A 138859-nucleotide genomic window follows, 5' to 3' on the forward strand; every position below is an offset into this window, starting at 1 on the left:
CATGTCATGTGTTTTTAACTACGATGCCATTTTTCAAACATTTTTTTATTTGTATTTTTAACCATTTGTCAATTATTCCGGGACAATAATGAACCATTCTTTCAAAACTTACTCTTATAAAAGTTATACTAACTTAAAACAAGTTAAAATGGGTCAGAAACACTCACGACCATTTGTTTAAGAAACATGTACATCGTTATGATCTCAAAATTTGGTTTTATATTTCGAAGGTGATGAAAAACAGCGATAAAACAACTAGACTAAACATGAGATAGAGCAGTAACAAGTAACAAGTGCCTATTATCGCCATGCTACGTTGATGTTGATACATGTCACCACGTCACATGCATGTTATTTCACCAATCCGCACATTTTCACACTTCTTGCAAGTTATTTCCATTATCTTAGTTGTTGGTTATTTTCCTTTAGTGAGGTTATTAGATTTTTTGTGTTACGTACTTTTCGTTTGTTTAGTTTTTGTAATTGTAAGTCGATAAAAGGTTGTTTATGTTTGGAATGAAACAAGAGAATTGTTGTGATTGTTATTGTTCTTGCTCTTATTCTTTGAAGCTTGATTCATTCAACGAATTACTAGCTTGAAGTCTAATCCACTCTACGGGATTATTATTGTCAACCTTGTTTATGTTAAATTCAAATGGTTAGTTAAAACGATGACACTAGAAGAAGAAAAAATGAGTGCCTTTAAAGTTTAAACACCTACTTGAACATAAAATCCAAGACACTAGAAAAAAATATCTTGGTTTTATTCTATTTGTGGACTCACTAAAAATACATTGTAATTATAAATATTCATGTGGGCTGCAAATTAACTCAACTGGGCTTTGCCTAGTTGTTGGGCTTTGCCTCTTTGTTTACACGAATACTAAACATGTATTGAATTGTGTCATTATGAAGCTGGGGTTTTATACGTGACAATCGGGCATGTTATTATTGTGAAGATCTAATGTTATCGGTAAATAATTATAACACAAAATTCATTTGTTATAGACGTGCAAAAAAAACCGGTTCCGGAACCGAATCGGTGGAACCGACCCGGAACCGGTTCCAGTTCATACCCGATTTGGGTATTTTTCTACCCGAAAATCATACCCGGTTCCCCTATTTGTATTTCCCAATCGGTTCCTACCCGGTTCCTAATTGTACCCGGTCCGGTTCCTACCCGAAAAACCGGTTCCGGCGGTTTTTTTTTAAAGTCAAACACAGGTCAAACTAGCCGTTGGAACCGGTGCCAACGGTAATATAGCCGTTGGAACCGGTTTTTGAGACACAAAAGAGCCGTTGTAATCGGTTCCAACGGTAATATAGCCGTTGGAACCGGTTCTTGATGCCCAAAACCTATATATAAGTTGTTTTCCATTACTTGTTTCACCACCAAACTCAAAAACAAACTAAAATATTTCTCCTTTAGCAAACCCGACCATCCAACTAAATATTACTATGGCACCCATCAAAAAAACTAACAAGAAGGCTAAGAAGAGTGTTTTTATTGAACCCGTTCGTGCTATAGATGACCCAAATGTTCTTGCGGTCGTCACCCATAACCGCAACCAAGACATATGGAAGAATTGGGATTTGGTTGTCAATGTCGAAGGTGATCAAAAGGCTCGTTGCAAACTATGTGGAACACAATTAAAGTACGATTCCAACTTGACTTTGAGAAAGCACATCGAGAAGCCATATTGCAAGGTCTTGAAAGGGATTGGCGTGACCGATCAAGTTGACTTGGGTAAAGATGGTACACTATTTCGTTACAACACGACTCAAGTTCAAGATAGAATGGCAAAGTTCGTTATTCAACGAGGTTTTCCGTTTAACCACTTTGATGACCCGGATTTGACGTCGTTGATTCGAGAAACTCTACAACCGCGATACACACATGTAAGTCGTACTATCTTAAGACGTCATTGTATCAAGTTGTGGGAGTGTGCTAAAAAAGAGTTAATCGAGTTTTTTCATTCTTTACAAGCGATGGTTAGTTTAACTACCGATGTTTGGTCGGCACCACACGGGTTGCCCGAATCATACATATGTGTCACCGCTCATTAGGTTGATCCGGTGACATGGCAATTGATGAAACGAACCATCGCTTTTGAAAACTTCCCGTACCCACATACCGCCGAAAAATTGTTTGACTTGCTTGATGAGGTTATAACGACTTACAATTTGAGAAATAAAATATTTTCGATTTCGGTTGACAACGCATCAAACAATACCAAGGCGGCTGGAAAATTTATCATTAAATATTCACCACCTTGTTTCGGAGATTTTTTTCATGTTCGATGTGTTGCACATATCATTAACTTGGTTGTTCAAAAAGGTCTCAACAATGAAAACATTTGTGACGATTTAAAATATTTTAGACTTATGTTACAAGATGTCTTCAAAAGTGGTAAAAGAAGACATCTTGAATATAAGAATTATTGCAAGTCGGTTGAAAGAAAGTATTTAGGTCCGAATTGGGATGTTCCAACCCGTTGGAACTCAATTTGTCATATGCTCAAGTGTGCGTTCGCCAAACGCCAAACTCTACAAAGTTTTCATAACAATCTTGTTGACGTATGAGAGGTCGATATGCTTCCAGAAAGTGTTTGGGTCAATGTCGGTTTTTTGTTGGGGTATCTTGACGTGTTCAAAAACTCAACAACAAAGTTATCGGGAGTCTATTACCCTACTAGTTGTTGGGTTTTGCAAGAATTATACTACATGTCTTGTACTTTTAAAGAGTTTGAGGAGAAGAACAAACTATTCAAGAATATTGTTGCGGTTATGAAGGAAAAGTTCTTAAAATATTTTGAAAACATACCGCCGGTCTTCACTTGTGCCGCCGCTTTAAACCCATATTGGAATGTTCATGGGGTTGAGAGAACGATCGAAGAAATATTCGACAACATGGGTATGCACGAGATCGACCCGAAGTTGTCGACGGAAGCGTGTGAAAAGTTTAACAAAAACCTTCAAGACCTTTCTAACCATTATTTTCAACTTTATGGTCCAAGCACGAGATCGTCTTTTGTTAAAAAAAACGACTAGTAGCCCGAGCAAGGACCTACTTATAAACTTGATGAATGGGATTCGTGAATCGACATCTAAGAGGCAAAGAGGAAACACACCAACTAGCGAACTTGGTCGATATAGTGGAGCAAACTATGTTGAGGGTGCAACGGTCGACGAGGTTCGCAATATTGATTTGTTGGCTTTGTGGAAAGGAAAACAAAACGAATTTCCTATTCTATCCGTCATGGCTCGTGATTTGCTTGCCGTACAAACCTCAACGGTTGCTTCCGAATAGGTTTTTTCTCTTAGTGGGAGGGTATTATCAATGCGAAGAACAAAATTAACTCCCGAGTCTCTAGAGGTTTGCATTTGCCTAAAGGACCATTTGGATGCGGTTGATCGTGTACAACACAAGGCGAACTTTGAAGACGAAATACCAATAGAGCGTCCTATTCATGATGAGGAGGCGGAGGACGGGCTTTCTTCCGATAATGAAGACGAGGGTGGAGACAAGAATGAAGACGAGGGTGAAGACGAAGAGGAGTTGTAATTTTTATTTGTTTTAGTAAAACTATTTGTAACAAATTCAACTAATATATGTAGTTTTGATATGTTTAATAATAACGACTTTTGTGTTGTTTATTTCTTATTAGTCATGATTAATTTTTTGTTACTTTTTTAATAACGACGAACATTTTATTTATTTAAACAATAACTATTACAAACATTATTAAAACATAAACGATACTAAACATAACAACTTAAACTTAAAAACAACGTCCGTCGTTTTAATCCGGCGTTCTACAACGATTAAGCGTTGTCACCGGTGGTAGATGCTTGGGTTGTAGAGCCGGACGACTCTCCCACTTCCGCTTTTTTAGCATCCAAACTTCTTTTCTCTCGACAATACTTATTCGTATGTTTTCGTAATGTCGAGTTGGACCCTGCTGTAAGAAACTTCGAGCAATATTTGCAATGAGCCATCTCTTGTGAGTCGGTCATGAGACACAAATCGTAATGAACCCAAACATCGGGGCATCTCGTTGTTTCGATCACCATAACAACGTCGCCATTAGTTGCCATTTGTTGTCGGTTTAAGCTTAATTGTGTTTTGGAGTGTGTTTTATAGTTTTGGAAGTGGTTTAACAAGTACACACCATACCTTGCTATTTATAGAATGAAAATAACCTAATTATAGTAAAAAAAAACCGATTCCAACGGTCAAAAACGGCTATATAGCCGTTGGAACCGGTTTCTAACGGCTAGATTTTTTAAAATTCAAAAAAAACCGGTGGAACCGTTTTTACGTAATAACCGGTCCCGGTTAATACCCTACCCGGTTCCTAAAAGTTGGCATTTCGAGGCATCGGTTCGGGTCGGGAACCGAACCGGTTCTTGATTGGAACCGGTGCCATTTCCTACCCGGTGAGAAAAAAACCGGTTCCGAACCGGTTCGGGTTTTTCAACTGTACCCGATTTGTGCACGTCTAATTCGTTAAATTCATCATAGTTAGTTTATACTAACAATACTAGTAATTTTGTTGATTAATTCAAATTAATAGAAGTAAAGAAATTTTTAACAAATTTTTAAAACTAACAAAAATTAATGATTGATTATTTTATTTACATAAAAACTAAAATAATAATTAAAATTGTACTTTTAATTATAACTGTAAACATAACAGTTTTAGGGAAAAGATAACTTCATAATTCTTTTCAAGACATGTACAAGAAATAATATGGTCATGACAATAGAGGTGACAATATGGTAATAAATTGTAATTTTCAGCTTTAACAGTAGATAAAAAACATAACAGACTTCAAGCACATAGCGCGAATAACATCTTTTGTAACATCAAATCTACTAAATATAAAATAAAATCAATTGTTAATAAGTCTTAACTATCCAACCCTGCATCCCTAACCTAACTCCTCCAACAATTGATACCAAAACTAGAACAACAAATGAGCACAAACAAGTCGGGCCAACGCGCCATCATTTTTTTTTTCAGATCACCTCACAAGCGGTATCAGCAAGTACTCAGCATAAAACAACTGCAATAATAATAATAATAAGTTGTACTAAAACTACAATGTTATTTGTTGCATGCTTTAATATTTTTACAAAATGTTACCTGCCATATGAACATGTAAAATGAGGTTATAGCAGATTTGCTCTCAAGATCCGTTGATTTAGCGCGACCCCAAAGTATTAGACCGAGAATCGCATGACCCAATACCTAAATCATTAAAACATAATACCTTGTTATTATATTAAAATAGAATTACCACTGTTGACTTTTAAGTCAAACCAATGACTCTTGACTGATTTTAAACTTCAAAACCGAAATTGGTTCGAGAAAATTTTGGATAACTTTAACTGAACCAAAACAAGTACTGCGTTTAGAACAAAAATACGGCTAAAATTTGTAACAACTCTATACCGATTTTAAATTCAAAGACATATAAGTTTGACCTCATAAAGTCAAAAAATTTAACAATACCGTTATGTATCTGCTCCAAAGGATGGTAGATGATGCTCCAACTAAAATAGCAACTGCATAAGCCACTTCAAGCAATAAAATACAAATCCAAAACACCTGTAATAAAAAGTCAACATATTGACTTCACATAATTAGCTGCAGTTTTCGGTTTTTTACAAAACTTATATTAAAAAAGAGTGACTAACCCGCTTTTGACCCAAACGAACCGTAAACGATTGAATTCCAAATATCTTGTCTCCAACAATGTCGGGTATGTCCTGTCATTAACACATGATTTGTAATTATAACCATCTGTTAATTATGAGTAATTGGTTGTTAATGAATAAAAGAGTTTTACCTTAAACAGTGCTATTACAACAGAGAAGAAGCTCATAAATCCAGTTGCAAATATCACAGGTTTTGGGAACACAGCGAGTCTTCCGTACACAAAAGTCTACAAGTTTAATAGGTTAGTTAACAACATTTAAGGAAGTAAACGATCTAAGGCCTAAGGCGCTCATGAGCTACTCGAGATCGGCTCGCTGAAAGCTTCACCTGAGCCGATATTAAACGAGCTCAAGTCTAAAAGTTAGCTTGTTAATAAACAAGCATGTGCTTCACTTATCGCGCTCGAGCTGGATCGCGAGCCTTAACAAGCCAATTATTTATGGAATTTATATTGAATATATTGAAAATAGATTTATATAATAGTGACAAAAATAAATAATATATAATGTTATATATAAAAATTACAAGTAAAAGATACATAAAAAAACAATTATAAAAGCATAAAAAACTATAAATTAATAATAATTGAGCCAAGCTTGAGCTTGAAAACTAGTCACGAGCTGAGCTTAAGATTTACAAAAAGAGCTCGAAACAAACCAAGCTCGAGATCTGCTAAGTCCGACTGTCCGAGTCAAGCTAGGGTTCGGCTAGGTTCATTTACACCCCTAATAGACAGGTCAATTTGGTTTTTTGGATCTCAAACAGGTCAAAACAAAATAAGCTAAAATGTCCAACAGGTTGAACGAGTCAAGACAGGTTAAAAGTTGTCGAAAGTGTATAATTGATGCACACAACCTCTTAAATTATTTTAAGCAAGTATATAGATCATCACTATTTTTGTTGTTATTATTGTTATTATTGTTATTATTATTATTATTATTATTAGACGGAGAAAGAAAAAATACCTGAATGTGCAGGTAAAATGCAATTTGAACTATTACAGCTCTTACAGCTAAAATGCACATTGCTGCCACAAGAGCAAACCGCTTCCATCTCAGCATCGGCACCTAACATTTATGCGTGTCTTAGAAAGCAACGATGATAAACTAACAATGAAATGCGTAAAGATACCATTTTGTTTTTAGATTTAAAGAGAGTAAGGATAAATTTTAAAAACTAAATAAACGTATTAATATTAATTTTGTATATACATATTAAATTCCTTAATACGCATAGTCGCATTAGTGCTATGAAATAAAACAAATAAAATGGTAAATTTAAAGATCAGTTAACAGTGGCATTTCTTATTCCAAAAAAGTCAATTTGATTTGAAAGTGCATGCAATTATGCAAATTTAATTGACATGATTTGATATAACCATGGGAGCCATGTGGCCCATGTTTATAAATAATACAATGTATCTTATTAACTACCCAATTTTAGAGGCAAAATAATGATAATTGCAGATCTAAATATGATTGATTTGACCACAGAAGTCAAACAATATGTGCTAAAACAGAAACTCACATTGATTGAATATGCAGTCCCAAGAATAAAACTTATGAAAAGTGCCCAAAATAAAGGCCATGAACCAACCATCCATCCGAGCCAAAAACTCTGTAATGTAAGTTTATAATAGTAAACTTATGTATTAAGGGGGTGTTTGGTACAGAGAATTGGGGGGTGAGAAATGGAAATGGAAACAATTCTCTTGTTTGTTTACGAAAGAAAGAGGTGAGAAATGGAAATAAACCATTTCCATTTCCCTGATTTCTTTTCTCTAAAAAAAGCGGAGAAATCATTTCTCTAGGGTTTCATTTCTCACTTCCATTCTCTTCCTTTTCACTTCTATCAGCTTCCTCCTTCAGAGCACCGCAACCCAAAACAAGGTATGGTTCAAATTTCCGATTAACAGATCCATAAGCATTCAATCTATATATATCAGCTTCCTTTTCACTTTATTATTATTAATCGTACCACATCCATAAGCATTCAATCTATATATATTTCACAATCGAAGAATAACCGGTTAACAGATTAGCCTCAGCAATCTCATTAGGTTTAGTTTATGTATGCACTCGAGCTTCGTGTTTCTGTTAATTTGTGTATATTTGTGTGTATAAGTTTGTAATTGTGTGTATGAGCAGTTTGAAGGGATGTAAACGAGCCGAGCTCAAGCTTGACTAGGCTCGAATTCGGCTCATTTTGACTTACTAATGCTTGAGCTCGGCTCGTTTCGAGGTCGTTTTCTAAAGCACGAACTGGGTTTTGAGATGTTGAGTTCTGTGTAGTTTATTTTCTTGAGTTCTTCTAGAGAAGTTAGAAGTATGTTATGGTTGTCCCTTGAGGCAGCAGCAGAACCCATATACACAATATAAACCCCATCATTATATGCTTCATCTGCCTTAATATCTCCTAACAAACATGTTACAAACAACAGGCTGCAACAAAAGTAGAGACCTTTCATGTTGTGCCTGTTTTTATTGTATCACACACTTCTCTTATATTTATATATAAAAACATGTCACATGTGCAGTGTCTAGAGAGAGAAAAAGAAGCACTAAGCCTTGAGAATTTGAAGTGGGCATATAGATCATTGGGTGGGTACATACGCACGCACATTTGGATTAGATCGGTTTAGAGTCAATTTAGGAAAAATAGTAAAAAAAAAAATTGAATAGCCATTTAAATTACTGACGGACTACTGACTCATCCGATTATTTTCATTTTATCCTCAATAGAAAATCCATCATAGGTGAGAAATCCACTAGCAAAACCTAGAAACCTCTATTTTTATTTTAGCGTAATCAGATAATATTTGAACTCAATACCTTCTCTTTTTAAATTGAAGTCTTTAAATGTCTCCCCTCAATTACTTGCGGTAAAAATCATTGGCAAAAGGAAAAAAATAGCATATGATGTCAAAATTTTGCACTTTAGCTTTAGCTCAATTTTGAGTTCTGTGTAGTTTCTTTTCTTTCACTTTAGCTCAATTTTGCACTTTAATTTGCTGCATTTTGGTGTGCACTTTGGCTGCGTTTTTGCATTAATTTACCTGCAATCTCTCGTGAGGTCTAGTTTAGTGTATAATAGGAACTATGAACTCTTTTGATTTGTTATATATATGAGGTCTAGTTTGTTTTTCTTGAATTTTCTTATATTTTTATGTGTAGATGGCAAGATCACCTTCCAGACAAAGAATAGTTGCCATAGGTGCATTTTATGTCATTTATGTTACGATTCGTTGGTGGATGTTGTGTACTTATCATTTGTGTCGGTCGATTGAGTCAATGACTTTACGTAAAAAATATTTAATGAGTTACCATAATAGGCGTGAAAACATGGTGAGGATGGTTTATGAAAGTGATGTTACGAGTATTGTTAACATAAGAATGAATATACATGCATTTACAACACTTTGTGATATGCTAGAAACTAGAGAGGGACTAAAGAATAGTAAAAACATGCTAGTCGATTAGCAAGTTGCTATGTTTTTACATACCTTTGCTCATAATGCAAAGAATAGGATACTAGTCAACAGATTTCATCGGTCCGGGGAAACTGTAAGTCGGTATTTCAAGTTAGTCTTAAATGCTATATGTCGATTACACAAAGAACTCTACAACTCACCCGTGCCAGTGCCAGATAATGAAACTGATGAAAGATGGAAATGGTTTAAGGTTAGTCAAACACATTTTTTATTAAAGATATTTTTTGCTACATACATTAGTAAGTAATGATTTCTTTTAACTCAGGGTTGCTTAGGAGCATTAGATGGAACATACATTAAAGTTAAAGTCCCTGCTATTGATAGAAAACCATATAGGACAAGAAAAGGGCAGATTTGTACTAACGTACTCGGAGTATGTACGAGAGACCTTTTATTTACGTATGTCTTAGCGGGATGGGAGGGTTCTGCAGCTGATTGATGCATTAATGAAGATGCAAAGCTAATTGATGCATTAATGGAGATACATGCATCCGGAAAGTATGCTGGTGCTGACAATGGATTCAAACCAGGTTATTTAAATGGTGTTCAACAATTGCTAGATGTAAGTCTTCCTAACTCTAGCCTCAAAGCAGAACCACATATAAAGTCTAGGATGAAGACATGGAAGACACACTTTAGCATTGTATATGATATGGTGCATACAAGTGGGTTTGGTTGGGATGAACAAAAATGTTGTATTATTGCCGATGATAGTGTTTGGAATGAATACGTGAAGGTATATTCTAAAAAATATGTTTTTTAGATTTTAAAATTTTAGTCTAATTTATTTGTAATTGTCTTGTAGTCTCACAAAGGTGCTGTGAATTTTCGTGACAAGTCATTTCCTTTCTATGACAAATTGTGTACCATATTCGGTAAGGATAGAGCTACTGGTAGTAAAGCAGTTGACCTTGGAGAAGAAGATGTTGTTCAAGAGACGCAAAAAAGCTCACCTGTTGATATTGAAGACTTTGATTTTGTTGATGAAGCCGTTCCAAATGTTGATAGATCTGAAGGACAAACAGGAAGTGTAACAAGCAAGCGCAAAAGAGGTAGAAGCACGGATGCAGATGAGATATATCGAGAGTCTTGCAAAGATATCAAGGAAGTTTTGCTTCGATTTGGGGAGATGGTGGGTGAACAACTTAGCAAAGAAGGTATGGAGGTTCGTGAAATCTATGAAAAGGTTAGTGATGAGTTGAAAGCTTTACCAGGTATCACTACGAAAAAACGGTTCAAAGCAGCTCATTTGATTGGTAAAGATGTGGATCTAGGACGTTCTTTTCTTACGTTGACAATAGAAGAGAAAATTGAGATGGTCGAGTTGTATACCGATGGTTCAATGGGATAGTTGTGTATGGTTGAAGTATGTTTTGTATGTGAATTGGTTTTAACTATGGTTGATGTTTTTTGCTTAAAAACTATGTTTTGTATGTGAATTGGTTTGATCAGTGCATATTTTGGTTGGAATTTATGCATCTTTTTATATGTTTTTTATTTTTTAATAAATATTTGTTATGAAAAAAATACTTCTGCTAATGATAAAGTTGATATAATTCTCTGTTTATTTTCTATGTACCAAACAAGAGAAATGATTCTCAGCTATATTTCTCTACTGAAATCTCTGTACTACCAAACAGAACAGTCAATTCTCATTCTCCAAACCAATTCCCTTTCTCTGCAATTCCATTTCTCTATTCCATTTCTCTACAATTCCATTCTCTATACCAAACACCCCCTAATATTAAAAATTATGTATAATATATAAAATAAAATTCATTTTACCATGGCTGCGAATGAGGACACGATTATGATACCAGTTTTAACAGAATATTCTCCGGATGCCAATGGAAGATACGGCTTGTTAACCTGAGAATTATAAAAAAACAAATACAATAAAAATAATGATAACGCAAGTTGCATCATTCAATCTTGAAGACAAAAATTAGGAGAAAAAGGATACCTTGTCTATTTCTATATCAGATAATTGATTCAAGCCAACAATATATATATTCATAAAGAAGGCAGCAACAATAGCCTGGAAATTTAATGTAAGAAAATTAAAAATAATAATAATAATTAAAAACTTAATTACTCAATTATGAAAGTGTTTAAAAAGTTAAATAACCTCCAAAACACCAATGAGGAATAGTGGAGAAAAATCTGAAAGCTTTTGAACCGCAAGGAGTGAAACCGAAACTATGCTTAACGCCTGCCCAAAAAGATGGAACATGAATGAATCATTATAACATTACAAAGGGCAGAATGGTAATTTTACTTTAAAACTTTTGCAAAGTAAGAATCTTACAGTTCCAATAACCGTGTGAGGTCTTGAAAACCTATAAAAAGTATCTAAAGCACTTGATAATGATTGTTGAGGGCTTGCAGGATCAGGACTAACAGGCTGTTGATCAGAAATCGCACTCGCAACGCGTTTTGTGTTTAATTTGTGAGAAAGTTGGAGACTTTCATTTAATCTGCCAAAATTGCATCTCAGAGAACTCGATTGAGATCGAATGATTCGTTTTTGCTTTGATGCTCTTAATGATACTTGATAACAACCTAAAAGGTAGAAAATTTCATGAACAAGTTATGAAAGTTCAATCAAGTTTCTAAAAAATTTAAACTTGATACAAACATTAGCATTTAAAATTGTGTTATACAGATTGTTGTGAATTATTAACAGCCTTTTGTATTAAACATAAAATTAGGGGTGCGAACGAGCCGAGTTGCCTGCAAGCTACTCGATATCAGATCATAAAAAAAACTCAAAACGAGCCGAACCTTATCGAGCCTGAGCTCCTTGTATGGGAAGATCGTTTAGGCTCGTCGAGTCTTAACAAGCCTAATGTATTAAACAGTTTTAACTCCTTCCCGAGCTAAAGCCAGGCTTTGGCTCGTTTAAGGTACTGCACACGAGCTCGAGCCGAGCTTAGGCTTGTTAAGATATTAACCAGAATATCTAAAGATACTTAAAAACATATATAAAGTAATTAATAAATAATAAACGAGCCGAGAACAAGCTAGAAAAGAAGACTCATGAGCCAAGCTTGAGCTTTAGAAAAAGAGCTCGAAACGAGTAACGCTAAAGCTCTCGCAAGTGAAAACGGCTCGTTTACACACCTAATGCAAGATAACAGGTAACTAGTTTATAGACTTTTCACATTCTTCTAAATAAGATTGATACATATGGGTCCCTAATATATATATTGTTACCAATTATAGATTGGGAATTCATACAAAGATACCTACTTTTAAATAATGTGACATGTGACACATCAAAAGTACAAAATTCCCATGTGAATAATAAACAAACTGTATCATGAATGACTCAGCAAGACAAATTCCATAAGAAACATCAATCATTCATGAATTTTTCAAGCCTAAATTTCTATAAAAACAGATCCCGAATACCGAATACCGTACTGAATCTATCCGTAACAATACTCGTTACCAAATGCTCATCTCTATATGTAAACACCAATACCGAATTTCAAGAAAAGTGGGTGCTGAATACAGTACACATAATATTAATCAAATCTATACAAAACCCACAAATCAAATTCACTAAATTACAAAACCCATATGACGAAATCAACAGATTGATAATAAAATTAACAGTACCTGTTGATACAGCTGAAGATGATGAATCTTGTAACCTCCGAGAAGAAGAAGAAAGATTGTAAGAAAGAGAGCCAATAATCAACGAATTCATGACTGGAATAAAAGCCAAATGATTTAATTTATGAATGAATCACTGAACTGATCCTCTCATAAACCCTTGAATCGTTGAGTGTTTGCTTCACACTTCACGACTCCAATTGCAGTCGTGTTTGTTTGAATATGTGTGTAGTCTCGAAAGGACCATGACAATATATTAATATCACTGTGGGTCCCACACAAGACTGAACCCCAACCACTTCAGCAGACCCATTATTATTATTATTATTATTATATTTTGTAACAGCCCTTTATTGTTGTTAAATCATCGCACTCTTCAAATTTGAATAGTCATGTTATTCTACTCAGATCAGATTATTTGTCTTAATCAAGCGTAAAGTTTGGCTTGAATGTTCTCTGGAAAACTACACATTTGGCTGCCACTTGACCGTACTTTTACTCTCTGAGGTAAGACACGGTTGGACGAAAACTAAGTGGGCTCGGAATTCGAACTGACAGTCTTTGCATAAGTCATCATCATTATGATGAGCATGATGATGTTGATGATGATAATGATGAACATTTGCACAATGCGTAGCTCAAAATCTTTATTGTCTTCATTTCAAATAAAAGGATCCAATTATAATAAAGAGGCAGGTAAACGGGCAACAAGCTGCGCCGCTACCCCTTTTGAATGGCAAAACCGATCCTACTGAAAATAAAATTATTGTTCTTCGGCGTCGTTGAGTTACTGTGCACGACCCGCTGAACTCTTTTTAGAAACGTAGCAGCATCGGGAGCAAGAGACCCAAATATATTAAAAGCAAAAGGAATGAGGGCGTGTTGATTCTCCGCACACGCCTTCTCATACTTAGCAATTTTTCCTGCTTCTGCCTTTAGCACGGCCTGCCAAGAGGGGACACCCCGGTAAGGTCCACACAAGCATGCTTCCCCCCAGCCCATCCAAACACAAGAATGTCCGCTGGTCGGAGAGTAGACCTTCCTTCACGCGAATCCGACAAGAAATTCACATGAGCCTCTTTTCTTGCCGAGATTCCCGCCCGTCTTAATCCACTAAAAATAACACAAGTAAGGATGAAACTTGAATATTTTCTAAAAAACTCAGGTCTCCTACCATTAAATCATAAGTGACGAACCAATAATAAATATTAGCTTATTTTTTACAAGGCAATAATAAATTCTATTTAGTGTTCGCCTTTTCTTTTTCACAAGGGTGGTGAGATTAGTTTATATGAAAAAAGTAGTGGTGTCAAAGGTTAACATGAAAACAAAAATAGATTAGTTGTTCTGAGCCATTAACTCGAAATGGTATAAGAAAAACGATTCTTAAATTGTATTTTCAGAATGGTTACGAAATTAATATTAACATCACGCGTTATGACGGGTATATAAAACCGTTTATTTGATTCAGTTATCGTATTTAGTTAAATTACATTAAGTTGACGATGAAAATAATTACAATTTTAATGTGTTAGAATGGATTTATGAATCGAATGGTTTTATATAAAATATGTATTTATAATAGATTTAAAACATTTTGTCACTTTCAAATATACGTTTATTAACTATGATTCAATACATATATGGTGAGGTTATTGTATAATAATTGTATAACGTATGATAGGTACGCGAGACGTCCAAAGGCAAAAAACCAAAACGCTCAGCCAAAAACCTAAAACACTCAAAAACGGTTTTCGTGAAGAAAAGTAAAAAAGTGACCGATTAACGATCCAAAACTGTTTATTTCGGTGAACCAATGATTAATTGGATATGTATTGACGATTTCGAGATCTTGTGATGTGATTTCGTGGATCGATTTCACGAATATAAGTATTGTTTTATCTAATGTACGTTAAACAATTCTTGTATTTTATATTCTCTCTCTCTCTCTCTCTTTATATATGTGTGTGTGTGTGTGTGTGTGTGTGGTGCAGTTACTGTACGCTAATGCCTTAACGTACGATAGGTACGCGAGACTCTCAAAGGCAAAACACAAAGTCAAAAACCTAAAATGCTCACAAAAACTTAAACGCTCAAAAACGGTCTTCGTGAAAAAAATAAAAATTTGATCGATTAACCATCCAAAACTTTTTTTTTTCAGTAAATCAATGATTGATTGGATATGTATTGACGATTCCGAGATGTTTGGATGTGATTTCATGAATCGATTCGAGAAAAAATTGATTCGCGTACAAAATGTACGTTAAAACATTATTGTATTAGATCTTTTCCCTATATATATATATATGGGTAAGGATCCTAAGAGAACCCTTTGCAAATTGAGAACTTTAAGAACCATTTTGAACCAATTAAAACACCTTTGAAAAAAATATTTAAAAAAATCATAAAACAAAAAATAACAAAAATTTTAAAAAAGTAAAAAAAACGAAAATTCATATATTTCATTTCGGTTTCATTAAAAAAAATAAAAAATAAATTAAAAAAACAAGAAAAAAAACGTCGTATTATACACATATGTATAATTTTATTTAATCTTTAGTTACGTAATATACACATATGTACAGTGTCATTTATCTTAAATTATACACATGTGTATAACAAAATCATGTAAATGTACATATATGTATATATTATACATATGTGTATATAAATTGGCTAAACCGAGTTTTTTTATGAAACCGGGATGTTAAAATAAGAATTTTTGTTTTTTTTACTTTTTTAATTTTTGTGTTTTTTTTATTTTATGATTTTTTTTATTTTTAGGATTTTTCTAGTCCAAAATAATTCTCATGGTTCTCAATTTCAAAAAAGTTCTTAATTCCAATTGGTTGAAAAGTTGACAAACCGCACTCAAATAATACTTAATGCTATTACTGTTTTAGTGCCCACAAGATCTTTTTTTTCTTTGGCGCCCATGCATATTGGGTTGACTAAAGATTAAGGTCGTAGAAAATGTGAAGTGTTTGAGGCGTCATCCAATAACTGCTCATGCATAATAGATTGACTGAAGATTAAGGTCGTATAAAGTATGTGGTGTCATCCGGTAAAATTGGGTCATTGATAAAATATCAAGAGCTCTATAACCGTGTGTGCATATTTTTAAAACTTTTTAAATAAATATTAAATATGCACGTCTTCCCTCCACCCTACTCTAATATTCCCACTCTAAACATATATATATAACATGATGTGTCATATTTAGAAAAGATTGGAAAAAAATATTAAATGTATATGTCTTCCTTTTCTTTTATATACTAGTTGATTACACAACCGGTAACCGGAATGATTTGGACCAGTTTTTTCTTTTTCTTCTTTTTAAATTTTTCATTTTTGTGGTGTGAACATAACTATTCCTTTTATAGATGATGTGAACTTGACATGACTAGGCATGTAGGATCAAGGTAGGCAAAGAAATCATGGTGGGGGTGAAATGGAAGGATTGGAAATTGGAGGCAATGTAGGATCAAGTTAGACAAAAGAATTTAGGATGTGGGATCAACTTACACTAGGAAATTTAGAATGTGGGATCGACTCAGACAAAGAAATTTAGAATGTGGGATCGACTTAGACAAGGAAATTTAAAAGGAGACTAAAAAGGTCAACAACTAGTTTGGTACCTAGATCTACAAAGGTTTTATTGAGTTTTATTAAATACTGGTTGGTTCGCTTATTTCCCAGTAAAATTTTAATATAAACCTAAAGTAGATATATTGAAAATACTACCACAAAAATATGTATGTATGTATGTATGTTATACACATACAGAAGGAAACCAAGTTCAAATTTTCTATTTGATTCGAATATATACTTTTTCGAGCCTGATTTAATTTGTGTACTGAACACCCCTAGCGAGTAGCGACAACACCAACAAACAATACTTAGACTCAAGGGTCTTATATATCCTGATCCTTCTCTTTATTTAAGTTTTGGTAGTTTATCTTGATTATCATTAATTTAGTATAGTTATCATATGTTCTTCTCTTTATTTAATTGTTGTATTGCTATTTTGTTATGTGATATGTATTGCATTTGATACAGTTTGAAGAGTAGATTGTTTAACAACTTTTAAACCATCAACTTCATAACTATGATGGGTTGGTGCCACCAACTAATCCTTTCTCCATCCATTATCATCCACCAGCACAATGCACAACTGTTTAGTGTTTACTAGTGTAGACATGACACACACACACAAGCCTGAAATTGAATTTTTTTACATTAGACCCATTATAAGTTGAGCCGATCTTCATCCTAATTCACCATTGTCATATTTTAGTGGATTTTAGAAGGAAAAAAAATCTTATTATATCACTGATTTGAGACAATAATATTACTACGAACCGAGCTCAAGTTTTAGAATAAAGCTCAAACTCATCTTTAGCTCATTTACATTGGTTAACTATCACGTACCACCAATTACTAAAGGTGTTCGTTGAATCAGAAAAAACTTACATTACATATGACACTGAAAGTTTGAAAGTTTTAAAATCAAATTCAAATAAAATTCACTGAATTTGAATAAGCTAATTCAAATTCGAGTCTGTTTGGATTAACCGTACTAGAAAAGATTCAAAAAGCTTACAACAAAATTACAAATAAATGCATCAGTAAACCAATATTTAGTTATATATAACACAAAAAATAATAATAAACATAACCCAAACATATAACTAAACACGTTAATCTTGAATTTTAGAGATAAATATCAAACGTGTTATAGATAATTCTGAGTGAATTATTTATTGAGTATTTTATATTTAAATTAGAGATAATTATTAGTTTTAACTACTAAGGTTTATCTAGGAGTTTATTCATTTATTAAAATAGAGTTTGTGTTGGGTTAGGATTAGAACGAGTTTTAGTATTAAATGGATGGTTAGGGGTATTGTAATTTTTTGCTTTCGTTTATTAATAATAAAGAGAGTCAAACAAGTTGTTTAATTTCGTGTATGCATGTTTGATCAAGGCCTGATTTTCCAACACTAATATGGGTTGAATCAAATATAAATGACTTTATCATGAGAAGTGTACAAATAATTAGAGTAATTATGTTATTAATAGAGTAATTATTAGTATTCTATGACTTTTAAACTAGAGTAACTATTATTACACTATTTTATTTTTACAACATAATTACTCTACTTCAAAACTATAATTACTCTACTTATTTGTATGGTTAGTAAGTTAATTTTATTTGTACCGAAACTCATCTCATGTAATATTACTATTGTGCCGTACCATTATGGAAGAAGATTCGGCTAAAATGTGGACTTCCGCGGGAATAAAAAATGGATTGACTTCCTTTTGGTATTTTGGCCAAAATACCTTGACTCCTCGATACTCAATCAAATCCTCTTCGTTGACGATTGAATTCAGTTATCTAGTCTCATTTAAGTAAGTCCCGAGCTCTTTCTTATATATCGAGGATCATCAAAATAAGCAAGAATATTATTTCTACGGAGAATACCATTTCTTGGGATTTCAATTGCTATACCTGAAGAAGGTATTTGTTGGTTATCGCCTTCTTGAATCGAGTGGAGTGGGATGATGACTCTATTTTTTCTCCTCTTTGCCAATAAATCAGAATTTCCCTCGAGAATACCCGGATCTCTGAGATTACAACGACCAGTTAATGTCATTCGATTCAGTTCTGAATAATAAGGAATCCTATCTCCTTTTTTATTTTTACCAGGATAATACGAACTAAAAAATTTGTGTCAACAAAAAGTAAAGAGAATAATATGAACTTAACTTTTGATTTTTGAAGTGAATCTGTTTTAAATATTTAAATTCAAAATCAAATTAGAAATTAGTTTAAAAATTGAAATATGATTTCAATAACTTAATATTTTAATTCTTTATTAGGATTTGATGTGATTTAATTTGAATTTTGAGTTATTATCTGTCAGGTTACGATTTGAATACCGAATACACGTGTCAATTATAAGGGAGTGGAATGAAAATCAAACAAGTTAAGAAAAATAGTTCTGTTCGAGAGCGACAATAATCGTTAACCAAACAAGCCCGGCAATTACCCACATGCTTACTTGAAAATGAACCCGTGTATATCTTCAAGTCACCTTCGACATTGACATGTCACTATGTCAGTCTTTAATCTTCTCATTACATGCAAATAATATAGAGCAAATTATGCTTTTGGTCCTTGTTATTTGACATTCTTACATATGTTACCCACATGTTTCAACAAGTTACCCAAGGTACCCATAAGTTTCAATAAGTCACACAAGATACCTACAAGTTTCAATAAGTTACAAAATTAATCTACAAATTATTAATATGGTATCCCTGATCCCTCAAACTTCATTAAGTTAAACAAGACCTCCACAAGTTTTCTTTTTTACATGCCATACTCCACACCTTTAATTACTTTATACAACTAACCCCACAAATTTTTAAAATTGTAACACTCAAGTTCCATTTAATTACACAATAACTCCACACAAGCTTTTTAATATGCCAAATCAAGTTGTTCACTTGGTACCGAATCCATACTAAACCGAAGTACCGTTGTGTCACCGACTCAACACATGGCTTTCTTTCATTATACGTATCCAGGTCCCTACTACAAGTCTGCAACGCACGTAAGATAAGCAATGGAGTTAAAAAATGGTTTTAAATGGACGGAGTAACAAAAACTAGCAAAATGGTTATAAAATTTAAATCTTAAATCATGATATGTTATGATATTTTTTGTTTGTAATTTTGAACCGAAAATGTTAAACATATCAAACCACAAGGTCAAAATCGTAATTTACTTCAGATAACAAATTATTTTACTATTATAAGAATCGAACTCCTCAACTCATACTTTATATCATAACCACCTTACCGCATCGCGCCGTATAAAGGTGGGCAAATAAACCGGTTAACCGAACCGATCCAAAAACTGAACTGAAACCGAACCGGTTTGAAACCAATTATATATAAACCGGTTTGGAACCGATTGAAACCAGTTTGTAATTTTCTCTCCCAAACCCGGTTCCAAACCAGTTAACCGAACTGAAACCGGCCAAAACTGGGCAGAAACCGATCAAAACCTGAACCAAAACCGATTGTAACCTCGTCAAGAAACCGATTTCAACACAAACCAAAATCAATCATAATCAGGTTTTGAATTTTTTCAACCACACTGAACTGGTTTAAACCCGAACCGATTTGTGCACCCTAGCGCCGCCTTACAACACTAACAAATACACTCCATGAGTTGATAATAAATTAGAAAGTGAAAAGCCAATAAAAAGTAAAAACAAGTTGAAAAAAAAAACAATTTCTTTTAATAAAAAAACACATTAAACCCCTTTCACACACTCTTTCTTCATCTTGTTCAAAACCCTTGTTTCTCACTCTTCAATTCCACCTAATTTTGCTTCAAAATCAATCAAATTGGACACTTATTGTACTCAAATTCAACTTCAATTGAAGATTAGTCATGATGAACGAACAAGATTCAACACCTCCACCAACGATCGGAAAAATGGGTCCGTACACCGTCTTTATTACCCACCCGTCCGATCCGGAACACATGTCCGGTTCGATCCAATCTCCGCCGATTAAATCTGCTCCGGTTCAGCCTCCGCCGGTTCAGTATCACAAACCCACCTCACCAAGACCTGGGTTTTTCTGGGAAGCTGTTGCCAAAGTTCAAAATGGTATCTTTTTATTTTTTATTTGTTTAATTGGTTAGTTTGTTACTGTTAATATGTTAAATCTTGATTAATTGTACTTCAATTGAATTGTATAATTGAAATCTGAAATCTGTTTCAAATTTAATTGCTTGTGATTGTTAATTGAGCCGAGCCTTATCGAGCTAGAACCTAAGATAAAGCTTGTTTAGTTATCGTGCCGGAGCTCGAGTGTTGTATGGGAAAATTTTTTAGGCTCGTTTATTTTTGAGTTTCAACTCTTTTGGACTTTTATGTATTGATTTTACATTGCATGACCAAGCTCGGGCCGTACTTTGGCTTGTTTAAGGTACTGCACACAAGCTCGACGTTAGAGGATTTATAAAATTAATTTAAATAGTTAAAAATGTATATAAATTAAATAGTAAATAACAAAGAACCGACCCCGAGCTGAGTTTGTGCTTGAAGTTGAAGAAACGACTCATGAGCCGAGCTTGAGCTTGAGCTTGAAATGAGCTGAGCTCAAGCTCGACCTCTTGTAAGTCAAAGCGAGCCGAGCTTGGTCCCGGGTAAGCTCGTTTACGCCGCTAGGTTTAAGGAGTCTTTTTGTTTTTTGATATTATGCATTTGGGTTGATTTATGACTCATTTATTGTATAACAGCACATTCAAGTTTGGATGAGTATGTAGCACATTGGTTTGGGTTGAATCAATCAAAATATCAGTGGGCTCTTGATGATTACTATGAAAGCAACGGATCGGTAAGCTTTTATATTTTGTTGTTTTCGCTTATTCCATAGGTTTGGTTGACAAATTCAAGTAATCTATCCCAAAAAACTGATCTTTATTATTATATGTTTAAACTTTTGTGGTCAATGGTTTACCTTTTTAGCATGGTTCTTGATATCTAATTCTTGCAAAATTATCAGGACAAAGTTGATGCACAAGTGACACATGCATCCACTAAAGCTCAAAGGGTGTAACATATTCTTCTTTGGAAGGTAGGTGGTTCAAAAATTGATGTTTTTTTTACCTTAGGTTATTGTTTCTTGCATTTAAGGTTTTATTATATTTTTTTTAGGATGGAGTTTGGTTGAGTAAGAACACCTTCATATTGTCTTTTTGAGCATGGTATGGTTCTTGGGTGGTTATGATTGGATCAATCTACATGATTATCGGAAGCAAAGCGTGAACTTTTTGGTGTTCGGGTCGACCGTTCTTTAGTAGCAAACGAGTATGAAACTATGAATTATGTATTCTGATCCGTTCATGGTCATTTTAATCACCCGCCAATAACCAAATGATTTGCTTGAAGTGTAATGTGTTTGGTGTGTTTATGCTTCCATTTTCTTTTAGTATGTGAACCTTGTGAAGTGAACTTATTTCATGATCTTACCAAAGGCATATCCAATGTTTTGAAAGCCGGATCACTAATTATATTGGTCACTATCGCTTCACTGGTTGAACCGATTGAACCAGACTTAAAAACTCGATACCATCATAATTTATTGTAAAAATATTTATTTGTTACATAGGTTAAAAATTAAAATAGCAAATAGTTTATTTCATAAGATGATTGTTTTCATACAGTATAAAATGATTATTAACCATTATATGTCTTTAAGTCTATAGCAAAAGTCATATAACAAGCACAATCTAGTACAATCAAATATTCCAAACAAAGGCACCAACAAGGAAAATGAGACAAAAGCTATGCATCAATCCCAATTATACAATGTCATCTCAAAGTAAAAACCAACATATCCTCCAAAGTCCAAACAACTCAAATTAATTATTGAAAACATCAGAAAAACATTAACACACTTCAGAATCTCTGACCATTTATTTTACCAACAAACAACACAATTCAAGAGCAAAAATGTTTCATGCTTCAGATGGTTTCTGAATAACAAAAGACATGCATTGAGCCTGCCTCACATTATCAAATGCCAAACACCTTATATATGCATTTGGATATGTTTTTTTGCATTCTTGGATTTCATTTAATACCTGTGATGAATCAGTGCAACCGAACATGGGCAGTTTCCACAATGTCCAATACCTTCCATCATAGTAATTTGGAATCCTGCTGTTTTCTCTGAATACATGTCCCACCTAAACACACAAACCAAATAAAAATAATAAGAATCCAAATCCTATATTAGATCAATTTGGTTTAGTCCTGTAAACGAACCGAATGAACACGCACATGCTCAACGAACACTTAATCAAACAAATATTGTGTTCATGTTCGTTCGTTTAAAATCTAAACGGACATAATTGAACAAAGATAAACGAACACAAATTAACACATATGAACAAACGTAACAAACATAAATGAACACACTCAAATGAACATAAATAAACAAACATTCACGAACATAAATGAATGAATGAAACATGTGTTCATGTTCGTCTGTTTAGTTAAATGAACACGATTTTTCTGTTCTCGTTTGTTTAGTAAATGAACGAATAGAAACAAACTTTCCGTCAAACGGTTCACGAACAGTTCACTACACGTTCGGTTCATTTAGAGGCCTAATTTGAATCACCTATAAACAAAAAGCAATATTCTGATAATCTTTTTGTTGATGCAAAATGTGATAAAAATTTAACATTGTTTCAGTTTTCAAAATCAAGGAAACAATATTTTAATCCAACTCCATATTAGATTAATCTGGATCATCCACAAACTAAAAACATTATTTTGATCATCTATTTGTTGATGCAACTCATGGAATGTGATAAAAACTGAATCTTGCTTCAGTTTCATAATCAAGAAACGAATCCAAGGTACGTTTGATCTTACCGAATCAAATTCAAGACACGGGACCCATCCTTTCTTAATCATGTAATCAATCTCCTTTGCAATGGATTCATCTGTGAGAGGTGGAAGATATGAGAGAGTCTCAAACTTCTTGTTATTGATTGGATTCCAAACCTATATACATTGATAAGTCAAGACATTTAAATTAACATCCAAATCAAGAAAGTACAAAACTTAAAACTTACCTTCATGCAGTGAATCCTGGAGCCATTTGAAACTGTTTTTCTTCTCCAAGTTACCGAATCTGCTGTCTGAAAAAGCTTAGAACCATTTGGGTTCAAACCCGTGTTAATGGATCCGGTAACTGTAGCTGTGAATGTTGCAGAAGACATTCTAATATTATATGTCTTCCAATAGTTGTGGAAAAAGAAATGATAATAAAACTCATTGCAGACATCTATTTTTATAGCATAACCTTCACAAATCTTACAAAAATGGTCACATAAACGAACAAATTTGACGGCTTTTCAAGTCGATCACTTGATTGGTGACTTATGCTTTATTAAAAAAGATGAAAACTACAATGTGCATGGAGGGTTTTGTTAGGCATTTGAGTATAGGTTTCATCACCATGTCCTTCACCTTTTGTTTTTGATATCTTTATAGTCTCGTTGTACACATGGCGCACAGAGAACGGTTCATGGACCGACCAATAAACGATGCCATAAATTATACTAATTCATCAATACAATATTAAGTAAACTTAGAACATTATGTATGTCTCTAGTTTGAGGGTGACATTGATCATCAACAAAGAATTTGTTAACAATCCCATCAACTTCAATAAAACTCCAACCGGGAGCGATAGCAATTTTCCTTTCGGTCATCATCTTCCTCAACTTAATCACACCTTCCCAACTTCCATTATTCGCATACATATTAACAAGACCGACATATCTACCACTCTGTTTAGGCTCTAAATCCATCAAACATTTGCCTGCTGTCACTGCAAGATCCATTTTATTATGTATTAAACACCCATGTAAAAAAGATCCCCAAATAGCTTCATCAGGTTTCATCGGCATCAACTTGATCAACATCTCGGATTCTTTCAGTTGACCGGATCTAGCCAACAGATCAATCATGCAACCATAATGCTCGATCGTTAACTCCACATTGTAAACTTTACTCATTTTTCCAATTAAACACCATGGTTTTGTTAACAAAGTTTTGTGATTACACGCAACAAGAACCGCAATAAACGTAATCTCATTTGGCACCGGTCCTCTCCGCTCCATTTCCTCAAAAAGATCAACCGCAGCTTCATTTTCACCGTTCGTAGCCAATCCTAATATCATAGCACTCCATGTAGCAACATCTTTATAAACCATATCATCAAATACATCTTTAGCTTTCTCTATATCCCCACATTTAGCATAGAAATCGATTAACGCAGTACCAAATTCCACGTCAATACTAAATGAACCTTCAACTAACCGACGATGTACACTTCTTCCCAAATCAAAAGCACCAACCGCACCACACGCATTCAACATACTCACCAATAGACCCCGATTCCGTCCCACTAAACCACACTCCATCATCTCATTAAACAACCGAATCGCTTCATTATAACATTCATTCTTCACAAACCCCGAAACCATCGCACTATACTACGACACATCATTTCTCTCAGGCATTTCATCAAACACCTTAAACGCATCATCCACAAGCCCATTCCCAAAACACCCGGTTATCAAACTAGTACAACACACCACATTCTTAAACAAGCTCTCGTTAAACACCCGTTTCGCCATTTCAACCGCTTTATAACCCGAATACATATTAACCAATGAACTAGTCACATAACCATCAACAACAACCCCATGTTTCACAACTTGTGCATGCACTTGAACCAACATGTTCAAACAATGACATGTTTTAATCAACACTGGGAACGTATGCGCATTCGGTTTAATGTTTTCGTTACACATTTGTGTGTACACTAGTATACCAGTTCTTTGTTTTGATGATTTGGAGTAAGCTGATATTAATGAATTGTAGTCATATATGGTTGGGGTGGTTACATGGTTTAATATTGTGTGCGCGTAAATGATGTCGAATGCGGATGCGAAAGCCAAGAGTTTGCTCGTGATATAAGTGAAGCGAGCGAGGCCCGTCAAGATGGTTTGCGCGTGGAGTTATTTTAGTTGATCGAAAGACGAGCATTTTTCGAGCATGTGAAGATATTGCGGATTTGAGATGGTCTTGTTCATTGGGAAACTTGAAGGCCCAAAGCGAAGTAAAAGTTTGGGGCCTATATATATTTGTTTAGTTACAATCCTAACACACGGAAATATTGAAGTTATTTATACATACAACTTAAAGAATAAAAATATATATAAAAAAAGAAATATCTATATATATATATATATATATATATATATATATATATACTATATACTAGTAGAAGAGCACGCGCGTTACGGCGGGAACAAAACGGGTACTCGGTCGGTAGAAGTTTTGTTTGTTATGGTACTGGCATTTGTTATAGTCAAATTAGTAGTCAAGATCGTCTACAATACAAAAATAAGAAACTTTTAACATTATCATAAAACTAAGTGACACATTTTTATTTAAGTTATGAATGTAACTGATGTATATAACTAAGATATGTTTACTTATATATTAACAAAAAACTCAAGTAGGGACTCAAAGGTTAAATACTTACGTCTATTAGTTATAACTGTTATTATAAATATTCCCTCAAATTCTTTAGAATTCAGTTGTCATGAAGTTGAAGGTTATTCAACACAAATTCAAAAGCTTTGAATTTTGAAAGTACATTTTAGTATAATGTTGCCGCAACATTTATTTATTCCTGATACATCAAACTAATTATGGGATGTGAAATACATATAGTGTTGTCAATGTTTCAGGTATATCACCTGTTGACCACACTCATCGAAGCCATACCGAGCATCCCCTTACGCTTCCATGTACCGAGCTTTTGAAGATGAATGACTGTCATTAATTAAAAGAAAAAAAGTTACGTACTTGAACATAGAAAACTTGGGGCCTAAAAAATAATATATAACTGAGATCATTACTTTACTTGCTTTGACTTACTTTCCTAAAAAAAAAGTAGCCAAACGAACCAGTGGCCAAATGCAACGAAATTAGAATGATATAACATTATAACTAATGGTGTTTTACAAACATCTAAATAAGTATTAACCACCAACAAATTTTGCTTACTTTAAACAGATCCTCCAATGCCATAATCTCTTCCTAATGATAGGCCATCTTCTTGTCAGAAAACCATTTGAATTAAAATAGGTAAATGGGTTAGGCAAGTTTGGCCCACGAGTCAGAACTGGTTTTGGTCTATTTTGGTTTGGTTCAATACGGGTTCGGGTCAAAAGTGGTTGGGTCAAAGCAAGTTTGAGGTTGGAGAAGGTTTGAGTTAAGCAAGTTTCGGGTCAAAACGACCAAATGCTACCTTTTAACAGCATTCCGATGATTTAAAGAACATTTTACGTAATCTGCACCTTAGTCATAATCTCCAGCACCAGTTTCCAAGTTGATCAAGCATGAGCCGATTTGGTTCCTTGTAAAGGGTGAAACCGCATTCTTGTGTGTGGCGAGTTTTAACCGCCATCTTTTCGACATCCAAATCATTGTTGGTTAACAAAAGGCAACTCTATATGAGTCGCGTTGGCATAACCTCCTATGGATTATAAACTTCTCTTTATTCTAGTAGAGAAATATGCACCACTATATCTCCTATAATGAATGTAAAACATCACCGGTTCATTATATATAGAACCAAAAGGAAGGAAATAATATTGCTTCTGTTGCACATGCAACAGTTTTGATAAACAAAAATTGTAAGAAAACATACCAAGATCTAACAAGGTCCATGAATTGGCTTTTGCATCTCAAATAGCAAATTTCCTATACTGTTTTCAGCTAGTTCATTTAGTCGGGTCCTGAAAATCAAAAATAAAATTAATATGCATATACTTTCTAGATTTTGGCTCACGATGCATTTACTCGGGTCTTGAAAGTCCAATATCGTTACCGAATGGCGTCATGTGTGGTCTAGAAAATGCAGTGGTAATAAGGTAGAAATTTGCTCCAATAAACCACAGGATAAACAGGTCAAACGAAGGATTGACCAGAAATAGTTACTCCAAAATATTCTTATCTTTTATAAATAGTTATTGTCTTGAAAATGATTACAAAAAGTTTATTATGTCTATCATAATATATTTTTTAGATAAAAAAATTTCAATGATTTTATGCAATAGAAGTAAGCTTGTAACAAACACACATGAACAGAGCATGTTCGTATTCGTTTGATTAACTTTAACGGCACAAACGATCGAACACGAACAATTAAACGAACAGGGTTTTCTTGTTTATGTTTGTTCCTTAAGTAAATTAATACGTCCGTGGTCGTTTAAATTGTTTGTTACAAGTATAAACAAATGGACATAACTGAACATGGATGAACAAAAAATTAAAGCAAAAACCAATTAAAAGTAAACGTGAACAACAATGTGCATGGTCTAAAAAAATAATGATTGTATTAACAAACGTAACTGAACAAACTTAAACAAACGTAAACGAACGGGCATAGACGAATATAAATTAGTGCGTGTTCACGAACGTTAATGAATGAATGAAACATGTGTTCGTGTTCGTGTTCGTTCGTTTAACTAAATGAACAACAATGTGTCTTCATGTTCGTTCGTCTAATACTTCCCGCTGAACGGTTCACTAAACGTCCAGTGCGTTTACAAGCCTAAATAAAAGTACATTTTTGGGGTGACTTATGACATGTTTTTGACATTTTGACCCGTCTTCGTTAAATATATATTTGGCCCGTTAACCATGAAGAATATAACATGACCCGTTATAAGTAAATGAATTGAGCCGCCAAGCGTACAAAACTAAAATCAAAACTTACCTTTTTTCTTTGTTTTTTCATCAATAAGCAAATAAACCATCTTCCATGCTAGCATAGATATATAAAGAACATGCACCCAAACATATTTCCAAGTCTTTCTGGATAATTATCCTATCATAAACATTAATCAATGTTAAAAACTATTTTGTTCACATACATACATAGTGAGATACCAAGATGTTTGTAAACCTGAAAAATATAGAGTGAAGCAAGATATTTGTATCTCCTCATCCTTCTATATCTGCAACAGACACAAACTTTTCCTCACTAACTTTTCCTGCCATGTTAACATCCTGATATCGGGTCAATTCGGGTCAACTTTCTCTCTTTCTTAGATTTAGCCCTTGAAATTAGAGAGGGATTTCAACCCATTTACTGATGAACGGGTCAATTTGAGTATATTTAATAATTTATAACATAAAAGAAATGCTAAAAAAATACTACGATCTCCTAATAATTCAGTTCAAAGATTTAGACAATTATAATAATATAGTTCTTGTAATCATATTTATTACATTAATTTATTTTAAAATTTTAAAAATCCAACCATTCACAATTTGCCACAATTAGAGGCGTAAACAAGCTGACCCGAGCTCGGCTCGTTTTGCGTTGTATATGATTGGTAAATTTAAAACAACAGAATTACATAAAGACGAAGACTTACTGTGGGTATGTAAGACAACACCCTTGTACCGCGAACAACTTTTATTGGTAGCCCTCAAACTCCGAACTATTTGATATGCAATTTGAGCAAATAAGCTTGATTTCAGCTTTATCCTTGGAAGACATATAATCTTGCTTTAAAAGTACATATTTGTCTTAAGTTGTTGATTGCTTATCATTAGAGATAGCGTTCCTGAATGTTTAATCAAGACTAATTGGGATTTAACATGTTGGTGATACACATTGACGACATAATACACATTGTAAATATCAAACATGAACAATCGGTGAGCAGAATAAATCAAACTGTGAAACATTCTGACAGATTTCAGAAATAGTCTTTCATAGCAATCAAATAGAACTCGGAATTTAAACAAAATTAGCGATTAGCATAAATCCGTTCAAGCAGAGATCATCAACATCGATAAAAGTAAATCAATAATCTGGAATCAATTACTTGATAAAACCAAAATAATAATAAAGAAAAGGCCTGACCTCGACGCATTCAGCTACCGATCGAAGAACAATAACCCCGAAATTGTACCTCAAAATCGAAAGAAAAAACCCCAAAATGACTAAATCACAATTGAGAGATTCACAGGAACGATTCTATGGAAAATCTGAAGTGTAGCCGAATTGTAAGCATTCAATGAAGGAACTAACACATAATCTAAGATCAACAACACAAGATAATAAAATCAGCTAACCTAACAAATAAGTAAAATCAAATTCAGAAGCAGTACCCTTCCATATGAGTTAACATCTTCTTTCAGAAAGAGCTCTCGGAATCTCTAGCACCATCTGAACTACCGAACAACAAAAATCAACCATGAAACCAACTAATTACAAATTATGATACATATTATACTAAATTGAAAAATTAATTAAAAAATCTGTAGTTGCGAAATACAAAGTCACCAGGACCAGGGAAGGTTTCAGATTCGAGTGGATGATAGAAGAGGTTTGTGGCGATGGTGCGGGAGTGGTGGCCATCGACGATGGTGGAATGGTTTATATAACCTGCAACGTTACATTAGTTTTTTCATTCAGTTGATTACATGTATAACCGTTCAATTAAATTCATTCTTGATTGCAATTTACTGTCGCCTGAGAGGAATTGGGTAGTGTATAGTTGTTGCTGAGAGAGTGCCGGAGATGTAATTAGCCATTAAGATTACGGTGTCTCCGACAGAAAATGGAAGATGAAATATGTCTATATGCGTTATAATATTGATAATATAATTCATTATTCATGGGCTAATTAAGATACTCTATTTTTAAATAATTTACAAATTTTTAAACACACAGTACAACATTACATAAGGATAAAATAGTTACTTTAACACTAAATTTCACGTGTCCTTCATATTTCTTCAAATTATTTACAATATTGACGCCTCAACTTTAATCAATTTTTGAAAATTTAAAGAATAGTTATAACTTTGATCTCTCATTTTTTAACTATATATTATTTATAATTTCACTTTAAACCCAGACTCCCTCCTGATTTTTAAACGGTAATAACTTTTTCATACGTTAATATTTAAAAAAAAATAAAAAATTGTACCATAAAAACGAGCATTTAATTCTCTTTGATTTGAGTATGATATTGTCATAGGTTGTTTTCAGTTAAAAAAAACAACATTTTACGTATTGGCATTTGTGGTCCGGTTTTGATGGTTTTAAATTAAGCCGCGAGCCAAGCCGTTTTTTGTCATCGAAAACTGAAACCAAACCGTTGAAAATTAAAATCCAACAAAAACAAACCATTAACAATGGTTAGGTTTCGGTTCATTTGTACTTCGATACTAAATTGAGTTTAAAATAAGAATTCTTAATCCACAGTTTCAAACGGAACGATGAACACCCAAAAATCTCTTACGTGATTACCAAGGTCTATATATCCCGCTGCATCGCGCGGGCATTTGTCTAGTTATATCAGGTACTGAGTACTAACCTCTTTGTGCTCATTGGTAGCAAGTTCTTTCGTCAATACCAAACTCTAAAACCAGCGTGAACCCGATTAAAAGAACATAATCTGGCTAAAATGAGGCGCTATGGGCCTATGGCTCTCCAATTTGGGAAGTTTGGTGGCCTAAACACAAAGAAAGACGACGTTCTAAAAAAATAAAAACATTTGTTCATTCCTGAGGTGTGCAAAATTGGTTCAGTTTGGTTACGGGGGTTTAACCTAACCATAACCGTCAACCGAAGCAAGCTTCGGTTCGATTATGAAAGATTGCTTAACCAAAACCATTATTCAATGGTCGGTTATGGGTCGGTTTCAGTTAAATTCCGTTAATTGTGAATAGAACAACACACCCAAACAGAAAACAAAAAGCTCGAATAATGAATACCTATTTCGAATAAGACTCTAAACCAATAACTCTATGTCAATTTTGCCCTTCAAATGACGGCCGCTCAAACATGTAAAAAAGTAAACAAAGAAATTTGGATTACCCAGCCCAAGAATCATAAATCAAGCCCAAAGTATAATTTTTCTTCTTGAAAAATGGGGCCGACGAGCTGACCCAAGCCAAGCTCGACTAGGCTTGTTTTAACTTATGAGAGTTTGAGCTGACATTATAAACACACTAGCTTTAGAACCCGTGTAATGCGAGATGCTTGAAAAATACAATTAAAGCTATTAAAATTAAATGATTAAATTATTAAAAAAAACTATTTTTTAATAAACTAAATGGTTTTTTAAACTCAAGTTAAATTTTCTAACGAGGTATTAATACGAATATATGGTGTATTCTCACGCAATTTTCTTCATAATCACGGAAAAAGTGCATGCAGCTAGTGATTTTCATAAGCTGTAATCGTATTTTTTGAAATAGAATAACGAATTCTAAGAAAAAAATGATAAGATGTTTAATTATAAATAGCATTAAATATAACATTATATATAAAATAACATGAATGAAACCCACTTTTTTATTACAGTATCGAAAAAGATGGATGGAAATTTCGTGGATCCAAGCCCAGCGTGAAAACACTACTACCCAAGCACACAAAAGGGGAAACTTCGGTCAGATCTACACATTCGTGTTTCCCTCCAATCCAAAAAGAGGGGAAACTCCTAAAAACGCTACTACCCAAACCCACAAGAGAGGAAACTTCTTCATTTTATTTATTTTTCTAGTTATACAACAAAGCATTTGCTAAGAGTGTGTTAGTTAAAGCCTACTACTTAGATCACCCGTAGTGGGCGTGGTCTTGGGACGATTTTGGGTGAAGTCCGGCAAGAACCCCCCCCCCCCCCCCCCCGACGAATTGCGGGGAGATAAAGGAGGACATCTATTTATCGCATCTTCCCGTTTTGATTTTATTATTATTATAATGGATTGTGTGTGGTGTGTGTGTGTGTGTGTGTGTGTGTATTGGGCTACAACACCATTACAACTTAAAAGCAAAAACCCATCATTTGCTGACTGAACGTCACATGACGCAAAACGTCCCATTTTGTAGCCATTCCACTACACATAGCCTTATAAAACAGTGACGATGATGATGTGGCAAAATGTTATACACCTTTTAGTTAAACTTGCAACATAAAGTCTTAGTGTGAGTTAAGTCTTTAAAAAATACTAGATCTAGACATTTAGTATCTTAGGCTTTAAGATTGACACTTTCTAAAGCATTTACATTTATAGTTTCATCGGTCTCAAGGGACTCAATGATCCGAGCAATAGACTTTGTTGTAAATTTTCCGTCACTAATATTTTTTTTTGAACGACTAACTAAGTAACACCGGGTACTCCGTACGCGGCCCCCGTTAGCTAAAGGTAGCCCGAGCCGGCCACTAATCTGGACGGACGGAGCCCCTAGCGGTCCACCTATTGAGGGATTCACCGGATAAAACCCGACCCCCACGCCTGCCAAATGGCACGACAGCGAGGAGCCGGTAAAACCAGGTGAGATCAGGACTCGAACCCTGGCAAGCCAGGGTCATCCCTCATATCTCCCATATAAATTGATGATAGTGAGGTATGAACCCCCTACCTCTCACTTGTAAAGTGAGTGTTCTATCATTGAGCCACATCCAATTTATTCCGTCACTAATATTGATTTGTCTAATAGGGTTCAACACTTGATTTATTGTTATATATACTTTCCATATGAAATTGAAATCAAATAACTTCAAGTCTTACTTTGTATCATATGCTAATGCTAATATGTTTTTTTTTCTTTTTAGATGAATATGCATTATAAACCAGACCCAAAAGAACCCAAACCAAAAAAACAAAATTCTAAAATTACAAAAAAATTTACAACAACACGGGATCCGTAGATCTAGTTTTTGACCAAAGCATAACATCTTCTTTGATCCGCTCCAACATACCAAGCTTCTGTGATCATTTATTGTTACTACAAAAAAGTTGGCCTAAGACAACTTTTTAGTTCACAAGAAAAACTGCATTAGGTGAAGTTGTATTAGGTCTAGTGCAACCTTTTTGTTAGATAACATAACTATTTCTTTCAAATGCAACACTTTTAAAGGGTTGCATTTTAAAGAAACAGTTACATTATCTAACAAAAAGGTTGGATTAGGTCTAATGCAACTTAATCTAATGCAGTTTTTTTTTATAAAATAAAAGTTGCTTTAGACCAATTTTTTTTTTTGTATCAACTCATTCCTACATTTCCCCGACACCCAAAGGGTTACCACAAAGACCGCTATAACTATTAATCTTTAAAATAAATATATACCTAATTAACTTATAGTAAATAATAATTTCTCATCAAGTGAACAAGCTAGAATAACAAGTCTACCAACATATTATTATTTAACCTATCTAATATTTTACGTAAATATATAAAAAGAAGTTACATGTGATAACATGTACTTTCAACGAGTTCATAATTTTAAACATAGTTACTATATATTTGGCATGTTGGGTAACTTGGGTTCGAGGTCAATATTGATTGCTGACCTAAGCAGTTAATGTAGAAAAATATCGGATATCGGTTAAGGACCGATATCTGAGATATTGGTTATCGTAGTGAGATATCAGTAGGATATCGGTAAATTTTAATATCATGTAAAATTCATATATATAGCAATTTAACACTAATAATTCAATATAGTCTTCTACCATTAACAAATTAACCTTTTGCAAATTGAAATACACTAACAATCGTAGCAAGTAAGAATTGATTAAGACTTAAAACACTAACATTGAACACTAAAAGCTGATAATTAAGACTTAAAACACTGATATCGGGAATATCGGTGCTATATCGGTCAAATATTAGTCCAATATCGGCCAAATATCGGTCGATATCGTCGATATTATCGGTACCGATATACCGGTGATAAATTGACGATATCGCCTGCATAGCTGGTGACAATTTCTTTTAGCAGTAGTGTACCCGATAGTCATGCATAGTAAAGAGTAAACAAGATTCCTCAAACATATTTTAAAACTGACCCACATAAAAGATTTTGGTCACGCTGACTAAACTATGGTAAACAAGTATATATCTTTTACTTAGAAAAGGTTTTTTTCCGATGATAATTGTGAATATGTGATCCCCAAATAAAACATGCACCCAACATAAATCGACCGAGAAAAAAATAAAAATAATAAAAGTCTATTTTTGAGATGATGTTGACATGACCACTAAAAGATAGAACGGTTGATGCCTCATTAATATTTTGTCGTTTTGGTCTCAAGCTAATAGGTAGAACGGTTGATGCCTCGTTAATAAATTTCAATATTTCATCAATTTATTTTCAAAACCAACTAATGAAATTCAGATACTCAGAGTAACTCAATGTTAAAAGACATTCCATAATACGTTAGCACGTCGACTACACAATAGATAGCTTAAAACTACTATCTCTTGTTCCGGAGAACCCTCACCGCCGCGGTATTACATACTCATTTGAGATTCGAATTCGAACTTAAGACCTTGCGGTCTACAACTTAAATTTTCACTTCATCTGCGGTATAAGATTGTGGCCTTGTGGCCTCCGGCCATAAAACAAGTACCATCTTTAATTGTGAAATTGTCTTGCTTTAATAATTAGTTGCTTACTTTTATTTCATAAATATACTATAGAAAGTAAGGAGATTACTTTTATTCATGAACCACAATCTTAAAATTTTCCTTTAAAAGTACAATTTGTGAGCACATGATTTTGAAAATGCTAAAAACGGAACAACTTTATAACGATTATAAGATACTTGACTTTGACAAATTGATTAATAAAAATAGTATTCTATGCACCTAGAGCGTATAACAAAGTTATATTATGATCCTTCAGTTAGAAAGTTCTGGTTCCGTCACTGCAATAAAATTTAATATTCAATAATAAATATTTGTCGGTCACGAATATGGTAAGTGATATAAAAACATCATTCCATTGGTATATCACAGAAGTAAACGAATGAAGACGGATTGAAATAGTTGGTGCAAATTCGATTTCATAAATTTCCCTTTGTAATAATATATTTCTAGCTTTGTATGTTTTGTTTTTGTACGGTTTTAATTTCATGTAACCGGACATGAAGCTACTTGCTTGGTGTTTCGTGCCTTTTCGTTTAATATATTTGGCTTTTCAAAATGAAATATATAAAACTTTTGTATAGTGTGCCGGCTCGTTGTTAATTATATAAAGATTTGTGAATGTTTTTAAGTATATATAGAAACTTGTGTACATTTTATTTGTACAATTGTATCCACTAGCTGTTAATTATATGAAATCTTTCTTCAGTATATATAAAGACTTCCGTAAATAAAATAATAAATTAGTTCTACATTTTAAGTAACAAGCAATTTGCTCTTCTTTACTATGGTAGGTTGCTTCTATAAATTGTGCCCACCCGCTTTTACATCTACACCAACATTGTACGTATTACTAGTTCCATTAATTCTAAAGATCTTCAAGCTTAGTTGTTGCAGGTTTGAATCATGGCTCCCATTGATGCAGACCAGGTACTTCACACGCGACTCTTCTAGAGATCATTTCGATTAGGTTTTTATTCTCTTATGTCATCTAGTTTGGTTTGGAAAGAGCCAAAATAAACCAAGCTAGCCATCATAACACAATTATTTATGTTCCCAAAGGTTATTTATGTTGGTACAAAGTCTATAAAAATACATAAGACTATAAGAGCCAATTTTTGTTAACCATAAGATCTCATGATCGTAAAACTCATAGGATCCGTCAATATCATGAATCACGGAAATCACAACTTTTGTTGGGTAGATGACCTATCATATGTTGTTACATGTTTGTTTATGCTTAAAATTGGGATTAATATCTGAATTTGGGTTAACAAGATTATAAAATTAGTAATCAAAATAATAATTTTCTATTCTTTGTGTTTCATATGATTTTAGATTTCTTTTGAACAAAATTAAATTATTGATTATTGCAGGTAATTTTTGAAGAAGGATTAGGAGTACGGAAAATGATACTAAACAGACCAAAAAAACTAAACACACTCAACTATGAGATGGTACGTATGGTTAGACAATACAACCCAAAACCAATCTTTTTATGCATGTGTTGCTTATTTTTATCGTACTGACAAATTGCAGTTAAGAAAATTGTATGAGAAGTCGAGAGCGTACGAGAATGATCCAACGGTTAAGCTTATTATATTGAAGGTACAAAATATATAAGGGGAGACTCAGAGAATAAAGCACCACATGCTTGATCCATGTACTATTTACTAAAAGAAAAATATCTCACTTGTCGTTATATTTCATTTTCCAGGGAAAGTGACATAATAACTTTACATAAGTTTTACTTTAAATGATAATAATCTTATTTAGATGGTTTTAGTTGTAAGAGGGACAAATCCTAGACAATTATGTGGGTGCAGAGAAAGTGTTACGTAGCCATAATTTTTTACGCTTACTATTGTGATTTGTGGATGTTCGTATAGCTCAAATACGAATTATGTTACTTGGCAAGACACAAAAGTACAAAGGGTTTTGATATAAAATCGTCTTGGTCTACAGGCAAATGGGAAAGTATTTTGTTGTGGGGGTGATCTCACGTCTGCTTATACATTTGTACATGCTGGACATTGGAGTTTCGGGGCGAGCTATTACAGAAAAGAATTTTGCTTGGATTACTTACTTGCAACGTATAAGAAGCCATTAGTTGCGATTTTTGATGGGATCGTTATGGGAGGAGGCGCTGGAATATCAATACAATCGACATTTAGAATTGTCACTGAAAAATACGGTACATATTAATTGTTTTCTTCTAGTCGACAAGAAAAAATATACTAATTACGTTTAGATATGATTTGTTACATCGATAAGATTTACTGTGAAATTCTTTATTATAATTATGAGTTACGATTAGATTATGTTTTCGTTACAATTATTCTTTGTTAATACACAATAGTTTACTGATTTTATGTAATATGAGAAGAAACAACATAATATTTTGATGTGTGTACTTTATTTTCCTAATTGAACACCATTTAGCTCCTAATCTAGGAACCGATACTTTGGCTTATAACCTGTTATTTGACACTTTTCTAGATTTTTGCGATGCCTGAAGTGTTGATTGGTTTATTTCCTGACGTTGGTGCATCTTATTTTCTATCACGGCTCCCAGGATTCTCCGGTAAGTTTAACTTAACATCGTGTTATTCGTACATATACAGCTGCAAATATGCATATTTAAAATAAGGAACCAAGTGTATGAACGTAGGAGAATACATGGGATTGACTGGTGCTCGATTAAATGGAGCCGAGATGATTGCATTTGGTCTTGGAACTCATTTTGTCCCGTCCAAGGTACTTGCATCAATTTAGCGCATTCTACACAACTTTTTTTCACAAGATTCGAGTGTATGGTTAATACTAATGTGTCATTGATTAACAATAGTACCTTCCTACTTTTGTAGAATTTAAAATCTTTGGAGAATGCCCTTGAAAAGATGGCTGCTACATTGGAATCACCAAGTGCAGCTACAATATCCACGGTTATTAACAAGTTTGCACAAGAAGTAAAAGACAGTACATATTTTAGGTACAAAATACTCTTATATATGATTATAACTTTAGGGTTTGGATCAAATACAAATAAAATTAACGTGCTAAACGTAATTACATAATTACTCTACTTGATTCTCACGTTTAGCACATTAATTTATAAGGATTACAGTGGTTTAATGCCTTTGTATAATGATAATTATCAATATACATGTACAGGACACATGTGTACTTGTAGGACAGACATTACTTGACTATTAAGTTAGCGCCCACAAGAAAAAGTTGGTGATCAACTTGAAACTTAGAAGTTAGAACCTTGAAGTTAGAAAGCAAATCATAGGTTTAGTGAAGATAAACTAAACTTTTAATTCTATATTTGTTACGAGCATGAAACATTTCTATCTAATCATTTTGACATCCTTACACACGGATCGGTTATCCATGAATAACCATATTAACTTGTATTCTGGTTCGTTCGTTTGGCTTTGATTTATTTCTATATGATCAGGGTTGACATGATCAATCAATGCTTCAGTGGCGAATCATGTGAAGAAATACTATCCTCGTTGGTAAGTTGCGCAACTTTAAATATACAGCTATGTGATGTTGGATATGATATAATATACGTGTACACATATATGGATTTGTCTTAGGAGCGCTTGGCTACACAAGTTCAAGAGAAATGGGTCCATGACGCTATCACATCAATGAAATCTGCGAACCCATTAGGTCTCAAGATTTTCTTTACAACGGTATATATGCTAGTATTTTTCAAGAACAAATTAACAACCGATTCTTGAAATTTCTTAATGTTTGCTTTACTTGCGTGACAGATTAGAGAAGGTCGATCTAAAACTATTAAGCAATGTATCGAGACTGAATACATTGCTATCTCTCACGTTTTAAGGAGAACAATTAGCAATAACTTCTACGAGGTTTCCACATGTTTAATTTGTACAAACTTTAAGCTCGATGATCACAAGCTAGTATCACATATAAGCATAGAATGTTGTTTTTGAAGGGATCAAGAGCTATGTTGATCGACAAAGATAAGAAACCACAGGTAAAACTAATAACAAGTGGCTTTAGATCATATGACATAATGTTAAGTCGTTGGTGATACTGTGACAATCGTCAATTTCAGGTTAACCCCGTTAACTCAACTCCGTCAATTCAAACTTTAAGATCGTTGAATCTATAACGCACACCTCATTACATTTAAACTAGGGTTTAAATGACGCTTAACACTTACTACATGAGTAGTCTTTCGGGATTTGCACCGAAACGCAAACGAGTTGACGCAAACGATTGATAAATAAACGACAAACGTCAAAACACTAATTATGTGATTATTATGTGTTAGGTATATGTGTGTTACTTGATTGTTATGTGGAATGTTAAACAAGAAACAAGAACTAATTAGTTTAGGCTAGAGATGTAACACTTGAAAGATTAGGGACTAGAATGTAACTTGATTATCTATAAATATAACATTAACACTAAACCCTAACTTATTATTATAAACCTACAACCCCAATCGGCCTCCCCTTGCTCTCTCTTGGCTGCCGTCCACAAACACACACACATACACCGTCAATTCAAGCTTTTGATTGAAGAACTAAGTGCTAGGAAGGTATATTTGATCATCCTTCACATCCTTGTTGATTGAATTTGATGTTTGTTGGGTTAATAACAAACCCTAGCTGGCCGATTTTGTTCATGCATATGATTTATATGATTGTTGTTATTTGGATAATGAATTGATAACTAGTTTGATAGTATTGCATGTTAATTGTTGTGTCCTTGATTGTGAGTTCAAATAAAACCCTAACCATGTGTGTATGGTGTGATTGATATGCATGGATAGTAGTTATAGTGTCTAGAGGGTTATATGGATGCATGATAGTTCATAGGTTGTGATTATGTTGAGTTTTGATGTGAACAGATTCTGGACAGAATGTATATACGATGTTTAACTGACTGTAACGAAGTGTAAACGTGAAAATTGATTGAGATTGTGGGTACTGCAGTAAACTAGGTTGAGTCTAGTTTCTATGAAGTATAAATTCGTAATTTTTGGATAAGTGGAAGTATACTTTTATGATTTTACAAAAACGTGATGCAAAGCTGAGCTGTTAGACCTGCTGTTAGGTTATGTTGTAAATATTGTATCTCATGAACTACGAGACCAATTGGGTTGGTTCCACTTCTGGAAGTTGACTCACTGAGTTAGGAACCAAACCCAAGTGGTCTTGCATTTATTGGATTTTTCGTTTAACGGGAATTGCAAATAACATTCTGATGTGCATGAATCTGACTGATATGAGTTAGCTGTAATGTTTTGGTCATTATAAGAAAAATATGTGGAATAAAAATAAGATAAAATATGTTCTGGAAACCTAAGACATGTATTCTTCTGTGGTAATTTTTGATGAATTAATTGAGACGTTATAATCGGTGAACTAGTGCAATCTTTCAAGTAGAAATTCTGTCATAACGAAACTAGCTGCTGAGTTGTATAGGAATGCATGAAATATGATAGTTTTTATATAATTGTTGTATTTTGACCAAAATACCCTTGCGGGGAATAGTTGCTAGTTGATTGCCATGAATTGACCAAATTGCCCTTATGGGGAATAATGGTTAGTTAGTCTTTGTTTGTTGACCAAAATGCCCTTACGGGAATAATTGCTAATAAGTATGTTATTAATACATGACACGAAAGTAATTGCTCACTCATGTATCGTATCACAATTGTACTTGTTTAAGTCACACACGATTCACAAACGAAACACGAAACATGTTACGTGCATAGGTATTATGTGCCGAGTCTAGAGACTCGTTAAACGTTCCGATACTTAGAAAATCTCTTTGTTATTTTAGAACGCTAGAGAGTTTTCTACGACGCTCATCACTTGGCGATCTAGATCGGATATTCTTCGCAAACAGTGAGTTCACTTACCTCACTCTTAAACTGCTTTCAAACGTTTTTCACTTGGGGGAGATAACATACTCCGATAAACATATTTTCTGAGATAAACGCATATGAAAGATTTTGTTATAAATTATATATCACTTGTAAAGGCTAAGCGGCATACGTAACATTTGAAGTCCCACACATCGGACCGGTTAATATTTGGAATAGCGAGTCACTGTTGGGTAGTACTACTGGGTTTGACAAACCCCACCCGACGCTAAGCTCAACTGGAGGTTGAGTGGGTGTAATTTTGGCTAACACTTACCATGGTCTGGAGGACCTGGTGACGGGCACTTGATAAACAGTCAGCTTCGGTCGCGAACCACTTAGCGATACTTGTTGTATAGATTAGCTACCTATCGATATATAATTTGACATAACACTATCTGGTAATGCAAAACACTTAAACGCTGTAACGTGGTTACACACTCAAACGTCGTAACGGGGTTACGCAACACTTAAACGCTGTAATGTGGTTACACACTCAAACGTCGTAACGGGGTTACGCAACACTTAAACGCTGTAACGTGGTTACACACTTAAACGCTGTAACGTGGTTACACACTCAAACGTCGTAACGGGGTTACGCAACATTTAAACGTCGTAACGAGGTTACGCAAAATGCTAAACGATTTATCTTATTTTACTTGTGAACTCACCAACCTTGTGTTGACACTTTTAGTATGTTATTCTCAGGTAGCCGAGGCGGGCGCGCGGTTTAGGAGCATGCATTAATTGAAAACATCTTTACTCTGCAAACTTAATTTTAACATTTACATTTGGTTTTAAGTCGTCCTGCGTGACGCAACTTTTGAATTAAGGTTTTACGCTTCCGCACTTACTTTCATTTAAACGTTTTTCTTTGGTTTGGTTATAACTAATGATTCCGATCCTGCCAGTTCACACCCTCTGACGGTAAAACTCCGTTAGTGGATTTTGAGGGTGTGACAGATTGGTATCAGACGTATGGTCTACCGTGAACAAGTTCCCCCATTGCCTCACCCGAACCACCCTGCTTACCCTAACACTCTACCACCTATAACCGAACCTGTAGAGCGAGTTCTCGCAGCTGTCGTTTCTTGTTTGGAGCGCGATGTGGGTTACATGCGCTACACTAGAGAAAATGTTGCCAGACAGTTTAAAGATGGAACCGAGACTCAGGAGGAGATTGCCCGCATGGCAGCGGCAATGAAAGAAATGCAAGAGACTAGTGAGCAACAAACCAAGGTTATGATGAAGATGCAAGCCGAGATGATAGACTTGCAAGAGCAACTCCAAGAAGCAAGGACCCGAACTGAGATAGCGTTAGAACGTTGCGATATCCTACAAATGCAACTTGATCAGAACGCAGCAGAACCTGAGGCGGAGCCTGAGGCCGAGCCCGAGGCAGAGCCTGATGTAGAACCTGAAGAAGATCCCGAAGAGGAGCCTGAGGAAGATCCCGAGGAAGATCCTGAGGAGGAACCCGAAGAAGAACCTGAAGAAGAACCGGCTGAGGAGGAGGCACACTCAGAGGAGTCCCCAGACGATGTGCAGATGTGCAAATTCTTGGATTGGAACTGGCTAACGCGATGAACTGAGAGGAGTTCAAGAACATGATGCGAGAGGAGTACTGTCCGAGGGAAGAAATTTCGAAGTTAGAGTCGGAGTTTTGGTCGTTGAAGATGGTGGGCTCGGTAATCGAAGCTTACACTACTCGTTCGCACGAGTTGGCTGTGATGTGTCCGCGGATGGTGGATCCGCCGAGCAAGAGGATAGAAATGTACATTGATGGATTAGCACCGCAAATTCAGGGCATGGTGACGTCTTCCAGACCAGCCACGATCCAACAAGCGATCCGTTTGGCTCACAAACTGACGGATCAGGCTGTGACCCAAGGTGCGTTACCACCTAGGGGTTCGACTACTAAAGCCCGTGACAACCCGAGTAATGACCACGCCAGCAACAGCAACAACAACAGCAACCCGAACAGCGGGAAGAGAAAGTTTGACAACACCAGATCTTCATCCTCGAACCTCCCACCGCAACAACACTACCGTAAGCCCGAGTTCACTCGGAGCTTTAACACTCAGAATCACAACAACAACAACAACGGTAGCGGGCAGGTTTCGAGCGGATATGCTGGGAAATATCCAAAGTGCAACAGGTGCAACTATCATCATGTTGGCCAGTGTGACCGTGTCAAGTGTCAAAGATGCGGAAAGATAGGTCACCAAGCGAAAGAATGTAGAGGAGCCCTGCAGCAAAGGGTGCTCCTAAGCCACCGATGACGACTAAGGGATGTTTTGAATGTGGACAGGAAGGTCATTTCCGGAAGGATTGCCCCAAGCTGAAACAGAATGACAATAATGGGGGTAATGGAAGTGGCAGTAATGGTGGAGGAAATGGCAAAGGAAGAGCGTTTGTGATTGGATCGGGTCAAGCCCGCAATGATCCGCATGTGGTGTCTGGTAAGTTCCCTGTAAACGATTGTTTTGCTTCTATTTTGTTTCACACTGGAGCTGATAGGAGTTTTGTGTCAAAAGCTTTTAGCCAACTTTTAAACCTTACTCCAACCCCGTTAGACGCTAAGTTTCCTGTTGAATTAGCTAACGGTAAAACTGTAATAACAACTCATATACTTGCGGGATGTAAGTTGAAACTGTCAGGTCATGTCTTTGACATCGACCTTATTCCTTTTACGCTTAGTAGTTTCGATGTCGTTGTCGGCATGGACTGGTTATCCGAGAACCGAGCGGAGATTATATGCCATGATAAGATAGTCCATATTACCACCCCTTCCGGCGAGATCATTTCGGTCAGAGGCGAGAGAAGCGGCATGACCACCAGCGTCATTACCCTTTTGAAGGCACAGAAGTATTTACGAAAGGGTCATCCGGCAATTTTGGCGCAGATTGTTGAGAAACCCGCGGAGGAGAAACGAATTGAAGACATACCGGTTGTGCGAGACTTTCCGGAAGTTTTCCCGGAGGATTTGCCCGGACTCCCTCCTATTCATCAAGTCGAATTTCAGATCGAGTTGACACCCGGTGCAGCACCCATAGCACGAGCCCCGTATCGGCTCGCATCGGCGGAACTTCAGGAGTTGTCCACCCAGTTGCAAGATTTGTTGGATAAAGGTTTTATCCGACCTAGCTCATCGCCATGGGGAGCCCCTGTCTTGTTTGTCCGAAAGAAAGACGGGACTTTCCGAATGTGCATCGACTACCGGGAGTTGAACAAAGTGACGGTCAAGAACCGTTATCCTTTACCCCGAATTGATGATTTGTTTGACCAGCTTCAGGGATCGAGTTACTACTCGAAGATCGATCTACGATCCGGTTATCACCAGCTGAGAGTGCGCGAAGAAGATATTTCAAAAACGGCTTTCAGAACACGGTATGGTCACTACGAGTTTTCGGTTATGCCTTTTGGCCTAACCAACGCACCAGCCGTATTTATGGATCTCATGAATCGAGTATGCAAGGCGTACCTCGACAAGTTCGTGATTGTTTTCATTGATGATATTCTCGTCTACTCCAAGAACGAGACTGACCACGAAGAGCACTTAAGGATAATTCTGGAACTGCTGAAGAAGGAACAACTGTATGCTAAACTCTCGAAATGTGAATTTTGGCTTCGCGAGGTTCACTTTTTAGGACATGTGATCAACGAGAATGGTATCCATGTCGATCCCGGTAAGGTAGAGGCCATCAAAAACTGGGAAGCACCTAAGACTCCGACTGAGGTGCGACAATTCCTAGGACTGGCCGGCTACTACCGGCGTTTCATCGAGGGATTTTCAAAGATTGCTCAACCCCTCACCGCTTTGACTCACAAGGGCACTAAGTACAACTGGGGTGACGCGCAAGAATCCGCTTTTCAACTGTTGAAAACCAAGCTTTGTAGCGCCCCTATTTTAGCCCTCCCCGAGGGAACGGAAAATTTTGAAGTACACTGCGACGCATCTATACAAGGTCTCGGTTGTGTGCTGATGCAACTCGAGAAGGTTATAGCCTACGCCTCTAGACAACTACGGGTTCACGAGAAGAACTACACGACCCACGATTTGGAACTCGGAGCTGTGGTGTTTGCTCTTAAGATATGGAGGCATTACTTGTACGGTACCAAGTTTACCATTTACACCGACCACAAGAGTCTCCAACATATCTACGATCAGAAGGAGCTGAACATGCGACAGCGTCGTTGGGTCGAGCTGCTTAAAGATTATGATTGTGCCATCAAGTACCACCCTGGCAAGGCCAATGTGGTGGCCGACGCCCTCAGCAGGAAAGAAACAGATAAACCCAGACGAGTGAGAGCATTGTAACTCACGATTCATGCCAGCTTACCCGATCAGATTCGCGATACGCAACTGGAAGCTTTGAAAGATGATAATCTTCCATCGAAACTCATGCGGGGCATGAGCAAGCAACTTGAAACCAGATCGGACGGGGTCCGATATTTTGAGAACCGGATTTGGGTTCCACGATACGGAGAGTTGAGAACTCTAGTGATGGACGAAGCTCACAAGTCCCGATATTCTATCCACCCTGGCTCAGATAAAATGTATCATGATTTAAAGGAACTTTACTGGTGGCCGAACATGAAAGCCGACATTGCCACCTACGTGAGCAAATGCTTGACTTGTGCCAGAGTCAAGATAGAATACCAGAAACCATCTGGTCTACTGCAACAACCGGAACTCTCAATGTGGAAATGGGAACACATCTCAATGGACTTTATTACGGGTTTGCCTAAAACACCGACGGGATGCGATACCATCTGGGTGATCGTTGTCCGGTTGACTAAATCGGCGCACTTCCTAGCGATTAAGGAAACAGACAAAATGGAAAGACTGACTCGTGTCTACATGAAGGAAGTAGTGTCGAGACACGGAGTGCCTGTCTCGATCATTTCCGATCGAGATTCTCGTTTTACCTCACACTTTTGGAAGTCGCTGCAAAGCGCACTGGGCACACGTCTCGATATGAGTACCGCATACCATCCTCAGACGGATGGGCAAAGTGAACGGACTATTCAGACCCTGGAGGATATGTTGCGTGCATGCGTTTTAGATTTCGGAAAAAGTTGGGAACCCCACTTACCATTGGTAGAGTTTTCGTATAATAACAGCTACCACGCAAGTATTAAGGCAGCGCCGTTTGAAGCGCTGTACGGACGGAAGTGTCGATCACCACTCTGCTGGGCAGAGGTGGGTGACAGCCAAATCACTGGTCCGGAACTGGTACTCGAAACCTCGGAAAAGATTGTTCAAATCCAAAATCGCATGGCAGCAGCACGAGATCGCCAAAAGAGTTACGCCGGCAAGCGCCGAAAACCTCTCGAATTTCAAGTAAACGATCGAGTGTTACTCAAAGTCTCACCTTGGAAAGGTGTGGTTCGCTTTGGTAAGCGAAACAAACTCAACCCACGATATGTTGGTCCGTACCGGATAACTGAGCGCATTGGTCCGGTGGCGTACCGACTGGACCTACCAACAGAACTCAGTGGCGTACACGATGTATTCCACGTATCAAATTTGAAGAAATGCCTATCTGATGAAACCCAAGTAGTCCCTTTGGAGGAACTACAAGTCGATGAATAGTTACGGTTCATTGAGGAACCAGTCGAGGTTTTGGATTGGGAAACCAAAACGCTCAAACGCAGCAAAATTCCAATCGTTAAGGTTCGTTGGAACTCGAGACGTGGACCGGAGTTCACGTGGGAACGCGAGGATCACATGATGAAAAAGTATCCTCACCTTTTTGAAGGGCTAACCAAACACCGAAAACCGCGAAACCCGGCAAACCGTCAAACATCACCGGAGGTATGAACTAAATTTCGGGACGAAATTTCTTTCTACTAGGGGATGATATGACAAACTGAAAATTTTTCTTACTTTTTTCAGACACTCATCACGACTTGACTCAAATTTTCGGGACGAAAATTCTTTAACATGGGAATGATGTGACAATCGTCAATTTCAGGTTAACCCCGTTAACTCAACTCCGTCAATTCAAACTTTAAGATCGTTGAATCTATAACGCACACCTCATTACATTTAAACTAGGGTTTAAATGACGCTTAACACTTACTACATGAGTAGTCTTTCGGGATTTGCACCGAAACGCAAACGAGTTGACGCAAACGATTGATAAATAAACGACAAACGTCAAAACACTAATTATGTGATTATTATGTGTTAGGTATATGTGTGTTACTTGATTGTTATGTGGAATGTTAAACAAGAAACAAGAACTAATTAGTTTAGGCTAGAGATGTAACACTTGAAAGATTAGGGACTAGAATGTAACTTGATTATCTATAAATATAACATTAACACTAAACCCTAACTTATTATTATAAACCTACAACCCCAATCGGCCTCCCCTTGCTCTCTCTTGGCTGCCGTCCACAAACACACACACATACACCGTCAATTCAAGCTTTTGATTGAAGAACTAAGTGCTAGGAAGGTATATTTGATCATCCTTCACATCCTTGTTGATTGAATTTGATGTTTGTTGGGTTAATAACAAACCCTAGCTGGCCGATTTTGTTCATGCATATGATTTATATGATTGTTGTTATTTGGATAATGAATTGATAACTAGTTTGATAGTATTGCATGTTAATTGTTGTGTCCTTGATTGTGAGTTCAAATAAAACCCTAACCATGTGTGTATGGTGTGATTGATATGCATGGATAGTAGTTATAGTGTCTAGAGGGTTATATGGATGCATGATAGTTCATAGGTTGTGATTATGTTGAGTTTTGATGTGAACAGATTCTGGACAGAATGTATATACGATGTTTAACTGACTGTAACGAAGTGTAAACGTGAAAATTGATTGAGATTGTGGGTACTGCAGTAAACTAGGTTGAGTCTAGTTTCTATGAAGTATAAATTCGTAATTTTTGGATAAGTGGAAGTATACTTTTATGATTTTACAAAAACGTGATGCAAAGCTGAGCTGTTAGACCTGCTGTTAGGTTATGTTGTAAATATTGTATCTCATGAACTACGAGACCAATTGGGTTGGTTCCACTTCTGGAAGTTGACTCACTGAGTTAGGAACCAAACCCAAGTGGTCTTGCATTTATTGGATTTTTCGTTTAACGGGAATTGCAAATAACATTCTGATGTGCATGAATCTGACTGATATGAGTTAGCTGTAATGTTTTGGTCATTATAAGAAAAATATGTGGAATAAAAATAAGATAAAATATGTTCTGGAAACCTAAGACATGTATTCTTCTGTGGTAATTTTTGATGAATTAATTGAGACGTTATAATCGGTGAACTAGTGCAATCTTTCAAGTAGAAATTCTGTCATAACGAAACTAGCTGCTGAGTTGTATAGGAATGCATGAAATATGATAGTTTTTATATAATTGTTGTATTTTGACCAAAATACCCTTGCGGGGAATAGTTGCTAGTTGATTGCCATGAATTGACCAAATTGCCCTTATGGGGAATAATGGTTAGTTAGTCTTTGTTTGTTGACCAAAATGCCCTTACGGGAATAATTGCTAATAAGTATGTTATTAATACATGACACGAAAGTAATTGCTCACTCATGTATCGTATCACAATTGTACTTGTTTAAGTCACACACGATTCACAAACGAAACACGAAACATGTTACGTGCATAGGTATTATGTGCCGAGTCTAGAGACTCGTTAAACGTTCCGATACTTAGAAAATCTCTTTGTTATTTTAGAACGCTAGAGAGTTTTCTACGACGCGCATCACTTGGCGATCTAGATCGGATATTCTTCGCAAACAGTGAGTTCACTTACCCCACTCTTAAACTGCTTTCAAACGTTTTTCACTTGGGGGAGATAACATACTCCGATAAACATATTTTCTGAGATAAACGCATATGAAAGATTTTGTTATAAATTATATATCACTTGTAAAGGCTAAGCGGCATACGTAACATTTGAAGTCCCACACATCGGACCGGTTAATATTTGGAATAGCGAGTCACTGTTGGGTAGTACTACTGGGTTTGACAAACCCCACCCGACGCTAAGCTCAACTGGAGGTTGAGTGGGTGTAATTTTGGCTAACACTTACCATGGTCTGGAGGACCTGGTGACGGGCACTTGATAAACAGTCAGCTTCGGTCGCGAACCACTTAGCGATACTTGTTGTATAGATTAGCTACCTATCGATATATAATTTGACATAACACTATCTGGTAATGCAAAACACTTAAACGCTGTAACGTGGTTACACACTCAAACGTCGTAACGGGGTTACGCAACACTTAAACGCTGTAATGTGGTTACACACTCAAACGTCGTAACGGGGTTACGCAACACTTAAACGCTGTAACGTGGTTACACACTTAAACGCTGTAACGTGGTTACACACTCAAACGTCGTAACGGGGTTACGCAACATTTAAACGTCGTAACGAGGTTACGCAAAATGCTAAACGATTTATCTTATTTTACTTGTGAACTCACCAACCTTGTGTTGACACTTTTAGTATGTTATTCTCAGGTAGCCGAGGCGGGCGCGCGGTTTAGGAGCATGCATTAATTGAAAACATCTTTACTCTGCAAACTTAATTTTAACATTTACATTTGGTTTTAAGTCGTCCTGCGTGACGCAACTTTTGAATTAAGGTTTTACGCTTCCGCACTTACTTTCATTTAAACGTTTTTCTTTGGTTTGGTTATAACTAATGATTCCGATCCTGCCAGTTCACACCCTCTGACGGTAAAACTCCGTTAGTGGATTTTGAGGGTGTGACAGATACTCCTTTATTTACTAGAATTTACGTGAGCTTTAGTAACATTATATTTATATATTCTCGTAGTGGGAACCATCTAAACTTGAAGAAGTTGCCGAAGAAATGGTGACGAGGTGTCTTTCAAGATCGTTCGACGAGGATGATGATTGGTTGCCTTTACAACTTCCCTTAAACAGAACCAACATTGTTGCATCAAAACTTTGAGTTTTACCAAGAAAGGCTCTTTTTCAGCAAACTAAATCCCTTCAACATTTGTGTGTGATATATTTGTTTGTTTTTGATTTTTATTTTAATGTTTCATGGTGGCCAGAACTAAAATAAGGTCGTGTGATCTTTAATTGTATAATTTACAGGTTGATTACTATTAATCGGAAACACTGTTTTTAATTCAATGGCAGTTAAAGAAAAAAAGATGGATGTCCATTATACAAGTGTGTTAATTAGTTGGATGCATATTTACATTTTCACTTTTGATATTACAAAAATATAAAAACTAAATAAAATGCGTAAAAATTAAAATAATACTTAGATTAAAAAAAAAGTAAAATCCCAACCACCATAGTGAGCTAGAACCCTCACAACGCCTCCATTCTCCATGTCGGCTATATTACAACGAGTCCATTCTTGTTCTCCCCTCCGACTAGAAACTATCAGCATCATTGACTAGTTGGAAAAACATGCGACTAATAGATGTGAATCCGGGTTAAATAAGTGCAAAGCAGGACCTGGCCTAGAGGAGGGGTGAGGTGGGTGACCGTACCAGAAGTGAGATTAGAGCCCACAATTTTTTAACTCCTGTGTTAGTCCACATCAAAACTAAAACTAGAACCTACAACCTTTTAGTTAAACATCATACACCTTTCTAGTAACTCGCCCTGGTCCTTGGAATTTTAATTAGTGATTCTCTGGAACGCCGTGATGCGAAGGGACACTTTATGTGATGTTGCACGAAAGTAAGCTCGTGGTCCAAATTTAAACCCATAGTTTGTTCTGTTTAAACCTTTTGTGTCATATGAAAGCCTAAATCAAGGCCTAATATGAAATTTTTGTTTAAATAAAATCAAACCGAACTTTAGTTTAAATGCAAAGAATTTCATTTATTGTTGCTTTTGTACAAGTACTAGTAAATATATATATATATATATATATATATATATATAACTGTACAAAAGTTCCGGTCATTTAATAAGCATATTTGTGACAAACATAATTTCTTCTCTCTCTTATATCTTTTTCATGTGGTACAACAAAAAGGACTCTTTTCCAATACATTCAAATTGCACATGAGATAAATAAATTGAAGAAGATGATAATAAAGATTTTGTAACTCGGATCCTCATGTTCTTGCTTAGTCTCCTATGCCATTACCAGAACCACCCGGTCAATGAGTAATCCTTCATGTCAACATTAGGCCGTGGAAGTACTGATCTTTGCACCGTTGGCGGTGGTGTTAGTTCATCTTGAGGCGGATTTGGTTTCTCCTCCCATTTAAAGGATACTCTTACGTTGATGGTGTTCTTGTAGTATATACTCGATGATTTACCAAATGAAAAATCTCTATAGACAATCTTGTTGATAGACAACTTTTCTCCTTTAAAGTACAGAAAATGGTGTTTCATCAATGTCTAAATTTTGATGTTTTGTACTTTGAGATTTTTTAGTATTTAACAAAAACTTGTTCTGAATGTCAAGGAGTTCATAATAATGCGCTTATTAATTATAAAATAGTTGCAAATGTTGAGAATTTGGTACTATCACTCCAAAATAAGTACCTTCACTTTCATTTTATGTTTGTGGTATTTAGTAAGCATCCTTTAATTTGTGGTGAAGTAATGTATTCTTTTTGTAGAAAAGGTTAAATTATTACAACAATTTTCGATAAATATTCTAAAGACACCATTACGAAGTTAGTCTCTGACGTTTTTTTAAAGTAACAAAATTGGGTACTACAGTCTGAAAATTCCAGGTATGAGTACTACGATTTTTTAATTTTGTAACAATGTTAGGTACTAACTTTAATTTCCATTAAAAGTTAACAGAATTTGCGTTAACTCGCTGTCGTAACTTGTAACACTTGGGCTATCAATGCCCAGGCTTTAACGCTAAGATTTTTAACAACACCCGATTTTTACCGATCGAATAAATATCGTTTTAAATACTTTAAATTTTTTTGGTAGGTTAATTCAACAAATTTATATTTTGGGGTTTATTAAGATACCTTTACTAACATAACCAATATCCAGTGAATACGCGTCGACTCGCTGCTACAACACAATGCTCGGTTTTACCAGACGAATAAATATTATTTTAAATATGGTAATTTTAAAAAATAATACGTTATTGGTCCCTGAAGTTTACCTAAAGTAACAAGATTGGGTATCAAGGTTTAATTTTGTAACAATGCTAGGTACTAGCTTTAACTTTGTTAAATGTTAACATAAAGTGCAAAAAGTTTAGGGCATTATTGTCATTATGCATTCTCACTAAATTATTTGACATATTCGTGTTTAGGAATATTTTAGAATTTCACGTTCTAATTAGCAAGGCAAATGGTGATTTACCTGTGTGTTACACGACGAATTCGGTAGGTAAAACTCAGGCGTTGCAGTTGTGAGTCAACGTGAATTCTGTCTGTATTGACTACGTTCGTTACGGTACCGGAACTAAAACTAAAAAATATATTCATCATATTTACATACTTTAAAAAAATAGTTGTGCTCGTATAGTGTATTATTTTTAAAATTACCATATTAGAAACAATATTTATTCGAACGGTAAAACCGGGCATTGTGTTACATGAGTGAGTTGACGTATAGTCGGTGGGTATTGGTTATGTTTGTAAAGGTACCTTAATAAATCCCAATATATAAATTTGTTGAATTAGCATATAAAAATATTAACACACAAAAAAATTAATATATTTAAAATGATTTTTAATCAATATCGGACGTTGTTAAAATCTAGCGTTAAAGCTTGGGCACTGGTAAACCCAAGCGTTACAACGGCGAGTTGACGCAAATTTCGTCAACTTTTAACGGAAGGTAAAGTTAGTACATAACATTGTACAAAATTAAAACCTTAATATCCATACTATAACTTTTAAACCTTAGTAACCAATGTTGTTACGTTATGAAAACGTCAGGACCAACTTCGTAATTATGTCTATTCTAAATTGCCCTTCTAAATTAAAATTTAGATTATTGTATAAAGGAATGATTATAGAAGTAACTCAATAAGACATGTGTCTTTTTGTAACTGTCCTTCTTGTTCATTTATTTAGGGTATAGATAAAAACTTTTGCATACTGTGCCCACCCGCTGTTACGTCTACACCGAAAATTGAACATATTGCTAGTTCCATTTATTCTAAAGATCTTCAAGCTTTGTAGTTGCAGCTTTGAATCATGGCTCTCATTGATCCCGACCAGGTAATAATTCATTATGACTCTTTTGATCTCTAGAGGTCAGTTCAGTTCGGTTCGTTTTCAGTTTCTTATGTCATCTACTTTGGTTATAAAGGTGTCCAAATAAACCAAGGTAGCCAGATTAGATCACGGCTGTATATGTTCCAGAGGTTATATATTTTGGTACAAATTCTTTGAAAGTACATAGAGCCACTTTTTGAAACCATGAGATATCCTGATCGGATAATACGCCAGGATAACAAGATTATAATATATTTGACGATTATATCATATGATTTATAACAATAATATACGTTATTTGTGTTTCATATGATTTTAGATTTCTTTGAACCAAATTAAGTTATATGATTTATGATTTCAGGTAATTTTTGAAGAAGGGTTGGGAATACGAAAAATGATACTAAACAAACCAAAGAAACTAAACACACTCAATTATGAGATGGTACGGTTAGACAACACAACACAATCCAAAATTGATCTTCATATGCATGAGTTGCTTATTTGTATCGTACCAATGAATTGCAGTTAAGAAAAATGTATGAGAAGTCAAGAGCGTATGAGAATGATCTGACGGTTAAGCTTGTTATATTGAAGGTACATAGTAAAAAAAATGGGAGATTAAGATCGAATAAAACACCACATGCTTGATCCATGTGCTATTCACCAAAAGAAAAATACCTCACTGGTCGTTATATTTCATTTTCCAGCAAAACTGAGATAATAACTTTATATGACTTATGCTACTCGACAATACACGATTGTACAAAGAGTTTACGAAATTAAATCGTTTTGGTCTACAGGCAAACGGGAAGGTATTTTGTTGTGGGGGTGATCTTACGTCTGCTTATACATGTATAAAATTTGGACATTGGAGTTTCGGGGCGAGCTATTACAGAAAAGAATTTTGTTGGCATTACTTACTTGCAATGTATAAGAAGCCATTGGTTGCGGTTCTGGATGGAATCGTTATGGGAGGAGGCGCTGGAATATCGATACAATCGACATTTAAAATCGTTACTGAGAATACGGTAAATATTTCTAATTCTAGGTAACTAGATAAAATATACTAGTTACGATTAAATTTGATTTTTACATAGATAAGTTTATTGTGATTAACTTTTGTAACTATGAGTACGTTACAATTAAATTACTTTATAATTATTCTAGTTAGTATTCTGAATGGTTATACTCGATATATGGTAATAATAGTGATTTATCATTTAGAGCTTTTTTTTTTCTTTTTAGTAATGAAAGTATGCATTATCATTACAATTATTTTGGTACTAATACTTTTGCTTATAACATGTAATTTGACCCTTTCGTAGATTTTTGCAATGCCTGAAGTGTTGATTGGATTATTTCCTGATGTTGGAGCATCTTATTTTCTATCACGGCTTCCCGGATTTTTTGGTAAGTTCAACTTAACGGAGTGTTATGGCTTACAAATACATATACATACATACATACATACATATATATAATCATAAACCAAGTGTAAAGGCAACCAAGTGTATATATGCACGTAGGTGAATACATGGGATTAACTGGTGCTCGATTAAATGGAGCCGAGATGCTTGCATTCGGTCTTGGAACTCATTTTGTCCCGTCCAAGGTACTTGCATCAATTTAGCACATTCTACACAACTTTTTTCACAAGATTCGCGTGTATGGTTAGTACTAATGTGTCATTGATTAACAATAGTACCTTCTTACTTTTGTAGAATTTAAAATCTTTGGAGAATGCCCTTGAAGAGATGGCTGCCACATTGGAATCACCTAGTGTAGCTACAATATCCATGGTTATTAATAAGTTTGCGCAAGAAGTAAAAGTCAAACAAGACAGTACATATTTTAGGTACAAAACACTCTTATACATGATTATAAAAGGATTATAGTGTTATAATTCCTATGTATATAGACACGCAAACCACCATGTGTACTTACAAAATACACATTAGTTGAAGATAAAGTTATCGTAATTAACTTAACCTTATTATAGGTTTGGTAGCGAAGTTAGAAAGCAAAATCATAGGCTTAGTGAATATATAAGCACATTGATATTTAGTAAAGATAAATTGAACTTGTAATTCTTTATGTGCGACCTTTTCTACAACAAAATTTAAAAACACCTCAAATTGTTTTGTGCAAGCATGAAGCATTGTTATCTATTCATTTTGTCATCTTTACTCACGGATCAATTATCCATGAATAACCATATGAGCTTTCATTCTTGTTCTTTTGCCTTTGATTTATTTCTATATGAATAGGCTCGACATGATCAACCAATGCTTCTGTGGTAAATCGTGTGAAGAAATATTATCCTCGTTGGTAAGTTACGCAACTTTGAATATACATCTATGTTGGATATGATATATAATGCTTCATAGGAATGCTTGGCTACACAAGTTCAAGAGAAATGGGTCCATAACGCTATCACATCAATGAAATTCGCAAATCCATTAGGTCTCAAGATTTTCTTAAGAACGGTATATATGCCAGTACTATTTCTTTAAAACAAATTAACAAACAATTCTTGAAATTTCTTAATCGTTGTTCTACTCGTGTGTCAGATTAGAGAAGGTCGATCCAAAACCCTTGAGCAATGTATCGAGACTGAATACATTGCTCTCTCTCATCTTTTAAGGAGAACGATTTGCAATAACTTCTACGAGGTTTCCACATGTTTAATTTGTACAAACTTTTAGCTCGATGATCACAAGCTAGTATCATATATAATCATAGAATGTTGTTTTTGTAGGGATCAAGAGCTATGTTGATTGACAAAGATAAGAAACCTCAGGAAAACTAATAACAAGTGGCCTTAGATCATATTACATAATGTTAAGTCGTTGGTGATACTCCTTTATTTACTAGAATTCACGTGAGCTTTCGTAACATTATATTCATATATATTCTCGTAGTGGGAACCATCTAAACTTGAAGAGGTTACCGAAGAAATGGTGACGAGGTGTTTTTCAAGATCTTTTGACGAGAATGATGATTGGTTGCCTTTACAACTTCCCTTAAACAGAACCAACATTGTTGCATCAAAACTATAAGCTTCACTAAAAAAGGTTCTTTTTCAGTAACCTAAAGCCCTTCAACTTTAAAAAGTTTCATGTTCAGTCCCTCGGTTAATTTGGGTGAAATTGTGTGTGATATACATGTTTGTGCTTTATATTTTAACGTGTCATGCTGGCCAGAACTATAATAAAGTTGTGTGATGTTTAATTGTATAATCTACGTGTTTGAGAAACATGCTTTGTAGCAGAATATATTTCAACTCAAAATGGAGACTGTGTTATTGTCCATTTATGTGTATTTATAAAATAACAAATGCTCATGTTTGGTTACCATTAAATAACCTAAATCGTCCATGTGTTGTGGTAAAAATTCATCCTTTATTCTTAAGTTTGAGAAAATTATATATATATATATATATATATATATATATATATTCTTCTAAAAGTTCACTCAACAAGTCAACAGCCTCAATTTGATCCTTGAGATGGATGTCCATTATAAATATATATATTTTTTTAAACTAAGAAAACATGCATACTATGAAGTTACACAGAAAGTGATAACCGAAAATGCAAAGGCTCAAAGGATAGAAAGAAGCCAAACTTTATGTGATGTTGCATAAAAATAAACTTGTGGGGGCGAATCTAAACCTAAACATGAATGGTGGTTTGTGTGACCATCCATAGTGGATGACATTATTTGAAGTTTTGGAGCCATAATGCATGGAACAACACCCCCCCCCCCCCCCCATTATGGTGGTAAGTGTTATATACATAACACTAGTGTGACACAAGTTTTGAGGGTTTTGTGAGTGAGAGGTAGAGAGAGGGGGGAGGCGTTTTGTGGTATTTTTCCCACTACGCGCATTTTTTTCAAGATGAACAAAAGCTGACTAGGCGCCACATGGCGTAAAATGCCCGGGTGTGCTTAGCTAAAAGTGTTTATGGGATCGATGTTCATGATTATTATTGATCATGACCCGTCTTTATATAGGGAAAATAAACAAAATCATAATATAAATATAACTATCTAATATTAACATCATTTATTGTTGCTCTTATACACGTACAAGTGAATACATAAGGAAGACTGTACAAAAATTTTCCAATTATTTAAACATGTTCATGACATACCATCAATTATTCTCTCTTATATCTTCTCCATGTGGTACAACAAAAAGGAACCCCTTTTCTAAAGCTATCAAATTGCTCATTAGATAAACAAATTGAAGAAGATGCTAAAGATTTTGAATCGTACACTCGGATCCTCATATTCTTGCTTAATCTACTCCTCCATAACCAAAACCTCCCGGCCAACGAGTAATCCCTCGTGTCAACATTAGGCCGTGGAAGTACTAAACTTTGCACTGCTGGTGGCAGTGGTGGTGGTGTCGGTTGTAGAATAACCTCATCTCGAGGTGGATTCATGGGTGTTCCTGGTTTCTTCTCCCATTGAAAGGGCACTCCTACGTTGGTGGTGTTCTTGTAGTATATACGCGATGATTTGCCGAAAGAAGAATCTCTAGAGAGAATCTTGTTGATAGACAACTTTTCTCCTTTAAGTACAGAAATTGGTGTTTCATCAATGTCTATGTTTTGATGTTTTTTACTTCGAGTTTTGATAGTATTTAACGACAAACTTCTTCTGAATATTGAAGACTTCATGATAATGTGATTATTGAATGTAAAATATTAAATATAGTATTGCTTTGAAACTATTTAAAAGGAAGTAATATTATAAAAATTTTGGTTAATAGAGAGGGGACATATTTATATACGTGGAGATGCATGTAGATACAAAACAATGAAGAAACCTTAATCCAAAATATGCTTCTGTTTGTTGTTTGTCTCAACTCTCAAGATGTTCCTTTTATTGTTTTCTTGTCATGTGTCATTTAGACAAGACATATAACCACAAATTTAAATTGTTATTGCCGTTGAGGTAAATATATGTCAAAATCACTATTCGGCCATATTATTAAAATTGGTGATGTTGAAGTAAATTCACATAATTCGGGTTTCGGATAGAAGCTCCACGGACCACAAAAAAAGTTGTGTGCGCATTCATACTCAGGTGTAACTGAAAATTTAACGTTCATTAACCAAAAGGATTAAAAGCGAGACACCTTGTCATTTAAAAGACAGAGTGAAGTAAATTACTAATTTTTTTAAAGGCCCGATCCATAGGCAATGTTTAAAAGTCAAAATTTGTAATTTAGTCAAAACAAAAACTCAAATTGTTTAAAGTTGTAATCTACAAAATGTATATATGCAGTCATTTTAAAAATGTTTATTTACACACATTATAAACAAGAGAATGTATTAGATAACATCAATGCGTTAATTTTGAAAATTTGTAGTTTTTTTTCAATTTATCAAAATATTCATAATGATTTAAAAATGGTGGGCAAAAAGTAAATTCATGGGTTATTTGTTTTAATTTCATAGGCCATTAATAAGTTATGGAGACTGGACTGGGGTAAGGTTTGTGGGCCTGATCGGACAGAGGACCCAAAGTAACCCGGATGAAAAGTAACAATGTTTGTATAATCTAAAGTTATAGAAACTAGATTTAGTGTCATTTTAGTACCTGTGATTTGGCCAACTACGTAACTTTAGTATTTATTCTTTATTTTGTGCAAATGACTACCTCAGTTTCAAAAAACTTGCATTTTTGGTACGTTTTTTCTAACCCCGTTTAATTATTCCGTTAAGCCAGGGATAACTTGATAACTTCGTTATTTTCTTTGTTTTTTTCTTTTCTTTTATACACTTAAATCTTGTATACCCTATATCCGTAAATCATAACATCAAAATCTAAATCCTAAATCCCCAAACCCTTTCTCCATATCATCATAGGGTTTGAATTTTTACGACATTTGGGGATTTAGGATTTGGATTTTGATGTTATGATATCGGGATTTAAGGTTTATAAGATATAAGCGTTTAAAAGAAAAGAAAATAACAAAGTTACCAAATTAACCCTGACTTGACAGAAAAAATAAACGGGGTTAGAAAAAAGTACTAAAAATGCAAGTTTTTTGAAACTGAGGTGGCCATTTGCACAAAATAAAGAATATGTACTAAAGTTGCGTAATTGGCCAAACAACAGGTACTAAAATGACACTTAACTCTAGAAACTAAGAAAAGGCTGTTATTGGTCCATTGTACGGGTTGGTTGGACTTGTTTCAACAAAACGAATATAGTGATTATAGCCTATGTGATAGTAGTGGGTTGGGTCGGGTGTGTGACCGTCTATGTGTAACTCTTTTAATAACCTACATGATTTTGAAGTAATTCCTCTTTTGGCTATTTAAAAAAAATGGTTAAGAAACTATATTTTGGTTAGACTGTTGGGGGACAGGTACTACGTTGGCGGTTAAGTATCCTCGCCTATATGTGTTGGAGATGGGCAAATGAGGTTTTGTTAATCAAAGGTAGATGGTGCATCTTGGAATTGTAAAAGAGAGATTAGAGGGGGAAGAGAAAGTGAACAATTTGATAATTTGATGGTTGAGTTAGAACTTGTAAGTCTAACACATACTCCAGATAGATGGGATTGAAGTTTTGGGGATATGACGGACTTCACGCTTAAAGATGTTAAAAGGGTTATTGATGACTTTACCCTTCCGTCATGGGTTCCAAAGACAATAAGGTTCAAATTTCTTCCTAAAAAGTTAATATTTGCGCTTAGAGGTGTTTCTTAGGGGGTGTTTGGGTCTCCTAATTTTTACCTCCTTATAACTTATTAACTTTTATAAGTTAAAATAGTGTTTGAGTAATATGACTTATTAAATCTTTTAAGGAAGAAAAAAATAAGTTTTTCATAAGTTAGGATGGAATAACTTATGAAAAACTCCTTATATAAGATATATGGAGGTGCAAATATGGAATCCCAAACATCCCCTTAATAGACTTCCTACGAGAGTCAATTTAGTGAGTAAGAATATACATACCGAACTGCTTATGTCTTGTTTGTAATGATTGTGAGGAGTCTATTGACCATGTTTTTGGTATGTGCTCGGTGGCTAATCAGATCTGGGGTGTTATTGCTTCTTGGCTTGGCCTTTCGTTGTCCTCCTCTTTAGTTCCGGTTGAGCTGATACCTTGGTGGGACACATTGAGAGTTCAAACTCATAAGAAAGATATGATCGGGGATGATTATTTTTGTCGCTTGGTGGATTATTTGGAGATTCAAAAATGGCTTGGTATTTGAGAAGACTCAGCATAACAAAGAAAAACACTATTTGATGATTTTTTTCTGTTCGTGTGGTATAACAGTAGAAATCATAAATGCAATATTTCTAGGATCGAATAAGTTAAGAACTCTCTATTGTATTTTGACTGTTCTTTTTTTTTTCTAGCTACTTGCTATCTCTGTTTTTTATTTATAAAATATCATCTTTAAAAAAAAATCAATTCGCCTTCTAGTCTAGTGACATGGTGGTTAAGGTTGAGACTTGGTATCTTTAAAATCTCATGTTCGAAATCTGATTAAATGGGGCTTTCCCACAGTAATGAGTTAGTGAAGTTGGGTCAGTTAGACCTAGAGAATCAAATCATAATGAACGGTTAACATCTGTCTCAGGATAGCTCACTCGGATATTAAGGGTGACTTAAATCAGCACTGTTAATTTTTTTTTTAAATGTCAAATGATTAAAGAATAATATATTGTAAATTATAGATAGTTAATTCAAAAGGTACTTTGAATCAAGTCCATCAACTCATATACAAAAAAAAAAATAAAAAATAAAATAAAAATTACTTTGAAATAATGAACACCAAAAAGAGTGGTGTAAAACTGTATATATATAACATGACAACGAGTTTCAAGGAAAGGCAAAGACGCGATGCGGTCGGCGAACGGTGCTCTTCTTGGTCGTCTCAAATTTCCAACTACAAAATGTTCTTTAATATCAATCGAGATTCGTAAATTATTATAATCTTTAAAGCAAAATGATGATTTTTGTTTACATTTTTCTTATTACTTATTATGAATTATAAAAACAAATCCTAGTTTTCATTTCACAATGAATATTATAAATGTAGAAAATTGTAATTTAGTCCTCTCTTTGAAACTACAACAACCAACACCACTAATCAGTTATTATGTGCATCAAACTAATAATTGAACGTTGAGATTTCATAGGGTTTTAACTCGAGGATTGATGATTTGTAGATTTTTAATGGCTTACTGTGAAATTAAAATGTTAAAAAATAATGATTTATATATTTGAAGTCATGATTTACGATATTAATGTTATATATTTAATATATTATGTTGTATTATTATAAATACAAGAAGGTGAAATAAGATAAGCAAAAAAAAAAAAGAATGTTGATTTATAGAATTATGACACGTGACATGGTTAGTTACTTATTTATCAGCTATATACCAATATTATTATATATAATGTGTGATTTCTAACCTATTTTGTAATAATGCGTACAATTTAAAGTAATTGTAACAATATACACATTATTTTCTTTAGACAGTATTACAGAGATTGTCCTTTATGTTTACACCAGAATTCAATGGTTATCCTTTATCTTTAAAATTAACATAACTTGTACTTCATGTATTCAAATGTTACACCGTTTGTCCTTTGACCCTAATCCGGTTATTTTTTTTCGTTAAGTCTGGTCATGTGCCTCGCACATGAGGGCAATTTGGTCAATTTACCCATCTAATTAAAAATATTTGATAAATAAACAAAAAAGTAATTAAAAATCTTAAATGTTTATAAATCTCTCTCTCCCTCCCTCTCTCTCTCTTCCACCACCAACCCACCTCACACCACCACCAACGTGAAATAATTCACCGAACGTTGAACCGTTGAACCCGTAACTTTGCATTCCATTCTTAAACTCTCACACCCTCAAGTTAACATAACCTTTCATCTTCCCTGACGAGATCGTTGCCACACTCCATCACCTCTGATTACCGACCCCCTCCTCGCAACCACTCCTCTGTCACCACCACCGATTCCACCAACGAATGTATATATGATGAAGATGAGAATGAAGGCTACACACAAATTCACTTTTAAAACCCTAGATATTACAATCAGTTACACTTTTTAACAAAAAAAAATCAATCAAATCCATAATTAATTTGGGGATGTAACGAGCGACCTCACCGGTAAACTTGCCGGAGCAGATGAAGATGAAGAAGAGGAAACATGAACACTGTTAAGATTAGGTTTATAGTCTTTACAATTATTTCGTTTTTCCGGCGACATTTGTTGCAGATCTTACCGCGTTAACAAAACAGGCCTGTTCATGTTTCCAACTACACATGACTACATGAGTATCGAGTATTGTTACCGGAGAAGTGGTTTGGATCTTGTTAATGGAGTTGAGTTTCAGAATTTTTCTTGTTCTTTTAGGCGATGTGGTTAAGGTGGATGATGGTGACAATAATGGTTGTTCTTGGTGTTCTTGCTTTTGATTTATCAACTGATGAAATCTAACAATACTATTAAAACATTACATATTGTCCACATGTCATTCAACTAGCCTCTCCACATCAATTGTCCATATGTCATTCAACTAGCCTATCCACATCATAGCCAAGTCATATCTTTCCTTTCCTATCTTATATATTATTAAATCATAAATGATGTTGATGATGGGAATCGAACCCTGGCACAATCCAAAGATGGAAACTTAACAAATGCAACAATGTCCAACCAACAAAGGACTACTGATGTTCAATTATTTGAAATACAAATCCTATATATTGAAAAAACCATTGTAAATGGAAGGTTTTTGTAATTATGACAATGACTGAATTTCTCAACACATGATCAATAATCATTTGAAATTTAAACTGTTAATCGACATTAGTTATTATATATATATATATATATATATATATATATATATATATATATATATATATATATATATTAATTATGACGTCATCCGGATTAATGTCCGGTCCAACCTCTCGGGTCGGTTCCGGGTCGATGTCTGGTTCGGGTTTGAAAACATTGATTTAAACCTTAAGATTTTCCACCCTAATCATTTTAATCTCTCTCTCTCTCTGCTTACTAACTCCACCATCTTCTATATTCCGGTAAGGTTATATATTATACTCTAATGGCCAACAATGTTATATGATTTTCCGGCAAGGTTATATCTTTTTCCGGTAAGGTTTTCCGATATGGTTTTATATTTATTTTAATTGTTATATGATTTTGTAATAATCTCTTTAGGTTGTATATCAAAATCCAAGATTGAATTGATATTTTGAAGTTATTACGGTTTTCCGGTAGAGTTTACGGTAAGATTTTTGTTTTTCGTTTTTGTTTGTATTTATATTGATTATTATATGATTTCTTATAATCTCTTTAGGTTCTATATCAAAATCAAAGATACAATGGAGATTTTCTCTATTTCTTTTTTTCGTAACGCGATTCAGATATTCTGGTTATCAATTAGAACATTAATTTTACATTTGTTTACATAATTCAAATCTTCCATAATTGGTAATTTGTTTATTATGTGATATTAATATTTAATTTTCTCATTTCAGGATCTTTACCCAACTTGATATAGCTAATTTCGTGGGTTGAAGATTTGTTGATAAGATATCTTATTTTTTTTGTTTAATATTGATGTATATTTTTATTATTATTAATGGATTGTGAAAAATGACAATGTTTTGTTGTCCAACTCATAGTATAGGTAGATACGCATGTTTATTTAAACTTTTGTGATTGTTTATAACATATGAATCCATTTTGTTTATAACATATTAATTGTATTAGAGTTATACTTTTAATTCCAAATGATGCAGTTATCATTTAATTAATATTTGAATAATTTTTAATTACGCATAAATATCAAGATTAATGTATACAATTTAAAAAGAATTATATAATGAAATTGATTTTAAATAAAACAATGATGTTAACTCTTCCTTAATTTAAGCTCAAAATAAAATAACATTGATCTTAAAATTAATTAGCATTTATACCCATTTTTATTTAAACGAAAGTTAACAGAAATAACCTTATAATATTTAATGACTATATAAGCAACATATTAGCCATACATTCTTCGAATTGTTCAAATCATCTATCTTCACAATTTCTCTACAATTAATTTAACTTTTGTATGATATATATATTTTTTTGTTTCCCAACTTATTAATTTATTTCCAACTTATCAACGATGAAATTCGAAAGTTTAACCATTCTTATATATTAATATATAAGTAATAACAATAATATTAAAACCATGAATTTTAAATGTTCCAACTTATGATAATTTAAAGAAAACAATATTTGATGGTGATACATGTGCATAAAATTATTTTTCACAAGACATTGTAATGAAGGCTTTGTTGCAAATTGTTATGGCTAATATATTACTAAATGTTAATGTTACTTTTATTACCTAAATATTAAATATACGGTAATGGTTAAACTTTGGAATTTTAAGTTAAATCAAATTAAAGTCTTGATTGTGTTTATAAACTTATTTTTGTTAAATGTTTGAATCATTTATAATTAGAATAATTTGTTTCCAAAATGTCCACATTTAAGTTATTCATTCACGTTTGTATTTATATTGTGTATATATTATTTTGTTGTATTTTGTTTAAGCAATTTTACTATGTTTTAATCTGTGGTCAAAATTTTGAAATTCAAATAAGAACAAATTAAATTCTTGATTGTTTTTACAAACTATTTTTGTTAAGCAATCAATAAATTAGTTTAAAACGGATTTGACATTTCCATAATAACAAATTATATTTCAAAACTTTTTAGAGTTAAATACATATTTTTTAATAGGCCAGCTCGGATTTGATTTTCCTTTTAACACGCACACGTGCACACACACACACACATATACTTATTTAGCAATCGATTTTATGATAAAAACACGAAAATACTATTATTACCCCCTTTATTTACTAATATGTTTTGTAATTTTTCAGGTTTCGGACTTCTTGTATGTTGAAGTATTCCTTATAGATTGTAATTTTTGGATGCTGATTTAATTAGATGCTTAATTTTTAATTAATATGTGTTTTTTCTTATGTTATAATTTATAAAAATGTTTTAACTTTTTATTTATCTTTGTTAGTGTTTGTGTGTTTTTGTATTTGAATTTACATAACACTTTAATGTCTCATAATTTATGTTGAATTATTCTTTTTTATATAAATATGAAATTTGTATTTTACTAAATTTATAATATATACATTAACCTAAAATATTTTCGAGTTTAAGGTTAAACATCCATTATAATACAAATTAATGGTTACTTAATGTTATTTGAAGTTAAAAATCCATCATTAAAAATATTCCAATATCAAAATACTATCAAGATTTTTTTAAATTCCATTAAAATACCAATTAATGGTTACACGATTCTAATTGAATTTGAATTCAATATTATATTATAATAATATGTATGTCAAAATGGATGCTTAAAATAAAACTCGCATTAAAAGTTTTTAAATTTCAAAATACTTTCTAGGTTAATGTTTTTTGAATAATTCAATATTATATTAAAATATTTTAATTATGTCAAAAATGTTACTTAAAATTAAACTCTTGAATCCTTAATTTATGCATAGTTATGAGAATAATAGTAGTAAAATGATAATATGATGACTATCTTTATATAATTCTTATCATAAAATTAATTCATTCATTTCAAGGATGTACATAGAGATTTATGATTTGTTTATAAGTTTGTGAATTGAATTTGTACATTTATTTCTCTTATTAACAATGCATTGAATTGATTTTGTAGTGATTTTAGTTTTCTTCTTTGTAAGTATAAAAAATTACAACACATTTCTTTCTATTTCGATGATTGTTTAATAAACAAGACTTTATCACTTCATATATCATGATGTAGTTTTTATTGATATATCTTTTTAGCTTCATGGATTAAGTTAAAAAGATGTTTTAAGTTGGCATTTTACGTTATTTGTTGTTGTATGTTATTTTATTTTAATAAAAACAACAATTTAATATCTTATAATAATTGTAAAATTATTTGTACTTATAAATATTACACTATCAATTTATTATTATTATTATTATTATATTATTATTATTATTATTATTATCATCATCATTGTCGCTATATATATATTTATATACAATTTTCACGCGTATGATACATGTTACTAACCATTGAAAGATATTGAAATTTTACATCATTGTTTGAGTCTTCGTCTCCAATTCTTCCAATGCTATAAAAATACAATTTTTAATATGTGACAACATTTTGTTCTAAAAGTTATTTTTAAAAACATAAAATGTATAATGATATCGGTATGAATGTTTTGTTTTAAAATAAATCAAACACCAATGTTTAGTTTGCAAATTATAGTTTATAATTAATAGTGTATAAAAATATCAAAATCTTATTATAAAAGTCATAAAAAAATCATTATATAATATAACTCAATTTACGTATTACATGATATATATATATATATATATATATTTACTTTTATTATAACTTCCATCCATGTGTAACACGGGTTTTCATTATTAAACATGTTATTATTTTAATGATATATTTAATTTGGATAATATTGTCTTTTTAAATTTTCAAGTGGTGAAACAAAATGAGTTTTTTTTTTGTTAGAATATTTAAAGAAGTTGATGGTGGTTTAATATGAAAGAACATGTTTAGATCTTTTTGTTGATGTTTTTTTTGTGGTTCGGTGTACACTAACTTATTGTAACTTTAAACTTTTAATATCTAGACATTGTAAATGATTAACGTTTTGATCCGAAAGTTGAAGAAGTTTGTGTGTTTGAATTTGTTATATAAATTTATTATGTTTAGTGACATGTTATTCCACTCGCGTGTTACGCGGGTATATACCCTAGTTGAAAAATGGAAGGATGTCATGAAAGTCTGCAAGTTTTAAGTGTTGGTGGTCCCATTGAGTTGTTTATTGTGTATTTAATTATTAAAGTTTTTTAATTAAATCGATAAATTGACCAAATTGCCCTCATGTGCGAGGCACATGATCATACTTAACGAAAAAACTTACCGGGTTAGGGTTAAAGGACAAACGGTGTAACATTTGAATACATAAAGTACAAGTTATGTTAATTTTAAAGATAAAGGACAACCACTGAAATTTGATGTAAACATAAAGGACAATCTTTGTAATTCTGTCTTTTCTTTATCCATAAAAAAGTTATAAATTCTTTTATTCATTTATAACATTGACTTATAAAATATCTGTTAATTGAAATAATGTAATATTTAAATCATATTAAAAACCGCTTTATACATGATATCGTTATTTTCTTCCAACTTAAAAAACCCACAAGTAAAGGCTTTCTCTTTTGTTTGAACATCGAATAGGTGCAAGTAGTTGTGCTAAACTCGAGCGACTATATATATATTTTTTTTGAGTTTGTATTTTTTTTCCCTTTCAAGTATTATAAGCCTTTTGACAGTATTCTTAGTCTATGAAAATCAGTCTTAGAATGTGGTAACTTGCAATCCCAAATCAGATCATTCAATTAATGATTACTTTAGAAAAATCACATCCCAATGAGCATATGGTATTAGTTATACAATTAAAACAATATATGTATGGAAAAAGGAACAAAGGGCACACTTAATCTTTTTGCATTCACAAGCAAACATACCTCTCCTCTCTAGGCTCACCTACTACTTCTTAGGTCGACCTCTTACTATTTTTTATTTCTTTTTGTGAAGATAGTATATTAAATGACAGCTAAAAAATTAATTCCATCTTTTGTACATGTGAGGTCATTTGTATAGTCACATCATTAAATTAAATGTTTTAATGCCAACATGTTTTTAGCTTAATTGCATTCGAGCTAAAGTAAAGATTTAGGCTAAGAGCCGTTAGTCTCAAGTTCGAATTCAATCATAACCGGATTTTATCGTTGTGGGTATTCAGGGGCAAGTTTTTTTCCTAGAACTAGATAAAGTGGGGTTAGGCTACATAATGTCGTCTACGATTGTAAGAGTATAGGATAACCTTTTGTCATTGGGTACCCCCTAACAAATGCATGCGGACGTACTACATTTCGTGGCAGGTTTTAGTGTATCACAATTTTGCGTAACAATTTGATCAGATTTCTACTAGTGTTTGATAATAACCAATGGTGTTACGTAATTCTTATGGTAGTAATAAAAAGTAGACTTGTATTTAACTTATCATACCCAATTAAATTAGTAGATAAATATGTGAGTTTTATTTATTATTTAATCACGAATTCGAGTACACCTTTAATTGTGTCTAATTAATAACTGGATCAAACTTGTGATTATGTTTTAATCAGTTATAGAGTTATATTTTCCTGCTTATAAGATTGATAGTAATTCAATTTAAATTCATCGTTTTCGTCTTGACGAGTTATATCTGTTCATTCTTAACCTAATTTTACATCTTTATATTTATTTTCTTAATTGTATGGTAGCAAAATAAATCTTGAACTTGTAATCACGATACATCGGTACAAGTGAGATACAAACATGTACGTAAACTCTACTCATCTCCACCTTTATTTCACACACTGTATTTATACTCCATCAACATACTCTTCTTCATATCTAGAGAAAATAATAACAATAATAATAATAATACTAATGACTAGTAATAATGATCAACAAGGGTCTCTAAACATGATGAAACGACGGTGGTTACATGACCACCAAAGAAGACTCATGTCACAACCCTACATTCGTTCAAAAAACAACACTACCACCGCTTCTCCGGTTCACAAGTTCTTAAAAGAGGAAGATGATTTGCTTGCTGGAGTAATTCCTGCGGTGACGGTTGTGGTGGAGGGTCGTTCGATCTGCCATCGAATTAGTCTACATAAACATGATGGTTACAATAGTCTAGCTAAGGCTCTCCGCCATATGTTGGTGGATTATGAGGATGAGCAAGTTGGAGGACTTGATTTGTCGAATGCGGTGCCCGGTCATATTGTTGCTTATGAAGATATGGAAAATGATCTTCTTCTTGCTGGTGATCTTAACTGGAAGTAAGTTTATGCATGTTTGTATAGAAAGGTTAATGTTATAGATACAGCACACTATCTGATTTAACACCATTTGACGCCCGTCCACAAAACATTCAAATGGCCCTTTGGACTAAAAGAAACAAAACTTTTAAAATTATTGGTTAGAACGACGGTTTGCATAATATCTAGACGGCTGTTCTGATAATAAGAAAGCCAGGGGGTGTTATTTATCATAACGACTATTTGACCAATATCCAGAAGATTTTTATGACCACAGACAGTCAAACTTTGAATATTTTTTTGTCAAAACAGCTGTTTAAAATGGTGTGAGATTAGATGTTAGAGATGTCTCTGTATATGGCCCCATTTAAAATGTTACATGCATTGAGTTGGTTTTTTGTTTATGATTCATCATATCACAATCAACATTTTAAGATCCATGAATAAAACTATTGAAAAAAAAGGACACATTTTTGTTGAAGATATATATTAGTTTTTGATTGAAAAAAAAGTTGATAGTGCACTTTTTTTGTGAAAAGTTTGATGAATGTAAAGATAATCTTTTAGGGATTTTACAAGGGTTGCAAGGAGAATTCGGATAATTCCGGTTAAGGGGAATTCAAGTAAAGGAAAAGGATGCAGGTAGATCAGTAAACAGTGAAGCCGGAAAAAGTGTTTATTCATATGTAACATGAACTTGAAACATATGTAGTTGTGTTTGCTTTTCCTTGTCATTGTTTTCCTCTCTAATTAAGGCTGCATTCTACTATGTGGTAAAAATTTAATATTTTTTTAGAACAACTAACACACACTATTTAATTCTACTTCTAAATCTACACCAATATATATTATAAGACCATAAACTCTCATTCAATAGGCTGCCCCAAATCCATAATAGGTTTGATAAGCCCAGCAAGTAATGTACCGGGAGCAATGTAAAACATGATATGAATACGAGAAAATGATTTGCCTTCGATTGTTCAATTAAGCTATATATAAGTTGATTACAATGTAAAACTTGATATGAATACAAGTAAATTGATTTGCGTTCGATTGCTCAATTAAGCTATATGTAAGTCAATCACTCTGTTGGAATGTTAGTTGATTTGCGGACTTCTCTCAAAACATAGCCATGACCGTGAATCGTAGAAAGGGTTACAAATAGGAACATAAAAGTGTAAGTGAACTATCACACTGAGACGCTACTTGAGATCAACTTACAACAAGCTCATATTAGATAGGATTTAAACGAGCTCTAAGTACATTCAAGTTCCTTTAATACACTATAACTCTTATAATTTATTTCATATATGCTTATGTCTACAAACATGTAATGTAACACGTGACCAAGTCCATAACCTAAATTGGGTTGGACAACTCTTTATATAGGAAGATAGATCAAATGTCATAAATTTGAGAATAAATACAATGATACGCAATTTGTTTTAGAGGTTAAGTAATATATGAGTGCAAACGAGCCGAACTGCTCGAACTCGAATTCATAAAAGCTTGAAACGAGCAAAACTCTTTTGAGCTTGAGCCGAGCCCAAACCTCAAATAAAGCTCATTTAGTTTTCGAGACTGAGTTTGAGCCATGCATGAGAAGCTCGTGAATGTATGATCGTCGAGCCTTATGCATTTTTAAGTTTCACTTATTTTGGACTTCTATGTAATAAGATAAACACTTCACAACTAAGCTTTGGCTCGTTTAAGGTACTAAACGAATTTGAGCTAAACTTAGGCTCGTTTAAGGTTTTCCTCAAAATAATAAAATATGTATATAAATTAATTAATAAATAATATATAACGCATTCCTGAACTAAATCCGAGCTTAAAAAATAATTCGTGAATCAAGCTCGAATTTTAGAAAAAAGTAATTAAAATGAGCCGAGCTGGACTGCTGGAGGACATCATTTGTAAACCCATTTATTCTCGTATTTCACAAAGCTTGATCCACGACTCCAAAATTAAGCCAATCAAAACTATCCATCATAATCCTACGGTCATCCACCTCTCCCACCTCCTCAAATCAACGGCCACAAACCCACCTCCCAAAACACAATCTCCCATCCACAATATATAAACACACACCTCACAAAACATTAACCACAAACACAAACAAAAAAACAAAAACATGTCAGGAAGAGGCAAAGGAGGCAAGGGTTTAGGAAAAGGAGGAGCCAAGCGACACCGAAAAGTCCTCCGTGACAACATCCAAGGCATCACTAAACCCGCAATACGTCGTCTCGCTAGACGAGGTGGTGTGAAGCGTATCAGTGGTCTAATATACGAGGAGACTCGTGGGGTGTTGAAGATCTTTCTTGAGAATGTTATTCGTGATGCGGTTACCTATACAGAACATGCTAGAAGGAAAACTGTGACGGCTATGGATGTTGTTTATGCTTTGAAGCGACAAGGACGTACTTTGTATGGGTTTGGTGGTTGAACGTGTTATGTCTTTGTTTATGTGTCGGCTATGTAATTGATGATATCCTAATGTGATATTAGTTATAATCGTTTGTTGAATGATGAGAATTAGTTTTTTGGTTATTTTGGGATATATTTTGTTTAATTAGTTTGAGCTTAGATTTGAACCTTTTGGAAAAGTTGTCTATGCGTATCTACGAGAGGTGTACAAACTGATTTGCACAGTTTATACATTAACTTAATTTATATTTGATTCTAATCTAAACCTTAGGCTTTGATAGCTTAAATTTTAGGGGTAATTTATTTTATGCTTTGAAACAAGATAAACTGAATTAGTAAGTTTAATTGAACAAATTTGAATTCTGTGTGAATGTGGAGGTATAAGACTATGCTCATCAAAAATCTCACAATCTTAATCTCACATTATAAAATTTATTTCTCTCTCCTTAATCTACATAATTTAATTCACCCCAATCTTTTACACACATTCACAACCTATCCTAACTTAAAAAAAATATTTTTTAACGAAGTCCGTTTTAAATAAAATTTATGTCGGAAGGTTCATAATTTTTTTTAAGAAATATCGTGTATTTAATTATTTTTTTTAGTTTGAATATTAAAAGTTAATTGAATAATTAAGTTATTGGGGGTTAGTTTGGATTGCAATCTGGGTTTGATCTACCAACCCAGATTGACAATCTAGATTGCTTTATTTTTTTTTTATTTTGGGTCCACCAATCTCATTATGAAATTGCCAATGTAAGCAGTCTAAATTAAAGATAAATTTGTTTATCTATTAGTATGTTCATTGCTCAACTTGCAAAAAAATTAAGTATAGCTTCAATATGCAAACATTGAGACGCCAATCCACTACATGTAGTCAAATAGTTGTGTCCATAGATGGTGGCAATGTGAAATTACAAAGTAAATTTACTAGAAACATATAATGATTAGGTTAAAATAGTATGTACTTGAAGTATCAATTGGGTGACAGAAAGTCACAAATCATGGTAAACATGTTAAGCAAACATAGTATGTACTATGTAGCATTAGATACGGTTATTTGCAAACCGGTATGGTTAAAAAGGACACGTACCTTAATCATAAAGCTTTATTTAGTACATATGTATCTAGGTTCTGTAAGTTGTTGCTGATTGTATTACATATAACAATTGCAATCTATGTCTTACATTGCAAATATTTATCTTGTTCATATCTAATTCAAACTCTTAACAGTTATCTATAGAATGAAAACTTATTGCAGAAAATAGTTCTTATCCCAAAGATGATACATAGAGTTAAATATGAGCCAAATCGAAATTAATTAACAGAAGCAAAATAAAATTAGGTTAAGGGATCGGTTTCAGTTCTCATGTACCGATTAGGCGACACAAAAGTCTCAACGTATGTACCTTGTACAAGGATATCCTTATACATGCTACTCGAGGATACGTCTTTTAGACTCTTCTCCAAATCTACCTTGCAAAAGTAACCTTCATCTCTAGAATGCATGATCAAATTTCCATTTCTACAAAGGTAACCTTCATCTCTTGAGTGCATTACCCAAATTCCATTCCTCTTTATGTATACCGGCAACTCCGTCTGAAACTTAGGTGTAAATGACTCCAATTTGTTGTAAGTCACCACTTTCATCCATCCTTTACATCCATCTCCATCTTCATCTTCATCCATCTTCCACAACTCCATCTCTGTCAAACGAAATTTCTTGATAAAGGCCACGAAGAAGTGAATGTGTCCTCTTACAACTGAGAGACCGCAAAGGTATGTCCGTATATTGTTTTCAAAAGACGGAACTGTTGTCTTTGAGAACTTTTCCGTCTTTGTGTCAAACCTTATAATTTCGTATTGGAATGACGACGCGGTCAACGGCTTGAATTCTCTCAAAAAGTAAAGCTTTTCACTCAACCAAATACTATTACTCCAATGCTCATGAAGGCACCATCCTTTGTAGTAACTTGAAATACAAGGTTTTCTCCACGAGTCAGATTTCAACGAGTATATATAAGCACGAGTGTTTACTCGTAATAGCTTCTAGTCATCATCAGAAGAGCTATAATACAAACCGAATGCTATCCCATGGATCAAGTAGTATTCAATGTTATCTTTACCTAATTGAAGAAACACTAACCGGACCCCGGGCAGATTACTGGTAACCTGGGGGTTGGATAGCTGTTTCCCACGAGGGGTTAGACCCTTGGAAGATGGTTCTTCTGATAACCTGCAAAACAGACACCGTGAGCTCGTCACTGAGAAGGGGGGGGGTTCCTCCTTGTGACCACCCTCCGGCGTGAGAATCAGACTAGATTGCTCTTTAAATATAAAAGTATATTAAGAGATTGCTGGAGCAGATATCAGGTATATTATGATGATATAAGATAATGTAATGTGTTCAGATGATCATACCATTTGGGGTATTTATAGCCGAAGGTAGGTTTCCAAGGAGGTATGGCCAGCTGCAACAGTGTTCCTGTTCATCAACAGTAGCCTACGCACATGCCTTGCTGGTAGTTGGTGGGTAGGCAGCGGCTGATAGTGACCAGGCCTGCTGTATACTATTCCCTTTCCACCAACTGCCGGCTACGCACGTGGTATGACAGTAGTTGGTGAGTAGGCAGCGGCTAATAGTGATACAGTACAGGAGCATGCTGCTCGCCATACTGTATCAGTGAGCTGTCGTATCTCTGATCAGATCTTTCGCCCATACCTCGTCAGGTACAGTAAAAGATCCTTCAATATACAGACTGGCTTATTTGGGCGGGAGTATTCCCCCTCCCGCCTCTGTGCGGGATTGCTCCCGGCTTTGCTCATTCCTTCAGGTGACACTGTGATCGAGAGCTAAGTGCCTTGTGCGTGTAGCCATGCTGCGCGGGTGGCCTTCCCTAATGGCTTGTATCCGAGGCTGCGGGGACAGGCGGAGTCCTTCACCATTGGGAGGCTTTTCCTGCGGGACCAGCTTGCGTACTGCGCGTAAGGACGTCACGTCTCTGAGCATGGTTGGTCCTGCGGATCCAGTTGGTCTCTGCGCAGACGTCCCTGTTTAAGGTGAGTCTTGCGGGTCCAACTGGGCTCTGCTGGGACCTACCTCTTCACTAATGTTCTATACTCTCCTGTCAAGGGATTCCATAACACTAGGTCTGAATATTTTTGAATTTCGGATGATTGCTTGATCCTTATGCCAATGCATACCAATCCATGGAAAGAAGTAAGAATGTCCATCGTTGTATAAACATCGATTTCAATAGGCAAAGTGGGACAAGCGGTTAGACCATCTTCAAGTGATTCGCAGTCGATGGTGAAGAACTTGCATGGTGCTAAGGTAGATGACAGAAGAAGCTTGTTTGGGTTGTGGTGATCATCTTTGTTAATGTGGTTAAAGTGCAAGTTTTTAAACATTGGTGTGGTTAAGAAAGCATACCATTGCTTGGAAACACACTTGAAACGGAGTATGGATTTGCCGGGAAGCCTTGGGAGTATTTGGTCTAATGTAATTTCCGGTGGAAGATCCGGCAACGGCCGCGGCAGGATGGTAGCACGGTGGAGCTCTGCCGCCATGGATGTATGTATTGTATGATATTATCAATTTAGGGTTCGTCATGCACCCTATATGGCTATATATCAATGGACCCTATTCACATGTAATATTAATTACATATTGAACCTTAGACTAAATATATTTATACAATGACTCAAAGTTTACTTTACACTAATTAAATAGTTGACTCTAAACTTTGTGTCAAACTTAACCTTTTGCCTTATTAAAGAAAACTGGTGAGAGTGCCCGCGCGTTGCGGCAGGGAGGCAACGGGTATCAGTTGGTAGCGTTTTGATTGGTTTTGGTGCCAACATTAATTGCGTGTTACGACGGGACTTTTGCCTGCAAACGTTGAATGTCTAACGTGTTGTTGTAAAGAGACATGAACGAATACAGTTGAAGCTAAACCAATTATTTGAATATATAAACTCAAAACTTGAAGTGAAACATTATGACAAAAGTAAACAAGTTCAAAATAAGAAAAGCTAAAAAAATTATTCATATAGCTTGAGTATGATATATAACATTATTGGTGTATTTGTTATTGAATTAGCTTTTGTCGATAAAAGTTTAGTTATCAATTTTTACAACTTAAAAATTTATTTATTAATAGTTAAGTGGATATTTATTGTGCTGACTTTAGGAGATTAAAAAGACTATTCAATATTAAATGAGCAAAGTAAACTTATTGGCCATGATTATAACTGGTGGATCTGAGCTTCAAAAAATGGACTTGGCATGTTACTTGTTGGAATGTGAAGTACATAGAAAAGTCATTTTATTACCATCAAAATACCCATGCATAATACCATTATCAAACACATACTTAAAACTTATGATGGTAAGTGATTCAAGTGGAAAGATATAAATGCATATAAACGAAACGTCATAAATGGTTTTTACATCTTCCATTGGTAAACATAAAGCTTCTTCCACAATTCACAATAAGCCGAACTACCTGCAAAATCCATTCCAAACTCCACACAATAGGTTTCACATCTTCCATTGGTAATATAAAGCTTCTTCCAAGCTCCTACATGCTAATTAGATATGAATTTAGGTCACTTAAGAAAGAAAGCCTAACCAAAGAGAAATCAGTTGATGTGTGTTTGAAGTGACCACCTACATGAGATCCACCTCTTTTAGCATGGGCCTAATAACAACATTTTGCCCCAAACTTAATAAAAATCCCATTGAACAAAGTTACACAACTTTGAATGTTTAATCACGTCTAACCCCCTGACTTTTGGTCAAACTTGAGAAAGTCAAAACTGATTGAAAATTCAACCAACCACCCGATTCATATTGTTCACAAAATTTTTACCCGAACTCATACTGTGTTAAACGATTCGTGCTCGGGTCCAACCCAACCCCAAAACTCATGTCAGATACATGAGCCAAACATGTTTCGCATCTACACGGGTTGACCGAACACGACCCTATTGACCCGGAAGTTTCTTTTTCACATATTAATACTTCAAATTCGGTATTTTTCAAGGATTTAATTGCTGCCAAATGAGTTGACTCACCACATTTTCTTTTGTCCAAAAATGTAAATTTTGGTGCATCTTTTTGTCGTCAAAAGTGGATTATGTTATGAACTTAATTGTTGTGAAAATAGAGTTTTTTGCTTCTTTCAAAAGAGCGGTTATACTATGTTGGCTTTTGTAAAAAAGGCAGTAATTCATTACAAAGTGGATATTTTCATAAATAAGAATTTGTGGATATTTTTCAAAAAGAGCAGGTATTTCCATTTTTAACTTTTCACAATTACGTAACTAATAATAATAACAACAACAAAGCGAATAAATTATGAAACATAATTTACCTTCTCCACATATACTTCATTGAGCTCGAGGCCAGTTCCTTCATCAGGTAGTGGTTCAAACGCAACAATTTGAAGAACTTCCATCAAATGTCATTCAATGCCCAGTTTCATTGTGGTTAAAACACTCGGTCATGAACCGCCAGCTCCTTGTAGCTTTAATTGTACAATATTTCTATCAATTAATTTCATGTAATGCATCGCTGCCATCGTCTGCAATGAGATAAAGTCTAACATCATGCAGAGCTTTATATCTGTATTGCTGTATACTGGAGATCGAATAGGCATTTTGGTAATAAGTTAATAACATAGTCACACATGTTTTCAATTTTCAAAACTATTTATACTTGGTAGTATGCGTTAGGTAAATATTGTTGTTTTAGATTTTTACCTGCTTCGATATCTCAAGAGCTACAAGTTCGGCAGTGCCAGTACCAGCCTAAAATAATAAAGTAGAGACAAAAAATAAAAACAAATAACCGATATAAGGGTAATGATAATTAATTTGTGGGATTTTTACTGGGTACGATTGATTGATATATACCTCACCCTCCAAGGAAAAGAAATAGATAGTCAGCTAATGAACCACCAACTAAATTTAGTGCATAATGTAGTCTGCAGATATTAGCCCTACAAGTACCATTGTTGTCCCCTAAAATAAAATAAAATAAAATAAAAAGTTTATAAATTGTAGATAGTAAAAGTATGTTACAATTTTTTCGAATGTTAGTATTTCATGATGTACCTGTATGTCATCATTGAAAACAAGATTTGTGGAATTATACTTTGCAAGAAGATCAAATGCATCGTGGTTGGCAAAATCCTCAAACTGCACAATGGAAATTATATAATATATTGTTCCCCTAAGTTGTAACCAACTTTTGGGATCATCCTAGCCCTTCAAAGTCCATAACTTTTGATCTCAACCGTAGAAACTCCTAAAATTCCTTCTAGAAGGAGCGGTTAATGACAGTTCTGCACACTCTCTCCTACCATCTACAACTAGTGTTTTACCCGTCCGGTGGACGGGAACATCAACACGAGAATCATTAAACACGATGAACACATGAAAATCCATTGAATTATAAGAGTTAAGCTAGACAATTTAGAAACAATTTTTTTTTTGCTTAATGTGAAAAAGGAAAAGTTCAACTAAAAATCATTGATGATTTAATCCTTTTTGCTCTTTAAACAAAAATGGGGACATATTCACCATATACCTTTGTTGTATCATAAGAAGCTAATTTGATTGGATGAACATTGTCATTTGGCCTAACTAATTTAACGGCGTCACTCACTCGATGTCTCGATGATTTCTTCAAAGAATAGAAATCAATCCTTGTTTCCATGCATTTCCTTTGATTTAGTTCTCTTGCAGCTTGCCGTTTCTGCAATTGAAAATAATGGTTCATAAATATTTAAAAACTGAAACAATTTTATACTTGTAATATGAATTTTAATAAGTTAAACCAGTCAAGCCATAAATCTCTAGAGTTAACACGAACACAACCCATTTAGATAAATGTGCTCGTGGTATCGGCCCGAAACAAACCCGGACCCATTTAGACATGTATTATGTCAAGATGGAAAAAAAAAGGTTAGACATTTAACTCACTGCCAACCATAGGCCAAGAAAAAATGTTTAAACATAAGCTTCACTTATAAAGTCCAAACATAAATTTTTTTTCCCTAATGTCCCTTGTAAGAATTTGACCCATAAACTTTGCAAATATTTGAATATCAAAATTGCCTCGGTGTCAATTTGTCTACCATTGTTAGATGTAATATGCTATTCCTAAACTACCCTTAGATAACTAATGCACATTCATTCACACTAAACCACAAAGATAATAAAGATATGATAACATTAAAATTGATAGAATTATATAAAACATCAAGATTTCAGAAATTAAAGTTTCTTTTATATTTATGGCACAGTAATCAAGCGTAATATAGCTAATCACAGTTTTGCTTGAACTTATTTTAAGAGCATAGAACCCAAACCCGAACTTGTTATAAATATGCATAACAAAGTAACAATTCAATAAAGTGTAAATGTTACATACCGGAACCGAACCCACTAACCCGCCCAGTCCAAACATGTAACCCGCTTGACCGAACCAAGTTCTTCAGCCTGCAAATCACATATTTCAGCAAGTATTAAACACACACACACACACAATCTCAATAAATAATTCACCATGACCACTTTTCCAATATGATTTTTCTAACTCTTCATTCTGGCACTTACGGAGGGTTAAAGATATTAAAACTAAATTCACAGTTTTCGGTTTTGGTTATGGGTTTGGCATTATTTTACCTTTTTTTTTGCTTCTTTTTCAATATCTTCTTATGAAGGGGGTGTTTTCCTTTTTTTTTCTTTGTTTTGTAAAATTGCTAGGCAGTGATCGCTGCAAAGAACCAGTCCCTTGTTTGTACATTGAATTTGCTCAACACCTTGTATTGTCACGGGACAAAGACTTGCCCCAAGATAATTAAAGTCGGTTCGGGTGCTCTTTCTTTCTTTCGTCTAGCCCGTACCTTTTTTTTTTTTTTATTTTAATTTTTTTTTGCATTATCATGGTACAGTTCTTATACTTAAGGACAACTAAAGCCTCTTATAAAGCCTTACATCCTATAAAAGTTGTCAGCTGCATCATGTTCCATAAACGTGTCCTCTAATTAACAAAATTGATGTAGTACATGGGAGTAGCTTTAGAAACATCTTTAGAGCACTTAAATGTACAGGTGAGAGTAATCAATCACAAATGCAGATGATCTTAAAGATGGCTAGAAAATGATTTAAGATCTATTTAAACAATAAAAGCACTACCTTTGCTCAAAGTATGAATATTGTTGTGCTCTAGCTATGTTCAGCTTCTGGACATCGAAATGGTCATTATCAATGTAATGCCTTCGCAGCGATATTTGCATCTTAAATAGTTGCACTTCAAAGTTCAAACTGTGATGAAAAACAGGGAGGGAAGAAAAATTAGAATGACATATATTGAGGCTTTATTCTTTTTACTATAAAACACATCCAAAGTTACTGACCTCAGTTGAGAGTATTTGAGTTTGACTTGGAAATCCACATGGCCAACCTTGCTTGGCTGATAGAGAGAATATTCAAGTGAAGCAAGCAGGGTGTGAAGATGATACCTAAACTTCAAAATAAAAAATAAAATTAATCAATAAAAAAAAGATAAAAAGAATCATGGGGTCTTCCAAACCTGATTTAAAAAACCAACATAAATCAGACATATTTTTAAATATCATCTACATTTGTTCGTAAGAATCGGAGAAACATGAAACACTTACTGATTATGTTACTGGCATTTCGAAGTATCATTCATCATCATTGTTCAAAATTTCTCTTTGAAGTCGGGTAACTGTGGAACAAAAGTACCAAAAACCCCAATATGAGAACATTATAAGCTCGAGTTAACAAAGCCAGAAAGAAACCTAAGATTACCTTATATTGTCGCACATACGATCCCTAAACATTGTTGATTAAAGCAACTGCAGGTGAAAAAGAATCAATATTGCAATCTTTTCATATGAAAAGACAAACAAAGCCTACTACCATAAACATACATCCAAAAACAAAGAGAACCACCTGCTCTTATGCGGCTGCATATACATGTTTAAAACACTAATCAACTGTCGTCATCTGAAACACAAAAGAAAAGGCTACAAAACAGAACTGGGGGAACTATCTAATGTTAGATGATAGAAACAAAAGTAGATTTAATGGCGAACTAAAATTGTACAAAAGATATGCTAAATAAACAGGGAATCATCATTAATGATTTGATGTTATGCCAACGCAATGTAACAATTAAAGTGACTTCAAACAGAGAGATTTAAGCCATGAAGCCTAAAGCATGAAATGTGCACCATCAGACGGAGAGTATTGAAATTTCGATTTAGGGCTCCAAAGACCAAAGTGTTGTTGCACCTAATCGAGATCGAAGTGCACATAGTTGCGTTCATCTAATCGGAATGTTGGCAGGATATTGTTGCTCGTCATGGTAAATATCGAATGGAAATTGGAAACTGAAAATCAATGATACCCGATTGAAGAACTGACGGTGGGTATAGCAGAACTGAATTTGGAAGATGAATGTGAATGTCGATTTGGATTTTGAGATATGATACGCGAACGTGGGATGGGGAGGAGAGGTAACCACCGAAGAGGTATGCACCCGCCTTAACATCGAGCGGGGCGGGTCAACCCACAAGATATAGACAAGAGGCTTGAAATCAGGATGTCATATAGACACAAAGCCAAAACATATGCGCGTGGCGCATATCACATATGCTCACGCATCATATATGCTCACGCATATCACATCTGCGCGTGTCGCATATCACATATGCTTACGCATTACATATGCTTGCGCATATCACATCTGCGCATGAAACATCTGCGCGTGAGAATAAAGAGAAGACCTCGCGCATCCCCAGGATAGACGCATATCACACATGCACATAATCAACCACGTCCTTATCCAAATAAGGATAAGGACAACCATGATTGTGCTCATCAGACAACCTTCCAGAATGTATCCTTTAAGGAATAAAGAATATGCTGATGTTGACAGCTGCCAATGAAGGGTGAACAACTCAGCAAAACCCATGTGCTACCACGTGATTGCACATGGGTCAGATGAAATACCTTGGTCAGAGAATAATCAATGAAAAAGCACCAGGTGTCCTAAGAACACGTGGCGCGAAGCAATAGGAGGAGGCCAAAAAGGGCCCTAATTGGGTCTGAGCCCAATCATTGGAAACCCTAACACTATAAATACCACACCACCTCCACAAGGGGAGGTAAGCAAGAAAATATATTCTAAGTCCTTACTCACTTTCAGATTATTATTATCTTCTCCTACAATATCTTATTCTCACACCGGAGAGTTACCCTAAAGAGGACCCCTCTGTCCCTTTCTGAGGGGTAAGTTCACGGTGCTGCTCGTTTTGTAGGTGGAAGAATTCATATTCCGGAGAACCATCGGTGATATAGCACACTCATACCCGAGGAAAGTTTATCGTATACTAGTAAGTCGATCCATGAAAACCGCTACATCAATATCATCAGATTGAAGTTCACTCTTCTCTGGCGATATAATATATAATTTAGCGACGTGCTGGATGAAACTGTTTTCCTTCTCTATATCCATAGCAACAGCTATTTGTTTGCACCATCGCAGACACAAATGTGAAACACCACCACCACATTCGTTTCTTTCTCTATGCACCACCATCTCTGATCGTCAATTGAAATGTAAATTACCTCACTGATTGTAGAGATTCAGTTTCGTAGCTTGGGTAGGTTCTGAGTTCGGTCATTCGAAATCGAAATTGCAGGTAAACCTAACCCTAAATTTGATAGAAATCTAATCATAACATGATATGTTGGTGGCCTAAATAATCATAATTTGTGGTAACATCGTATGTGCTTTCTACCATGACACAGTTGTACCAACTGAAGTTAACAGTTTTGGGTTTCTCCGGCCGATTGCAACATTCAACATTCACCTGTCGCCAGCACAATGTTGCACTTGAGTCTGATCTCATTCTTCTTACTTTTTATTTAGTATCTAATTCCAAGGCACCGCTAATGTAAATTGTTCAATTCAATTATGGAGCAGAGTAGAGATTATCCACAGTAGAGGGGCCATTTCCTAAATCTGTAAGTATCTTGAATTCTTGATCATATTTTGATAAATTAACAGATTTTGACCCCGTAATTCCATGTGATATATGTAGGTTTGTACTCTTGAAATTGTAAATACATTAATCTGCTATGATTTTAATATGAAGGGAATATTAAGCCATTCACTAGAATACTATATAAAGTAGATTAATGGATTTTATTTTTTTTTATGAAAAAGATACAATAAAAGGTTTCAAATTGTGTAGTTTCTGCTTTATTTTTTATACCAAACGTTAAGGGTAATTAAATGATCTAAATTTATATAGATATATTTTATATCATGCAGGTTGAGAAGAGTTTGCTAAGCCTTGATGTGCTACAACCTACTGGAGAAATGTATACAAAAATATTTTCCTTTCCATAAAAATATTACCATCTTATATCAAATCCTGCACATTTGTAATTCTTTTCATCACACAATTCTACATTTCAATCACAGGTTAGGAGATCTATTCAGTTCTTTTTGGATAATTCACTATATAACTCACCAGATCGGGAGATTTATGTTTTATCAACACTAAAGAGTACCCTTTAATTTATATATATTATTTTGCTTTGTTTTTATTCATGATAATGACATAGTTGCCTTTTCATAATTCTATAGGAACAAGAACAGAACTGATCGCCAATGTTGCTGAAAGAGATATAGAAGATGCTAATCGTGCAGTCCAAAACATTCGATTTGGGCCCATGGCCTAGAATGACCCCTTAAGTAATTCTTTGGCTACTCTTTCTATTAAATGTTTTTTTTTTGCTTTTTTGGAATGATTTTGTTCATTTTTTATATATTAACAAGGAAAATCAGAATATTGTTGAGATTTTTTAATTTGATTATGCTAATGAAATAGCAGTACTTGAAGTTTGGGACTATGGGAAGGCATATGGAAATGCTTCTAAGATGTGTGGACTTAAATTTCATATTGTGGATTATGCAAACAACAAACAATCTACATCAATTATTGTTGTCCACGCCAACAATAGGGATCCAGGTTCTATCTGTTGTGGTTTTCATTCATGAACTTGATCTTGCATTTCACATTTTTTTTTCTCTCATTTAATTCTTTTTATTTACTTCAAATAGATTTGTAGTCATACACATTATGGATGAGATAGTTAAAGCACCTCCTTTCATGCAGGGAACTTTGAAAGTGTAAGTACTGTTGAGTTCTTTTTATGGAATTTTATGACGTGTTATGTATTGTAATTAATTAGTGTTATGTATTGTTGAGTTCTTAATAATCTAATATCTTAAAAATATACTCGGTCTTCTTTTTTTTTTCTTTTTATGGAATTTTATGATGTGTTATATGGTAAATTTTCTTTTTAAGACTTGCAGTGTTTAGAAAAGTCAACTTCAAGATACTTCTGACATTTATGGTTATATTTTTGCAAGTTATATTTAATAGTGACAGTGTGCAAGCTTGGAACTTTTATTTTGAGTCACTGGATATAGTAAAGGTCTTTAGTTTGACTTTCTGAAAGTCAAAATATGCAGATTTGTTTTAGTCAAATACGAACTATTTCGGTCTGATACCGGTCGTATTAACTTCACATTGCTACAGAAAATTAATGGCCTCAAAGGTATTCCTAACTTAACTATTTCACTTTAATGCTCAATGTCATTTTGTATTATTATGTACTTTCAGTTTGTTAATCTATAAGAAACATGATTTTAGATTGATCTTCTTTATGTATTTAGAGTGATCTTATTTATATGAATAATGACACATATTTAGATGTGAACACTGTGAAGCTTTCGTAATTTAAAGTTGATTACATAGTTCAAAGGTCCAACATTTGATTTGTCAAATTTATACATGTAAATATGAACAAGTCAGATTTAATGTAGAAAAGTGCCTAATTTGACCTTAAGATAGTCCAAGCTAGATCCTTAAGCTAAAAATTAACTTTTACTTATTTTCTTGATGACTCAGGTGACATCACACACGACACTAATTGCATTTACAACTCGCTATCCAGTCAATGGTAGGAGGTGGTGGCAGGGGGGGGGGGTGTGGAGTAAGCGTGGAGAATACTATTGTTGTCAAGAAACAAAGCAATTTTGTGACAAAAATAGAAGATTAAGAAATGAAGAAGCGAAATCGTTGGAGAATTTTTGAAGACAATTAACAGATATTGTTTTCGTTTAGAATGTTAAAAGAGTAGTTATGACATTACGACATTAAGCAACCCGTCCATTGGACGGGTATAAAACTAGTTAAAGATGGGTTATAACTAAATATCCCTCATAAAATAATTAATATATACTTAAATACCAGAATAAGTACTTTATCCCCATTTTTCTGCTTCACAGCAGACATAAACTCATTCGTTGTCCTATTAACCTGTTTCAGGTACTCGTTGTCTCATACGTTCTTAGAATTAATTTTGCGACTACTCGCTCCATCCCCATCGTTGCTCCAACATGTTTACAAGAAGACCAAATTATAAGCATCTACCCTATTACTAATAGTACGCTTAGAATTTTATATAATATTTCACAAAATTTATATGATATGAAAAGATTGAACTGCCCAACCGCCTGTCGAAGGAAAATCTCGACCCCACTTACAATAATGGAACCAGCCGCTTCGGCATCGGTTAAATGTGTCGTTTGTTTAGGGATATAAAATGCATCAAAGACGACAAACTTATCCCTTAAAGTTACCTAAAATTATATAAACAAAACAATTCACTACTAGAAAAATAGACATTTGCGACGATCATTTCGGTCGGAAAGTGGTTGCAATAGCTCTGTTGCGACGATTTTGCAACCGAAAACGCTGGTTGGAAAAACACAGGTCGCAACTGCTCTGTTGCGACCATTTCACTGTTGCAGTCGGAATATTTGCAACCACTTCTGTCGTCGCAAAACTTGCGACCGATTTCTATCCGTCGCAAATCTTCTCACCCTTATTGCGGTCGCAAATCTTCTGACCCCAGTTTCGGTCGCAAATCTTCTAACCTTTGTTGCGGTCGCAAATCTTCTGACCCCAGTTTCGGTCGCTTGCAACCACCTCTTTTGCGGTCGCAAAGCTTCTGACCATTGTTGCAGTCGCAAATCTTGCGACCACTTCTGCGCTACCACCACTTTTTCCAACCAACTTGCAACTACTGGCTTGCTTCGGATTTATTTACATTATTTTCACACACAAAAATATTTACAAAAACATATAAATACAGATGCAAACACAAATATAACTAAAAATTCTATCAAAGATGTTTAATGATATCAAAATGTTATTCGAATTCTAGAAACCGATAAAAAAACATGTTATTCTAAATCAAAAACCAAAAATAACATACTTCTGAATGTCAACCAATTGCATACTTCTTGAATCGAATTCAAATATCTGCAAGCATAATTGGATTTTAAATACTTACTTTTTTAATATTGGATCAAGGATTAATATATTTCGAGGGTGAATGATACCTTTATAACGTCAGCGTCACTGGAGAGAGATAAGAAACATAGTTGATGGTGTTATTTATATAACCCTTGTATCTCTTCAAACATTGCTCCAGTTGTCACTCCCATAAACCTTTTTGAAGTTCTCACCTTCATAACACCATACATTTATAAATACAAGAGTTTATATATTAGCATGTAATATAAGTATAGCTTCAAACATATAACTTAAAGTACGCACAGCATGTTTATAGGCAGGCCATACAGAGTGATTCTATGGTCCTCATGTCCAAAGAACGAATGCATTTCATCAATCATAAATTTGTATTTTAGAATCATAAACAAGTATAAAAATACTTACAAATCAAAGATGCTTTGAAAACTGACCTCAGCAACCGCTTCTGGATTATTTACATATCTGCAAATGATTTATTATTATTATTATTATTATTATTATTATTATTATTATTTTAAATTGTAACAGTTCATGCGCATAACCTAAATCAAAGAAAATGTTTTGGTACCTAAATATATTTGCAAACTGGTCAATATAAACAGTGATTTCATGTGCAGGCTTTTGACCCAAGGCCACATGACCTTGATTCATCACTTCCTGCTCGAATCACATAATTTATATATGTATAACCGAACCGATGTCACCTTCTTTCATATTATAATACAAAATTTAATTTATTCATTATTATCTTTATTAAAATATAGGCAATGCATGTAAAACGTCGTTTAATGTGTATAACCGAAAAAACATTTAGTGTTTTTTTTATTAAGAACTTTGTTGAACATAAACTCTAGTACTCTTTCAAGTTTGTATTCGTTTGGTTCCACATAACAAATGCCTATTTTTGTGTTTTGAATCTAATATGCATTTTCATTTTTTTGAAAATTTTTTGCAATGTCTACACACACCAATATATATATATATATATACATATATAACCGAACTGAAACCGAAATCGATCGGTTTGTAAATTTGAAAAACCGACTTTTCAGTTTCGGTTTCACCTAAAAACACGACCAAAATCAACCAATTCGTAAGCAAATACTTCTTCAATACCATTAATAACTATCAGTTAGAATATATTAACATAACATCACAACTAACTGACCTTAATAAATGCAGTTGAAGTTGAAATAATGTCTCCCTATAAAACTAATATAAAGAAAAAAAAAGCAAATAAACAAGTTAAACTAGACCAATAGATTGAAAAATGAAACTTGTGGGCCCATACCTTTATATCAGCCAAGGTTTGTGAAATTGGTTCTTTGGAATTCGAGTATGTATAAAAACATATCGAGCCACTAAATACCAGAATACCAACAGCCTCATCTTCACTGTATGCTTAAGAAGACAACGGTTACATGTTAGAATGAAGGTAGAGACGTGTTGAGTTCGGTTGATTTAGTACTAAAATTTGGGTTAAAAATAATAATCAGAATTTAAATCATTAATTATGAAAAAAATAATATTAGAATTTTTTATTAAATAACGCATGCATACCGGATCAAGTTTACAAGATGAGGTATCAAACTCTGATGGAACAGGTAAGAAGCTTTTTCATGCTCATTGCAAAAATTGTTGTTTCAACCTGCATTATGACACTATTTAACTAGACATGAAACTATAATTCTCGAGCATACTAAAATTAAGAGTATGCTTAGTAGATACAGGGGACCCACCACCATAAACTAATAACAATAAGCAAAGTATTTTCATCTACCGTATTAATTGATTTCCATCTTCGGTATTAAATTAGCTAAATCAGTCGGTAAATTTGCTACCATTCTTTTAGGTAGCAAATTTTGGTCGTAATTGCCCAATTTTCTAGTAGTGATTGGTGTCACTTATTATAATTCTAAACAAATATTAATTCTAAGAACGTAAATCAATCAGTCACAAAGAAAGTACATACTTTCACGTAGTTTGATGTGGCCCATTTGCCCTTGCTTTGTTAATAGTTTCAAAACCTCGAACGAACTCCATATTTTATTTGCAGAATTGTTCGAGAAAACAAAGAATGAAACATATAATGCTCATGTGAAACAAAGAGAAGCAAGTAAAGATCACAAATACACTCTGATTGCTTTGCTAGTGGCACATCTCCCATCTCAATTTATTACAAATTGCCTGACAAAAAAAGAAAAAAAACTTGTATGAACAGGAATGAGATACTCTATATCGGTGATGTCACCCAAATTACCAAATTATAAACTTGACACCCATAGGTGCCTCATGCAATTCAACCCCCCAAAACTCAAGCTATATATAATCAACGGCACCAAACCAAACAAAAAAAAAAGAATTTCTTCCAAGAACTCCAAAATCGCAGGTTAATGAATCGAAACCATAAGAACCCTAACACTTGAATTTACAACCAAACATAGAAAATTAGGTACCTGAAACCTTAAAATTCGAGAATAGGAGAGAATAAAGCTTCAATTTTTGAAACCACTATGTTGAAATCAATCATTGTGTCCATCCCCTTTATGATCTTCAAGAAGGAAATGTAAAGCTTTAGCTTCAATCATCTACAATTAAGTTATTAAGAGATCGTTGATAAGCGTTTGATAAAGTGAATTAAAGAATGGAAGGGTAAGCGAGCGGCGGTTTAATTTTTGATAATGATTGCAGTTAAGGTCGTCGGACGGAGAGACTTTAATGTGGCAAGAAGTTGAAGTGCAACCTAGCCACCGATACAGAACATTTAATTTAGCGGCGTCTCTTTTATAGACGTGGTGCAAATTACCATTTTGTCCATTTAATATCTTTTATATGTAATATAGATATAGATATAGATATAGATATTCTACCCCACAGGCCATGAGGATATATATAGTTACATAAAAACCAAAAAAAATTAACAAAAGCAAAACAAAATTTGCTAAACGATTGGTTTCAGTCATGTATCGAATAGGCGACACAAAAGTCTCGACATATATAGTTTGTAGACGAACACCCCTATACATGCTAATTAAACGAAGCATGTGAAAACAATACATCTTTTACATTATTAATTCTCCATATCTACCTGGCAAAAGCTACCTTCATATGTAGAAATATAATGCGTGATCCGGCCAATTTCCATTCCTCATCTTGTAAAAGTGAATCCGGTCTGCTGTAAGTTACTGCCTTCGTCCATCCGGCCTCCACAGTTTCATCTCTGTCAATAAATCCACCTTGAAAGGCGAAGCTTTTTTGGGTTGTGATGATCATTTTTGTATGTAATCATCTCCAGTGGATATATACTCCGCAGCCATTGATGTATCATGTATGTATGATATGATATGGGTCTTATTGTAACTTATAATCTTTACATATGGACAGTTAAACTATAATTTACACTAATTACATAATTTAGTCTATTTTTTTTAACTTGTATCAAATAATTAAGGCTAATAGACTTGTGACATGGGACACAACGATTAATCTGATACATCTTCTAAGGGTGGTGGCTGGGAGTGCTAACGGGGTGGAATTTGAGATGATCGAGTTCAGCCCCGCCAGGAACACCACCCTAGGTGGATCAGGCCTGAAGAAAAACCTTCCCGTCGCATGGCTACCCCAAAATCTTGGAAGAACAAAGAACAAGTACATAGAATTTCGGGGTATATGAGTTAGCTTATTCGAATTTGAAGAGTTGATATCTATACATGAATTCGAATAACTTATTTTAATTTGAGTCAACTTCAGGTTTTGTCGACTTATTAAGGAAAAGATTTATATAAAACATGGTACCGTTGTAATTAGAGTACTGCAGATTAGGGCGATCGATCCATCATTTGCATATTCAACAATGTAAAGGTTTGCAAGATTGCTTTAGTAAGGGTCTAATGGAGAAAGCCAAAACTAAAATTACAATGATTCTTATAGTCTTATACTCTTATTGAAGAAAATATTCTACCAAACAGTATTAACAAAAGCAAAACAAAATTAGCTAGCTAGGTTAACTTAAAGATCACGATCGGTTAGGTGACACAAAGGTCTCAACATATTTACCTTGTAGAAGGATATGCCTATACATGCTACTCGAGGCATACGAATATGATACATGTTTTATACTTTTCTCCAAATCTACCTCGCAAAAGTGACCTTCAATACTAGAATGCATGATCAAGTTTCCATTCCTCATCATGTGTACTGGCACCTTCTCAAACGACTCTGGGTGGCTGTAAGTTGCTAACTTTGTCCATCTTCCATATCCATCCGCATCCATCTTCCACAAACAACTTTCCTTGTAAAATGCCACAAACAAGTGAATGCATCCTCTTACAACTGCGAGACTGCAAAGGCTTGGCCGTGCATTCTCGAATGATGGAGTTGCAATTTCTGAGAACTTTTCGGTCTTTGTGTCAAACGTTATAATTTCGTTTCGGCTTGGCTGATATTGCCACTGATTCAAACTACCCTTGTAATCTCTCAAAAAGTAGAGCTTGTCATTCAACCAAATGCTCTGACTCCAATGGTCATAACTCCACCACATCATACTTAGAGCCACCAAGTTTTCTCCACAAATCAGATTTCATTGAGTATATATAAACACCCGCGGCGCCTACTCTTAGAAGCCTGTAGTCATCATCTAAAGAGCTGTAATACAAACCTAATGCTCTAATCATGATACGGTATTCACCTATACGCAATCTACTACACTCTCCGGTCAATGGATTCCATAACTTCAAACCCGAGTAATATTTCTCATCAATTCGTTTAATCTTTATGCCAACACATACCAGTCCATGAAAAGAACTAAGAACTTTGATAGTTGTTGCATGACTTGTTTCAAACGGCAAGTCAGGGATAGCGGTTAGACCGTCATTAGGTGATTCGCAGTCGATGGTGAAGAACTTGCATGGCCCTAATTTGTTAGATGAAAGGAGAAGCTTGTTTGGGTTGTGGTGATCATCTTTGTTTATGTGGTCAAAGTGCAAGTTTTTAAACATTGGTGTGGTTAAGAAAGCATACCATTGCTTGGAAACACACTTGAAACGGAGTATGGATTTGCCGGGAAGCCTTGGGAGTATTTGGTCTAATGTAATTTCCGGTGGAAGCTCCGGCAACGGCCGCGGCATGATATGATATGATATGGTCTCATTAGGGTTTGTCCACCTTTTATATATAATATATCAACAACCTTAACAGGGATGCACCCGAGATCAGTTTGGAACTTGTAATCTTAATTTGAATATTAAACTAGATATACATTAGTACACAATTGATCAAAATTAGGTGCATAATGACTCAAATTATACTTTATTCTAATTACATAATTGATACTAAACTTTCACTCAAGCAATAATTAATAGTGAACGTGTTGAACACGTACAATTAACAGTTCTATGACTTCTATCCTACCGATGATATATATGATATATAGTGGCATAGCAATCAGAAAGAATTAACTAAAAACAAAATATTGATTAGGTTAAAAACAATTAATTATATTATAGGCAATTCAAAATATATAGAACTGGTGATTTACCCACCGCACGTGGTGGGGCAACTGGTATAGCCCCAACCTTGAAACCCGGGGTGTTGGTAAATTCGAGCGTTACAGCGGCTAGTTGACACGAATTTGGAAACTATCGATTAGGCTCGTTACACTATAGACACCGTTGGTAAAACCTGAGCGTTAAAACCCAAAAAATACATTAGTCAACTTAACGTATAAAAATATTAACATATAAAAAATGAAATGTTCGACGTTTATTTGATCGGTAAACCCGGGCAGTGATGAAACCCATGCATTGTCGGTCACAGGCATTGTGGCGGTAACTCAACACGAATTCGGTTAGCTTCCATTAATTTCGTTACGGTACCGAGGCTAAAAACCGGAAAACATAAAAAATTGAGGTGGACCAATGGGGTGGTGTTGTTCGGTAAACTCAGGCGTTAGTAAAATCCGCGTGTTGTCAGTCATAGACGACGATGCTATGAGTCTACGCGAAATTAAAACTCGTTTTTTTGTCGTGCTCGTTACCATACCGAAATTAAAACAATACAAAAAACAAAATTGACGTTCGATCGGTTTTCATTATATTCGTCATTGTACCGGAAATTTTTAAAAAAATGCGAAGACTAATAAGTTGCTGCCAAGTGGCCCAATCAGCAATTAGCGGCACCAAACTCCTTAATTATTATATATAATAATAACAATAATTTCGGGGTATTTGAATTAGCTTATTCGAATTTGAAGATTTGAAAACTATACTTACCGGTCGATTCGAATAACTTATTCGAATTTGAGTCAAATTCTGATTAATTTGTCGACTTGTTCGAATAAGGAAAAGAATTATAAAAAAATAAAATACTAAAGAAAGAACTATTTCCCTAAACTTTTAACATAGCACATACAAAATTGCAAAATTAACGTAAAGAGTGAGTTGTGTTTCAAGTAGGTTAATCGAATTAGATATAAAATAAGCCGATCAAATCTAAATTTTCAGATTTGGATTTTGATTTTTTGCTGATCTGATTTCTTTAACATTTAAAATGTTTTGAGCTTTAGTTTTAAGTGTTAAAACATGCTGTTGTACGTGTTACGTTATTTGTGTAGTCGTAATATGTAAGGCCTTGATTCTATAATAGTGTGTGAAGGAACTTAAAAACATGACAAATATTAACGTTACGATTAGACCAAGTGTTAAGGAGATGGACATTGGCCGGCGCCTCACCCTCCACAAGTCCACATGGTCCATTTGATTGAGTTGCAGTGGATTGCAGGCTATAAAGAGGCTTTGACGCCATTGCTCTTATGGGCTGTGGCATCAAAGGGGCGCTACCTCGTTTTGAAGGTGATCTGGAAGTCGCATTGTGTGATTGTGACGTGGAATACGCTAGCGCTCAAGGTATCGATAACACACAATATTTTAAAAACTTAACTTGATAGTTGATGATATATAAGAAATAATATATGGCTTATTGGTTTAATGATAAGAAATTAGATCAATTGAGTTAGCAGATCTAAATATACAATTTCAATTGTAATTAAGAGCTTATGGAAAGTAAACTTGTTGAACACAAGAGTTCTATGATCCATCCCACAAATGGTGGCATAGCAAACAAAAAAATTATAAGTATAAACAATGAATGAGTATGAATTAACTAAAATATACCATCTTCATCGATTCTCTACCCTCTGTTCATGCATAACATAAAGAAGTACAAAATCCCACTACATAGAAATTTGTTTATCATGGCATTGATTTTCTATTTTGGTAAATCACGGACGTTCACAGCCGACGTATGTCCACACCGAGCGACACATTATTTGGGCTTAGACCCGGAATATATCCGCTGATCTATTAGGCTATGTGTAGTGGAGGACCTACAAAATGGGGCGACTTGCGCCATGTAACGCCCAGTCAGCAAAAGATGAGTTTTTGTTTTATGGGTGTAATGGTGTTGTAGCCCCATATAAATATCTAACGCACCAGATTACTTCTTACACTTCTTAGACACACTCCACTTCTTATTTTAACCCCACCCTATATGTATATATATATATATATATCACACACACACTATTATAATAATAATATAACATAAACAAGATCCGGCGACAAGTTCTCATCCCCCCCCTTTATCACCCATTTTGTCGCTCGGGAAGGGGGGGGGGGGTGTTCGTGCCCCATAATCGTCACCCAGTACGCTTTGCCTTAAGGTAAAATGACGTGGTTGTCAAATGGCGGTCTTTGAGGCTACGGCCCGTGTCCTGCTAAAAATGACATGTCGAGGCTATCGCAACCATGTAATTTCTAATGTTATGTTGCAGGCTGCAACTAATGTAGCAACATTTGTTAAATAAAATGTTTTTGTTAACAAAAGACACCTCTTGCTGATAATTAGGACCATCCACCATTTACAAATTCTTCAATATTATAAAGGTTTGCAATATTGCTTTAGTAATTATCATAGTCCCACAAATATAAACTTACTGAATAGTTCTATCCCACAGGGGAGAGTATACGTAGTTACATAAAAACCAACACGGAATTAACAAAAGCAAAGCAAATCAAAATTAGTTTAAGAGGTCGGTATCAATTCATGTATCGATTAGGCGACACAAAAGTCTCGACATATTTACCTTGCAGAAGGATATGCCTATACATGCTGCTTGACACATACGAACACGATACGTCTTTTATACTCTTCTCCAAATCTACCTGGCTAAAGTAACCTTCATCTCTAGAATGCATGATCCAATTCCCATTCCTCATCATGTGCACTACCGGCTTGGTCTTAAACTCGGGTAAAAAAGACTCCAGTTTGCTATAAGTTTCCACCTTTGTCCATCCTCCATCTCCATCCTCATCCGTGTTCCACAACTCCATACGATCTGTCAAAGAACAGTTCTTGAAAAACGTCACAAAGAAGAGAATGCGTCCTCTTACAACCGAGAAACCACACATCTGTTGCCGTGTTCCCTTGTAACATGTTCCTATATATATGCTTTCTACAACTGAGATGTGTGGCCTTATATTCTCAAAAGACGGAGTTGTTATCGCTGTGAAATTTTCCGTCTTTGTGTCGAACCTTATAATTATATGATGAAACTTTGACAAATTTGAACCCAGGTATTCTATCAAAAAGTAGAGCTTGTCATTCAACCAAATACTATGACTCCAATGCTGATTATTAACAAACATGACCACATTATACTTTGAATGACACAGTTTTCTCCACGAGTCAGATTTCAACGAGTATATAAAAGCACCATCGGCTACTCGTAGAAGCTTATAGTCGTCATCCGAATAACTATAATACAATCCAAACGCTCTTCCTCTACACATGTAGATCAACTCATAGTGTCCACCAAACTTAGACAATGTCTTGTACTCTCCGTTCAACGGGTTCCATAACATTAGATCAGAGTAATATATATGTTTATTATCATACTTATGCAGCCTCCTTATACCAAGACATACCAATCCATGACAAGAAGTGAGCACTTCGATCGTTGTACCATAGGTATCGAACGGCAAAGGGGGACAAGGCATTAGACTGGGTTTAGGCGATTCGCAGTCGATGGTGAAGAACTTGTATGATGTGGTAACACTAGAAGCTTGTTTGGGTTGTGGTGATCATCTTTGTTTATGTGGTCAAAGTGCAACTTCTTAAACATTGGTGTGGTTAAGAAAGCATACCATTGCTTGGAAACACACTTGAAACGGAGTATGGATTTGCCTGGCAGCCATGGTAGTATGTGGTCAAATATAATTTCCGATGGAAGCTCCGGCAATGGATGCCGCAGGATGGTATCACGGTGGAGCTTTGCCGCCATGGATGTATGCATGATATTAATTATCAATTAGGGTTTGTCCACCCCCCTATATATCAACGATGAGCCCAAATCTCATGTAATCTTTACATATAGAATCTTAGACACATGTAAATATCTATACTATATATAAAACTCGAGACATAGACATATTAAGACACATACTTCTTAGAGTTTTACAATAATCAACATATGATACAACCAACAATGCATTCTAGTAAATCTACGCGCGTGTGCAGCATGTTTTATAATTTATATGAATGCACATGCAGGTATCTACACATGCATTTATAAATTCAAATAAATTCACATTACAATGATGTGTTTTAATTGTCATGTTACAATCTTAAATATAATCTGATTATAAGCAAATGAATGTTTCCATTTTTTTTATCTCAACTGTTTATTATTAACTAGGATAGTACCCGTGTTACACACGGGTTGAAAATAGATAAATAACAAAATGTATCTAAAACTACCATACAATATCATAATATATATATATATATATATATATATATATATATATATATATATATATATATATATATATAAACAACCATAATATAAAATCAAATTTACAACCCAAAAGATATAATATTTATCTATATTGGAGATATAGATAATAAGATAGTCTACATAAACAGTTAATAATTACACAAACTTAAGTTTATAATAAAAGTCATTACAACTAATTAGATGTTAACGTTGCTATACCAACATGATAGTCAAAATTTGCAACTTAAAACCAAATCATCAGTACCTAAAACCGGTTTGATATTAGATATATAACACAATGTATATAAACTAACATACAATATAATAATATATAACGATATATAAACATTTAAAATATAATAACATATAATGCTATATAAACATTCATAAACATCCACAAAAAGAAGTACACCAAACCATTGTCTACATAATCACCTAATAGAAACAAACGATTCATTGTCTTATCAACCACATTAAACCATTAGATATTAACATTACTTGAACAGGATGACCTTGAAAACTTCCGTCCAAAACAAAACCATGCACCTTAACCACCTGAAAAATATAAACAAACCATGGAACGTTATTAAGTATTAAACCAAAAAGTTAATGTATATTATAATGAATGGATGATATCTACAATATGTAGCTACTATGTTGAGGTCAAAAGAAAATAAAACAATTTTATAACCTAAGTTTATAACCAGAAACAAAAAAAATTAATCAATTTGGTAATTACAAATCAAAGTATATTGAAAATATAATATTAGAGAGGCAGACATATTAAAAGTAATCACTAATACCAAATAATTAAAATTCTAATACCGTTAATACAATCTTCATGCTAACACAAACTAAATATAAACATAAAAGGTATAATCTAAAATAAAATATAAACATATGGATTTCAAGTTTACCAAAAATGAACTTACATCACAACCCACCAAAAACCGCAAACTGTCATAACAACCTGACAAAACAATAAACAAACTGTTATAGGTGTGTATTGTACTTTTTTATAAGCCTATGTATATGAAGTAAACTACTAACATAAAGGAAAAAAGCAAAGTCAAAAATAAAGTCAAAAATTATATTTATCAAAAATATAACTACATATGTTATCTGATTTACCTTAAACATCTGAAGAAGATCCAAAACAGCTTTGAAGATCATCAAAATCGGATTCATAATTTTGACAAGCTAACAGCCATTTAACCTTCTCAACCACCTCATTCTCCAAATCCAAATGTGCTCTTGTTTTAAAAACGTTGGAAACCTTCAAGAAATCTAAATCTCTTAAAAGAAAAATGTCATTCGATTGCAATATGGACTTCGGATTAACAGTCTTTTGCTGACCATTCACATATTTGATAACAACATTATTTTGCATAGGATAATAAAACCACTCCCTAACATTGACAAAAGGAAGTAGTTTTTGTTCATGTTGTAAAATCTCTTCATTTAGAACATTCAATAGTTCTCTCTCTTCGTCGTTAATAACTTGTTTGCGCTTTCCGTATCCTATTATTTGGTACTTAAACGGAATGCTAAACGACATAACCGATTCGATAGAGGGCTTATTGATTGTAGACAGAATCACTAAGAATAAACTGATAATTATTGGTTTCGGATGAAAATTTCCAACAAACAATTATTGTCATTGTTGAAGATGATGGAAGAGATGAAGATTTCTAAGAAACTGATTATTGTATAAGTTATGGTTATTGTTATTATCTTCCAAAGAGTCTTTATTTAATTAATAATAAAAATGACGGTTGATTGAATCCATAAAACTCATCATTATCCCTATATTCAAGAAACTATTTATGAACATTTAAGCTATTCTCCTATTTATTAAATGTAGTAAATTGATAAGATATACATGTATATAACATATATTTCGGATATATATATATAAATCAGTATAATATTAACCTATAAATAAAAGTCTATAAAATTAAATTTCAAAAACATAAAAGATATACTACAAAAACCATAAACAACTAAACATAATTGAATATACAAACATGCACTTATAGTTAAACAAAACATTAAAATAATACAATCCTTTTATTAAAAAACCTTAAACATATTTAAAAAGATACAAACGTAAACAAAAAAGTATTGTCGAAAAATTCATACAAGGTTTCCAAATATTTCCTTATACATAACATTTTTGGTTTCACTAATCAATTTGGATTCCTTATCTAATAAAACAATCTTAATATCTTCGCAAGTCTTTACTCTAGACAAAGCAACATAAAGCTGGCCATGGGTAAAAACAGGGTCTTTTAAATACAATCCAACACGCGATAAAGATTGTCCTTGACTTTTATTAATAGTCATTGCAAAACAAACCGATATAGGAAGCTGTCTCCTTTTTAACTTGAAGGGAAGCTTCTTATCAGGCGGTGTAAGACTTATTCTGCTGAGTAAAGTACGAAATCCAATATTAGTACCAGAAACAACCTTAGCTTCTATGACGCGTTTACCCAAACTAACAACTTGTAGTCGAGTTCCATTGCACAACCCTTTTTTCTGATTTATATTCCGTAGTAACATAATAGGAACTCCAACCTTAAGTAACAAACGATGGTTTGGCATTCCGGACATCTTTATACCATTCAGAAAATCAGGAGAGTACCACGCGGGATCAAAATCCTCAGATACACTTCCAACCTCGTCGATGCTATCTGAACTTAAGTACTCCATTTCTTGACCAGGAAAATACGCTAAAATACGATCATTAATCTCTTGAACCACATCATTTAAGGGAGCAAGCAAAGCCCGTTCTTGAAATTAGGTAAGATCATTTAAACCTATCTAACATAGATGGATAAACAAAGTCAATCAAATCAGACATAGGATCAAGGGAATCTTTTATTAGAAGATCCTCTGGAATTGTTATAGTTGCTTCACCATCATTAGGACCACCAAGATTACCTTGACCAATATCCAACAACCAATCAGCAAATTGTTTAATCTCTAAAGTATTTGACATTTGAGAACCAACGGCCAACCTCATGTTCTTAGTTAATTTCAAAACCTTACAATTTGACCATATGTAAGAAGAACTAATTGTGGCGTTCACACAATCGTTTCTTGTTCCATTCTGTACAACAGGTAAAATCTGTCTGAAATCACCACCAAGAACAACTACCTTACCTCCAAACAATGATCCAGAGGTGTTGCCCAAATCAACGTTCATAACATCTTTTAGGGTTCTGTCCAATGCTTCGAATGCATGTTTATGAATCATGGGAGCTTCATCCCAAATTATTAATGATGTTTTTTTCAATAACTCAGAAACATCTGTATTACCCTTAACCTGAAAATGTTGAATATGTCAACATTATATTCATTAAAATAATTTAAAAACATACATTTAAATGTGAAATAATCAAGACTTAATAAAATTTATGATAGTTACCTGACATTGGGAGTCCTCGGTAAGATTAATTGGAATAAGGAATCTGGAATGAGCCGTTCTACCGCCTTCTAATAACAAAGATGTTATTCCACTTGAAGCAACATTAAGAACAATTTCTCCCTTTGACCGAATTGAGGCAGATAAGGTTTTCCATAAGTATTGTTGGTACATGATGTCAGTAGTTCAGTGTCTAGTGTCTGTAATCGAGTTAGTAATGTTTTGTATTTTAATTAAGCGAAGTTGAGTCTCAAGTTCGCCTGATATGGGCGAACTTGTTAGATAAGCGAAGTTAGTGACAACTTCGCCTGAACATGCCAGGCGAAGTTGTCGTGTTTATATAATCTGTTAGGTTACGGCAGAAAGTTAGAGTGTTTTGTGATCAGTTTAATTGTCTAGAGAGAAACCGAGAGGGAGAGTCGTGTGGGACGGCCCAAGGTAGAGCTCACCTCGGGTCGGCCGTGTCTTTTTTTTTGTTCGTTTTGTAACATGGTTTGGTTATGATATAAAAGATCTGCAGATGTGTTTATCCCATTCGTGTGTTTGTTCGTGTATGCGTTTGTGTGTAATTGTGTTCTTCGTCTTCTACACCATTAAACGAGTCTAGGAGGATTCCGCACTCCTAGACCTCGTGCGGATCTCGTATCGATCGGCGACGCCCCGGGGGGACTTACAAGTGGTATCAGAGCCTTAGGCTCTTATGCTATGGTTCGAGATCTGTGTTTTGGTGTTTCTGGCACGTTTCTGATGCGTTTTTGGCCGAACAGCCGCCGCAGGCGAAGTTATGGGGTTCAGGCGAAGTTGTCGCTTAAATTTTAGGGTTTAGGCGAAGTTATCAGTCAGGCGAAGTTATGGACAGGCGAAGTTAAGGAGGGGCGAAGTTGACTTTTAGGCGAAGTTGACTTTTAGGCAAAGTTGACTTTTAGGCGAAGTTGACTTTAGGCGAAGTTAAAAAAAAACAAAAATTGTTTGGAGTTTTCGTCTGTATGGCCAGGTGTACACGATTATTGTGAGACCGAAGACGTTGTTCCGTCAACGAGTGAAACTTGTTATCTCTTGGTCTTACGTGTGAACAAATACGTGTCAACTCTGGATATGGAGTTGAGGTTGTGAATGGGATATTGATTGAAACTGGATATTGACACATATTTGGGTGTTTGTGGGCAAATGAAATTGTTGTTGTTCGAGGTTGACCAACTGAAGAAAGTCAAATTGAACTGAAGGTTTTTGTCATTACTGGATTGCGGTAAGAGCATATTATTTATGTTATTTTCAAGGCGTTCGAGAATTGGATCCTGAAACGTGATGCTTATTTATTAAAGTGAAAATTCTGGAACAAGTTGGATTTAATCGGGAATTAAAGTGTTTATGTTCTTGATCGTTATCCCTGGTGATTGAAGAAGCTTCGGATTAATTAATGGTCATGTGTGTTAGATTCTGTCAAGGTGGTTTTGTGATGAAATTGATCACTTGATGTTGAGTAGTTGAAGATTAAACCTTATCGTATGCCGACGTGTTGGTGAAGTTGTGGAGGGAGCCCAACTTCACGTGTTGGTGAAGCCAGAAGGACTCACGTGATTGGTTGAGATGATCAATTAGGCACGGGGATGCATGCATTTCAAAGACCTCAATCTATTTAGTCGGAGAAGCTTACACTGAAGGGGAGATCTGATATGGAAGACGCTGGGTGATTGGTAGATTTGTGTAGCTACACGACAGTTTCAGACACGGCTGGTTGAAGAGCAAACAGAAGATCATCAGTTAAGAGGGAGTCTGTTGGTGCATGTTTTGTAACAGATGATCTTTTGTGTTTGTTAGAATTGAGAGCAACGGTCAAAGGGGAGTCTGTTGGTGCATTTTGTGACCGTCGCTATGCAATTCTGATCAGTGGAAACGAAGTACGAAGTTAGAACAACTTCGCCATAGGCGAAGTTATAACAACTTCGCCGTAGGCGAAGTTGTAACAACTTCCGCCGTAGGCGAAGTTGTAACAACTTCCGCCGTAGGCGAAGTTGTAACAACTTCCGCCATAGGCGAAGTTAGAACAACTTCGCCTACTAGCCCAAGCCCAAGCCCGCGAAGTTATTTCGATATATATACATGTCTTGTTTAGGTTTGAGGATCCAGAAAGTTAGAGTGTTTTGTGATCAGTTTAATTGTCTAGAGAGAAACCGAGAGGGAGAGTCGTGTGGGACAGCCCGAGGTAGAGCTCACCTCGGGTCGGCCGTGTCTTTGTTTTTGTTCGTTTTGTAACATGGTTTGGTTATGATATAAAAGATCTGCAGATGTGTTTATCCCATTCGTGTGTTTGTTCGTGTATGTGTTTGTGTGTAATTGTGTTCTTCGTCTTCTACACCATTAAACGAGTCTAGGAGGATTCCGCACTCCTAGACCTCGTGCGGATCTCGTATCGATCGGCGACGCCCCGGGGGGACTTACAAGTATGTTTTGCCGGTACCGCCGTAACCATACACGAAAAAAACACCACCTTTTTTACGTTTCACGGAGTTGAATATTTCATTGTAAACGCTTTTTTGTTCATCAGTTAGAGATGTGTACAAAAGCTTAAAATCATTTGACAAATATCCTTATCATAAGATAATTCTTCCATCATAAGAGGATTCATTGACGTAGAAACGGATTCCTGATCTGGAAAAGGCATTGAAAACCTACGTAGAGATGAATTGTTGGATACCAAAAAATCCTCAATCTAAACTAATGCCAAGTTCGTCAATTGATCGTCACTAAGAGACAAACCTGAAAAAAAAAATCTACCTTAAACCAAAGTAAAAAAAGACAAGTTCACACATATAACAAAACTAACCTGGATTCTTGTGTTTCTTTTGTTGATGATAAAGAATCCCATCGACTAAAAATTGCCATGTATTATCCCAGACGTAATCAGGTCTTGATAAGGACGATGTTATAAGCATTGTTGCAAACAGATTTCTTCAATAATATCCGTTTGCGGTATGGCTTGCTTCCTCAATTGCTTCTATGTACTCCTTATCATTGTCTAAAAGCCCTCTTCTATAACATGCATCTCTAAAAGAATCACAAACAATACCATCTACTGTTCGAATATCTTTAAAACATTTCGGTCCTTTAACCTTGTTTAAAAGTATTCTTAAGTAGTATGCATCGTCAAATGATGCGGGAACGGCATGAATTCTACAAACAGCAAACCCACTTTGCCTTTCTACCCATTTTGGTGGTGATGTTTTTTTCCATACAAACTGTGTTGGAAACTCAGCATATGATAGCCTCCTTGCATGCTCGTAGTTTCTATTTGCTTCCATCCAACCAGTAAACATTGAAACTGAATTGGAAGTCTTGGTAAGAACATCTTCAATATCTTCCTCAGGGCCATAAATTACCTGTTATTGACCAGGTAAATGAAAAGGAAGTCTCGTAACAGCCGGGACCCTGTAATGAACATCAAAAGCAAATATCCTCCAAGCAGCCTCACATGCAGAAAGATATCTACAATCGTAAAAAGCTTTAATCTCATCTACTTGAGGATCTTCATTCTCGGCGGTGTTATTTTGGACAAGGGAAATTGTAGCTCGATCTGGACCCTTATTTATATATTTAAACAAATACTTGATTGATCCTTCTTGATTGCACCACTCGACATATATATTTGCTTGATACTTTCGTAAAAGAATTTTGTTGTAAGGCACAACACTTCTGTTATCTAGATTTATACCTTTCTTGACGACGTAACGCCCATTGTCTCTTCTTTTATAAAGCGGAAAACCGTTGGAATCTATACTTGTCTCATTTTGAAATCGTTTTGGGAAATTTTTTAAACATTCTCTATCAATCATGCAGCTACAGCTGGGATTAGCCTCACCACAAGGACCATGAAGCATATGATCTGACACAAGCTGGTATAGGTCTAGTTCAGTGACCTTGTCAGGAATTTCACTTGAAAAAAATTTATCTATATGGGACGGATTGTGAATTTTATTCTCTGGAGCCATGAATAGGCAAATTTGGGCATGAGGCAGACCACGTTTCTGAAACTCAATTGTGTAAACGGCTGCATTTGTAATCAAACAAATAAATTATCAAAAATTAAATAAAATAAATATATTTAACAAACAGTAAACAAAATATTAAAAAAATATTAAATAGAGAACCGAACATGCTTTGATTTTTCCAAACAAAGTCTTATCCTTCAACAACTTAATCATTGAATCAAGCTTCATTTTGAAAATCCGACATAGTATATCTGGCCTGTCTTCAGAATTTAAATTGGTATCCTTTAAAAAACGTTTTACTTCTGGCCAACCTGGATTGCACGTAATGGTTAAGAAAAAATCCGGATAACCGTACCATCTACAAAAACACATAGCGTCCAAGTAATTTTGCATCATATATCTACTTCCACCAGTAAAAGATGACGGAAGGATTACACCCTGCCCAGATGTTGAAGCATCTGAATTTCCTGCCATCTTAAGGTTTCGAAGGCTTTCATAGGTGTCAGACCTAAGTTCACTCTGTTTTCCACGTATAAAATGCAACCTTTGACTCTCAACCATGGTATATTCGTCAACCAAAAGCTGATGAAAAAGCCTTCGTCCATTTAAGGGTAGTGAGAATTGGTTAGGCCTGTCTTGTAACCTATATGCAAAGAACTCTCGCATAGTGCACTTCTTATGGGCAGCCGTAGACGAAGGATCGACATTCCTGTGAGGAATGTCTACTTTATAACCATCCTCACCAAAAGGATAAAGCAAAGGAAATTGTAGAGGACTATAAGAAGGATGAAGTTCACTAATTCGTCGAAGACCACCAGACCTGGAGTTAACTATAATATCTCTCTTGTCCATTGCGTCACCAAAATCTCCAACGATAAGAGCGACAACCTCAGAGGTAGTTGGTAAGTTATAAGTCCTACCATCGTATTTCCTTGTTCCAACAATGCGGAGCTTCAAATCAGTCTGAGGATTTTCTTTAAAAGTATCACGTACCATACGATATGCCTGAACCAATGGATTTTGTGAGTCTAACATTTCCTTAAGATAATTAATAATATAATTTTCGTAATTGTTGGCATTTGAAGATGATTCACTGTAAGACAAACAAATAAAAATTAACATTAATACAAATGATATATATGATAAAACAGTAATTGTTTGAAAAATGAGAAACATATAATGTTTAAAAGTAAGCCTTACCCAAATACTCGTTGTCGGTTTGATATTTCGTTCTTCGTATCGTAAATGTATAGTTGAGCAAACTGAGGTTTGTTATTTAATGGAAGAAGACTTCCTATAGAATGGTAGTTTTCTCCGCCAAGTCTAAACGTGTAAGGAGCGTTTCCTCTATTAATGGAACTGTCAATTTTTCCACCCATTGATGTAAAGGAGAACATCGAATTGAATCGTCTAATATTTTTCAAAAAATACTTGCTTATAAGATCTTCGCCACGAAACAACTTTACATAAGTTTCATGAGGTTGCTTTAAATCATGAAGTTTAACATTTCATTGCGACAACATAAAGAGAACATTGTATCGGCAGTTCTTTTTCCTCTCCTAGATTCAACTTCCCACAAGCACGCGTTGCAAGACTCACATTTAAAAATTTGATCACCATGATCAACGTAATCTATAAAATAAATGAGAAATTTTAGTTTAAGTAATGTAATATTTAATGTAAAATTATATAATGTATTAAATAATAACCTGTTGATATGCCTTTAAAAACATCAACAACAAACTCAAAATCGTTTAACTGCTGCATAGGTATAGGAGTAGTATTGGTTGTTTTCCTTGGTCTTCTAACACGCCTTTTTGATGACGTACTTCCAGAGTTTATGTAGTTAGAAACAGAACCGCTCAAATTTGATGATGTGTTAGGGATGATGTTAGAGGAAATAACACAACCTGTTAAAAACAATATTTTATAACTAATAAAACAAAAATAGATTAATATTACAAATGTATGACTAAAAGGAAAAAAATTTTACTTGAAGAAGACGGCATTGTTTGAGAACCTTGGTTTAAGGAGTGCTTTAATTTATCACGTTTAGCATCTACAACTTGCTTTCTTTATTTTCGATTTGAAGAATAAAAAGTACCAAGTTGCGTAGAATTATCATCTGGAAATATATTTATAATATAAATATAATGAAAAATGAATTATGAAAATAGCAGTAGCTAGAAAATTAGAATAATTATGAATGACAAAAAGAGAAACTAACATTGGTAGTTTGGAGAATTATTGTTTACGCTAGGTAGAGTTGACGGAGATAAGTTTTCCTTCCCTTTGTGAATTATAGTAACACAACTCCTTTGAGCTTCATACTGTGTACGGGTTCTCGTGTTTGAATCTGCGTTTATAATAAGTCCAATAATGTCGTATAGATAAATTTACAAATATATTGTAAACATAATATATATGAAACTTACTTGAACCGTGTTTTGATAAATAGTTATTTGATGTGTAATTTTGAGACGTACTAACAGGTGTATTGCTTAAAACGTTACCTAAATGGCCGATTTGAGGTTGACCTTTATTTCAACAAACATAGGATACGAAAATAGATTAATTCAAAGTAAATGAAATATTAATAATACAAAAAAAACCAAATTAAAAATTGTTAAATTTAATATTAAAAGGTTGACGCCTTGAGATTTTACCGTATTGATTGGAATTATATACTGGATATGAGTGTCCGTTAAAAAAACCCGTGATAGGTGGATTCGAATGAACATATTGAACATTATTTGACTGGGTTGTGTTGGAAACATCAGACAATGGGTCTCTTGGAATATTACCTACATAAAACATAAATAATACCGTATAATTGAAGAAATAATCGACTGACTTGAAAGAAATATGAAAAAAGACTGAAATACCAGTTGGATCGTTGTTGTTGCTCTTTGAACTGGAGAGAACAGTTTTACGTTTCTTAGAAGATGAAGACATGATTATACCAATAATGGACAAAAATGGTGGAAAATATGTTGAAAAATCATGGACAATGGTTAATATAGGAAAAAATTATGAAACATTATTTAAGTAATGTATAATATTAATTAAAACTGAATTAAAGGATTAACAATTCAAGGATAATATGTAAAATTTGAATAATATGTAAAATTTGAATTGCAAAGAATAATATAAGTTTAAATATTTAGAACCAGAATTAATGTAATTTAAATCAGTTTTGACTAACTTATCATATTTCGTGGAATTGATTTTATGAATTAATGTCCTTGAATTTTTAGTTAGAAACAAAAAAAGGAAACATGTTAAATAGGAAACAATTCATTTTTGACATTATATTAAACGAATACAAAGGAAACCTGTTAGTCAAACAATTAATATTGATATTTATTATAAATTAAAATTATAATTCAAATCATATACCAAAAATATATAGAGATACAATAGATACATTCTATAACATGATTTACTTATTTATAATTGGTAAAGTTGTTAGTCCGTATTATGTATTATTATTTATAGATTAAGAACATTTAATTTTAAATAAATTATTATGATTTGAATTATGGAATTTATTATTTATAGATTTATAGATTAAAGTTGAAAAAAGAGTAATAATTTTAACTTAATTTTAATTTAATTTTTATTTCGTTATAATTACAAATTAGGGAATATTTAATTGAGGAGAGTCAATGTATGATATTATTTCATTAGGGTTTAAATTCTATAATTAGAATTTTATTATAGATGGCAGTGACAAAAATTAGGAAATTATTAATTGAGAAAATTCAACGTATAAAACAGAATTCGGTTATGTATACAAATTAGGAAAGTCATACTAAATAATTAGAATTAATTAATAGTAAATGGTGTAATTTATTATCAAAAACGAAAACAAATACTATTAACTTTTAACTATGATATATGAAATTGAAATATTGTAATACATGAATAAATTAAATCTATACATGAATGTTTAATAAAAATACAAATACTTCGGTCTTCATCAATAGTGATATTAGTATAGATAAGTCGAACAACAACCTGAAATAATAAAAATGAAAATTATTCATTATATTGTGGACTTTTAAAACATAATTATAAAACGGAAAATTTAAAACGTGTTACCGGAAAAACGATATTGTCAGAATAGCCATGCTATACCGGAAAAGCGATAAAAGTATAGATGAGTCGAACAATAACCTGAAATAATAAAAATGAAAATTAATAATTATATTATGGACTTTTAAACAATAATTAAAAAACAAAAAATTAAAAAGGTGTTACCGGGAAAACGATATTGTCATAGTGACCATGGTATACCGGAAAAGCGATATTAGTATAGATGAGTCGAACAATATCCTGAAATAATAAATTAGACAATTAATATATATATTATGGAGTTTTAAACAATAATTAAAAGAAGGAAAATTTAAAAGGTGTTACCGGAAAAAGGATATTGTAAGAATGACCATGGTATACCGGAAAAGAGAAAGAAACTTCTATTAATCATGAAAGTTCATATTTTGATAAATTAAAAAAGTTAAATGAAGTATTGAAACAAATATAAAAAAATCATCGTTATAAACATCATAGGAAATAAAAACCGGCAAAACTTACCGGAATAACTTAAAACGTCCACATATCACCTTCATGACCGTGTATCATGTCACCAACCTAAACTGATTTTTTTGAAATCAGTTATATCTGAAAATAAACATATAAAATTTATAAGAAAGAATAACCGGAAAAAATAATAATGTTACCGGAAATTAATTTATTGTAGTTTACCTTGGATCGGAAATATTAAGCAGAAATAAGAGGCTAAGAGCGGCCATTAGGGTTTGTGAAAAGTGCAAGCAGAAGAATTTAGACTTAAATACAGTATTTGAATTTACGGGTTAATGGGTTAATGGATAATGAAGACCCGTGAGAAATTAAGCTAATATGGGTTAATGGGTTAAATGTGGTTTAATTGCTGAGTTGGAATGATTAAGTAAGGAAATTGATGACATGGAGGTGAGGTGGCATCCTATGTGGACACCCTAGAATGGTGCCATGTGGAAATTGTGTCCTACTTTAATAGTTTGTATAGATACTTTAGTAAATTTTAAACGTACTTGCAGATTTGTCCCCTCATCTTTAGTCCTCTATTTGACAATTTTATTTATATTTTGAATTTCTTCTATATTTTTAAATATAAAATGTTTTAAAAACAACTAAACATATCGTTGCGATGTGCTTATTTTTGTCGATGTTTCAATGTAAATTTTATTCAATATCAAGATTTGAATTATAAGGTATAAGTTGTCACAACCCAAACCACGGCCTAGGCGTGTGACACATATGTTGGTACCACATTTGTAAATAAATCAGAGTTACGGTTAATTAGCGGAAGACTTATAAACTTGTGGATTAAAATGTAATATTTACATATTCAAAAGACGGGATTTAAAAGTTTTCCGTTTAATGTTTTAAGATTACTTGTTTTACAAAAACCACCATATACATTATATTATATTAAAACAAAAAAATCCGAGCCATCGGATATCTATAGCACTTCACCACTCCAAGCGCTATCCTTGTTCACCTGCAAAATGTAAGAAAATACGTCAGCAACGAATGTTGGTGAATATGCTGACGCTAAAAATATTTTCTTTACTTAATCACCCCTCGAGACTACGTAGGTCTCGGCCCAACGTGGCATAGGAATAATCAAGTTTAAACCATACAATTTATAAACTCAAGTCTCTATACTCGGTTCCCCTAGCGAAACACCGTAGCGTTCGACTAGTTGAGTGCCTATATGTATACACAAGGTCATACTCCCCGCGGGCGAGCGTAATTGTGACCAGGTGTGATGTGTCCACCACATATGAAAAGATCCAGACAAACGTACACGATATCCTGAGGCCAGTATTTATACCTTTGTTTATAAATGTTTTAGAGACACTTAGTCTCATGTAAAGTTGTTCCATATAACACGTTTGACTGGTTGAAAACAAGTTTGTAAAAGTGGTGCGTATTCACCTTTTGATTTGGATCGGCTTCAATCACCGTCCGAGGATCGGCTTCATTCCCGTTGCTATCTCGCACCTATAGTACGAGTATAACCAATTGTTAGTCGGATATACAATCCGTCTTAAGACCTTTAGTCTTATTTTTTAAACTTTACCTCGATGAACCTTTAGTTCAAAATCTTTTTTTACTTTAAAACCTTTAGTTAAAAAGTAATTTATAAACCTTTTGTTTATTTATAAAACCCTACGTTTCTTCTTCTCTAAGAAACGTATTCTTTTATTTTCTTTATTATTTAAGAATAGTTATTTATTTCTTAAATAATATTTATAACAAAGAATTTACACACATATATATAATCACACATATATAATATTCTTAATTTCTTTCATTTCTTTTCTTTGTTATATTTTCTTTTATTTTATCGAGGTGTCGAGTATAACCTCGACTTAAGGTTTAAGCATTTTATAATATTTTATTATTATTTTCATTGGCGTTAAGCCTACATTTGTTGGCTTATAGAAACCCTAGTAACTCGAGCAGCACTCCAACGCTGCTTCACGGATTTTAAGGTTTTTTGTGACACTTTTTGTCTACCACAAAAACTTTTGAGCTTTGTGTCATTTTTTTTAATCCCACTATAAATTTTTGGGATCTTAGTGGCACCTTTTAACAATATAAAACAAAAATAAAACTTTAAAATATAAATATCATAATATCTTTATCACAATTAAAAATTCGATCGTGTTCCAAACACATACCAAATGTCTAATAACTCTCAAATGAAGTTATAATATCTAAACATATAAAAAGAAAAGTAACAAATATATTTGAATAAAAACTGAAAAAACTTCACCAGGCTCGTTAACCTCTATCACCATCTTCAATCCTCATGCGAGATACCTAATAAGAAAAATAAAGACTTTTCAATATGTATAAACAATATGGACACAAATTTGTTGAACCAACTTAATTAGTAGCCTAAAACCTATAGTAACCTATTAAAATCAACCATCTCAACATTAGACTTGTTTAGGAATGCAAATTAACCAAGCTCGTTAACCTCTATCACCATCTTCAATCCTCATGCGAGGTACCTAATAAGAAAAATAAAGACTTTTCAATATGTATAAACAATATAGACACTAATTTGTGGAACCAACTTAATTACTAGCCTAAAACTTATAGTAACCTATTAAAATCAACCATCTCAACATTGGACTTGTTTAGGAATGCAAACTAACCAAGCCAATCGCGAGCTACTCCAGATTGGCTCGTGAAAAAACTCAATCAAGCCAAGCCTAAACGAGCCCGAGTTTCCATGTCCATGTAATTTAATGGTACTTACAAGAAATTACTAAGAAAGTCAACAAAAGTACTTACCCTGCAATGACACTGATCAAGCCATGGATACATGTACCAAAACTTTAATTTCCAATCCATTAATACAGATGAGACATCTTTTAGTATAGTTATTTCATTACTTTAAAGAAATAAGACAGAATTACAAATTTTGTCCTTTAAAATAAGACGAAATACGGTTCGTGTCCTTTTCTAAGTTTCCTTGCAGGCGGTGTACTTTAAACTTTTTTTCCTACAAGTTATGTCCTTTACGCTAACTGGGTTAGAAAAACTCTGTTAAATCCCATCACGTGAGAAGCATGTGAGGGTAGTTTTGTCTTTTTGCTTACCTGCAACTTCTTCTTCTTCTTCTTCTGTTTCTCCATCTTCTTCTTCCTCTGTTAAATCCCAATTTCATCACCATACCTCCCACTCTTCTTCTCCATCTTCTTAACCATCTACTCCTCCGCCCACTTCCTCCTCTTCCGCCACTGGACCACCACTCTCCGCCCAATCGCCGCCAGCTGCCTCATCTCACTTCTCTCTCTATGTTCTACCACACCATCACCATAACCACTCCTCAAACACCATCACCACCGCCACCATAGCTCCGCCACCAGCCCCAAATTACACAAATCCACATTTCCATAATCAAATCTTAAATGCCATAAAACACATAACTTTCATATAAGATTTCGAAATCTCAAAAAAAAAACCTGAACTTGAAGATGATAAAGGGTATGTATGATGGAATGAACATAATTCAAAACCCTCACAAAACCCTGAAGAATAATAACAAAACTCACAGAGGCATTTTAACAAACACCTGGTGGACACCATAATCAGTGACCAATAAACAACACACCAATTTCACCATATAAACCAAATTCCCACCAAAATTCACCACGTCAGATCGCACCAAATTCAATTATAATAATAATAATATCATTACCCCAACACATTCCTTCAAATTCATCGATTCATCTTTATTATATCGTCGGAATCCAAATTCAACCTTCTCTTGTTTCAAATCCTCAAAACGACGACGTACAACAATAATCTTAACAATAATAATACCAATATATGAACAATTAACAGCAATAATAATAATAATAATAATAATAATAATAATAATAATAATAATAATAATAATAATGTTGTTAATTAATAATAAGAAAAACCCTCAGAAGGGCTTAAACCCCCCAGCAGTTTATACCAATTGATTGGTATTGTTTTCGTGTAATTTGGGGCTGGTGGCGGAGCTATGGTGGCGGTGGTGATGGTGTTTGAGGAGTGGTTATGGTGATGGTGTGGTAGAACATAGAGAGAGAAGTGAGATGAGGCAGCTGGCGGCGATTGGGCGGAGGGTGGTGGTCCAGTGGCATCTCTGGGGCAGCTGGTGATTTTCGTTGTCGGAGAAGAAGTGAGATGAGGCAGCTGGTGATTTTCGTTGTCGGAGAAGACGGTGTCGGTGGGCTGGTGATTTTCGTTGTCGGAGAAGACGGTCCCATATGGAGAGAAGGGAGATGAGGCAGCTGGTGATTTTCGTTGTCGGAGAAGACGGTGTCGGTGGGCTTGCCAGAGATGCAGCTTGGTGGGAGGTATGGTGATGAAATTGGGATTTAACAGAGGAAGAAGAAGATGGAGAAACAGAAGAAGAAGAAGAAGTTGCAGGTAAGCAAAAAGACAAAACTACCCTCACATGCTTCTCACGTGATGGGATTTAACAGAGTTTTTCTAACCCAGTTAGCGTAAAGGACATAACTTGTAGGAAAAAAAAGTTTAAAGTACACCGCCTGCAAGGAAACTTAGAAAAGGACACGAACCGTAATTCGTCTTATTTTAAAGGACAAAATTTGTAATTCTGTCAAGAAAAAACTTTACAATATACATATTTAGCTTTGCAGTATTGATATTAGCCAAATTAGAACTATAACTTGAAAAAATTTTGTGCAAGGCTTAAATTTTCTTCCTATGGGTACTATGTCACACCCGGCCCTGAGCGGCGGAAACAGCCGGGCGCGCGCGAGTGGGGATTGATAATTAAGCACGGGCCATTGCAAACATTCAAAGATTTTCATTGCGCGTGAAATGTTTAATACAATACATTACATTGTTTAAAAATTACATAAAAACATCCAAGTATAAAACTGTTGAAGATTTCCACGCCATATCCCCTTGCGCGGCGGGTACAACCACGCGCCTCGAAGGGATAGAACTAAAATCTTCCAAAAAGCTAGTTTTAGATGTTCAGCGTGAGGTGCTCTAAGTGTGACTCCATGCGCTACCTAATTATCTCCTGAAAGACACGTAAAAACATTTGAATCAGTATAAACTGAGTGAGTTCACAAGTTTTAGTAACTTGATAAATCGTATTGCATCATAATCTTGATACAAATCATTCTGAAACATAATTCTGATAGCATTATTAAACACATGCTTGGTAAAAACATAGCTCTATCAACACATTCTGATAAAATCGTTCCGCGGGTTACGCGCGAACATTTCTGGGAACTGTGCTCGTCCATGCAAAGTGGCGCTGCCACTACGAGCTAAAATAAGTAATACCGTCCCGCGGTTTACGCGCGGACGTTTCAGGAACATGTGCTCGTCCATGCAAAGTGGCGCTGCCACTACGAGCTAAAATAATGTATTATCGTCCCGCGGTTTACGCGTGGACATTTCAGAAAAACTGTGCTCGTCTATGCAAAGTGGCGCTGCCACTACGAGCTAAAATAACGTATTACCGTCCTGCGGGTTACGCGCGGACGTTGTGCCGGAAAACAAGGCGCTCGTCCATGCAAAGAGGCGCGACCCCTACGAGCGGGCTCAAACCCATAGTACTGCCCCATGACCATACTAGGCACTCGTCCATGCAAAGAGGTGCGACCCCTACGAGTGGGTGGATCAAACCAGCAGTCCCTACCCTTAGAGTTCCAATGGTAAAGTGATCACTTACTCGAGTTCTAGCGCACATACATCGAAAACCTTAGATAACCGTTCGCATTGCTCATCATGAAATATAATTTAAACACATAATCGCTTGCATAGTTTGTAAGTATACCATGATAAAACGTTATTTAAGTACGTGTCCCTCGCCCCGAAAACAGTTTAAAAACAGTGAAAACAGTGAGAATAGGGGCTGTGAGACTCACCTGAGGTTCTTGTTAAGGGATTAATCGAGATTCGGGTTTTCTTGGTGTTGGCCTCGGAATCGAAGGTCTAGAATACGATTAAATAACAAGAAATCTATATTAAGATCAAGATATAAGGGTTGGAAAGTAGATCTCAAGGTTATAATCTCGGCTTACCTATTAACAGGAACGGAATTGAAAATCAAATAGATGCTTGGGAGATGATTCAGAGCAGATTTGCAGTTTTAAGAGAGAAGTTTGAAGTGTGTTGAGTGAAAATTTTAGGTTACATATTTATAGGCAAACTCAATGGAACACAATCCCTTGATTTAGGGGATTGTAATCTTTTCATATCTAGGTGTGATGATGATAAAGTATGGAAAGTATTATTATTTATTCAAAAGTGGAGGAGTGGGTAAAAGATTCTGATTTTCGCAGGACATGCAGGTCTGTGGTTGGTGAGAGTAGGGTGGCTGATAGTTGACTGTTCATGCCACAGTGTGCTTTTGCCAGTGCACAGTAAAAAGTAGAAATTTTCTGAAACGCGTTACTGTTTTCTTTTGGGCGGGAATAATCCCCTTTATTCTGAAGAATACTGTGTTTTGTGCGTGTAACCTTGCGCGTACAGCCTTATGCGTGTAGGATTCTGCGTGTAGAATGTTTCTTTGCTGCGGGTAGGTACGTAACCTTCTCGCAGTCAGGGACATTGAGTTTCATTTGTAGATTCTCCAGGTGGTCTTGGTATTTCAACATAGTGATCAGTTATGTTGAAGTCAATTCCATCCTGGAGCTTCAGACAAACTAGCTCTCAATGTTCCCGCCATGCGGGGAGGTTAGTTCCCTTCCGCACGCGCATAAACGATTTAGGGTGCACCCGCCTTAGCATCATGCGTGACGGTCAACCCATTAGACATCATAACGTTAAGGTACATGAAAACATAAAGCCAAAACATTCGCGCATGGCGCATATAACATATGCCCACGCTGGTTCTTAACATGGTGCGCTCGCGCATGGCGCAAATAACAAATGCACGCGCTGACTAACATGGCGCGCTCGCGCAGGGCGCACATAACAAATGCACGCGCTGACTAACATGGCGCGCTCGCGCAGGGCGCACATAACAAATGCACGCGCTGACTAACATGGCGCGCTCGCGCAGGGCGCACATAACAAATGCACGCGCTGACTAACATGGCGCGCTCGCGCAGGGCGCACATAACAAATGCACGCGCTGACTAACATGACGCGCTCGCGCAGGGCGCATATAACATAATTACCTAATATTTAGGTAATTTACTTGGTTTAAGGGATTGGGATTTTACCGGGTGTCACATACTACAACGCATTATAGGCAATTCAAAGTTGGGGCTGCTCATATCTGTTTGAACCAAATAGTAAAATTTTCAACTTTATACATGTGCAATAATGTTTATATGAAGCGTGCAATTGGCAAAGGTCATGACACTTTGAATATTTATGTGATTTAGTCACTAATTTTGCTACCACCAATTTTGAGCATCCATTTAGTAAAAGAGTGTCAATAGCCAACCTCAAGTTTTGAAAAAGATAGCCTCCTACAAGTCCTTCAGTTTTGGCTCTAGAAAATGACAAACCTTCATCTTTCGGAAGAGAAGCAATCTCTAGTTTAAATCTCTGTTATGTGTCATTAGGAGTGTTAAGAGAGTCTTGTTCATGGGTCCAATCAGAAAATTTTGGCGCACACGTGAACCCGAACAAAACCCATGTATCCGCGGTTGACTTGAACAACATCCGTTTGCTTTATAAACGTTGGCATAAGATACCTAGCCAATTTAACTTAATATCTAAAACCCATTATAAAAAATAAAAGATAAAAAATAGTTACCGGGCCAACCTGCTGGGTTTTACCGAACTCGACCACTTTAGCCAAACAGGTTCGAGGTTCGAACCGAAACAAATTGCCATACAAATATTATTAAGTATAAAGCAGCCTCTTACTATCCATTCAAAAAACATGCAATACAAATATCAATATTATTAAGTACAAAGTTTAGTCAGGGAATTTTAAATAAGCTATCTAGTCATAAAAAACACCTTCTTGGTCGATACGTCGGTGGAGAGTGGCACGAACTTCGAGGAAACGTTGGCACGGAAAACAAGGAATTGGGGCACGCTTTTCAAGGTGGATCGATAATATGAACTTTGGGAATTAGAGAGATGCTAGAGAGATATATGTATGTGTGTTTTTGATGTGATAATAGTTGAACCTGTGGCCTTCTATTTATAGGCAAAATTTGGAGCCCATCGCGATACGCGACGGCCTCCTTGGCTAGCCCATCGCGTATCGCGACGTAGGCTGCCTGAGTCACCACGTAGGTCTACCACGTGGCACCACGTGGCGGACGACATGCCACGTGTTGACACGTGGCGGACGACATGCCACGTGTCGGGACACGTGGCGGACGGTGTGCTACGTGTGGACACGTGGCAGAGCTTGTGCCATAGGTCTCAGGCCACGTCATCGCGATACGCGATAACGTTGGTTCAACAGCGACCCCGTATCGCTGTTGACTCCTTCTAGAACCTTTTGACCAAGCCTTTCGCAATACGCGATGGGCTTGTCCTTTGTCCCGTCGCGTATCGCGATAGGACAAGAAAACATAATTTTCCTTTTAAACCCTTAGGTTTGGAATTTGAGAGATTTGGTCCCTAGACTTTGGAAAGTTGTCAATTTGAACTCAAAATTTTCACTATGTTACATACAAGTTAGCGAAGCATTAATGTACAAATCAATAAAACGCTATTTAAAACTTAATATGTTTTCATTCTTTAATGATAGTTACAATAATGGTACTTTAACTTTACATAACTTTTGGTATTTCTATGAATACATTTTCCCCCTATTATTTATCCATAAATTCGATACGTTTGATTTTTTATTCCCCTTCTATATAGTCGAATATATTATCTGACAAATATATACATACCTTTGCAACGTGCTTTTTTTGTCGACATTTCAATGTAAATTATATTCAATATCGATATCTAAATTATAATTAAGGTACAAGTTTCTTCATAAAAATATTACTAAAAGAACTCAAGTTAAATAAATTTCAAAATAATTAATACGAACTCAAGTTTAAGATTTCAGCTATAATTTCAAGTTGAGCTGAGTCAGCTCAGTACAAAGTTTGAGTCAAGCTCGAGCTAGCCTTGGCTTGCACCTTTAGTTGTTGTTTCCCCTACATCGCTCGGGCACCCGACTAGTATTTATACAATGACTCAATTAAACCTTACTTTACATACTAAACTATGTGTTAAACTTGACCCTTCACTTACACAACCCTAATCTATAACAATAACATATTTCATTTAGTTGATGAGGACACATGTTTTACAAACTTACCTGATAAATCATTTTTTTAACGGTAAATTTGTTTTCTTTTTGTTTTCTATGAGATTTGGACTCAATACCTCTCAAATAATCGCAACCCAAAGTATTTATTTAAAATGTTGCTTTTGTCAATTAACCACCAACCCATTGGTACTTACCCAATATTTCTAAGAGCATTCACAATCTATTCACCAAATTATAATGTGAGTTGTGTTTTTAATTTTTTATTATGTAAGGGAGCGGTTTAGGTGTGGTAAGTTTAGAAGAGAGAAAATGTTTTAATTTTTTATATATTTTAGTTCATGTAGTGCCGTATTAATTTTCTAATGGTTGTATGTAGATGAGAAAAAAAAAAGATAATAACAAAGGTATAAAAAAGTAATATTTAATTAAAAAAATAGAGAAAATATAATGATTTTTAGTGTAATATATTATAGGTTTGAAAATTAAAGAAAGGATGTGAATCCTCTAAGTCTAACAAATAGATATTTGATTATGACCATTAGGCAAGTTACATAATGGATTTGAAACTTAAATTCTCCATATTTAACAAACTTGATCAACGATTAAGGCTAACATACTTCTGATATGTTAGACAAAGTAAATTTATTCATTTTTGGCGAACAAAACCAACATCATCTAAAAAATATATACTTGAACCATTGATTATGAAAATTTAGTTAAAAATTATTAGTAATGAATACTTTTTCAATAAAATATAAAGTTTAAAAAAAAACCTACAAAATTAGTAACGGACATTATAAATAAGCCAATACTAACCCATTTAAGATATGTAGATTATGAAAATAGAATCCCAAAACTGTTAATAAGTCCAACCCAATTAACATTTAACATAATGCCTATATAAAAATTAAATCAAAAAATAGCTAAAAACAACGACCGATCAATTTCTCTTCTATCGACCAAGTCCAGACTATTGCCTTCTTTGTCAGTTAAGGCCCGCAAACAATGACGATGCATTTTGTTATGATAGTGATATCATGTTAGTCGAATGACCGACCCGGCCCCGGAAACTTTAACATCGGAAAACATCGGGCACTGAAAAGTTCGGAACCTATAAGAAAAAAAATCTTGGCTCCAGTACCACTGAACAAAGTAATCAAGAAAAGTTAGAAGAAATAATATATATAATGTAATTATTGTGGTTAGTATATAATACCATCTCGTGGGTTAATACATTATATATATATATCAAAAACCAACTTTTTAGACTCTCACTGAAAATACTATTCATGAAAACATCGACTAATGGCCATACACGTGTTGTTAAGTCTTTACTTTTAACACACAATTTTTTAACCTTCACCTAATACACATCTCCCCACACTTCTAGTCATCTTCATCATCTCATCCCATACACCTGTTTGGCAACGACGTGGTGGTTGTGAAAGGTCTATGGCGTTGATGTGGAGGCTAAGTGGTCGTCACCGTGTCCGGATTCTTTTTTACTGTATAATAATCGCCTGTATATGCCGTTTCGGAACCCTTGGTACACCGACGACTCCGACGTAGACTACATTTGTCTTCACCGGTTGTTCGGCTACGCCTGTGGTAGCGGGGGTTGTTGGTGCATTATGTCAGTAGTTCAGTATCTAGTGTCTGTAATCGTGATAGTTTGTTTTGTTTTGGTTTGTATAGGTTGTCTCACAAGTTCGCCTAATATAAGCGAACTTGTGGACAAGCGAAGTTATTGACAACTTCGCCTAGTCTGTTAGGCGAAGTTGTCGAAGTCTTTATATACCTATGTTACGGCTTGTATTGAAGGTGATTCAAGAACGAGTAATAGTGATTGTTGTGTCACGTGTTGAAAGGTAGCAATACAACGTGTCTTTTGGGTATTGTAACATGTGTTCGTGTTCGGTATTAACGTAGTTTACATCTTACGCTAGTATCGTCTTACGTAGGGATTCCGCACCTACGTAGTACGAGATACTTCCGTGTAGATCCGGCTGGGAACCTACAATTGGTATCAGAGCATTTGCTCGTGATTGGGTGGTTCGGGATTATCACACGAGTGTAGAAATCGTTCTGTTCGACTATTCGCGGGACGAGTTTACGTTGAAATACCGAGTTTTTGTGTCCTACCCATCTCCGACTATCAAATATAACCCATTACACCTTCGCATACCTCGCAATACGTCAAATTAAAACCTGCAAAAACCTTGTGTTCATCAGGCGAAGTTGCCGTCACTGTTCGTAGGGTTTGGGCGAAGTTATAAGTTTAAGCGAAGTTATCAACCAAGCGAAGTTGATCTCAGGCGAAGTTGTCATCAAGCGAAGTTAAGTAGCAAGCGAAGTTAAGAGTTTCAGCGAAGTTAAGGAATCAAGCGAAGTTAAGTTTTAGCGAAGTTAAGCATAACTTTGCCTACTGGTTACTGTTCAAATTAAAAAAAAAAAATTTTGTGTGTGTTTTCAAGTCGTGTTTCTTTCAGCGATGACTTCGATAAACATTACGGAACTGGTGAAAATGGAATTTGAGGCCGGTTCAGCAACTAAGGCTCCGAAAATGCTTAAGGGTACCGATTTCGTTGCTTGGAAAGATCGGTTTGAACAGTATGTTAAATATCAAGATGCTAAGATGTGGGTGTGCATTCAAGATGGATTGTTGGTGCATAAATGTCAGTAGTTCATAGTCTAGTGTCTGTAATCGAGTCTGTAATGTTATTTATGTTTTTGTTTAAGCGAAGTTGTTAGCAAGTTCGCCTAGGCGAACTTGTTGAATAAGCGAAGTTATGGACAACTTCGCCTGAACATATCAGGCGAAGTTGTCGTGTATTTATACTAGGTTACGGCTTAGTGTTGAAATATAATCGAGTTAATCTAAGCTGGTTTGAGTTCATTGTAACGTGAGGACGAGAGTCTGTATCAGTGATTCATATCACGTGAGTTCAGTTATTAATATATAACGTGTTTCGGTTTATTCGTGTGTGTTTGTTTGATTTGCTTTCTACGCTCGTAACGATCTACGCAGGGATTCCGCACCTGAGTAGACCGAGATATCTCGTGTGATCCGTCAAGGGAACCTACAATTGGTATCAGAGCATTTGCTCGATTGTGTGGTTCGGGATATTCACGCGGGTGTAGAAATCGTCCCGTTTCGACTATTCGCGGGACGTGTTTTCTGTGTTTTTGATCATTCTTACCTCCTACCATCGTGTTCAAGCCTTTACACCGTCAAAAACCTCGTTAAAATCCGATTTACAGATCTGCAAATCTTCCGTGTTCATCAGGCGAAGTTGCCGTCACTGTGCGTAGGGTTTCGGCGAAGATATAAGGTTAAGCGAAGTTATCCACAACTTCGCCTACCTTCTCAAGTTCGCCTAACTCAAGCGAAGTTCTCTACAACTTCGCCTACCTCTTAAGTTCGCTTACCTCAAGCGAAGTTAAGAATCAGCAAAGTTAATCAGCAGTGTTATCAGCGAAGTTCTTCAGCGAAGTTCTCTACAACTTCGCCTACTTCAAGCGAAGTTATCCGTAACTTCGCCTACAGTACTTTAATATATAAAAAAAAAATTATTTTTTTAGGTTTCTTACTTTTCGGGAAAGATGTCATCGATCAACATCTCTGAGTTAGTGAAGATGGAAGTTGAAGCAGGGTCAGCTACCAAGGCCCCAAGATTGCTGAAGGGAACCGATTTCGTTGCATGGAAGGATCGGTTCATACAATACGTCAAATACCAGGATGCGAAGATGTGGGTATGCATCCAGGATGGTTATATTCCACCAGTTATGGAATATGAAGGTCGTGATCAAATTAAAAAGTATAGTAAAATGGAAGAAGAAGAGAAAAAGATGTATGAGGCCGAGAGCAAGGCTCATGCTGCTATTACTATGGCTCTTCCTCAAGAGATCCTTCATACGTTCAGAAAGTATACGTCAGCAAGAGAGCTTTGGGAAGCTCTTGAGAACAGATTTGAAGGGAATGTAGGAATCCGTGCTTCAAAGATAAAATTGCTCAAAACCCAGTTCTCAGTCTTCAAGTATTTGAAGAATGAATCCTTAGATGATATTATCACTCGATATTACCATCTGATGACTGAATTGAGCAACTATTCAATTTCCTACCGAGAAGAAGAAATAGTTGAGAAGCTTCTAGATGCTCTCCCACCAAAATGGGAGATGTACACTGTGCTGATGAGGGAAGACAAGGACTTTCCCACATATGATCTTGAAACGGCAGTCAACAAGCTCAGAACCTTTGAGCTTAACATGGTCAGAAAAGAGACACCTATGGATCAGGTTCAAGATCCAGGTATGTATGGAGCTAAAGTCAACACTAGCTCAGGATCGAAGACTGAATCTGCTACCTACTACACAAAGGGAGAGTCGGGCCCCAACTCATCACATGAGGGGCATGTGTCAGTTAACACAAATGGGGATGTTTGCTATGTAGCAGCTGGATCGAGTGGTTCTCAACCCCAGGTAAGCAAGAGTAGTTGCTCTCCAAGTTCTCCCAGCAACAACTACTCCAAGATGCCTATGAGTGTCAAGTCTGCTGAAGAGCAGTTTGGTCTCTATGCTTCTTTCATTGCTTCCTATGAGAACTACATTCAAGGGAAGATTGTTGATCCAGCTATGTTGGATGAAGATTACGATCAGATTGATGCTGACGATATGGAAGAAATGGATTTACAATGGCAAATGGCCATGATCGTGAGAAGAGTAAAAAGGTTTATGAGAAAGACGGGAAGGAAGTTTGTTGGTGGAAAGCCGGGGTTTGACAAGGCAAAGGTGAGATGCTACAATTGTCAACAAAACGGTCACTTTGCAAAGGAATGCAGGAATGAGCGTGTAGAACGAAGTCAGGGCAGGTCTACACAGCAAAGTGGAGGTTCTAAAGATTATAGTGCGATGATGTCCAGAGGATATGGTGAATACAACTGGAACCTGCTGTCTAAAGAAACTTTTGAGCAGGCAAATTTGGCGAAGGTTGAAACTGAAGAAAGTGAGAAGGTTACCGGAGAAGAAAAAGCTTTCATGGCAGATGTTAAAGATCAGCTCTCCGAGGTATGTTCTAAACCAACTTGTTCAAAATGTGAGAACTTGTCTGAGCAACTAGCAACCATAACTGATCAGTATGTTAGTTTGGATGCTGAGTTTAAAACGTTAAAAGAAGATCATCACTTTATTAAATCAAGAGAAAATAATTATAAAATTAAAATAAAAGCTTGTGAAAAAGATGTTAAAAGTCTAAAAACAAAACTTGCTGAAAAAATTGAAGTGATTGATTTAAGTTATGAAGTTTTGGAAGAAAAGACCAAACTAATTGCTGAGAGAGAAAAACAGATTGCTGACCACCAGGTGAAAGTGGTGGAACTGAATCGAAAACTGGAGCAGTTCAGAAATTCCTCTGCTATTCTTGATCACCTTGTTAGTGATCAAGGTTCCTCTGTCAAGAGGGGAGGAATCGGTTATCATGAGGTTCCACCACCGTACAATCACAATTACACTTTTAACCCTAGTGTTCAGAAATCTGTTGACTTTGAGGTTGCTCAGATAGTGCCAATTAAAGTAACTGTTAAAGAACCAAATGTTAGTAGAGGCGAAACAAGTTCGCCTGTTTCAAGTGTTGAAATTTCTGATCAAAGTCCAGTCTCGTCAGATTCGGATAAGTCATCCGAGTCTGGTAAGGCAAAAGAGGAGGTTGTGTTACCCAAGAGTGGAGAAAAAGATAAAACAAATAAAAGGAGTACTCCACTAAACCCGTACGTCCCACCATATGTGAGACGAACGGGCGGTAATATAGCCTCGACATCTAAAACACCGGTTGATAAAAAGGTTGAGCATAGGTGTTGTTTTAGATGTAATCAATTAGGGCACCTAGTTGCAGATTGCCCTCTGAAGCAGCGATTCAGAGGTGTAAGGCCTACTAAAACTGAGAATAAGCCTAATAGTTATTATCATGCTGCTAAAAATGAAAACCATTTAAAATTCAAAAATGTGACTAATTCAGGTTTTCATAGAAACAAATCTCAGTTTTACACTGCTAATAACCAAACTACAAACTATAATTCTTTCAATTCACTAAGGTTTGGTAGGCCTCACAATCAATCTACAAGGAGGTATCCTAGTAGGACTTACAGGAATTCTCAAGATACTAACTTTGGAAAGCCAAAGTTTGGGATGTATAGATCCAAGACCAATTGGTCTTGGGTCCCTAAATTCTAATCTTTTGCTTTATTGTGCAGGAACAGTTGAACAGGGCTGCCAACAATCTTTGGGTTGTAGATAGCGGCTGCTCCCGGCACATGACGGGTAACAAATACTTGTTACACGATTTGAAACCTGTTCAAGGAGGGAGAGTGAGCTTTGCCGGTGAAAGTGGTGGCAAGATTACAGGAATGGGAATGGTGTCAAACGGAAAGATGACTTTGGAGAAGGTTAACTTTGTAGAAGAATTGAAGCACAATCTGCTGAGTGTGTCGCAGATCTGTGATAAGGAGTACAACGTTCATTTTACAAAGAATGAGGCGATTGTGTTGAAACCTGGTTTTCAGATACCAGAGGAGTGGATTGTGATGAAGGCTCAACGTGAAAGAAATACATATATTATGGATATGAGATCAACTGAAATGGCCACGGCAGAATCATGCCTTATGACAAAAGCGAGTGAATCAGAGTCCGAATTGTGGCATAGGAGAATGGGGCACATTCATCTTCGGAAGATGAACCACATTGTCAGGAATGGACTTGTGCTGGGCATTCCCTTGAAGAATTTCAATTTTGAAGATAAATGTATAGCGTGCAAGAAGGGAAAGCAGCACAAGAAATCCCATCTCACCAAGAAAGTCAATTCAATTGCCAGTACCCTAGAATTGCTTCACATGGATCTCTTCGGTCCCGTGAATGCAAAAAGTCTTGGAGGTACTTCTTATTGCTTGGTGATCACTGATGACTACTCACGATATTCGTGGGTATATTTCCTGAAATCAAAAGACGAAACGGCTCAGATGGTGAAGAATTTGATTACCAAAGTTGAGAACGTTATGGATAAAAGGGTTAAGTTCATCAGGAGTGACAATGGAACGGAGTTCAAGAATTTTGAGATGGAGATCTTCTGCCTTCAGAGAGGGATTGAACACCAATACAGCGCTCCGTATACACCGCAACAGAATGGAGTGGCTGAAAGGAAGAATAGAACATTAATTGAAGGAGCCAGAACAATGCTGGCTGATTCAAAGCTTCCTGTGGTGTTTTGGGCTGAAGCTGTTGCTACAGCCTGTTATGTTCTGAATAGAGTCTTAACTGTTAAAAGACTTGGTAAAACGTGTTATGAGCTTATGCATGGGAGAAAGCCCAACTTGAGTGGTCTTGAACCATTCGGGTCCCCTTGTTCGATTTTGAAGACAAATTCTAAATTTGGTGAAGTAGCCGATGAAGGAATCTTAGTCGGTTATGTTGTTGGGACTCCCAACAGACGTGTCTTCAATACATCGACCAGCAAGGTTGAGGTGGTGTGTAACACCGATATCACAAGTTACCAACCGCCAAAACCAAGCAATGGACCTGCGGAGTTTTTCGACTATGTTAAACTTTTTAAGTCTTTTAACATACCGTATTTGGATATTGCTGAAGAAGAAGAGAGAGTTGCTACGAAGATGATCCTTGATGAGGAAGAAAATCTATTGCAAAGACAGCTGATCGATAAATGTCAACCTTCCTCATCAAATGCTATCGATACCCCTGCTGCCTCGACTGAAGAAGAATTTTTCAATCCATTTCACTCTCAGCATGAAACAACCATTGACGAGCTCTCTTCTAACTTGGAAGACAATTTGCATGTCGGTTCTGTTCCGACCACGAGGATTCATAAAGATCACCCTTTGGAGAATGTGATTGGTGATGTGTCCTCCGGTGTACAAACAAGACGTAGCTTGAATGAGCACACCTGTGTTTACACAAGCATCAAGGAGACAGGGATAATCAACGAATGCTTGTACACCTGCTTTATCAGCCAGATTGAGCCGAAGAATTATCAAATGGCTTTAAAGGACAGCTCGTGGGTCGAAGCCATGCAAGAAGAGTTGGCTCAGTTCAAGAAAATGGAAGTATGGGATTTGGTTGAAAAACCGAAGAATGTGCATGCGATAGGCACAAAATGGGTGTTTAAGTGCAAGAGAGATGAGAAAGGGATTATCATAAGAAACAAGGCGAGGCTAGTCGTTAAAGGTTTTAATCAACAAGAGGGGATTGATTATAATGAAGTGTTCGCTCCTGTCGCAAGGTTGGAAGCCATTAGATTGTTTTTGGCGTTCGCTGCTTATAAGAAGATGAATGTATTTCAGTTGGATGTGAAGAGTGCGTTTCTGAATGGGAAAGTTGATGAGGTAGTGTATGTTGAGCAACCTCCGGGTTTTCCTGACCCAGACTTTCCTGATCACGTGTACAAGTTAAGCAAGGCATTGTATGGACTACATCAGGCACCTCGTGCCTGGTATTCAACTTTATCAGATTACTTGCTTGAAAATGGGTTTGAAAGAGGGAAGATTGATAGCACGTTGTTCGTTAAGAGAGAAGGAAGCGACTTCCTGCTGGTGCAAGTCTACGTGGATGACATTATCTTTGCTGCATCTAAAGTCTCCATGTGTCAGGAGTTTGAGGCCGTCATGAAGAAAAGGTTTGAAATAAGTGCTATGGGTGAACTAACTTTCTTTTTAGGATTGCAGGTTGATCAGAAGAAGGATGAGATGTTCATTCATCAGACCAAGTATGTCCATGATGTGCTCAAACGCTTCAAGATGGAGGACAGCACTCCATTCGACACTCCAATCTGCGTCAATCACAAATTGGGTGCTGAGTCAGACGGTGATGCAGATGTGGACCCAACTCAGTATCGGGCTATTATAGGTTCTTTAATGTACTTAACTGCTTCTAGGCCTGATATAATGTTTGCTGTTTGTCTTTGTGCTCGTTTTCAGGCAAACCCAAAGGAATCTCACATGAAGGGTGTGAAGAGGATCTTGCGGTATCTCAAGGGCAAACCGAAGCTGGGGTTGTGGTACCCGAGAGGAGGAGACTTGGAGCTAGTCGCTTACACAGATTCTGATTATGGAGGGTGCAATCAGAGTCGGAAGTCAACAACTGGAGGATGTCAGTTTCTTGGTGGCAGATTGGTGTCGTAGCAATGCAAGAAGCAGACTTCAGTCGCAATTTCAACCTGTGAAGCAGAATACATGGCAGCATCCAACTGCTGCTCCCAGGTTCTTTGGATTCAACAACAGTTGCGCGACTATGGTCTGAATTTCTTACTTACTACTATTTGCATTGATAACACAGCTGTTATCTTAGTAACTAACAATCCCGTGAAGCACAGTAAAACTAAACATATTGACATACGTCATCATTTTATACGGGATTGTGCTGAGAAGAAACTGATTGTGCTTGAAAAGGTGGATACGCTTGATAATTTCGATGATCTTTATACTAAAGCGTTTGACAAAACAAGATTTCAAAACCTTATCGAGTTGAATGGGATGATCAATCCCGAGTAACCATGCTTTTCATGTTATATTTAAAAAAAATAAAATAAAAAATAAAAAAACGTCACTATCGCTTAAAAATATGTCGGTTGCCTCAGTTTGACGGACTTGTCTTCGGATATGTTTTGGTCCTCATTTTCTACTTGTAGAATTTGAGGATAGCCATTAACCAAAGGACTGAAAGTGACCGGGGCGGTTTATGATGAGTTTTCATTCTTTCGCTTAAAATTAGTCGATCATACTTAGTTAGAAGGACACATACTTGTATGTGGTCGGTCCAGCTGATCCATTGGATCTTCGGGATAGCCGTTTACCTAAAGACTTTGTTTTGGTCGGGGCGATTAATGTTAAAAAATTTTTTGGGGAAATGAAATTATTTTTCAAGTCTACTACTTCGTAAGAAGTTCGTTTGCTATGTTTAACAGAAAATTGATCCAACCTTGGAAAATGATAGATATACTGATTCTGTGTGCTTAACTAGTGAAGTTATTAGGCTTAAAAGGCTTTAGGACAGTTATTTTATGTCATGGTAGCTTTTTATGGTGCGTAAAAGTAGATGTGATACAAACTAAAACTACTTGATTTTACGTGGAAACTCCTTATGAGTTTTGCATGTCTCCATATATATCTTTCCGAATGATAGGCAGAAAAGCGATTACCCAGTCATACACGAGCCCGTAAGTGTTCTGATTCCCGTGAAGATAGCGTTTCAAGAAACTGCAGTGATCCAGATTCGGGACTTGCAGTTGTTTACTACTCTGAAGTCTATATGAATGTTTGAATAAAAAAAAAAAAAAAAAAAACTTATGAGTTATTGAAACATTCTAGAGTTCAAAATATCAAGACTTCTTAATCATGGAGTAAGAAAGAGAACGGGAAGCAGATGAAGAGTAATTACAAACTTAATCAGACACTAAGGGTCGAAGTCAATTCGGGGTGACTTGGGGAAAGCCAAATACGCTTTGAGAATAGATAGGAGGCATCATAATCTCTGAGTTGTTGCCCACTTAATTTTTGAGCTTAATTGAACTTAACTCGTATCACAGAAACGATGAAAACCATCTTAAGTATATTACCTGCTTACACCCTGTTTCTTTTTGTCATAATACAGCTAAACACGAATCTATGTGACAGTCACGTAATTAGTATGATTCCTGTTTGGATCTTTTCTAAAACGTGGTAGTCCCTATCGAGACTGAAATTTGATCCCTTGTACTTTAATTTTTTAAAAAGTTTTTTCGTACTTAGGTAGTTTATGATTTTATAACTGGTTACTTGGACTTGATCGTGTTATTTAATTCTTAAAGGGAAGTTTTAAATGTTAATTGCAAAATGTTCAAATTATAAGAGTTGATTTTGTAAATATAGGCGATGTTGTTAAACAGGCGAACTTGTGAATAACTTCGCCTAGGCGAAGTTAACCGTAACTTCGCCTGTATAACTTCGCCCCTATATAAGGATTTTCAAAGGTCATCAGTTCATTATTTGAAATATCAGCGAACTTATCCTCGATTATCACAGCGAACTTAATCCGTTTTTCATCCGATTATCTTTTTTCCGATTTCAATCAGTATTCAAGGTGTGTTTGGGTTCTATATCTTATACTCGATGTTCAATGTTGTTAATCCTAGGTTGTTTCGACACCCGGTTAGCGACCTCGGACGTTCGAAACCTATACCCGATTTCAAAACTTGTTTTACGTGTTCATGAACAAACTGATCGTCCGGATTACTTTACTATCATGTGTTTTAGTCTCCTTAATCGTCTAAATTGGCCGAAACACCAGATTTTCGATGTTTGAATCGATCTCACTGTCGCCTATTCAGATTCAGGCGAACTTAAGGTTTAGGCGAAGTTATCCGTAACTTCGCCTGAGTCTAAACTTCGCCTGAGGCGATGTTGTGGTGAGGCGAAGTTAACATTAACTTCGCCTGGACCTTTTAATTTTTTAATTATTAGACGAACTTAAAGATGAAGCGAAGTTGTTCCCAACTTCGCCCCAACTTTAACTTCGCCTATACAGATTTTATCACAACTTCGCACATGGTAACAAGCGAACTTGTGGTACGCCATAACGTTTATCTAACTTGGTTTCGTTTGTTGCAGATATGGCTGCAGTAGCAGGTGCTGGAGGCGATGACGGAGATAATCAGAGACAATTCTTCCCGGGTCACAACATGTTCATCACCTTAGACCCGGAAGCGAGTGGTGTGGAGGATTACCGGGAGATAATCACATTCCTCCTTCGCTCGAGGATATTCCACGCAATCACTACGACTCTGCCGATATCCTTACCCAATATCGAGGATTTCTGGCAGACGGTGGAATACGATTGCCGTGTTGAGCCCCCGGTTATGCGAGCAACCGTCAACAGCCAAGAAGTTCAGTTCTCGTCTGAACAAATACGGGTGGCGTTACGTTTTGGAGAGGAGACTCGGGACGACCCAACTGACTTTGTGGCTCCGTTTCATGATGGAGCATTCCTACGAATGGGATATTCTGGTCCCTTGGGCGATACCCAGAGACGGAAGGGGTTCCTGCTCGATCAGTGGCGCTTCCTCATGCACGTCATGATTGTGTGTATGTCTGGGAGGAAGGCGGGTACTGACGGAATGGGTGCGACCATGCAGTCAGCAATGACTGCTCTGACTTATAACAAACGTTATAGATTTAGTCAGATGGTCTTTTATGAGATCGACAAACAGAGGAGGGCGATGGCTCGTGAGCGGTTCATAATGTATCCAAGATTCATCCAGATGATCTTGAACCATGTGGCTCCAAATTTGCCTCAACGACGCCCAATACGATATGTGGAGAGTGTGAGCAAACGTATCTTTGCTCAATGCCGTACTTCGAGTGCGAGGAGCAAGCCTGAACGTCGTCCAAGGCATACTCCACTCTTTGGGTTCTTAATAAACCCGGGGTATGTGCCAGCTCGTGGGGATGAGTTCAGAGACCCTCAACCACGACAGGTAGGAGCACCTCGAGATGTACCTGCTGTGCCTGTTGTGTCGGCTGAGGAGGATGTAGACCTTGATGCTGCATTTGGCGGCCAAGGGTTCTTCGATATGGATCGGGTGGATCCAGAGGAGAACGTTCAGATTCCAGTTGAACGTGTCTCGAGTGTGCGTGTTACTAGAGCAGCTACGACGGTGGCTGACTCAGATCTTGATGATGTTATGGATGAGGCGAGAAGGATGTTGGTGACTCAAGAGAGAACATTTGGCAAGAGAAAGAGGACAGTTGATGATAGTGAGTCAGAAGAAGAGGAAGAGGACATTCACAAGTTGATTAGACGTTCAAGACGGGAAAGGACAGGTGCAGGTATGGGAGCTGGAGAGACTTCAAGAGTTGTACGTTTCGCTCCATCCGCACTGTCAGGTATGTCGATTGTTCCTACTTCTGTACAGGTTACAAGCGCCGCGGATGTTCCCGTGGTGGCTACATCAGCTGTCGGCATCCCATCCATCATACTACAGACGACGACTCCGGAGATTGTGTCGTTACCACCTCCAACGCTTACTCCTTCAGAGGTGGTGGCACAATTTGTAGAGTCTACCGTCGTTGCAACTGCAGGGTTGTCGGTCACGATACCACCTGCGGTTACGTCCACAACTGCTTCTGATGTCCCGGTTACATTCGAGATCCCTGCTGAGTATACTCAAGACACATCTAACATGAGGTTTGATTTCGATGCAACCCTCTCAGACTCGGAGAGAATAGCTGCACTTGAACGGGTCGTGGCAGAGCAATCGAGGATAAACTTTATCCAGACCCAGGCTATTCAGCGCCTTGTAGCAGAGAATCAACTACAGTCGTCCCTCCTGGTTGAACATGGGAGAATTATAGATGCTATGAAGGAGTTCTTGGCATCTCAGGGGAAGACAGGCTGTAGAGGCGACGAGTTAAGGACAAAGAAGAGAAATGACAGAGACGATGATCCCAATGCACCGAAAGGTGCAGGTGGTGAGTTGCCAAGAACTACTCAAGCTCTTGGGACTTCCACAGCTCAGGGGGAGTCTGCAGGTGCAGTTGGTGGTGATGAGGTGGTGATGGTTGATGATGAAGATGATGTGATTGATGCTTTGAAAGAACTAGATGATGATATGCTAGATGATGATGTGATGTTTGATGATGATGTGCTGCCAATTGAGGAGATTGAGAAGATTGGAGCGCAGATTGTGATTGAATAAGATGTTGAGGAAGGTGAAATAATTGAAGAGAATGTTGAACACGAGATCCCAGATGTTGAGAAAGCCGATATGGGTACTGAGATGGAAAATGATGAGACTGAGTGGGAGGAGCAGCCTAGGTGGAAGGAAGGCTGTGCTCATTGGTTTATTAAAACTAAGAAGCCTGCTGTTCCAACCATGTTCAAGAAGAGTTATAATATCAAAGGCTATGCTGAGTCGAAGAAAGGAATTATTTGTTGGCTATATGATGAACAGATAAAGTTGTTTGTGGTGAAACGTTTTGATGGGATTCAGTATTTTAAAAGAACGTTGAGATCTCTCAATACATTTCCTGAATGTGAGGTGAAGGATTTGGCTAGATTGGGGCTGATCAATAGAAGCGACGACAACATGGCAAGGGTTATTGGGAAGATCGTGTGGAAAGAAAGCATAAAAGAGAAGAAGTTTGAGTTATTAAAGCCACAGAAGGGAAAGCTAGTGGAAGATAAAGAAAGGGGAATGAGAGAAGATGGCAAGCCATGGATGGTAATGAAGTACAAACCGATTCGATGCATTAAGGAGGTTCCAATGAAGATTATGCCTCAAGATGTGTTGAAGAATCTTAAATGGTGGTATGTTGATTGCCAGACTGCTGAAGCCGTGATGGAAGACGAAAACGAACAAGAAGTGCTGAGGGTGTATGATCCGATGCATCTTGTTAACTTATCGAAAGCTGATCTGCAAGTGTTGAATGAAAAGAAGATATTCTATATTCCTGCTTGGAAAGACGAAGCGAGGAAGTATCAGCGAGTAGTCAAGGTATGTGTTAGAGAAGGAGTGCATGCGTGAAGATTACAAGACAAGTGCTTAAAGATCAAGATATGAAGCTACTGCCAAGGGGGAGTCTGTTGGTGCATAAATGTCAGTAGTTCATAGTCTAGTGTCTGTAATCGAGTCTGTAATGTTATTTATGTTTTTGTTTAAGCGAAGTTGTTAGCAAGTTCGCCTAGGCGAACTTGTTGAACAAGCGAAGTTATGGACAACTTCGCCTGAACATATCAGGCGAAGTTGTCGTGTATTTATACTAGGTTACGGCTTAGTGTTGAAATATAATCGAGTTGATCTAAGCTGGTTTGAGTTCATTGTAACGTGAGGACGAGAGTCTGTATCAGTGATTCATATCACGTGAGTTCAGTTATTAATATATAACGTGTTTCGGTTTATTCGTGTGTGTTTGTTTGATTTGCTTTCTACGCTCGTAACGATCTACGCAGGGATTCCGCACCTGAGTAGACCGAGATATCTCGTGTGATCCGTCAAGGGAACCTACATGGATACTTTCCACCAACGGCCTTGTTTGAGGGTCGTGAACAGATTAAGAAGTACAATAAGATGGAAGAGGAAGAAAAGAAGATGTATAAGGCAGAGAGTAAAGCTCATGCGGCAATCATCATGGCTCTTCCACAAGAGATTCTTCACACCTTCAGGAAATACAAAACCGCTAGAGAGCTATGGGAAGCGCTAGAAAATCGATATGAAGGTAATGTGGGGATACGTGAATCCAAAATTAAGCTACTAAAAACCCAATTCTCGGTGTTCAAATATTTGAAAAATGAATCACTTGATGATATCATCACAAGATATTATCACCTGATGACCGAACTTAGAAATTACTCAATTGACTATAAAGAAGAAGAGATTGTAGAAAAACTTCTTGATGCTCTTCCACCGAAATGGGAAATGTACACGGTTTTGATGAGAAAAGATAAAGAGTTTGCCAATATTGATTTGGAAACAGCAGTCAATAAATTACGAACTTTTGAACTTAACATGGTTCGGAAAGAGACACCAACTGATCAGGTTCAGGATCCGGGAATGTATGGTGCGAAAGTTACTTCAAGTTCAAGTTCAAAGTCAGAATCCTCTGCTTATTACTCAAAGGGAGACTCAAACTCAAATTCAACTCATGATGGTCATGTGACTCTCAACATGGATGGTGATGTATGTTTCTTAGCTGCATGAAGTAATTCTTCAAAACCTCAAGCCACAACTGGTAACTTTTCATCAAATGTTCCAACCAACAACTACTCACAGATGCCCATGAGTGTTAAATCAGCTGAACAGCAGTTTGCTCTCTATGCATCTTTCATTTCATCTTATGAGAATTACATCAAAGGTAAAATAGTCGATCCCGCAACTTTGGATGAAGACTATGATCAAATTGATGCTGATGATCTAGAAGAGATAGACCTGCAGTGGCAGATGGCTATGATAGTAAAACGGGTTAAAAGATTCATGAAGAAAACAGGTAGAAAGTTCGTTGGCGAAAGACCATGTTTTGATAAGTCAAAGGTTCGATGTTATAACTGTCAACAGAATGGTCACTTTGCTAAGGAATGTACAAATGAAAGAGTCGAACGTAGTCAGAACAGGCCGGCACAACAGAATGGGGGAGGTACTGAGAATAGGGCTATGGTATCTAGACACGATGGTGGGTACAACTGGAATCTACAGGTTGAGGAAGTCTTCGAACAGGCAAATTTGGTGAACATCGAAACTGCAGGAAGTGAGAAAGAGACGGGAGAAAATCAAGCTTATATGGCAGAAGTGAACGATCAGCTCTCTGAGGTAAGTTCTGAACTTCATTGTATGCAATGTGAAAATCTGTCTGAACAATTGAAAACAGTGACTGATCAGTTTGTTAGTTTGGACGCTCAATTTAAAACGTTAAAAGAAGATCATCATTACACTAAAACTAGAGAAAACAGTTACTCGGTAAAAATAAAAGCTAGTGAAAAAGATATCAGAAGTCTTAAAGCCAGTCTAGCTGATAAAATACAAGTAATTGATCTTAGTTATGAAGTGTTAGAGGAAAAAACCAAACTAATTGCTGAAAGGGATAAACAGATAGCTGATTACCAGGTAAAAGTGGTGGAATTAAACAGAAAAATTGAACAGTTTAGAAATTCCTCAGCAATACTTGATCACATCGTAAGTGTTCAACGTTCCCCAGTTAACAAAGGGGGAATTGGATTTTCTGAAGTTCCACCACCATATAACCATAACTATACGTATGATCCTAGTAATCAGAAATCTGTTGATGTTGAGATTAGTCAGACAGTTCCTGTCAAAGTTTCGATTAAAGAACCTGAAGTTAGTAAAAGCGAAACGAGTAAGCCTGTTTCGAATGTTAAGATTTCTGTTCCTAGCTCTGTTTCATCAAATTCGGACAAGACATTCGAATCTAGTGAGATAAAAGAAGAGGTAGTGTTACTAAAACGTGGGGAGGAATATAATCCAACTGAAAAGAACTCTCCCCTAAACCCGTTTGTCCCACCATATGTTAGACAAACGGATAGCAATGCAACCTCAACATCTGAAACAACTGTTGAGACGAAAGTTGAACACAGGAGTTGTTTCAGATGCAATCAAATAGGACACCTGATTGCTGATTGTCCTCTAAATCAGAGAAAATTCAGAGGTTTGAGGCCTCCGAAAACTGAGAATAAAACGAATGGTAATTACTATACTTGTAAGAATGCGAACTCATCAAAGTTCAGACATTGGACTAATTCAAGATTTCAAAGAAATCGATCTCAGTTTTTCCCAGTTAGCAACCAAACCAACAATTATAATTCAGTTAATCCACTAAGGTTTGGATGGCCTCATAGTCAATTCTCAAGAAGGTATCCTTTCAGGACTTACAGAAATCACTCTCAAACTGCCTTTTGGCAATCAAAGTACGGGATGCCGTTTAACAGATTTAATCGACCCAAGACCAATAGGTCTTGGGTCCCCAGATTTTAATCTTTTCTTTAACTGTGCAGGAACAGTTGAACATAACAGTTGTGGATAGTGGCTGTTCCCGGCACATGACTGGTAACAAGAATTTGTTACACGAATGGAAACCTGTTCAAGGAGGTAGGGTAAGTTTTGCTGGAGAGAGTGGTGGTAAAATTACTGGTATTGGAACTATGACAAATGGTAAAATGAAGTTATAGAAGGTGAATTTTTGTTGAGGAGTTGAAGCATAATTTGTTGAACGTGTCTCAGATTTGTGACAAAGAGTACACAGTGCACTTTACTAAAAATGAAGCAATTGTTCTGTATCCTGGTTTCAAAATACCAGAGGCATGGGTGGTGATGAAAGCTCCAAGAGAAAAGAACACATATGTAATGGATATGAGGTCAACTGAGATGGCAACAGAAGAATCATGTCTTCTGTCAAAGGCAACTGAATCTGAGTCCGAGTTATGGCATCGAAGAATGGGACACATACATCTTCGAAAAATGAACTACATTGTCAAGAATGGGCTGGTGCTTGGTGTTCCCTTGAAAAAATTTAACTTTGAAGACCAATGCTTATCGTGCAAGAAGGGAAAGCAACACAAGAAACCTCATCTCTCCAAGAAGGTTAATTCAATAGTCAGTACCCTAGACCTACTTCACATGGATCTCTTCGGTCCCGTGAGCGTAAAAAGTCTAGGTGGAACATCATATTGCTTGGTAATAACTGATGATTACTCTCGATACTCTTGGGTATACTTTCTGAAGGCAAAAGATGAGACGGTTCAATTAGTAATCAACCTGATTACCAAGGTTGAAAATATTATGGGAAGAAAGGTTAAGTACATCAGGAGTGATAATGGGACAGGGTTCAAGAACTACTAGATGGAGATGTTCTGCTTACAGAAAGGGATAGACCACCAGTACAGCGCCCCGTATACTCCGCAACAAAATGGAGTGGCTAAGAGGAAGAACAGAACGCTAATTGAAGGAGCCAGAACTATGCTGGCTGATGCTAAACTTCCCGTGGTGTTCTGGGCTGAAGCTGTTGCCACAGCCTGTTATATCCTTAATCGTGTTTTAACTGTTAAAATATTGAATAAAACTTGTTATGAACTTATGCATGGTCGAAAGCCAAACTTGAATGGTCTCGAACCATTCGGGTCCCCATGTACGATATTAAAGACAAACTCTAAATTTGGTGAGAAAGCCGACGAAGGTATTTTAGTCGGATATGTTGTTGGGACACCCAATAGAAGATTCTTTAATTTATCGAACAGCAAGGTTGAAGTGGTATGTAACACCGACATCACGAGTTACAAACCACCAAAGCCTAGCACGGGACCCGCTGAAGCTTTTGACTATGATAAACTGTTCAAATCCTTTAATATGCCTTACTTGGATTTTGCAGATGTTGATGAGAAAATCGCTTCACAGATTCTGTATGATGAGGAAGAAAATATTGTGCAACGTCCACGATACGATGAGTGTCATCCTTCCTCGTCAAGAACCGCTGATATTCCTGCTGCCTCTACTGAGGAAGAATTCTACAATCCTTTTCACTCTCAACACCAATCACCCATTGATGAACTCTCTTCGAATTTGGAAAACAATCTGGAACTCAGTACGGTTCCGACTACTGGAGTTCACAAAAATCATCCTTTGGAGAACGCGATAGGTGATCTGTCTGATGGTGTACAAACAAGACGAAGCTTGAATGAGCACACCTGTGTTTACGCAAGCATTAAGGAAACGGTTATCATTAATGAGTGCTTGTACACCTGCTTCATCAGCCAGATTGAACCAAAGAACTATCAAATGGCTCTCAAGGATAGCTCGTGGGTCGAAGCCATGCAAGAAGAGTTAGCTCAGTTCGAGAAGATGGAAGTATGGAAATTAGTTGCAAAACCGAAGAATGTGCATGCTATTGGCACCAAATGGGTTTTCAAATGTAAGAGAGATGAGAAAGGGATAATCATAAGGAACAAGGCGAGGCTGGTAGTAAAAGGGTTCAATCAGCAAGAAGGAATCGACTACAATGAAGTGTTTGCTCATGTGGCAAGATTGGAAGCGATTCGACTATTTTTGGCATTTGCTGCACACAATGAAATGAAGGTGTTCCAATTAGACGTGAAAAGTGCTTTTCTTAATGGTAAAGTCGATGAGGTAGTATACGTTGAGCAGCCTCCGGGTTTTCCTGACCCTGACTTTCCTGATCATGTGTACAAGCTGAGTAAAGCGCTATATGGACTACATCAGGCCCCTCGTGCCTGGTACGCAACCTTATCTGATTACTTACTTGAGAATGGGTTCGAAAGAGGAAAGATCGACAGCACGCTGTTTGTCAAGAGAAAAGGGCGAGATTTTCTACTAGTTCAAGTCTACGTGGACGACATCATATTTGCTGCATCAAAAGTCGTCATGTGTCAGGAGTTTGAAGAAGTCATGAAAAAGAGGTTTGAAATGAGTGCAATGGGTGAATTAACTTTCTTTTTAGGATTGCAGGTTGATCAGAAGTAAGATGGGATGTTCATCCATCAAACTAAATATGTCCAAGACGTTCTCAAACGCTTCAAGATGGAGGACAGCACTCCATTTGATACTCCGGTTTGCGTCAACCACAAACTGGGTGCTGTTTCGGACAGTGATGACGACATGGACCCCACCCAATATCGAGCAATCATAGGTTCTTTAATTTTAATAACTGCATCTAAACCTGATATTATGTTTGCAGTTTGTCTTTGTGCTCGATTTCAGGCAAGCCCGAAGGAACCCCACATGAAGGGAGTGAAGAGAATACTGCGGTATCTCAAAGGCAAGCCTAAGCTGGGATTGTGGTACACGAAAGGGGGAGACTTGGATTTGGTCGCTTACACAGATTCTGACTATGGAGGTTGCAATCAGAACAGGAAGTCGACAACCGGTGGATGTCAGTTTCTGGGAGGAAGATTGGTGTCGTGGCAGTGCAAGAAGCAGACCTCTGTAGCCATTTCCACCTGCGAAGCTGAGTATATGGCAGCATCAAACTGCTGCTCCCAGGTTCTTTGGATACAACAGAAATTGCGCGAGTACGGTCTGAATTTCACTCACACTTCTATTTGCATTGATAACTCTGCTGCAATCTCAGTAACTAACAATCCCGTAAAACACAGCAAAACTAAACACATTGACATTCGTCATCATTTTATACGGGATTGTGCTGAGAAGAAATTAATAGTGCTAGAAAAGGTTGATTCGTTGGATAATTTCGCCGATCTTTTTACTAAAGCGTTTGACCGAACTCGTTTTCAAAATCTTGTTGAGCTTAATGGGATGATCAATCCCGAGTAACGGTGTTTCTCGTTTCTATAAAAAAAAAACATCACTATCGCTTAGAATTATGTCGGTTGCTTCAGTTTGAAGGACACATCTTCGGATATGTTTGGTCCTTATTTCTACTAGTAGATTATGAGGATAGCCATTGACCAGATGACTGAAAGTGACCGGGGCGGTTTATGATGGGTTTTGTTCTTTCGCTGAAAAATAGTCGTTCATACTTAGTTAGAAGGACACGTACTCGTATGTGGTCGGTCCAGCTGATCCTTTGGATCTTCAGGATAGCCGTTTACCTGAAGACTTTGCCTTGATCGGGGCGATAGAATCTAAAATTTTTTTTTAGGGAGATGATATAATTTTTCAAGTCTATAACTTCGTAGGAAGTTTCATTATTATGTTTAAAAGAAAATTGATCCAACCTTGGAAAGTGATAGACAAACTAATTCTGTGTGCTTAACTAGTGAAGTTATTAGGCCTAAAAGACTCTAGAACAGTCATTGTATTTTATGGTAGCTTATTATGGTGCGTAAAAGTAGAAGTGATACTAACTAAATCTTCTCGATTTAAAGGGAAGACCCATTCAGAGTTGTGTATGTCTCCATATACGTCTTTCCGAATGATAGGCAGAAAAGCGATTACCCAGTCATACACGAGCCCGTGAGTGTTCTGATTTCCGAAAAGATAGTGTGTCAAGTACCTGCAGTGATCCAGATTCGGGACTTGTAGTAGTCTACTGTTTGAAGCTATGTAAATCTTTATTATTTAAAAAAAATGATGATGCTAAGCCTTCTGAAGCCTATTATGTTATACTTATCAATCAAGAGGCAAGAAAGAGAACGTGAAGAAGACTCTAAAGATCAAGATGCACTTACTGTTTAATCAGACACTACAGGTCGAGGTCAACTCGGGGTGACTCGGGGAAAGTCAAATAAGTTTTGAGAATAGATGGGAGGCATCACAATCTCTGATGTGTTGTCCGTTTAAATTTTGAGCTTAATTGTACCTAATCCGTATCACAGAAGTGATGAAACCCATACTAAGTTATTTACCTGCTTA

At 35.5% G+C, this 138859-nt stretch overlaps 11 protein-coding genes, 3 long non-coding RNA genes and 3 pseudogenes across 18 annotated transcripts; 6 read left to right on the plus strand and 11 right to left on the minus strand.

Moving 5' to 3' along the window:
* Positions 1 to 4912: 4912 nt before the first annotated feature.
* On the minus strand, positions 4913 to 13005 carry LOC143567065 (homogentisate phytyltransferase 1, chloroplastic-like). The gene is made up of 12 exons (XM_077053587.1): positions 12841 to 13005; positions 11525 to 11778; positions 11345 to 11428; positions 11180 to 11254; positions 11002 to 11085; positions 7254 to 7343; positions 6692 to 6793; positions 5857 to 5952; positions 5705 to 5776; positions 5520 to 5615; positions 5151 to 5255; positions 4913 to 5070 (listed from the first exon to the last, which is right to left on the minus strand). Exons 1-12 carry the CDS (start codon positions 12929 to 12931, stop codon positions 5029 to 5031), a joined length of 1191 nt encoding a protein of 396 aa, XP_076909702.1. The 5' UTR covers positions 12932 to 13005; the 3' UTR covers positions 4913 to 5028.
* LOC143569663 (uncharacterized) lies at positions 9662 to 10567 on the plus strand (the record flags this gene model as incomplete). The annotated part of the gene is made up of 2 exons (XM_077055523.1): positions 9662 to 9952; positions 10022 to 10567. Coding segments are annotated over 2 exons (837 nt in total), but the record flags the coding sequence as incomplete, so codon positions are not given.
* Positions 13006 to 20158: 7153 nt separating the features above from the next.
* LOC143567076 (uncharacterized) lies at positions 20159 to 21845 on the plus strand. Its single transcript, XM_077053594.1, has 4 exons — positions 20159 to 20528; positions 21164 to 21261; positions 21430 to 21501; positions 21582 to 21845. The coding sequence occupies exons 1-3, from the start codon at positions 20309 to 20311 to the stop codon at positions 21481 to 21483; spliced, it is 372 nt and encodes a 123-aa protein (XP_076909709.1). The 5' UTR covers positions 20159 to 20308; the 3' UTR covers positions 21484 to 21501; positions 21582 to 21845.
* Positions 21846 to 22277: 432 nt separating this feature from the next.
* Positions 22278 to 24284, minus strand: LOC143568422 (ribulose bisphosphate carboxylase small subunit, chloroplastic-like). The gene is made up of 3 exons (XM_077054585.1): positions 23513 to 24284; positions 23310 to 23441; positions 22278 to 22615 (listed from the first exon to the last, which is right to left on the minus strand). Exons 1-3 carry the CDS (start codon positions 23657 to 23659, stop codon positions 22385 to 22387), a joined length of 510 nt encoding a protein of 169 aa, XP_076910700.1. The 5' UTR covers positions 23660 to 24284; the 3' UTR covers positions 22278 to 22384.
* Positions 23971 to 25579, minus strand: LOC143568413 (pentatricopeptide repeat-containing protein At1g08070, chloroplastic pseudogene; annotated as a pseudogene).
* Positions 25580 to 35722: 10143 nt separating this feature from the next.
* Positions 35723 to 49886, plus strand: LOC143567085 (3-hydroxyisobutyryl-CoA hydrolase 1-like; annotated as a pseudogene). The gene is made up of 12 exons (XR_013141340.1): positions 35723 to 35853; positions 36300 to 36380; positions 36463 to 36531; positions 36889 to 37112; positions 37419 to 37507; positions 37595 to 37680; positions 37791 to 37915; positions 38387 to 38447; positions 38532 to 38630; positions 38712 to 38813; positions 38900 to 38941; positions 49673 to 49886. The product of XR_013141340.1 is annotated as a 3-hydroxyisobutyryl-CoA hydrolase 1-like (transcript).
* A 2924-nt stretch (positions 49887 to 52810) lies between these two features.
* LOC143568433 (3-hydroxyisobutyryl-CoA hydrolase 1-like) lies at positions 52811 to 56241 on the plus strand (annotated as a pseudogene). The gene is made up of 12 exons (XR_013141576.1): positions 52811 to 53033; positions 53392 to 53472; positions 53556 to 53624; positions 53831 to 54058; positions 54356 to 54440; positions 54557 to 54642; positions 54752 to 54885; positions 55298 to 55358; positions 55418 to 55516; positions 55601 to 55702; positions 55789 to 55845; positions 55952 to 56241. The product of XR_013141576.1 is annotated as a 3-hydroxyisobutyryl-CoA hydrolase 1-like (transcript).
* Positions 56242 to 68488: 12247 nt separating this feature from the next.
* Positions 68489 to 69807, plus strand: LOC143567095 (auxin-responsive protein IAA33-like). The gene is made up of 2 exons (XM_077053604.1): positions 68489 to 69074; positions 69621 to 69807. The coding sequence occupies exons 1-2, from the start codon at positions 68560 to 68562 to the stop codon at positions 69697 to 69699; spliced, it is 594 nt and encodes a 197-aa protein (XP_076909719.1). The 5' UTR covers positions 68489 to 68559; the 3' UTR covers positions 69700 to 69807.
* A 1380-nt stretch (positions 69808 to 71187) lies between these two features.
* Positions 71188 to 71499, plus strand: LOC143565930 (histone H4). The gene has a single exon (XM_077052765.1). The coding sequence runs from the start codon at positions 71188 to 71190 to the stop codon at positions 71497 to 71499; it is 312 nt and encodes a 103-aa protein (XP_076908880.1).
* Positions 71500 to 75665: 4166 nt separating this feature from the next.
* LOC143567105 (uncharacterized) lies at positions 75666 to 77680 on the minus strand. Its single transcript, XR_013141346.1, has 3 exons — positions 77604 to 77680; positions 76862 to 77297; positions 75666 to 76066 (listed from the first exon to the last, which is right to left on the minus strand). It is a non-coding gene; the product is annotated as an uncharacterized LOC143567105 (long non-coding RNA).
* A 517-nt stretch (positions 77681 to 78197) lies between these two features.
* LOC143567112 (uncharacterized) lies at positions 78198 to 80249 on the minus strand. Its single transcript, XR_013141348.1, has 4 exons — positions 80177 to 80249; positions 79913 to 80022; positions 79692 to 79820; positions 78198 to 78246 (listed from the first exon to the last, which is right to left on the minus strand). It is a non-coding gene; the product is annotated as an uncharacterized LOC143567112 (long non-coding RNA).
* A 5666-nt stretch (positions 80250 to 85915) lies between these two features.
* LOC143567119 (uncharacterized) lies at positions 85916 to 87704 on the minus strand. Of its 3 annotated transcripts, none has more exons than XR_013141354.1 (5): positions 87234 to 87704; positions 86511 to 86599; positions 86348 to 86404; positions 86011 to 86136; positions 85916 to 85930 (listed from the first exon to the last, which is right to left on the minus strand). It is a non-coding gene; the product is annotated as an uncharacterized LOC143567119 (long non-coding RNA). The 3 variants fall into 3 exon arrangements; XR_013141356.1 differs by having other exon boundaries at positions 85924 to 86136; positions 87234 to 87343; positions 87503 to 87595; XR_013141353.1 differs by having other exon boundaries at positions 85924 to 86136.
* A 2761-nt stretch (positions 87705 to 90465) lies between these two features.
* On the minus strand, positions 90466 to 91068 carry LOC143565935 (F-box/kelch-repeat protein At3g06240-like). The gene has a single exon (XM_077052768.1). It carries the CDS (start codon positions 91066 to 91068, stop codon positions 90466 to 90468), a length of 603 nt encoding a protein of 200 aa, XP_076908883.1.
* A 2967-nt stretch (positions 91069 to 94035) lies between these two features.
* Positions 94036 to 95279, minus strand: LOC143565944 (F-box protein At3g22700-like). Its single transcript, XM_077052776.1, has 2 exons — positions 95053 to 95279; positions 94036 to 94906 (listed from the first exon to the last, which is right to left on the minus strand). The coding sequence occupies exons 1-2, from the start codon at positions 95277 to 95279 to the stop codon at positions 94036 to 94038; spliced, it is 1098 nt and encodes a 365-aa protein (XP_076908891.1).
* Positions 95280 to 97910: 2631 nt separating this feature from the next.
* Positions 97911 to 98486, minus strand: LOC143565952 (uncharacterized). Its single transcript, XM_077052781.1, has one exon. It carries the CDS (start codon positions 98484 to 98486, stop codon positions 97911 to 97913), a length of 576 nt encoding a protein of 191 aa, XP_076908896.1.
* A 97-nt stretch (positions 98487 to 98583) lies between these two features.
* Positions 98584 to 99375, minus strand: LOC143565957 (uncharacterized). Its single transcript, XM_077052782.1, has 2 exons — positions 99205 to 99375; positions 98584 to 99102 (listed from the first exon to the last, which is right to left on the minus strand). Exons 1-2 carry the CDS (start codon positions 99373 to 99375, stop codon positions 98584 to 98586), a joined length of 690 nt encoding a protein of 229 aa, XP_076908897.1.
* A 2777-nt stretch (positions 99376 to 102152) lies between these two features.
* Positions 102153 to 104566, minus strand: LOC143565959 (uncharacterized). Its single transcript, XM_077052784.1, has 4 exons — positions 104388 to 104566; positions 103352 to 104280; positions 102627 to 103246; positions 102153 to 102578 (listed from the first exon to the last, which is right to left on the minus strand). Exons 1-4 carry the CDS (start codon positions 104564 to 104566, stop codon positions 102153 to 102155), a joined length of 2154 nt encoding a protein of 717 aa, XP_076908899.1.
* Between the last annotated feature and the right edge of the window lie 34293 nt (positions 104567 to 138859).

The sequence above is a fragment of the Bidens hawaiensis genome, unplaced genomic scaffold, assembly GCF_021521415.1.
Source record: "Bidens hawaiensis isolate Kalapana, Puna unplaced genomic scaffold, B.hawaiensis_p1.1 tig00001236_1, whole genome shotgun sequence".
Taxonomy (NCBI): domain Eukaryota; kingdom Viridiplantae; phylum Streptophyta; class Magnoliopsida; order Asterales; family Asteraceae; genus Bidens; species Bidens hawaiensis.

What these genes read in the sequence shown, in the direction of transcription:
- LOC143567065 (XM_077053587.1), bottom strand. Translation starts at nt 12,931, where the DNA reads ATGAATTCGTTGATTATTGGCTCTCTTTCTTACAATCTTTCTTCTTCT. An exon ending in ATCTTCAGCTGTATCAACAG is followed by an intron (nt 11,779 to 12,840) that starts GTACTGTTAATT and finishes TCTACCTTTTAG; the next exon opens with GTTGTTATCAAGTATCATTA. An exon ending in CTCACACGGTTATTGGAACT is followed by an intron (nt 11,429 to 11,524) that starts GTAAGATTCTTA and finishes CTTTTTGGGCAG; the next exon opens with GCGTTAAGCATAGTTTCGGT.
- LOC143567076 (XM_077053594.1), top strand. Translation starts at nt 20,309, where the DNA reads ATGATGAACGAACAAGATTCAACACCTCCACCAACGATCGGAAAAATG. An exon ending in TGTTGCCAAAGTTCAAAATG is followed by an intron (nt 20,529 to 21,163) that starts GTATCTTTTTAT and finishes ATTGTATAACAG; the next exon opens with CACATTCAAGTTTGGATGAG. An exon ending in ACTATGAAAGCAACGGATCG is followed by an intron (nt 21,262 to 21,429) that starts GTAAGCTTTTAT and finishes CAAAATTATCAG; the next exon opens with GACAAAGTTGATGCACAAGT.
- LOC143568422 (XM_077054585.1), bottom strand. Translation starts at nt 23,659, where the DNA reads ATGTCTTCTGCAACATTCACAGCTACAGTTACCGGATCCATTAACACG. An exon ending in CCAGGATTCACTGCATGAAG is followed by an intron (nt 23,442 to 23,512) that starts GTAAGTTTTAAG and finishes CAATGTATATAG; the next exon opens with GTTTGGAATCCAATCAATAA. An exon ending in CGTGTCTTGAATTTGATTCG is followed by an intron (nt 22,616 to 23,309) that starts GTAAGATCAAAC and finishes TTGTGTGTTTAG; the next exon opens with GTGGGACATGTATTCAGAGA.
- LOC143567095 (XM_077053604.1), top strand. Translation starts at nt 68,560, where the DNA reads ATGTACGTAAACTCTACTCATCTCCACCTTTATTTCACACACTGTATT. An exon ending in GCTGGTGATCTTAACTGGAA is followed by an intron (nt 69,075 to 69,620) that starts GTAAGTTTATGC and finishes ATAATCTTTTAG; the next exon opens with GGATTTTACAAGGGTTGCAA.
- LOC143565930 (XM_077052765.1), top strand. Translation starts at nt 71,188, where the DNA reads ATGTCAGGAAGAGGCAAAGGAGGCAAGGGTTTAGGAAAAGGAGGAGCC.
- LOC143565935 (XM_077052768.1), bottom strand. Translation starts at nt 91,068, where the DNA reads ATGCCGCGGCCGTTGCCGGAGCTTCCACCGGAAATTACATTAGACCAA.
- LOC143565944 (XM_077052776.1), bottom strand. Translation starts at nt 95,279, where the DNA reads ATGGCGGCAAAGCTCCACCGTGATACCATCCTGCGGCATCCATTGCCG. An exon ending in AACCCAAACAAGCTTCTAGT is followed by an intron (nt 94,907 to 95,052) that starts GTTACCACATCA and finishes TCTTGGTATAAG; the next exon opens with GAGGCTGCATAAGTATGATA.
- LOC143565952 (XM_077052781.1), bottom strand. Translation starts at nt 98,486, where the DNA reads ATGGAGTACTTAAGTTCAGATAGCATCGACGAGGTTGGAAGTGTATCT.
- LOC143565957 (XM_077052782.1), bottom strand. Translation starts at nt 99,375, where the DNA reads ATGTACCAACAATACTTATGGAAAACCTTATCTGCCTCAATTCGGTCA. An exon ending in CCGAGGACTCCCAATGTCAG is followed by an intron (nt 99,103 to 99,204) that starts GTAACTATCATA and finishes CAACATTTTCAG; the next exon opens with GTTAAGGGTAATACAGATGT.
- LOC143565959 (XM_077052784.1), bottom strand. Translation starts at nt 104,566, where the DNA reads ATGGGTGGAAAAATTGACAGTTCCATTAATAGAGGAAACGCTCCTTAC. An exon ending in GTTTGGAAAAATCAAAGCAT is followed by an intron (nt 103,247 to 103,351) that starts GTTCGGTTCTCT and finishes TTACAAATGCAG; the next exon opens with CCGTTTACACAATTGAGTTT. An exon ending in CTTTTGATGTTCATTACAGG is followed by an intron (nt 102,579 to 102,626) that starts GTCCCGGCTGTT and finishes GGTCAATAACAG; the next exon opens with GTAATTTATGGCCCTGAGGA.